At 41.7% G+C, this 117,848-nt stretch overlaps 1 protein-coding gene across 5 annotated transcripts; it reads right to left on the bottom strand.

The window, feature by feature from the left end:
• Positions 1–14,567: 14,567 nt before the first annotated feature.
• On the bottom strand, positions 14,568–115,005 carry serpinh2 (serine (or cysteine) peptidase inhibitor, clade H, member 2). 5 transcript variants are annotated; one of them, XM_046380678.1, is made up of 6 exons: positions 114,731–115,005; positions 36,902–37,024; positions 30,270–30,916; positions 26,283–26,375; positions 25,592–25,824; positions 14,568–16,289 (listed from the first exon to the last, which is right to left on the bottom strand). In XM_046380678.1, the coding sequence occupies exons 3-6, from the start codon at positions 30,907–30,909 to the stop codon at positions 15,990–15,992; spliced, it is 1,266 nt and encodes a 421-aa protein (XP_046236634.1). In that variant the 5' UTR covers positions 30,910–30,916; positions 36,902–37,024; positions 114,731–115,005; the 3' UTR covers positions 14,568–15,989. The 5 variants fall into 5 exon arrangements, with proteins under 5 accessions (XP_046236634.1, XP_046236631.1, XP_046236633.1 ...); XM_046380675.1 differs by lacking the exon at positions 36,902–37,024 and adding an exon at positions 34,607–34,654; XM_046380677.1 differs by lacking the exon at positions 36,902–37,024.
• Between the last annotated feature and the right edge of the window lie 2,843 nt (positions 115,006–117,848).

Below are 117,848 nucleotides of genomic sequence, written 5' to 3'. Positions count from 1 at the left end.
AAGTCCTTGCCCTGCAGCCTTCAGTGATTGGAAAATGATATTAAACCAGACATTGTGTTCCCCTGTGCAAAAAGAGAGGAGGTCGAGAAAAAAAGAGAAGAACACACAAAGCTGCAACAAATGAAGAAAATGGTTGAGGCCCTGCAGGAGAGAGAGGGGGCAGTGGCAAGTCACACACACACACACGACACAATGCAGACTCACAGTCACTGAGATGCGCGTATACGCATACACACACAACACACAAAGGGACACACTTAGAACACACATTACACATCAAACACACAATGATAAAATGACACAGACAACAACACACACTATCATGACACAAATGGACTCTGATTATAAAGTATTAGCCAAAAAACACATCAGACACAAATGGAAACCACATCAGTGATCTGGTTGTACTCTCCAGAAAAGAAGGAGCGGGCCTTGATGGAATCCTTTTCTCTGCAGAAAATAAACAAGACATTTTCCATCTCTATTATTTCATACAACTGGGGGGGGGCTGCCAACCATGAGAAGAGATGAAAAACATAAAGCGAGCGGTGCGGCAGGAGAGGCCTTGGCCATCTGAGCTGCATAAAACACATTGAGCCACAGCTTTCCAACAAAGTTTGTGTAAAAAAAATACACACATACACATTAAGACACATACATATATACACTATAAGATCCATGCTGTTTTGTTTACACACAAGCACACACACCAATATGCAAACATCCAGCACAGGACGAAGTCAGTGGTCAGAAGTCAAACCTGCAGACTGTCTACACCTTTAGAGTGTAGACAGTAGAGAGTCTGTAGAGAGTCTCAGCAATGCATTTAAATGGCTGTAAAATGCCTAACTTAACCTCAGGTATGAGAAATAATAAATAAATGATTAAAAAGACTCAGAGGGCACAAAAAGCCTTTCATGACACCACTAAAAAGCATTGGAAAAGGTGAAACTTTAAGCATAGGAGATGGAGATGTAGCCAGATGTGTGATGCTCAAGGCTGACGTGCTGATAAAGATTACAAAGTCACTGCAACACTCATGTATGACATGTATATTTTCTGTCTTCTGTATAGCACGAGTAATGAAATTCTGCGGCACAAGCCAACTAATTCCTTTGGTTAAGTCCACGGTGACAGAAAAGGAAGTAAGAGTTCTCATTACTGTAGTTGGTGTGGGTTAAAGGTATACAGTTAGTGTTACTAAAAGGTCTAAGGGAAACTCAGTGAAAGACGCATTGCCCTAACAGTGCTGCGGTAGCCAGATGACTGCAGCCACATCCACACTTGTAATTACACCAAATGTCTCGTTTGAGTCAGTACATCTTCATGCATTATCAAAGGAATAAGTGGAAAATAGAGAGAGCAGAGAGGAAGAAGATAAGGAAGATCCTGAAAATAGTGAGAAGCATAAAAGACTAAAAGGAAAAAAAAGTCATGGGCAGCAAATGGTTGTACCAGTGAGGGTTCAGATTATAATTATTTAAAGTTAAACAGTGTTCCCTTGGTCTCCAGAGCTGTCAATAGAAATAAAAAGAGCAGTGGTAATGAACACAGCGATGGGGCCTTTTATTCAGTGCATTTACTATCATGGTATTGAAGATGTGATGTTCAATACTGATGAGTACCGATGATACCAGAGCAAGAGATGATCCCCAACTGAAAGGGTATTCTGACAGCGAAAGGTTATGTGTTAATGTTGCTTCACTGGCTGATCTGTGGAATACATTTTTGCCTGTGTACTTGAAATAGCACATCTATTAAATGTCCACAACAAAGATGAAACATTAAGGCTGTGTATGTGTAGCCTCTTAGTATGAACATCTGTGTGAGTAATGGGTGTTAAAGGCAGACAGAGCAAGTGAAGATGAAACAAAGAAACCATGGTGATATGCAGGTACCTTGTTGAAGAGACCAGTTATCCTCTCAGTGGCGGTTTAGTGGATCAGTTCTTCACAGGGCTCCTTCAGTATGGATAGGTAGGGTATGTCTGGGCAATCACGGGCATAACAGACACTGTTCTACACAGAGAAGTGTTAACCAGCTACCTCCACCTAGTTGCAGCTAAAGGTAAACAGTAATGTGTACATCTCAAACATCTCTCCCTACATTCTTTCTTATGGTTACTTGCGGGCTAATCTACAGATATTTCACACCACACCTCTTGTGATAAATAGCAAATGTTGAGCTTCGAAAGAGGAAAATTGATATAGACTAGTGCGCTTCTGCTTTGGCCTGTATGCCCTTATACTGAGACTTCACCCCACATCCTTTTCACTTTCCTATGTAAATACATTCAATAAACTGAAAACACTGCCTTCATTTTCATTTTTACAGCAAGGTAACTGTGTGTGATTTGAACCTTCCCCAGTGTCATCAGTCATGAAGTGCCTAAAGTCCACATCCAAGCAGGAGCTGCTGGGCAGAGTTGACAGTTGCCACTTTTAACATGAACAGAGTTTCACTAAGTCAATCTAGCAATAACCTCCAAACCTCTTAATGATTGGGGCATATTTATTACACAATATAGGATGAAGGGAGGTAAGAAATGGCTGAAATTATTGTAAATTATTGGTAAGTCCACAATGACAGGAAAAGGATGAATTAGGGAGAGTAAGGGGATAAGGGGATAGATGATGGAGGTACAAAAAGCCTGACATGAAAAACTATGAAGAATGTGGATAGGTGAAGGTGAGCAGTGGAGAGCCAAATGCCTAATTAAATAAAAACTCGAAAGAGTCAGAGTCAGGAAGCAGATGCTGGAGCTTCAATGGTTTTTCAACAGAGAATCACAGATCAAAAGATAAAGTCTGTGTGACCTTTTAGACAGCATCCCCAGGGGAGCAAATGGACAGACAAAGCCACCAACACAAACACACACACACACACACACACATATACAGAGAGCCCCTTAGGCTTACTGTCCATCCTCTGTACTGGATTCTTGTCATTGCTGGCCTCCTCAGGGCTGAGCTGCAGGCCTGCCTCTGGGATGTATAGAACTGTGTTGCACACCTTCGTACACACACACACACACACACACACAAAAAAAACATAATATAAACCATTACACATCACACAACCACATCAAGGCCTTTACTGGTTTATGCTCTGGTGTGAAATAAAGCAAATCGTGCTGAAAAAAGGTTTGTGTTCCTTTCAAAACGCAGCGGATGCAGTAAAGTCATATACATCATCTCAAGAGAGCACTGCTCTCTGAGCTTTTTATGCCTACAAAGTGCAAGAATAGAAATGCATAAAAGAGTGGAGAGTACCGAGAGAGTGGCACTCTTTAAGGTTTTCTGTGTCTACAAAGCACAGGGAAAAGAGCTGTTAAGTTGCATGGAATGAAATATGCAACTCACTCTTTGCACTGAGATCAAATGGATTTCAATCTGCATTCCTCAGCGGGAGACACTGAAAACACTTCACCAGCAACGGGCGAAGAGAAAGCCCAGAGAAAACTTCCCTCTACTGCACCTCATATGCAGTGTGTGCACAAGGTGAAAAAATAACAACATATACTACCATTAACGGAACTAATAGTCACATTTTAAGGACATGTACATGAATAAAAGCAGAGTGTGCAAGGTCAAATGATAATGAGGAATGATGAGCAGTGTGTTGGTGAGACTGAGGGAACAGTTAGGAGAAACAGAAAGAAGACAGCTGAGCATCACACTTTTATACCCAGTGGCAGCAACATGCAACCTTCAATTAGCCTTTAAACAGAAGAGCTAAATAAAAAAGATCAAGGGAGGAAAAGAGAAAAATAATGACCCAACTCAGAGCATAGGAGGTGAGCGAAATAGCTACAAAGCACATAACATAAAACTGAGCATGTTCTTTTGCCAGCAAGTAGCTATTGTTTGATTCCCACACCTGTTTGTGAACATATTTTAATGTGTATGCCACTTAACCTTTGCGAGCTTGAAGTAAACGGAGGAAGACAAAGTGATTGAGGTGCAGCCTTGCTCAGAGTCAAATAAGAGCTTTGCATGATTGCCACCACTCAGTCTGACATGGGAATGAAATCTGTATACCCGGGAGCTATAGCATTACCTGTGTTCTCCTTTTACATACATATTTATGCTCGGCAGACACAGGGGGCCAATGATTGTGACTTCACTGTTATTGAATCTGGAAAGTTAAGAATAAAGTTTCTAGAAAGCAAAACAAATGTTTACCCCACAGGCCTGATTTGAGAGTCCAGGAATTATAAATCCATGAAAGATTTTTGATTGTTGGTGTACTGACTGAAAAAGATACAGCAAAATGAAAATTTGCAGGGGGCTGAGGGAATGAAAAGGATTTCTGTCAGGATTATCCAATCTTTGTCTGATTATCCGGGAAACATGGAGCTGTGTCAGGTAGTGAAGGCTGTAATTGTGGGTGTGCTTTTTTCTGTTTACTATCATTGCATGTGCCCATGTGTTTGTGTGCCTGTATATGCAGTGTGTGTTGCTTCTTTGAAAAGCAGTGGCGGTTTGTGCACTGATTGAGATAATTAGCATGAGAATTGAACCATCACAACTTTCAGGTGCGCTGTGTGATTACCACTGTGTATCTCTCAATTCAACTTATCCGTCAGCATTTACCTTTCGGGCTTTGCGAACAACAGAGAGCATCTCTTTGGCTGCAACATGAGAGAACAAGTCCAAATTGTAGAAGCGTCTGTTGTTCCGCGTGGAGCAAATCAATGGTTGGCTGTCAAAATGACATTTTGTAAAGAGGATAGCACAGTAACCGTTATTGTGATGAACTCTTCTTTCAAGTGGAAATGTGTTATGCATACAACAAGGTAATTTCTAGGTAGCTTAAGTGAAACTGGTAGAAAGTGTGGCTGTTGAGGAAGGTTTTGACTGTGACAAGGGATCTTCTAAATGACTGAAAAAAAAAAAGAAAGAATAAGAAATCATGTCAAAGGTTCAAACACAGTCTGATGAGCCTGACCGGCACAGGGAGTGGTTAAACAGGGGTCTATATTAAATTTTTAAAAGTCAGAGGAGACCCATAAAGATCTACTTTATACAAATGAAGATGTTTTATAGAACCACGTCCCTCATAGATTAGTGTTTGATGGTGAACTGTTGTTTTGTTCAACTGAGGTACCAACCTGGGAGAATGACGAGGTAACGGTACATGACAGAGTAGCTGTCCTTGATGCTCTTCTCCCAGTAGGCGCTGACGGCAACCAAGGGGGCACGCAAACAGGTCATACTGCTCAGCTATGGGTGGGGTCGCCCAGCACTGTGCCAAACTGTAACGTGGCATCAAATGTCTCCTCTGTGATTACCGTCTCTGACACATGGATGTAGTAGGCCAGCTGCTCTGCCACCTGTCCATGTAAAACAGTAAAGCAGAGGAGAACTGAATCTGAGCGGTGGTGCAGGGAGGCAGAGGTATAAAAGGGGACAAAAGGAAGGATTAAAAACAAAACAGTGGGAAAACAGGGAAATGAGAGATTGGAAATGAGAAAAAAAGAAGAAATGGAAATGAGTGCTGAAAGAGAGAGTAGCACAGGAGGAATGAAATAGTGAAGCAGAAAAGGGAGGTGGCTGAAAGACAAAAAGAAAGATCATAATGGCGATGCAAAATTTCCAAAAGGCTCAATACATGCAGAGACACCCTGAAATACATAATTAAATAATGGCATTCAGTGATTCCCTTTTGTAATCTCTCGGAAGCAGGAAACCACTGCAGCCATGAAATGGGAGACATTTTTATTAATTCCTGTGGGTCTCTTTAATGCAGCTCACTTGGTATTCAGGGACATCATTACCAAAATCTACAAAAGCTCTTATCAGTCATAATACTGCATAGGACTGCGCCTGTGTGCGTCAGGTTGTGTGTGCGTCTTTGACAAGGCTTGGCAGCAATCTCTGCTTCACATCTCTTGGCTTGTGAGGAGAATGGGCAGTCCAGCTTTTCTACAGTGTTTTTGACATTTCCATTAGTCAGGATGAAAGCTGAACAGGTATCAGACAAGCTGGACAAGGCTGCATAAAGAGGCGGAACAAAGGCATCCGAACACCTTTCTCTGATAGGGATGTGCATGTACACACGTACAGACTACACACAGCCAATTAAAAACACAGCTAAACATCTTTTTCATCCATCTCTACTTTCAAGCACTATTTTCTCTATCAAAATGTGTTAGCTACTTCAACCTACTCACTGGAATTAAGCCCCCCCCTCGGGATTTTCAATGTCAGAACATTCATTATAGGGCTCAATGGGGCACAACTCCTTCATTAAGGGCTCCATAACACATGTCTCACTGGGGTTCAGTCGTTATCTGTCGGTGCTGCACTCCACTGTGGCTACATTTGGTTAGGGGAATGTCGGCTATACCTGTGAGGGCACAGAACTCCAGCTGTCATGGCTGTGATGGTGGGGTCCTTGGTGGAATCATGTAGCTTCCCTTTTCCGCCACAAACTTTTGGGTAACATCATGAACTAATGACTACTGCTGGATGGTGGGTTCAAGGACAAGAGAGAAAAAGATGTTTATTCAGGGTGATAATGTCAACATGAAAATGTGCACAGTCCAGAAAAATGACAGAAAAAGTTTGTGAGATTACATTCAATGACATGAATGCCCCAATTATAACAATGTATATTATAATTGGAGAAGGCTGGGTTCTAATCACCCGAGCCCACCTGGTTCCATCCCTCACCAGAAATTTAAATACCCAAGCAGGTGGTCCCTGAGCTACTGCCAATATTACCCAAATGATATCACTATGCAGATTATACATGGAGCGTCTTGTCGCTTGATGCTAACAGGCAGGTACGGCAAAATGTGCATGTGCCACAGTGTGATTACAGGTGTCTGTGTGAGATCGTTGCCCATGCTCAGGAGCAGCTACTTTCAAGGGGAATGTGCACACACACACACACACACACACACACACACACACACACACACACACAAAAAAAAGCATACATAAACATGTAAATGCCAGCAATGTGTTCCCAGACTGAGACTGGTAATTAATTCTATTAATTCAACTGATGAGAGAAGAGTGACAGTGCAGGTTCACTGAGAGGACACCAAAAATCCTGCTCTCCAAATCTGATATTTTTCTGACTCTTATTGCATTAAAATTAGCTTGCAGAGTTAAATGAAAAAGAAAAAATAAATGCTTACAAAATATAATAAAAATACCAGTTAGGTTTGGTAAATGAAGTGAGATTAAGGAAAACAACAGAGAAACAGTTAAAAGAAAAACAATATTAACTGGGTTACACTGTTGAATGACATTGATTGTCTGATATGTCATGGCTTTCAGCTCTCGGTGAATTTCTAAAACACCATGTGAAAAGAAAATTTAATTTTATTCACCAGGTTAAGAGATTGAGGGCAACCCAATTAGTACAGCTGGAACAGAAAACTAATTATTTGAGCAGGTATACACTTAACCAAGTTTTCTGAAGGTGTTTTAACTGATCACATTTACAAGACAAAGACAGTGTCAGTGTTGCTGTTGTAACTGTGTTAGGAAGGAAAAATGACTAGCAGCTGTGGTTATCTTTTTACTTATAACATCTCCGTACATTTTTTTAAATTCACAATTGGACTGTGATATACTATTTAACTAACTGCCATAAAAACACTATGATGAGGCCTTTATTTGGATACAGTCTATTCATATTCGGTCCCTAAACCACTTATATTCTAAAAATGTACCAATATTGCCAAATTATTGATATACGACATATGACAGTATATTGGTCAATCTTGCTTGCCTTGTTTTATGCATAACTCGATCTAAAATCCACTTCAAACTGAATGTAAAATGTCCTTTAATATCTGAAGCAAAGGATGATTTTCAAGGAATAAGGACATATGTGCTGGTTCAGCACAAGTATAATCACTAAAAAAAACACTTGTTTGGTTTTAAAAGCTTAAATGAAAATAAATCTTACTTTCATTCACTGCTTATGAAGCACTTTTGAGACAGTCTGAATGAGACAGCAGTTGACTCCTAAAGGTCTTTTTTTTTTGGATTAAATGAAAGTTGTTCATGTTCGCAATGCAAAAATAGCAGATGTCATGAGTTAAGTGATATTCCAGTTTAGTTGTCTGCAATGGAGATAATGTAGTTCTATCCATGCAGTGTCGCTGTTGGTGGTTCGGGAGACCTTGACCATCATTTCTCGGTTGCTGACAAGGTTTTCATTAACAAGTTAATGGCTTTACCAGGTTATTGGAGCAGGTCTAACATTTTTTCCTCCACCAAAGCTTTTTCATTTGTCCATGCTTGACAGATACACATATTGTACTGTATATGCAGCGATATGCACACAAAACCTTTTAACAGAGCTTTGAAATGCAGTGACTTTTTGAAGGACGCCAATTTTCATAATTATATCTAGTTCAGATTGTCAGATTGTTCTCATTATTCTCTTTCTTTCTTTGCTGTGTCTTGAGCACCATCATTACTTTTGACAGTAGTCTGGGCTTCAGGGTTGATGTAATTGTGCTGAGACTTACCATTGCATAAATGAAAATACAAAAATCAAACCTCCACGGAAGGAAAAAAAAAACAAAATCACACAAATTCTTCCTCCTAGAGGTAATTACATAATTACATAATTAGGCATTTTGAAAGAGCATGATACAGAACAATTACATGATGCTCTTTCATTGTAAAGACATCTTGGACACATCAAAAGCAAATATTTATGGTATCAAGCTTTGGAAAAACAGGACAGAAAGTGAGGAAACAGGAAAGACACGAATTTTGAACCCAAGCATTGAATATCAATGAATATATTTTCAAATTTATACTTGTAGGTATACATTTTCAGTATGTGCATGTCAAATAATGTAATATTCTCTCAAGAATTAACCATAAATGAAATATTGAAAATAAATATGCATCTTCTTGCGTGTAGCCATCATTATTTACCCTCAAGTTGGACCTCTACATCGTCAACATGAGAGACCTGGAGCCATCAGAAAGGCTTCGTTGTCTTCTCCAATCCCCCTTGAGTCAACTACAAAATAGAGGGAAGATGAAAGGTCAAACCTTAAGAAAGTAAGCTAGTCTTAAACTTAAAGAGTGTTCACTGCATCAACTCTGTCTTTTTCTAAGTAAAACTGAAAAGATTATTTGATGCCATTATAGCCTTTATAGTTTTATCAAGTATCCATGCACCTGAGCTCATGACAAACTTATAACTCCCATCTTCTATACCAGCTCCTAACGCTGGGATTGACAGCTGTGTTCTGGGGGGAGCGTGATGAATAATTTGTGGGCAGAAAGCGCTGCAGGCAGGCGGACAATTCTGAGACAAAAGTAATAAAATGGTGAAGTCAACAGCTTCATGAACTATTTATCTTTCTGGAACCGAGATATCCTCCTTCAGTCTCATCCTGTGCTGTTCTACCCTAGCCATCTCACTTGTCAAAGCCCACAGCAGTCCAGGCTTTATTGAAACTTTGATTCAGTTTCTCAAGTTGTCACTTTCTAAGGACTGTGTGCAATAACAGAGACAGGTTATTGGGGAGAAGAACAGAGAAAGGGAATAATGAAAAAAGGAACCTTTACTGGAAAGAAAAAAAGCTAAGAAACCCCAAAGTAGAGTGTGATCTGAGATTGGAGGAAGCACAGAAGTTGACAATGATCAATAACATTAATATGGCTGCTGCACACAGTCTGCTTCAGGCCGATTAACTATCTGCTGCTGAGAAGGACAATAGACAATAGTGACAGGTTAAAGCTACTGTGTGGTATTTAGTCTTCAAAAGTATTTGAAGGCTTGAGGTTTGCCAAGAGTAATGCAACTTGTCAATTATGGCTTAAGAGTTAGCATAACACAGTGATATGTCAGGAAGTATGCATTTATACCAAACAGTTCACATTGAACTGCCAACTCCCCCTGGAAAATGTGTTGACTGTTTTCTGAAGTTTTTATTTGTTTGTTTGTTTTTTCGTCTACTACTTTGAGTGATGCAAAAACTGAATGTGGAGCAACGTCTTCAAGTATCTGCGCTCTGCAATAATAACACCACAGAAATGTTTCTACTACTGGATACGAAACCTTACACAGTAATTTAAGAGCACAAAATTCAGCACACATCTTGAGCCCCTACTATATAATCTTCTGCATGTGGACGTTCTTGCTATTAACTAAACTAATGCACTTTACCCTAACTCTATAATTAGGGACGCAAAAAATATAACAGGCCAAAAATTGGAAATTTTAAACACCTGCTTATAACGCAAAACCAAATTGCCTTCATTGACTTAACAGGCATAGCATGTATACAATCCGGTACAGTAGGTGGCAGTATGCACTTCTGATGGTTTGCAATCTGCCAATAAACACAGAGAAGAGGAATGAGAGGAACAAGCCAGCAAGCTAACCAAAACCAAACACGGTCCCCTTAAAGTGGACCAAAAAGTGCACCAACAGAAAAGGCACACAGTGCTTTTTGCTGTCACATTGCAATTTCATTTGAAAGAGGGTCCAGTTCTCTTTCCTGTCCTCTTCAGCTCTGAGGAGGCCTCAGTCATCTTTCTTACCACACTATAGGAACTCTCAGACATTTACTGCTTTGGATTATGGGTAACTGTCATTTGGAACAAGATGGCAGCTACTAATTAGTATTTATAGCATTTTTGTGTGTTGTAAATAGCTGCTGCTTGATACATTCCTCGTTCCATATTCGTAACAGAGCTGTTGTTTACTCCTCAGTCCCTACAACACCTCATCCTCCTCCCCCACTTGCCATCTTTTCATCTGCCACATTTTTGTTTTTTGAATGCAATGTCATGTGAGCTACCTATTTTAACCCTTAACAGGCCCTTAAAGGGCTAATATACTGTGGAAAGATGGTAAAGTAAACATGGAGCCCTTTTTGTTCATAACACACAGGTTAAGTGAACTGCTCCACAGTCTTGAAGAGTTTGTTTGAATGGCTGAAAGGGTGAAAGTGTGAAAACACCCCAGCCCTCCAAACATGTCCTTGTTGGGGTGGACCTTTTTTAGAGTTTCATAAAACAAGTTCAAATAGACTATATGGACATATGTATCCAGACAGAACTCTTAATGGTGCTTTTTTCTCAGCGTTTGGACTAGGCCCCTCATTTCCAGTGAAGGGAAATTTTCATGCTTCAGCATACCAAGATATTTTGGACAATGTTATGTTTCCAACTTTGTGGCAACAGTTTGGGGAAGGCCCTTTTCTATTCCAGCCTGATTGTGCCCCAGTGCACAAAGAAAAGCTCCATAAAGAGATGGATGGATGAGTCTGGTAAGGAATAATTTGACTGGCCCACACAGACTCCTCAACCCCATCCAGCACCTTTGGGATGAACTGAAACAGAGAGTGCAAGCCAGGCCTTTTTGTCCAACACCACTGCCTGACCTCACAAATGCTCGACTGCATAAACGGGTAAAAATCCCTACAGAAACACAAAATCTTGTGGAAAGCCTTCCCAGAAGAGTGGAAGCTGTAATAGCTGCAAAACTGTGTATATATTTAGAATGCATTAATGTCATTAAACCCTCTGTTGACCCTCAAGTGTCCCAGTACTTTTTTCAATATTGTGTACATGTTTAGCAGGGCTTTTGAAAGGAGGAAGAAAGTCTACTAGTTTTAACATAACAAAATTCATTAGAGCTATATTAAATTATTCATTCATTATTCATCTTCACTTTTCTTACCTTCCAGTGAAATTATAAGTAAATGTAAATGACTGCATTTCATTTAGGTGTATCAGTGTCAAGGAACAGGTGAAACTATTTTTTAATGATTATGTTTACCCCAGTCTTCCCAGTAAAGCGTAGCATGCCAAATACCAAAGCCTTTCAACTAGCTCATCTAAATGGAATGCTCCACTCATTATGATATTAATTACACATTTTCCTGTATTGACATGCCAAAATGTCTGCTGTGATAAAGAAAAAGATAAGTATTTTTGCAATTTACAGAGACAGACAAGTGCAGCGCAGCAATAATTAACATGATTAGTTAGACCTGTCCTTTTCCTGCCATAACGAGTCAAAATGTCTGCTGTGACGTCGACCTGTTGTTTAAGCTAGCGTTTGTTTTAGTGTTTCTTGACATATTTTAATTATGAATAAGTCAGCCTTTCATTTTAATTTTTTCGAAAAGAATGAATGTCACTGTCGTGACTGCATTTACAACTCTATACTGACTGACAGCACATAACGTTAACAAAGCTTGAAGTTCTGCATCCACTTATACACCACACACATTTTTTTCTGCTTGTCACGTTAGCGTTATTAGGCATAGTTAGTTAAACACTTAGCTAGGTATCATAAAAGTTACCTCAAAAAACTAATAATATTGGCTGTACCTTAAAACTTATATCAAAGTCCGTGGGACGTAGCTCTCAGGAGGTAGGTTGGGTCGTCGGTTTATAGCGAGGTTGTGGTTTGAACCCTGGTCAATGTCCACGTCGAGGTGTCCGTGAGCAAAACATGCAACACAAAGTTGCTTCTGGTGACCAAACCGATTCCTCGTCCATTTAACTCTTGCAAACTCTCCCACCCTGCCAAAAAAATGCAACTAAATTATTTCCCATTAATATAATGTAATACATCAAGTAGGACAATATACAGTGTGTGACCCTAAATAAGATGTTCCACAAACTTCCTCAGCCTTAAAATTTTACCTGTTAGAAACCGAAATACATTGTCTGTTATTGAGGATCCTTTTCACTATCCTTACATTGCAGGTCAGTCACTGGTCTGCTTTAAGGAAAAAGGATTTTGCATTCTGTTTCACTCAACATTTTCGTTTTCTGGAAAATAAATATATTTGCATCTCTGTAGGCTCTTAATTTCATTTATACGTTTGTTAAAATTACACAAATTCACACAAAATATATTAGATTTGCTATAATTAACAAGGCTTTCCCTGAGGCAAGAAGGCATATCTCAGCTTTTGAGGGAGCCTGTAAAATGAATTCTTGCCACAGCTGTGTAAACACTTGTTAGGTTCATTTAGGTCTGATGACCATTTTGTTATTTATATATCCAGGAAAGTGCATGTTAATTACAATCTGATCTCCCACTACCAGTGTAAATTTAAATCCACATTTGAATGAACATAGACTGATATACTTGGCTTCTCGGAATATCAGTAAACTGTCCCCACGATCAAGGACGAGTATGAAACATCCCTGTTTTTCATGTATCACTTGGCCTTTAGTTTTGACCCGTCTCAAGCTTTTAACAAGACCAAAGCGAAAATGGAGAGCCCCCTGTAGTAGCGCTATCAGCAAGTTGACCCCCAGTTGAGCAGAGCCACTTCCATGACTTCTTCTTAAGAGTGAGTAATGTACTGTAACTGGGATGACTCTCCTCTGAATGCCCTTTCGCAGTTTCACCCTCTTCTGGGTCCTGCTTGGACTGGTCTGAGTTGAACCCTTCATACAAGGCATCAGGAAACACAGGAAGTTTATTAAACATTAAATTCAGTCCAAAGCTTTTTTTCATGTGAGAGAGCGGATGGGAGCTCTACTGCTGGTGATAATTTCATGTACATGTAACTTTCCTTTAAATGCTGTAATCCAGAAAAAAAAGTATTATTTCCTTTTGTACAAAGTACTGCTCAGCAACATAATTTAAATGGCAGAAAAATATTAAAAATGTATGCTAACTTTCCAATTAAGAAATAATCATGAAATATGTGCATTTCCCACTCCTGTACCTGAAAAACACCAGCTGCCATTTCTTTTCTTTTGGGAAAACTGCAAAGCAAAACTAAAACAAAATTGTTTCCAACAGTAAGTAAAAGTTAGCATATTTTTGGTGTAATGACCCTTAACAACATAGTTCATCATTTCATTTGCATGTAATACAACAGAATTGGATACACTATTCATACAACTGCTCTTTGCATCACTGAGAAGTGGTTTTCTTCTACCTTTTCTTTGCATGTCAGATTATGTCTGGCTACCTGCGAGCAGATGTGGACACGCATGTGTTTGTAAGTGTTCTGAACTGAATGAAATGTGAAGGTGAGTCAGCGGGGAGCTGCTGTTCGAATGAGCAGGATTGATGTGCTCACAGCAGACGGGCTCAGATCCATCATCGGCTTGTCTAAATTGTGCTCCCGGGTTTATTCAGTGTGGAGTATACCTGCAGTATAGTGCCCTTTACAAGTCTCTGCGGCACAGGAGGCCACTGCAGAGAGGTCATTGTAGTAGCTTTATTCACACATGAATGCACACACTAGCAGTACACGAACACACACACGCACAACACATACTGTTGCTGAGCAGACCTGTGCAGAGGGCTAAATTAGGAACAAAGCTGTAATACCGGGGTGTTACTGGAACAGATTCGTTGAATACTGAGCCTCAGACAGACCAGCTGTATGTCTAGACGCTGTTGCTTAGCACAACAGGACAGATGTAGCACTCTTACATTTTTACTTTCAAGAAATACTGTGTACACCAAATGTTTTTGTGTGTGTAGGCACCCTATTGTAGCTGCACAGAAATGTTGCATTATTAACAAACATCAAAGTTACCAAAAAGCTAACATTGTTTTAAGAAGAATGGCAAGGAGGGGCTATTTTCTTTTTTGTTGACTCATATTTTATTTCTCAGTTATGCGTTGGTAGAAGTGGAAGAAACATATTTAACCTTGTCTGTTTGTTGGGAAATGAGTGTGTTGACATAGTTGTTGCTGCACTTTCAAGACTATCATGTGTTGTCCCTCAAAATGCAATGACTGATGCTAGTTCAGGGCTTTAAATCGGCTTCCACGCACCCTTGAGGCTCAATGTCAGCCAACACATTTCTGTGCAGAGGAGAAAAAAAAAAAAAAAGGCCTCCGGTCTTAGCCTGAATCAGTGCTGTCACTAAAGATGAAGCTGTGGCAGTCCACATGTATTATATATTAATAGTACATGTTTCAGTGACTGGTTTGTATCAAGATCGGGTAAAGAGACTGATAACTACACTGTGGCTCGAGCAGACATTTTTTAAAATTCTCATATCAAACATGCAGTAGCTACTGAAGTTCATTCATATCTCAACCATCCACTCTGAGGCTTTAAAAACACATATACAAATGGAAATCAATAGCTACTTGAATAGCTGTAATCATCCTAAACATTAAGTCGTTACATTTAAGTCAAGCGATGTCAGTCAGATGTTTGCTTCCAGCGGCATCACGGGGTCATTGATCCCTGATGGTATTAAGAGATTAAAAGGTTCCCCTGTCCTCCCCGTGTTGTTGACAAGCGTTTTGACTCATTACGGCCATTAGCATTAAGCTGGCTCATCAATAAGCACTTGGCCGATCCATCAGTCTTCCACAGATGTAGCCCAGGGGACGCCGCCACAGGTCCCTGCCAGCTCCAAGAGCTGCCTCATGGGCACCCTTGATCTGTTAGTCACCATGTGCAAGCACACACGCACGCGCACACACACACACACACACACACACACACACAAACACCTGCCCTGGTGTTTGCCTGACAGGGAGGATTCAAGTGTCACTGCGTGCCTCACTTCGTTAAAGTTCTTTGTTGATGCTGCCGCAAGTGTTGTGCCAGTGTAACCACTTCTGCTTGTCAGCATGTTAGTGTTTGTCAGCACACTCTTGTTTGTCATTTTGTTTCGCGTTGATCACTGGGGCCTTGCATGTGTGTGTGTGTGTGTGTGGGTGCACATGCGTGGGAGAGAGAAAGCGCAGAGAGTCTGAAGTTTTCTGTATCCGTCAACTTTAGTAATGTCTCTTACAGTATCTTCATTTATGTATGCCATGTCGGTGTCGGTATGTGTGTGTGTGACTGTGTAAGTGTCGGGTAAGGCAGTGTCAGTGTCAGTCAACTCGAGACTGTGCAGTGTCAATGTGTGACAGCCAGCTGTAGTCTGACGTGATAGTGTGCCACAGTGAATGACAATGTCTCAACTTAGAAAAGTGTGGAGTGTGGAAGAGACAGAGCAAAAAAAAAAAAAAAAAGAGGAAAAAAGGATATATGTTAGAGGGTGTTACAGTTCATCATGGAGGGCTTCTCCTTCTGCATGGTCCAGAGCTCCCATCAGCAGCAGGGCTCCAGTAGCATTGTCTCGAACAAAGATGATGAAGGGGTGATCGGCGTAGAACATCTTGGGCTTTTCTACGTTCTCCTCCTCCAGCTCTCCTTTTCCAGCTTGAGCAGTCAACTCCATCGAGGCCCACTGGAGGACTGCGCTCAGGTGGAGTTTCCCCTTGCTCTTGTCTGACACCCCAGAGAAATCGGCCACTTTCTGGTCCCAGGCATCAGTCAAGCCCAGAGCAGACAACTGTTTCTGGAATCAAAAAATACAGAGTGACAGAATTCACGAATTGCCTTGAATTCAGCTCTCGCAAAGTTTGCGTATGAGACGTCCCGTATGTCTACGTCAACAAGCAGCTGCCAGGACACTGATCAATTATGCACGCAAGAGGACCGAACAACGAGTGGGAGGGAAAGCATATTTTAAAATTTCATGATGCTGTGACCTTCAGAGGTTGGGAGACATGCACTGCGCTCCACAAACCTCACTAGATGATTAACACAAACATAAACATACCCTCCAAAACAGTTAATAAGCAGCTTTTCTGAAGAAGTTTTTCCCACCATGTTTATCTACTTTCTATACCAAAATTTTGAGATGGGATGGAGGCTGACAGTTGCCCTTGTTGTGAGCTGGCAGAACAAAGTGGGCGACAGGCAGAGAGGAGACGGAAGGAGGAAGCAGAGGATGAATAATTTAAGAGTGATGCCCCATGACCTCAGCACCTCCTTTGTTTTGCCTCTGATATGAATTCCACAGAAAGTCGTCGTCATGACAGGTAGTTTATCCTCCCATGGCAGAGGGCCACTCACAGTGACAGGCTTCTCCAGGGGCCAGATGAGAGCATGTGTGGGTGTGAGTGTGCCACAGTGTGGACTTTGTGTGTGGATGTGCGGAAGGCCGCGTCTGGAAGAGAAGTTGCAGAGCAGCGCGAGTGGGTGAAAATCTTGTTTTCATTCAATCATTGTTCAGACTTTAGCTGATTAAACTGAAGAACACAAAATTATTTGGATGTATTGTCTTGATGTTGCATTGTTATAACCCTACTTGACTGTTAAAACATCATGCCAAAGGGCCACTCTAATAATCCATGTAGAATGTCTGCTTTTCCTACTTTGAATCTGAGTTATTTATGTGAGAGGAAGTTAAACTGGATCATGTCGGCATATGCCTAAACATGAAACAGGCAGATGTATACGCAGTTGTAGGTATCTGCCATTCTGTGTTTTCATGCAAAGGTCTCCTCCACACAGACACACACACACGCGCACACCACTTCCTGCACTAATGCATTTCTATTGTCCTCATCCATTATTCCTCCTCTCTTCCTCCACCCGCTACCACTACATCACTGTCTTCCTGTGCTGCTCTGCCACTTGCCTGGCATCCCCATTCCTCATCAGCCCCATGTGCCTCTATTTTATCCCACTCTGTCTCGCTCTTTCTCTCTCTCTGCTCCTAACTCTAAGTCTTTTTCCTCCCCGCCTCATCTTTCTCTTTCCTTTGACAAGCCAACTTGGCCCGGTATACATCGCTCGCTCAACTTCTCGATCTCCATCGGCAAAAGATTTCAAGGTTTTCCGCTCCTTATCTAACGGGGAAACAGAAACAGGCTGAAGTCGGTGGATTCCACCAGACAAGAAGACAAATGTGAGCATGAGAAAATGCGTCTGGCTCGTCCGTCTCTCTCTCTTTTTCTCTCTGTCCCTCTCTATACACATTCCCACATCCGCAAACACATATACTGCCATTCTCCACCTGTCCACCAGAGGCTGCTGGACTTTGCCCATGCAACCCCTCCGCCCCCCCAGATTTTTAAACGTGCATTCCCACTCATCCTCGTTACGCTGTTCTTGCTTTTGCATTCACATCTGTAATCTGAACCTGTCTACCTACCTGCTTATCTGCGTGAGTGCCTATTTGCCTTCTTGGACCTCTTTGCATCTGATTACTGTGTATAAATCACTGATCTGCACCAGCTCTGCCTCCATCTACATTTGGGTCAACCATCCTCCATTCTCTTCCAGTATCCCTTGAGTAGCCAGCTCACTTGGCCTACAGTAGTGCAGGCGCCACTATGAAGCATATAAATAGTAACAACCAACCCCACATGACCTAGCCCTTCTCTGACTCTCTCACTCTGCTTGTCAAGGCAGAAGTGCCTGGTTAATTTTTTTAAAGTGTTTAAAAATTAAGGGACCCCGTGGCAGCGCGCCGGGAAGCAGGCCAGGGGTGTCAGAGGACGCTATGGAGGCCTCATGCACTGCAGAGGTGTGGCACTGCATTATGTGGGGAGAAAAACCTCTGGGAGGTGCTCTTTGGCTGCCCTTTCTCTCTGAAGCACTACATGAATCTTAGATGGAACAGCATTGGGCGGACTGCTGATGCCTCGGCACACAGCATCAACGAGCTATTTGTCTGTGAGCGAGAGCCACAGGCATTATCAGCTAGTGGTTTCCTGTGTGTGTGTGTGTGTGTGTGTGTGTGTAGTTCTTACTTGGCCTACAGCGGTGCAGCCTAACCAGGTCTAAGGTAGCATGGCATCAAGGCTCAGGCGTGCAGCACTCCGCATCACATTATTTCAGCTCAGTGGGTGAGCCCACTAAGTAGCTTGTTGGCTGTACGTGTGTGGGTTATAAGTAGATAGGTTGTGGCAGCCAGGACATGTTACAGCTCCATCTGTGAGGGGGTCACTGCAACTGATGTTAAGAGACAGAGCAGCCTTGATCGTGACAATAAAGAATGATAAGAAGAAAAGCAGTATGAAAAGAGCACTGCAGAATAGTCTGTGTTCTTTTTGTATTTGCTGCTTGTAAACTACGAGACTTGAACTGGAAGTGATTATGAAAACACAAGAAAGACTACACACCATATATAACAATTCATCCCTACCAATCGGCTAAACACCGATGGAGTGATCTTAAAAGACATAACATGTAAGATTTCTGCATTAAAATTCTAAAAATGACTAGACTTTTAAGTTCCAGAAGGAAGTCAGAGAGTGAGGACGAAAGTCGGTGAACACAATTGAACATAGTGCGAATAAAACTTTAAAACATCTCTGTCAGAGATCTTCATTTGTGATGGTGGTTGCTTGGCAATGAAGATAACTTCTACGATGCCTTGCTACTTCACTATGGCACCAACCCACTGCTTTTTCTTTTTTTTTTTTTTTTGAGCCAAACATGCAGCCTGAGCGTGTAGTCACTATAGCAAAGTGGGGCAGAAAAACACAACTGTGGCTGATATTAAAACTCCTATCATATTATTCATTAGGTTCATGCAAATTTCACTACATGCTTGGACGCATTTGTGCCCCAAACTGCAATACCACTACACAACCAGCAGAAAAATCACTCCATTATATAAACAAGTCTGTTGGACTGAAACATGATAAGATGAATTCTAAATTCTCAAGATACACTGCAATATTTTATCAAATCAGCTGCAATCTTATCCCCCCAAATCCTCACGAGAACACTGAGGATTAGGTGGATCAGAAGGCAAACGATTTGAAATACACTACACACTGTATGGTTCCCTCAGTCGACACCAACTGAAACAAACTCGGTCCAAACTGGTCTATTCAATGATGATGCCTACGTTGTGACTATCAGCCATAATTGTCATAAGAAACTAGGGGTTAGACTAAAAAAAAACTAGGGTTTATTTTTTTATCCCAGAGGAAAGAAAAATACTGACTTAGATAAAGTAAAGGGGACCACAAATCGGGAACTTAAAAACACAGCACTGAATTCTAGGACAGTCAGCTGCTTTGTAAAAACACCTGGCAAGTTGGAACATCACTTAAGGGCATTTTCTGCTGTGGCATAGTTAGCATGCTTAGAGGAAGAATGTCTCTCGATGCTGTATTCCTTGAATGTTGACTCTCTTAGTCTTTCAAACATAATGCCTTTGAACCAACACTTTGCATATTTAGATGTCCACTACTGGTTAAAACAAGCGATATTAAGAGCCAACGTTTCTCGTTTGTGAAGCAATCATCTAAAGTATTGTCTCTGACTTCACGATCACTAACGAACCTGTCACTTGAAGTGACTGCACAGAATTGAGGCATTTAGTCCAGTCTAAATGTGAACAGCGCCCTCTGTTCAGACTTGCAGTCATTTCACTTCAAAATTAATTACCTTAATCCTGACATTTATTGATGTTGTTGGGGATCGTATTATTTTAATTTGAGTTTACGAGGTTCCAGATTGTGATGGCCCAGGAGTTGGTTTCAACCCTGGGGCCTTCTTTCACCCATGTGTACATTACAATATCCGTACCTCCCCTGCTCCTGCATAATTTACACCTCCTATTCCCTCTGGCTTACCAATCAAATCTGCCAAATGTTTTTTTTAATCCATCATCACCTTTAACAACCACAAACATGTTCTGCTTAATTCAATACTGCCCTTAACATCCTGCGTGGGTGGTTTCAAGTGTGCAGTATGTGGCACTGGCATCATCACAGCTCCATTTCATGGACACATTAGATGGAGGCTTTTTTTTCCTTTCTGAAAAAAAAAAAACAAAAAAAAAAAACTCTCTTTCTATCACCTCTCTCGAGGCTTCAAAGCCTCTCCATCTCTTTATTGAGTCTCATCAGCAAAACCGCTATTGGTGTCTTATTTACATGAGCTTTTACCTCTTCTGCACAGTCAATATGCTCACGGTCTCATTCATTCGCTCACATATACACACATGAACCGCTTTTTATTCCACAGGGCAATTTCACCACAAAATGAAAAGGTAAAAAGAAGCCTTAGCTCTTAGTGAGATATTCGACTAATGGCTATGAAACACATCTGATTAATTCATATGATGCAGGGCTGTAGTGGCTATGTTAAAACAGCTGTCCCTTGACACTGTATACCGTGGAGTGTGCTCTTGTAAATATTTGATGGCCTTTTGACCTCATTAGCCGTGATTGAGTGAGCTCTCCCGTGCACATTCATATGTCTTAGTCACTGACTGGAGATACAGCTAGCTTAGTGGTTGTGTGGTTGTGTGTGTGTGTGTGTGTGTGTGTGTGTGTGTGTGGCCTGGTCAGCACTGGATCAGAGACACAGGGGGAGAGCAATAAGGGTGGTTTATTCAGTGACCTCTGGGCCAAGCTTGTTAAGAGGCTTCTCCGTCTCTGGCTACAGACTATGACACAGCCTGCCCTTCACCAGAGAACACCACAAACAGGGAGACACTAAGAAGAAAAAGGCAGAATTCTGCAGCTATTTATAGTTCTCTGTGACACTTTCCACCTTGTCCCCAAGCAATCATTGACCCCCCCTCCCCTCCACCTCTGCTGTTCACTTGCCTGCAGAATGTCACTACTATTTAGGTCAGCAGAACCTGTGTAATGTTGAGTAATGGCATATTACAGTCACATGTGAGACCTACAAAAAGGAATTAGATCCATGGGACTGATATGACGGAGGGGAAGGAGGGAAAGAACGCATTTGGTATGGCAAATCCAGAGGCGCGGGGTTTTGTTTGTTCTGCCTCACACAAGAGGACACAAGTGTTAGGTCTGACATCCACACACACACACACACACACAACTACGACCGACTGTTTCCAGACTCTAATCTCAGGAGTCCGTGACCATCCAAACCACTGACAGACAAAGTGGTAAACAGTATTAACGTACGGTGATGAGCAATTATTTGCCTGACCCAATTGGAAAAATGATCGTAAGGGGAAACGTGGCAGCCTGTCACAGCCATAGAAGCTAGACAGATAGATGAAATGAGATTGGAGTGGGCTGAGGGTTTTTTCAGAGCTTTGGCCATTTCATAATGATTCCCCAAATTCACTTCTTTTTCTTGAGAGAGCAAACGGAGGGAGACAACTTGTGGTGAGTCAGAGAAACAGAGGTCAAAGCATTCAAGTACTTGTCCATGTTTAAGTTACATAATGAGAGCAAAGTACAGCTACTTATAGTTGTTCACAGCCAAAAAAAGAAATAGTAATAAACATTTTTTTTCTTCAAACTTTCCTGTAGAGACAAAAGACTGTTTTGTGCAACAGTACGCTTTTTTCCATAGCAAAGTCATTGCCGTGTCAAACGGAGTTGTTTCAAGCTGTAGTTCTAAATTACCGCCCCCTTCCCCAGTGTGACCTGACAATGTTAATGTCAAAAGCTTGTTCTTCAGGGCATGGCTCTCAGAATAACATGGCAGCACAACTCTTCAGAGATGTTTGTTAAACTAGCAAGAGGGCAAAGTGGATTTCATCAGTCCATGATGAGGTTACAATGTACATGTAAAGAGGATATGGTATTAGGTTCCAGTCAGTGTTGCAGGCCCAGGGGAAATAGGTTTTACTGACGTGCCCTCTGTGTCTGTCAGGTTCAACTAACCTCTGAGTGACTGCATACAAAGCAGAGATATTCACAAGTCATTTGTTGCAAGTGAGGCCTTGAGTCTCTTATGGTTGTAATGAGTGTTCAATCACCTTCTGCATGACAACAGAAGTACTTTTCATAGCAGAGTACAAACATGTATAACACTATATAACTACTCTGGTTCTCCAACAAATGACATCTTGTAATCTACTGTAAATGAAATATCCCTCTAGCCTATCAAACTCAGTGTAACTGTAAACTAATAAGCCTGTCATGTTAAGAGCCCACACTAGACCAGCAAACTGTCTGTGGCCAACATTAATAATTAAAGTGGTCTTTCTCTCACTAAGTTACCATTTTTCTAGTCTTAGCAAAGCCAACAGCTCCTGTGGACAAGCTGACGACAAGTCATCTTTTCAAAATATTTAGCGGCCACTAATGTTAGTTAGCGGAACTTACCTCAGTCCATAGGCGCTAACATCAACTTTCACATAAACAAGTGACTCATCTATCAGGTACGTTTTCATTGTGATAAAAAAAACACTGTAATTATTTCGTTAAGACCCTTGTGTGAAGTTATTAAAGCTGAAGGTAATGAAAAATAGCACAGCTCCTGCAGGGGTACTTGCCATGGCGCTGTTGGAACTTTCAGCATCGTCAGACATTTCCTTAATGCTTAAATGCGAAAACAAGTCAAGAGGTCACAAGTTCCAAAACTCAAGTCAAAGTCAAGCCTTTTGGATGAGTATCAAGTTAGGTTTCAAGCCACTGTGTGTGTGCAACTTGAGTTTGATACAAGTCTCCATCTCTGATGGAAAGTCAGTGCAAAGATGCAAGAGGAGGCAAAGAGGATGTGACTTGTGGGAATTGCAATTTGAAAATGTTTCAACTTCAGAAAATTAAATAAAATTATTTGTACTGATACGAGGGTGGTATGACTCCACTTTACAATTGCAACGGTTGAAAAAACTGGCGAAAAGCAGCAGAACAAGTTGCAGTTTCTGGTGAGTTCTAAATTGCTCTGTGTTTAATCTGAGTGCATCTTAAGATGAGTTCCAAAGATAGACCAGGCTGTTCCATTGCAGATCCAAGAATGTTTTAAGGCATTGATATGGTCTTTCGAGCCACCTGTGACTTAATGGAATTATCCCTTGAGAGTACATTATCTGACATCATCAAATGTAGAACTAGGACTGCAACCATTATCAGTACAATATGTATGAAAAGGAAACTTTCTTTTCTGTTTGTCATGACCCAAACCAGCAGGACACTCTCAAAGGTGTGGAGGCCTGTGTGATCCCAACAACTTGTCTGTGCCCTTGCCCCTGATGTGGACCCTGTGGTCCAGTCAAATACGTGCTCTTCCACTCACTCGGCAACTCTCAACATTCCAGACAGCAGCCAAAGAAAGCCTCTGGTTTGGCCTGTATGAACCCTAACAACCCCCATGCACTCGCATTAGCATCAGAAGCCACTAAGCTGCAGCCTGTCTGCCTGGTGCTCTTCCTGACTTCCTCTCCTCTGACTCTGACCAGCTACCTGCTGGCGCTGGGGTTACGAGGAGCAGTGATACAGGCAGACGACCAGCTGGGCTGTGGTATGACCTTTGTGCTCCTGCAAAAGGAGGTCTGTGGGAAGTTTCTGAAACTCACAGAAGAGCTACAGGCCACGGTCACCCTCAGGTCCCTCTTAGCCTCCCAGCAGGTTTGATTCCTTGCTGAAGTCTGTTAAAGCCCAGTGCTGGGTGTACAGCTGAATGCCCATAACCTCAAGGGAGAGAGGAGAAATGTGGAAAAGAGGTGACACTCAAACTTTGAATTTGCATTGAACTGGAAGGGCCAAGAAGGGCCACTGTTTGAGTTACTAAGAGCACTAAAGAGGAAAAAGAAGGCAGAAAAGCAGGAAAAGAACAGAGGTAAAGACAGAAAGAAAGAAATGCACAACTTGGAGGCAAAGCAGCAAGACACAAGCACGAAAGGAGGGAGGGAGAGATAGAGAGAAACAGAGAGAGAGAAAGAGAAAGGAGGCGACAGAGCCAAGTGCGAAGAAAGATGAATGACATATGAATAGAAAAAAAATTACTTTTGAAGGGAAAGAGAAAAAGAACCAAGATAAGCAGAGTACATGTCAGGAAGAGGAGGTGGCCAACACCGAAGCAGAGAACAAAGGAGAAGGGGCATGGACAAACCAAAGAGCAGAATGAAGAAGGGGGAAGAAACAATGAGCATGATTGCTGGATTTCTTGGAGATATGAAAAGCCATATCAGGTGAAGTGAAAAATGATGCTGTGTGCTGACGCAGGAAATGAACAAGAGATAGAAACTAAAAGAGGAATCTTAAATCGAGGTCGCACGCATGATCCACTCCGTCAAATTCCGCCATTCAAAAGATGAGCAGCCACTTCTCCATTACGCTTTCAATATTCTACATAAGCACATCCCTACGTCTGCTGTGTCAACTACAAAAAGACATTCTCACAGAAACACCTGTAGATCCAGCTGAAAAGACTGAAAACCGTATGGCCAGAGCAGGTGAGGCGACTCTAGAAATGATTCTAATTCAAGATGGGCTGCATCAGATGAAGATGGAGCACCTGGTTGTTCACATTCATTCAAAGGATTTGCCAGAGCTAACCAAGGCCTGGGGGGAATAATCAGAAGCTACAGTTGCATGCGCACAACAGGCGAGTGGGGAAGAAAGGATGCAACCACAAACCTAGTGGATCTCAAGTGTGTCACACATGAGTTACACTGTAAAGCCAGTGACATAAAAAAGCAACTGAAGGCCCTCTGAGAGCATTCTGAGAGTTTTACAGCTTATCAGGTGAGGGATAAAACATCATCTTTTATCTAAACATCTCAGTGCATTCAGTCTCAGAGATGCTGCTCTGCCTGCCATAGAAAACAGCCATGATGCATTACTCTAAATGGAAACAAAAACATCACAATGTGATTTATGCAGACCTAGGGAGTCCACTGAGCAAGGTTTTAAAATATCAGTCTATAAATGATGTGGGTATTAGTCAAGTTTATCTTAGCTTTGTGTTTTAAGGACTTTTTCATTAAAATCACAGTAACACACCCTAAGTCCGTTCAGTCATTATTATTTTTTAAATAATCACCTTTTAGCATGTATGTACAGGTCTACTTCAAATATTTCACCAAATATGTATAAAATATGTATGAAACAAGACATCTGATGTACTAACCTGCAGACTAAGTGCGCTGGTGATGTTCGCCTTGGGCATCGAGATGCTCACACTGGTGATATTGGCCTTCTCCAGCCATTTGGACAGCAGCTCGAGGGTCAGAAGTTTATCCAGCCTCACCAGACTCTCAACGTGGAAAGGAAGCAGGAGCACCACGCTGGCTTTACTTCCCCACAGAGGTGCCTCCAGAACCTGCACCATGTTTTCCATGTCTTCGTGGTAACGGTACAAACCTGGAGGAAAGAACAGGAAAAGACACAAGCAGAGTTGAGGAAAAGATAAGAGAGAGGCAAGCAGGTGCCTCCTGAGTTCTCACCTGGATTAAGTCCATGCAAACATAAAGTGATAGCAACCTTAGACAGGATAACAATTCATCACTGAAATAATATTATCATGAGATGGAAAATCACTTTAGAAACATTAAACACTGAACAGAATACAATATGCAGAACACAATGCGTCCCACCAAACCTTTAATGCTGCCAGAGCAGAAATTCACTCTGCCTTGTTGTTGTTTTAAGACGATACATAAAATATGAAAAGCATGCTAAATAAATCATAAGGCACACAGTGATAAATAGGAAGGAAGCAGATTGGACCTTACAGATGTTCAAGCCATTTTAGAACCTAAATTGTTCTTCACTGCACTTATTTGCTGGCACGAGTGCGGCCCGCAACAGACTGTTTTTACCTGCTCTGTGCATCATTATCACTTTGGTGTACTTCTTCCCCAGGAAGGTACGAAGATCTGTGTTCTCCTCACTGAACTCTCTCTCCCATAACCCTGAACAAACAGCCAAACAAACACAGAGGACATTTTGAATACTGAATGGTTGACATGGATAGGCTGTAAGAAAATACTGAATGATTGAAAGAGGTGAAAAGGTGGACACTGGGTTAAACAATGCCATGTTCATAAATACATATGGGCTTGATACACGGTGACACTGCTCATGAATCATCAATATCTACTGCCCATTAAAAAAATGTCTACTCTTCTCACAGAGTGCCATACTGAGTTATGAGGTGCTTAAGGCCACACCATCCCATTCACTGCACACCACATCCCACTTGGCCCTGCTAACCCCATGACAGCTGTCAATTTAAGAGGGGCTGAGAGTGGTGGAATTACTCTTGTAATAACCTCACAACACTTTCCCAAAGCCGCTGGCCAATTCAATCGTGCCGGTGACACAGGATGGAGAAAAGAGGTCGACAGATTATGGTTTGTACTTATGTCAGTCTTTGTGAATGTCACCTGGGGCCAGCTAGGGCCACAACTAACAATGATTTTCAATATCAATTAATTGTCTGAAAAGATCAACACACTCATGACACAATAAGGTGCAAGATAGAGAAGAAAAAAAAAAATCAAATGGCTCATTTGTCCTGATCAAAGTCTAGAGACCAATTGTTAAGCTTCGTCATTAAATACTTGTCTTGAGCAAAGCCTTCTATTATCTGTATCATCGATTATCAATTAGACTTCAAAATGTCAAAAAATAATGAACAATACACATTGGAAGCTCCATTGAAAGCCTGAAATTGTAGACCCGACCCAAATTCTTTGAAACTTTGGCCACTGCCATGGTAACCAATGTCCAAATTTTAAAAAAGAAAATCTCTGGTAGAACTTCTTTATTTTTTTATTTTCTTCAGTTCCAGCGTCACAGAAGATATTATACATCTGTTTTCACAGGTCGACTGGAACTCAAACTGAACAGGATGTGTGAAACTGATGCTGTCTCAAATTGTTGAATTAATTATCAAAATTTGCGTCAATTCATGTTCCGTTGATGAATTCATCAGCTAATTGTTTCGGCACCAGGGGTGACTTTCCCAAAAACTACCAATCCTCCGCTGGACCCCAGCCAATCACAAGTCACAGCAAAACATGTGATTCTCCCTCCCAGGCATGTTAACGCAAGTCAAAGACTTTCGCTCTGCTTCTTACAACATCAGAGAGTGAAACATGATCCGACTGGAATTCAAAAACAAGGTTCCCTGAAGTGGCGGCCGTGCTATTGAAATGATTTCTTGATGATGAATAATTTCTCCACAGTATGTGTACCATAGGACAGCAAGGCAGCCAAGAGCTCACTTGAAACCTGAATCCATTAATATCCATCAACAATAAACAACAAGACAATTGCACAGTTAAGAAATCCAATCGCTCACAGACTTACCAATTCATACAGTAAACTTCAGGCACAAACCAGAGGAAAAATCAATGAGACCGACCGGCTCCTTCTCGTCCCTCATCAACTTCTGATTACAAGTAGTTGTGGTATTTCAAAAGCTATTATTAGAGGTTAAATATGTGGGGACTTGTTGTTTTCTCTCGCCTTTTCTTTCCTATGCCAGTTCCCCATGTTGTTACGTTATCTACTGTCGAAGTTTCTCTATGCTGTTTTTTTTCCCCCTACAATCTTATTTTTCTTCTTCGGTCTCCAGTGTTTGTTTGTTTAAAACAGGAACAAAGCCTGAATTAATTAACTAGTGTGGACTAGAACTCCCAAGGTAGGCCTTTTTGCATCCCTCCACTATGTCTGTCAATCTCTTTCGCTCTCTCAGCAGGCCACATTCTCTTTACTTTTCTTAGTTTTTGCTCTTTACTTTTCTCCCATTTCCATTACACTACATCTCTTTGTTCCATTCCCACCCAGAAATTTGTCCTTACCGCTGCTCATTCTCTGCAGCCCTCTTGTCATTCTCTTTGCTTTTAACATCTCTCTACTATAAACATGTTCCACTAATTGTCCCTGACCTTCCCTTTCTTTGAATACTGTACACGGCCCAGGGAAGGAGGGACCTCGAAGAGCTGTTTTTTTTAATTCTCCCTTTCAATAATTAACTAAAGAGAACCAAAGCCCAACAAACAATAATGGGTAAGGAAGCAGATTTCTGTTCAGTGCCAAAAGAAATTCAAGCACTGTCTCTGAAGCCATTACAATATCACACAGTGTGAACTGCCTTAGGACCCTGAAATTCAGGAGAAATAAAAAATAAATAAAAAGAAGTGTTACAACAGCCGACAAGCAGCTCAAAATAGCAAGAAGCACACTATTGACCACTTTTAAATTCTGATTCAAAACTAAAGGAATCCAATTTTCCACAATCTAATTTGTGTGCTTCAATCTGCTGTATTATCTAATTTGTTTATTTTCTCCATAAAATTAATTAACTGACCAACGAGGGGTCAGTTCACAGTAAAACTAAATTTGTAATGAAGTTCAAACATCAAACAAAGAAAATTAATTAAATTGCTTATCAATGTACAGTCTGTCAAAGAAAGTTATTTCCAAAAGGCTGTCTCTCTGTTGGCAACCTGTTTTCACTTCTGCAGCCTTTCCTTCTTTGCACCTAATAAAAAGAATATCTACAGGAGGAAACAGAGGGAATAGACTCACACAGAAGAAGATAAGGATGTGAACAGGAGACACGTGGGAAGGAGAGGAAGAGGAGACAGGGGTAGATTAGACATGCGATAAACAATGACAAAAGCACAAAAACAGAGACAAACGCTGCAAAAAGAACAAGTGAAACGGGGATATATTTAACACATCATCATCTTTTGTGGAGACTGCAAACAAAAATCAGATTCGAACGTCAGCGGGCACACAAAACGTTCTCTGTGCTCTGAGAAAAAGAGATGGTAGATTACATTCCTGAAAAGTTTATCATGAAAATGGGAAAATAAGCTATTTCTTTGACTTGTGATGAACTAAAATCTAGTCATACAAATACAGACACCCTTTAACAGCTAAATAAAAGTTAAAGTAATCTACTTTTTTAAACTGGCACAATGAACGATGAATTTCAGATAAGGACTACATGGGCATGTTTTCGGGATGCAACTGTTCGATCACAGATGGGGCTCCCAACCGACTTCGTTTGTACTGAAACGTTGACTAGTTTCCACCACTGCAGCCCGTCACAAAAAAACAGATCTGAGCCAAGCTGTGCTGCCGCAGACTTGGAGCGCTCCAAGCACAGATGTTAGGCATGACACCGAGGGAGAGAGTCTGGACACTTGTTACTCAATTATTTAAGATGACACATCACCCCCAATGGAAGATAAATAAGCTCTCAGTGTTAGACCCCAGAATCATCCTTTATCTGCTGTGTCCACCAGCTGGAGTCCACCGCATGCACGAAAACAGCAACACACACACACACACACAGAGTTGTACACACTGCACACGAGTCTACATGCTGGCACACACAACGTGGGCAAACTGGCGCGTAGACCCTCGGTTCTGTCTGAACACTGGAAGCGGTAGATGTGCATGCCACATTAATATTCTAAGACTTGTCATCCAATGCGGCAAACAGCTTCAGTTCAGAGACATTGTATGATTGCAAATGACTCCACAATTACAAATCACAACAGTTTATTTCAGTATAAGTCAGTCCAGCCTAGCTGCTATGTTACGTGTCTACAGACAACCAGTCACACCATTGCATACTCACCATCGTGAAATATTCAGCTGGCTACAGAGCTGATTCATTTAGGGTCACAGTCAGGACTGTTTGGAACAAATGAATGAAATGTTTGCATATCATTTTACAAATATCCTTTCCCATTACCTGACCAAAGTCACATTGTCCAAGGTTTGTGACCACATACCAAAGTTAGCATGGTAATCTGAATCAAGACAAGCCCTCAGCTTTTTACCTGTGAAGCGCAGAGCATTGGTCAGTATCAGGGCTCCAGCTTTAGCCTGGATTTCAGCTGCTAAAGGAGCTCCCTCCTGCCCACCGAGCCCAGCTTTAGCCCAGCCATGGAGCTGCTTGAGGTCAGCCTTAGAGTCTCCTTTCCCCAGTGGCAGATGCTGCAACTTGAACCTGGCCTGGCTATCCTTCACAAACACCTTGCTGACTGGAGGAGCTTCCTTGGAAAACAGAGCAGAGGATGTGTGTAGATGAAAGCTGGTCCCATTGGCTTCAATGAAGCTCTTCAATGACCCAGAGAGAAACTCCCCAGCATGGTCTCTAGCCTTGGTGGGGGGTGAGGACTTGAGGAGGTCATGGAGCTGGCTGGCAGTGGTGCCTGCTGATCCTTCACCTAGTGCTCCAAGCGAGGAGGCCACAAGCAAAGGGGAGAGAAGTGTATTCACTGAGCTTGAGTCAGAGCGGAAGGCCTGGTAGAGACGGAGACCCAGAGCCCAGCTGGGGTCACCCAGGGGAGGAGGCGGGCGCGGTGGAGGGCTGGCTATGGCAGCTGGGCTCTTCTTAGACGAATCAGTAGTGTTGCCCTGCACCAGGAGAGCAGCTCGCAAAGAGAAAAGGATATAGAAAGGAAGCTTGGGCAACATGGCAGATCTAGAGAAGATCACAGGAAGTGATGTCAGTAAATAAAAATAATTTGTGTTTGTATGGCAATGAGAGGAATGAAGTGATTGCATTTCTTTCATTTATAATACTAAAAATAGAACAGTTCAATACACATATTTTGACTGATTCTTAACAGTATAAATCTGCTCATGCTGATACTGCACTGTTCATATTTGAGATAAAGTAATATAAACACTGCCTGAGGGCTCCCTGCTCCTACAGCACCACAGCAGTAAACTTGATTGTGTAAATTCCTCCCCACTTGACAACATGGTTATTATCTCACCCGCTGCGCAGAAACAGTGTGACAATTAACTTTGAACAAGTTTCAAAAGAACTCTTTTTAGGCTAGGACTGAACAAGTGGATGAAAAGGATAAAAAGAAAACGCGTGTTACTATCTTGGCTTTACAAAAACTCCGACTCATTGATTTCTGCCGAACCGGTGACGGAGAAACGTCTACCGGAAAAGGCAAAAGGGAAAGGCGTATGTGTTCAAATTTACCGTTAATTCATTCACGTTTATCCCTGTCCTCCGCTGCCGTCCTTTTAGCTATGCGCTCCAGAGGAAGTGAGGTAGGGACTGGGCTCAGACGTGGCAGCTCTCGGAGGAAGTTTACCGTCTCCCCTCAGCTTCACCCCCGGTTGGCTTTCTACTGAAACTTCCAGGCGTCCCAGAGAAACAATTTTGGATAACGAAAAGTTGGGGCTGCTGGGGGGGCTGCTTCTGGCGAATCTCCCTAACAAACATCACTGAAAATACCTCTGTTAACAGCAGCGAGGTGTGGCTCTTACGAATATAAGAGCTAGAAAACGATTTAAAAATACCATGTCGTGAAAAAGTTCGGGTGATTAAAGCATTATGTAACCCCGTTTTATTGCACTTAAAGCAGCTAAATACATTCGTGTATTAAAACTTTACCTCGGCTGTCGCTTTAAAGTTAATTGTGGTAGTCCTATCTGTGTCCAACTTAAGCCGGCATTATATATTTATGCTTTACAAAACCATAATTAAATATCACGTAGTCCCTGTAGGGATAAATTATAGCTGTTTCCAGCGAGTTTGGACTATGGCAGGGATTATGTGCATATAATGTTGGCCACGGTATAGGTCTTAAAATGAACAAAAACCCAGCAGTTTCAGCAAATGAGGCGTTTCTCCATACATTCAAAAGAGCGCTTTGTGGGTTCCTGGATAATCAACCCTCTTGTTCTCGGCTCACTGGGGGTTGTAGTTCCCACAGCCATTCAAGCGGGGTCGCTAATGGTCTTCTCATCGCCTCAGCTCAGTGACCCTGCTGGAGGCTGCAGAATATGGGCCAGAACCTCACAAACTTGACATCCAGCCCCCTCAGTGGATGGGATACAGACCACAGAGTCAGCAGGAAGATAAGGTTTAGTTCAGGCAAATGCATTTTTTGGCTTTTTAGTTATGATTAAGTATTAAATTTGTCCGTGTATTGGGGTGTTAATTAGGGAATGGGCAGTAACACTTAGGCTAAAAATATTTTGATTCTTTAGTGCTTGATAATGGAATGAAATAAATTTGCAGGGGGACAACACATTCACCCACACACTCCACCTCACTTTGCAGTACTAATGGAGTCTACTGTCAAGGAAAAGTAGGCCAGACCACGCAAGCCCACATTACATCTGACCCTTGCAAATGTCCTCATTCCATATTCTCATCATTTCCCTGTTTTTCACCTTCCCACACTGTACCTGCCCTCTGTCCCTACAGCAGAATAAGGAGTGAAGAGCAGATAACTTGTAACATAGGGCTTCGGAACGGGGATTACTGCCCAAATTGAAGGATGGAGAATGATCATATAGGGTTTTAATCAATAAATGTAGAGATGGACTAAGGAGGCTAGAGCAGGATCAGAGTAGGATATGGAGGAAGATAACTGCTCGAGACCACCAATGCTCAGCAATCAGGCCGAACATGACAGCTTGTAGACCCAACCAATTATTTACCACAGCCAAATCAATAGAGCTCTCCCCGAAAGATAACCATCAGCAGCACTATCTGGAACTCATTCACAGCAGAAAGCACAAACACACACTGAGCACTCTGCTCGCTGCCACTCTCGCTCTCTGTCTCTTTTTGGAAAACACACATTTCCCTTGCAGACACTTAGTTATCACACTTCCGTGGAAATAAGACACAAATCAAATTGTTGTGCATCTACACTGAAAAGAGAAACATTTAAACAGCATGTCAAGCCACGTTGCCAGCAGTTGTGAAGTAGCATCAGAGGGACACTTAAAAGATATACAATCTTGCACACACACACACACACACTAGTTAATGAAGTTGAGGCTGCACCGGCACACCGTTTGGTGGTGATGTGGTGATACATGCAACTTCAGAGGTCTTAACCCCTCACCAGAGGAGTCACCACTCCTTCACAGGAGTCCCCTCCCCCACATCACAGCCAGTCTTGTCAGTAATGAGCAGTGACACACATTACAGTGCAGGACATTCCGAAAAACATGATTTGTACCGAAGTTAAACGAGTCCCTGGGGAAACTAGTCGGGAACCTGAGAAGTCAGTGGATTGTGCATCTGGGAATTTATAAAGGGATGCACTTTAACCACAATGCACCTCGACATCTTACCGCACCTGCACCCTGCTCTGTTTGCCCTCAGCTCTCAGCACCTTGTCCAAGCCTTGAGCCCTGATTCAGTTTTCCAGCTCCAGATGTCATTGTCTCAAGCGGTAAATGTTGTATTTTAGCCCACATGTTCTCAGTTTATGTGGCTGTTAGTCATTGTTCTTGGCTGTTGTTGAGGTTAAATGCCCGTGGCTCAAGGGCTCAGCAAAAGAATCAACACCTCACAATGAAAGCCGTTATGGTCACTGCCAACTGGCCTAGAGCTATATCCACTGCCCCCATGCCGTATTCCTGCTCTCTGTTTCTCCTGAACACACACTCACCGTTCCACACATATTGTAGCATTTATGTAATTCTCCCTTCCCTTCCCCTTTGCTCTTTTCTAAACGAGATAGTTCGCTTCGCACTACTTTAGCTCAGCTTCCTTAGACTCCTTTTCACTTCATAACTTTCTCTTTGCCTTGCTTTCCTTTTTCATCTCTCCCTCCACGTCACTGTGGTTTAAACAGTTCCCTCTGGGGGGGGGGGGGGCTCCAAACAGAGACACATACTGTATTTCCGCCTCTTTCCTTTCCTGGAAAAGATTTGACATTTCTAAGACAGGACATGAAGCAGACCCAACCCCTTTACAATAAGACCTACCTAAAACAAAGACTGAAGTTTTTTTTATGAATATGTTAAAGTGCCCTCCCACATTGCTCTTCCCTCTCTGAGCCTTTCCTTCTCCTCTCAATCTCACACTCCCTACTCTTTTCCCATTTCTCCTCTGCTCCTTCTCCCTTTCCAGCACTGTCCAAATCTCTCCCCATCCCTCTGTGTCTCAAAGATCTTGGAGTCTGTTCAGAACAAACAGCATGTAACATGTGAGCCCCTCTTCTCCTCAGTTCTGGTCTGCCTGTCTGTCATCAGCTCTGGCCCCTTTCAGGCAGGGTCTGTACAGGCACACGGGGTCCTGTTGGTTTACATCAAGTTATGGTTATGTGTTTTTTCAAATTAGGGCCCTTACTTAATGTCTGGACAAGCTGCTAAACTGTAACCAGGATTTGGACTGAAGCATTACCTTAACCACAGTTTCATCATGGCTAGAGATCTGGTGCCAAAACTTGACCTAAATAAAAGGGAAACAGTACAATTATTATTGTGGACAGGATCTTGATCTGTGCAGCTTAAATTTTGTTCCAATCTTGGGGGTTTCTGATTTATATTTTTATACACTGTAACATGTAAAAATCAGCCAACGAAAAGAAATGTTGACAGAGGCAAGCAAATGGAGATGAAAGTAAAAGAACAGTAGATGGGAAAAAATGTGATTGGTGTGAACAGAGGACATCAGTTAAAAAGGATGTTTAGGTCTGCTTTAATGAGAATCTAAAAATACACATTTTGGATGGATGCAATTTGGGGTGTGGGAGACGAGTGTGTCCCCTGACTGGGATGTTTTCATTCCCCCCACTTTGAATCTAGGGCAGAAGTTTATATGGCAACAGGAGGTATGGCTGGACAGATGGACAGATGGAAAGAAGGAAATATGTGTATTTAATCGATGCAGGGAAGAGAAATGGGGCAGTGATGGAAAGGTGAGGAGGCTCAGTGGCCGCTGGGGTCGAGGTGAACATGTTGAACAGTGCCAAAGTCACAGACACATCTGGTGTTCATCTCCAATGTTCCCAATAAGCTTTGAATGTTTCCTGCAGCCCTGTGAAATTGCACTGAGCTGCCAAGACAGAAGGGGGTTGCTGGTTGATTATATGCCTTTTTTGTGAGTGTTGAAAAAATAGGTGGTCTCTCTCACCTTTTTCTTTTTAAATATGCATTTCTAAAAATTACCCAAACTTGTGAGCAGTGCACTGAAGTACAAAAGCAAGGCTCCACATCTCTACAGGCACACATCCACACAGCAAGAAAGGCAAATAAGTGGCTTTTAATGCGTTCAGTGAGTCAGGCAGAAAAGCAAATGCCAAGCACTCACAAGAGTACACAGCTGCTTCTAGCAAGTGTTGACAACTATCTTTATAGGAATTAAATATTGCCTTTAACACCACCCCAAGTAACTGCCACACACCTGTGACTCAGATCACTCAGGCTCAGACTCCATGACATTAAATCAACATGTTTGCTTCACACTGAACACACACACACACACACAAACTCATAATGTGGCTCACACGCAACCAGACAACACAGACCCAAGACTGTCAGAAATACGGACACACACCTTCAACGGAAAGATATGCCAGCGTCCCCACCACACACACACACTCACACACATAACTTATATCCTCTGGCTGTGAGTTTGCCAGCAGCCAGCTGGTACTGTCATGTCTGATAGCCTGGAACAGAGACAGAGATGGAGATGAGAAAAGAAGGAAGGAGGGGGGCAAGCTGGGAAAATGTCTACAGCAGAAAGCATTATTGAGGTTGGGGAAACTGTATCAAACCCTGGCAACTCATTAAACTGTCTCATTTGGGTCCATGGGGAATTTCCCCTGTCCCTCATCCCAGTCTTCTAAACTGCTGCCTTCTTTTTTTCTTGAATGACCTCCTGTTTGTGTTTTTTAATCTAAATTCTAAAGAATGTTGCAATTTTTAAGTAAATATGATCGCGACAGTAATGAACAATGAATTGCGTGAGAGCTCATGTTTTCCTACCAGTCCGTCTAATTGTGGGGAAGCTGTGTTGTTTTTTTTTGTTTGTTTTTTTTTTTATAAAAGGGAAATGAAAAATTTTCCTGCCCTGCATAACAAAACAGCCATAATTAAAATGTTGATCAAGACAAATCACTCAGCAATCACTTTGTGATGTGATTTCTGGTTTTCAAACATAAGCTTACACTTCAAATGGCCAAACAAGCACAAGACAAAGCAGTATTATTATTCCAGTATTTTGCAATGTTTTCATTTGTCTCAAGACTAGACAATTCTTACTTGCTAATGTGAAAATGTGAATTTGTTGGAGGGGAAAATAATGGCCAAATACAAAAACAGAGGCTGAAAAAGGTCATAGATTTCTTACTGCAAAACCAGCTGCCCATTGAAGACAAAAAAACCAAAAAAAAAACAAGTGTCAATTTAATTCTCCAGTTTCAAACTGATGTAAATCTACATCATCAAATCTATCTGGTCTTTAGAGATGTGCTCAAGTCAATAGGCCTACTGTTATATGAAAATGCCACGCAAGTTACCTGTTAGCTTGGCTCCCTTCAGAAAAAGAGCGCCTTGCACATCATTAAGTCATGGCGACAGATGTCAGGGGTGATGTTGTGTCTGATAAAGAAAAACTCCTACACACTGCTAGGAAAAAAAAAATCATATGCAGTACTGCGCAGTATTTTTGTAATGAAGAAAATCAATGTACCTTGGTCTCTTCAAATTGGGTCCAGTTTCTTCAATTTTGTTTTCATTTTTTCCAGAAATAAAAGGTTGGGGATTTTTTTTGAAGAGTCTTAATTATTACGGCCGTGAGTCGTGACAGGACATTCTGAGGAGGAAGAAAAAGCAGGAGGACAAAGACGATGAAGACAAATGAGAAATACATGAGGGTCCCTCAGCAGAACAGCTCAGACAGTTATTATTTAAAACTTATTAAATTTAAAAAATTTTTTGTAATCATGTGCCTGCATGTCTCTTCATCACCCAGAGACCTTAACCTCAAAGAGCACGTCATGATCCTGTTGAGCTACCTGCTGAGTGAGGAACACATATGGCTTCACACTACAAAATTATGACTTAAGAAATCGGTCCAAAATCAGATTTATCATGACTAGTATCAACAATTTTTAAATTTTCAGTTTTTTAATTTTTTCCACAAAGAATGCTAATTAACCACCTGTGGAAGACAGTCTGAAGATGCAGTGTGTAGCACGTTTGGTAATGTGATGGACTTCTGGACTCTATTACTGCTAACTCAAAGCATATGAAAAGCTCTGCTTCGGTAGGCTTTCCATTTGATAATCATTGCAAAGTCATAGTAAGTAAGGCTAATTCAACTTCAGACAGTTTGTGTAGCACCAGGCGTCATCATCAGGCGTATTAGCCCACAGTTCCAGCTGAGGAAGTTTGGCATAAGAATGGACCTTTACAAATGGAGGAGGAAAGAAGAACAAGAAGAAGAGGGCCAATTCAAAGAGTGTCTGACAGCAGAGTTGAATGAGTGTCTGAACTAAATGTCATGGCAATCCATTCAAAGGCTTAGTATTTTAGTACTGACCAAAGTGGTGAACCAACAGAACAACTGCTGACTGACTCACAGTCAGACATGGTCATCCCTAGAGCAAAGAAAACGCAAAGATCCTGTATTTTTACTGGAGCAGTCTCACTCGACCATAATCTGCTTTACTGGAATAATAATAATAAAAAAACCCTTACATCTACAAACAAGTGTAAAGGAAAGAAGGAAGAAAGAAATGTTCACATCAAGATAGGACTGATGTATCCCAGATAAGTTAATCAGATTTTTCATAACTGGGAGAAAAGCTTATGTGGGTCATTATAAACAGGTTATGTTGTTGTTTACACGCATCATCCAAAAACCGCAAGTCTATCCAAATGAGTGACGTATCCAGAATTAAAAGTAGTTGTGCTGCATATGAATATCCTAAGCAAAGTTTCATAATTAAAGTAAAACTTGTGACTGCGCGTTAACTAGAGTAAAACTTACTCTAGTTAAATTATATTGTGCAACTTTTACCTCTATCTCTCTATACAGGCAAAAGCCATTGTTATCATAATGTAATTCCTAACATTAAGAGAAGTAATACAGCTCACAGTCACTTTAGCATAAGAATGGAATGCTGCGACATTTGAACAGGATATTGTCAAGTCCTCAAAATCACAGCCAGGTAACCGCCTCAGAGATTAACATCCATAAAGCATATAGTAGAGCTACCATCACCTGTTCCCATGTTTTATTCACAACCTCTCCATGTGCATTACCATACATATTTATAGAGATAACTACATTTACATGTACATGGAGACCCTTGAGCATGTACACACACACACATACGCACACAGAAGTTCAGCCTATCCTCGAGGGCTAAAGCTGTCATTTTAGACCTTCACAGCAGTTACTGTACATGTGTTTCTAAAGGAGCACACACAAAGATCCACTATATGTGTGTGTGTGTGATTCAGACTGGCTGATAAATGATGGCTGCAGGGCCGGTGGGCACTGAGTCATCTGCGGGTGTTGGGAGGTAGATGGATGGAAGGGAAATGGGTAGAAAATTTGGGGGCAGGGATGGGTGGAAGAGATGAAGTTAGGTTGCCTGTCGGTCAGGCTGCCACTCAGTCTCATGGGAAACTGGTTACACCGCTGCTTAAGGGCATTCTGACGGAGGGAAGAAACCAAAATAATGTGGGAAAGGGAAACATGGCAGAGAGGGATAGGGCAAAAGGTCAAAATATGGGGCAGAGGAAGGGAAGGGAGGACTGAGAGATGCAAATGAGTCGTGTCACTGCTTTTTTAATCATACTGCATTGGAAAGGTGGAGAATGCGATAGACTGCTGGGGAATGACGGGAACACGCATAATACATCCAAAAATAGGGGAATTCTTGTAAGCAACAGACAAAAGTAAGTGAGAGGGAGCAGATGAGTAATGGCACAGGGACGGAAGACGAGGTGAATGGCATGCACAGGCAGAATATAAGAAAAAGATAAAAGGAGTGGGGGGGGGGGGGGGAATGAGACATCTAGTATATCACTCTGACTCTGCTAAAAAATCAACAGGTGATGTCATCTGGATCTGCATCAGTGCAACGCCTTCACACTGAGTTTGGGGCGACTTCACCGCGAGGGGTGAGGTGGTGCAACCTCGTAAAAGATGGAAAAGAAATGTGTTCTCTCCATTCTCATTATCCCCTAATCTCTCTCTCTCGCTTTCTCTCTCTCTCCAGTCTGTAACTAAGTTTCTCTCTTCCCCCCCCCCCAATCTCCCCTAAGCCGCTCTGCTATTCACTCCAGCAAGGCTTAAGATGGAGGGATTTTGCCCTCTTCTCCCTTCACGTTGGTTCGTTTCCAGGATAGTGTGCTGTATGCAGAGCCCGCGTCTATCAGCAAGGAAATATAAGCTGCTATGAATGTCAAGGGTCAACTTGTGATATTATTCTGCTGTTAATGGCCCAACGTGTTACAGGGCCCCTAATATCCCTAGAAATGACTGCTCAGCCAGCTGCTGTGTGTGTGTCTATGTGTGTGTGTGTGTGTCACATTGAGACCACCTTGCAATGAGTCATGTGACAGCAACCAATAATGCCCTTTCAAATCAGAAATGAGCTTAAAACTCAAAATATTTTTTTTTGGACTGAACACCATCAAGCGACACACACACACACACACACACACACACTCAGCCACATATTCCCAAACACTTTTGGCCATCCATTTGCACTTCAACCAGCCTCTGTACAGTTTTGACCTTTACTTTATAGCACCACTTTGGCCCTTTGCTCTCTCTAAAGAACTACAAAGAAAACAGCAACAAAAAAAGAACGAAAAAAAGAAAAAAGAAGTCATTTAATGGAATTTAGTTTAACTGTGCATGTGTTCTGGGGAAGGGTAAGTGTGGCGGTGGGGGTTTCGGGGGTGCAAGTGTGGTGACCATGCGTTAATTCAGTTTGCATTAATCAAAGTTACATTAATTTGAGCCTTGCTCAGTGTGAAGTCAAAGGATGTACACTGAGAGGCTTGTAACTATTACTACACTGTAATTCCAAAGAGCAGCCCTCATGCGTTTATTAAAAGCACATTTTAATATTTAAACAGTTGAATTGCAATGTGTTTTGATGCCAATCTGTAGATTCAACTTATGTCTTTCCCTCCTGCTGCACAGAGCAAAGAAATACTTTGCATACAGAATTTTAAAGGGACGCACCATCCACTATATCCAAATTTTTTAAGCTTCCCACCGAGGTGAGTTTAAGATACTTGTAGTGTGCTGTGTGTCTAACCCATAACTTCCTTTCTTCTTCGGACTGATGAGACTAATAGCACAAGATTACTGGTGCCAATGCTTTAACATCAATAATTTAGTGTCGCATTAATTGTAAGACATAAAAAGAGTTACTAGAAATGAAAAAGACAATCTATAATGGGAAAACAATTACAGCATTTATACCAAGGTACTGTATCCATTTATTTGACGTAAACGTATTTTTATGATTTCTAGACAAAGAAATTTTTAGATCTGCATGCGGATGTAATTATTTAGCAGAGAGTTTTTGGACAGTTCTGGGTCACAACAACTATCCCGACTAGGTCTGATTCATTTCTTTTACCTGAAGCGGCCCTACAGTGGCCTTATGTTCCATCCAGTTCTCATTTCAGAACTTCTGTTTTGCATTTTCATTAATAAATGCAGTGGAAAAACCAGAGGAGGGAAAAGAAATATTCTTTTGAGTAAAAGGAACAGTACCATAATGCAAAAACATGTACTTATGAGGAAAGAATTAGGACTACAGATACTGTGCCCCATGTCTTCCATAGAAAGTACTTTGACAGGGGATTGTCTGATGGCCAGTATAGATGGAGAAGGAACCTATCCTTTCACAAGATGATAAAAAGTGGCATGTAGAGGGCAGTTAGGACAACCTGTACCTATGGGGTTCTACCCCTATGATAACAGCCATCCACAGTACACCGGTCATTGACCTTGACTCCCACTCTCAATTTTGAACAATTTTTGATTGGTGTTCAACTGATGTTATCTCCTCCTGGTGTTTTTGTCCAGTCCTTGCTGTTTCTCTATGTGTTTCCCATAGCTGTTGCAGCAAAAACAGCATATCATATAACTTCCTGTGATTTGAAGACTCCAGGTAGGTGTTCCAAAAGTCGAGACCACTGACCATACAGAACGATGGACAGCATGAAATAGATCCCAGCCAAAGCCAAAACATCTTGATCGGCCCTTGGTTGCAAGCCCCAGTATAGGTCAGAAATCCTTCCCTATCCATGTTTGCAGATAGGACAGAGATCAAACTAAAAACCCAAAGTAAATGGAAATAAATTTCTCCCAAAAAGGTGGTTTCTGTCCTTTTTAGTTTGGTTTTATTTAGTTGTTTGTTGACATAAAAAGGGGGGTGAAAGGTCATGTTTGACAGCTGTCCACTGATTGTCATTGGGTCAGGGGGGTGAACAGGGAGGAACCTGATACAGCAGCTCTACCACCTGATCAATACTGCACAGACTCTGCACAGACTCCAAACTGCAACATGGCAGCGCTCGTATCCTCGTTATTCTTTGCTTCACTTTAAGTGGAGATGCATCGGCCATCTTTGTATATGTCAATAGTCCAGACACACAAAGATTTCATGAAAAGTTCATCTGCTCTCCATTTGGAATGATTACAGGTGGCTCCTTTCAGCTATTCAAATAGCTTGGACTATAGTAGACTTTATTTTTAAAAATTAAACAGATTTTTAAATTATGATTCCTGTTAAAGTAAAGTGAATTGTAATCTAAAGTGTTTCTACTGGCTGTGCTTTTCTTTCTGAACAGTCTATACTGAGTCCACCTTACAGGACATCGCATGGCACCCGTCTGATAATAAAGCAACCTTTTCATAAAGTGACACCAATTTTAGTTTTTCTTTGCCCTCAGTAACCCTCATCCTGTTGCACTACCTGGCTCAATTTACGGTCGTCAAGGTAACCACCCCATTATAGGCCTAATAGCTTGCACAGAACAATGCGTGTCATCATTTTGACGAATTTTTCTACGGCTCGCTGGAAAATCTTTGTCATCATAATTGCAATTACATGTGCACACCACAGCATGAGCGCGTACTTGGGCACCTGGTATATATTTTTTAACTGTTCTGGTTCTGACAGCACAGACAAAGGGGGCAGAATAAACTCCACAGTGAAGTCTGTTCTATGATGCTTTCCTCAGACTCCTGCTGTTTGATGTTTTTTTCTTTTTGAAGGCGATTTAATTTTTTTCCCCTTCACAATTTCTTATTCAGACACCAGGAGGGTGACACAGAGGTGCAAGAAAAACGTTCTGCGCAGTCAGGACTCCATGAGCAACAATGATACACACCAGTGAAGTTCAATAGGAGAAGCTCCTTTGCAGTGGGATCATATTCCTGCTTTGTAGAAGTGATGAGAGCAGCACAGAGACATGGTTATAAACCAGGAGGCTGTAGTCTTACCTATGCTGAGGCCTTCTGCATAATGAGCAGTATAATTATTTTCTGTTCCTGTACTGTATTGCATTGGGTGTTAATCCTAACAGATGAGAGTTCAGGTGGACAGAAGGCAGTAAAGAGCAGAAAGGCTGTTGCAGGGTTTAGTGTGCCGGGTTCTCAGTTGTAATGAAGCAGGTGGATGCAGCGGAGTTAGAGGAGGAAGGAGCTGTAATCTGGGAGGCTGTCTGCTTTATTACCCCGCTGTTTTGTCAGGAGGGCATCTCACACACACACACACACACACACACAAATATGAGAAAAAGTGCAGAATGGTAGAAAGGGAAAGAAAGAGAGAGAACAAATCTGAACGTGTGAAGTAGAGAACTAGAGGGGGAGGGAGGGAGGGAGGAAGGGGAAGCAATCAGCCGCCTGGTCCTAATCATGTTCCTCTCTCTTTCCCTTTCACTGAAGCCCTGCTCCCAGCTCCGCATTTGGACGCATTAAGTTGCCAAAATTATTTCATAAGCATCTCGGCCTTCACCACCAGCGAAGGAGGAATGCAAAGGAATGATGTACAAGGCACTGATTAGACCTAATTATGAATCCTGATTAAGGCTTTTAATTAGTCGAGCCAGCACTTCAGCTGGAGAGGGCGGCAGAGATGGAGAAGACAGTGGGAGAGAAAGGGGGAGGAGGGTGGGGAATTTGAAGGAAAGTGGAAGAGGAAGAGTCTGTGGAAAGGAGTGAGGTAAGGCATAAATGAGTAAATGCAAAAGGACAAAAGGAGAGAGATGGAATATTGGAAAATCAATATAACACAGATAATTCTGAATATTATTTTGAATATATAATATTCAAAAGCAGAGAAGAAGTGACACGTGGGGCAGAAAAATCTGAGATAAGAGTTTGACTCAGCCTGATCTGACCTGAGGACAGCATATTCCAGTTAAACGTGATTAAGCAGGTCCTGGCATTTTTGTGAGCTCCGACTTTATTTTGGAAATAGTTGGCACTGATTTATGAAAAATACTGATAGAAATCTTTCTCAGTAATTCTCACAAAGCAATTACTGGATGGGGAAGTGCAAGAGGTGTCTCAGTTCAATGTCAACTCAAATTAATCCAAAACATGATATCATGGTACAACTATTATTATCAAACAGCTATGGAAACTATTTGGAGTCGTGTCAGAACTGTGGAAGCTACACATCAGAGAAAACAGCTTAAGTGAAGCAAAGGTGAATTCTGGCATTTTTAAAACTGGGCCCATTACAGAAAAGACCCCTACAGAGAGAGAGATCTTTTTGTTAAAGAGTAAAAGTTATCTATTACAAAGTCAGCAAACAGCCTTGCTGACCATTTGGGCAGCAGGTCAAGAAATGCATTTTGAGAGCGCCTCCCAATGCATTAAAAGCCATTGTGAGTTGCCCTTCTACAAGACTTTTGAATTTGAACAGATCATTACAGATTTAATATTTAATTATAGTTCCTACATTTGAACAGTAGTCCTACATTTGAACAGCAGTTCAAATGTAGGACTAAATGTTTGAACTCCTGTTCAAATGTAGTTCAAATTTGGACAGTGGTTCAGGTGTAAAATAAGAAAATCACAGCCCTATTAGCTTGAAACAGGTAGCTTCCTAAAAGTGCTCAGAATAATGGAAGGTTTTAACATCTGTAACAACCAAGCAAATTAGATCTGCAGGACAGAGACAACATGTTTTATCAATATCACATGTTGTGTTAACTCACACAGAAACTGCAAATTTTATTCTCACAAAATCTATTCAGACAGGATGACCTTGTCCTCAGTGTTGACAAAAGAGAGACAGCATTACTTTGTGCAGCTCTGCTATGAATAGAAAGTGAGGAGATAAAAGAAAAATAAAGATGCAAACGCGTTGGATGATGCAGACAATATGGCATCTCTCCTAAGTGAAGTGATCAATATGGGTCTAATATTTGGCCGTATTCTTACAGTATGTGCCAGCGGACCTTATGTTGAGAATGTTTTAATAACTGTGCTGAAGCTAAATGACCACAAGAACTGGACTGGAAAAAAGACAACCCTGTCTTCAAGAAATTATATTTATATACAACTAATTCGCAAAAGTATATATGTTTATTGGGGAAATGAAATCAGGCAGTGATTAAGAGTTGTAAGGAGGCTGTTGGGGTGGGTGACAGGTGTACACCATGAAGGACTCAGAAATCACATCTCATCTGACAGTCTGTATATAAATGTGGACGATATGAGAGCACCCTGAAAGTGAAGCAAAATCAATCACTCCATGGTGGCTGGAAAGGTTGTAAACCTATCCCTTTCCATGTTAGCAGATCAAACACAGATATACAGTACATAAACTAAAGTTTCCAAAAGGTGCTTTCTGTCATTTTAGGTAGTTCTTATTATAATGATGTATGTTCAAATGTTTTAAGCAATTTCCTATTATCCCTATTAACTGATAAGCTTTCTAATGTTAATCTTTGTTTCATTAGATTATAAATGCATGTTACTTCGTTAATTAATATGAATGCCAATTTCTGCTACTGGGGCTGTTTAAATTAATAAGCAGCTTCAATAGTTAAACCACCACATGCTACTGGAAATAGCAGCTAAACTACAAGCAACTTTGCTAATCCCCTGAGCAGGGAATAGAAAGATATATTCATAAAAGACAATCTTATCTCAGTCTTCATTTTGGAATATATTTGCTCAGGTTCTTAATCAGTACCAGTTCTTTTTAACCTGACCCTCCCTCCTCCATCAGATCCAGCAGTCTCATAGGATTTTTTTTTACTGTGGAGTACAAGGACATATGTTAAGCAGTGAAACACATCTGTGCCTCTCACCAGTGAAATTTCCCTTTGACTTTTTCACCAGTGTTTGCATCCATCCTTCTGATCTTGCTCTGTAGGAGCCCTGATTTGCCTCCACGCTGTTGATCTTCACGTTTTGACAGATCCTCCTTACAAACATAACCTCTCAGTTGTTACGTTCTTCGCCTCTCATCTTCCTCCTCTCCTCATTTTCTTGTGCTTTTCCTTTGTTCAGCTTCCCATCTGGCTTTTCTCTCAAAGTACTTCATACTCTCTCTCTCTCTCTCTCTCTCTCTCTACTGTAGACCATTTGGCACAAGCCTCATCTCTCCTCCTCTCATCCCTCGCTCTCACCTCAATTTTCGGCTGTTGCATAATTAATTAGCAGCACTGTTCACTATCAATGCAATTACTCCAGAGAATGGAGAAAGAGAGAAAGGGAGAGAGGAGAGGAGGAGTGGGGGGTAAAATGGGAGAACAGGGCCAAAATGGAGATGCCCTGAAAAACATGGAATAAAAAGGAGGGGAGAGAGAAATGAAGAGTGATTTTTGTCCTTAAAGGGATGGAGTCAATATGGGCTAAAATCAAAGTGGTAATTTTGACAATGTAAAATCCATTTGGGCTCAGCACAGGTTTGGTTCATGTCGAATATAGTACACATTGTCATATTAGAAATATACTCACACAGGCACGATTTTAGATTTGTGTAATGACACACCCCGCTGCTGTTTTTCTTGGAGCCAGATGCTTAAAACACTGCGTAAATCCATGACTAAACATCTGCATATGCACTAAAGTTGAAATATCTAATCATCATGGCAGATTTATGCATCAGAGTCATTGTGAAAGGAAAACACCCAAAATTCCCAAAATTATTTATGTCAACACCTCCGTGTTTAATCTTGTTTGGACATAACCCAGACTCATTCCATTCTTGATCTGGCACTGGCTATGTAGATGGTGTTACAGAGCCATATGTACCAGTGTACAGCATTGCAATTCAGAACAGCCTACTAATAAGAATAATGATACATAAGTGGGTAAAATTTTGGTTTTATTCCCACAGTACTGTATAATTTGGGAGAGTGACTATATAAAGCAGATCTTGCACATGCTGTAATAAAATCAGTTGTCTAGAAGTAGATATTTGTTAATACAAATGTTCCAGAGTTCAAGTTGTTGCTGAAAGCTATGATGTCATTAAAAAGTCTGTGGTTTCAAATGATGTGTCACATATGGTGTAAAGCATGCGTGAAGGTATGCACATTTTTATCAACAAATACCAGATTCTGTGTGGAAAATTCTTTTTTTGCCCATTCATATATACATACACATATATATACCTTGGGAGGCGTCTTCCACTCTGACTTATGGACTTCCAACCCAAACTACAGGAACATCTGCATCCTGTATACTATGCCAGTCACTTGGTTATGGCGTTCCATGTAGGCTGTTCCTGCTATCATCTTACACCCTGCTGTTATGTGCTGGATTGTCTCAGGGGCATCTTTGCACAGCCTGCACCTGGGGTCCTGTCTGGTGTGGTAGACCCCCAGCCTCTATCGATCTTGTACTGAGTGCCTGTTGTTGTCTGACATAATTAGTGCTTCTGTGCTGTCCTTCAGCCCAGCTTTCTCCAGCCATTGGTAGGATTTCTTGATATGAGCCACTTGTTTTATCTGTCGGTGGTACATGCCGTGCGAGGGCTTGTCCCTCCATGATGGTTCATCCTCTTCCTCCTTATCAATGCCAGGTTTCTGCTGCCTGAGGTATTCATTTAGCAGTTCATCTCTGTTGGCCATCTTCCCAATGTATTCCTGGATCTTGTTTTATCCTGGACAGTGGCACTGACACTCACTGGTCCTCGTCCTCCCTCGTTCCACTTAGTGTACAGAGTCACGGTTACGGTGCTGGACTTGGGGTGGAACTCTCAGTGCATTGTGAGGAGCTTCCCTGTTTTGATGTCATTGGCCTCAATCTCCTCCTTTGGCCAACTTAGTATATTGTGCCAGGTATCGGATAACTGGCAAGGGCTTATGTGTTGATGGCCTGGACCTTGTTCTTATCATCCAGCTGACTTCTCAGGACCTGTCTCACCGTAGGTATATGACTGCAGCTGACTGCGTCCTCATGGTTTCCATCATTTGCTGCGGGATCCCAAGGTATTTGTAACTGTTTTGAATATCAGTAATGTTGCCCTCTGGTAGTGTATATATATATATATCTATATATATATGTATATATATATACACACACACACCATATATATACACACACATATATATATATTTACACAGGCCAAAACAAGGTGACATATTTGTTAGTAATTGACCCAGATAAGTGGAGCAGCATTTGCTGGAAATGACATTTCTGCTGTTGTCTGGTTTCTAACAGGTCTATCAGCTGCCATATTGCTCCACCAGAAGAGACATTTCAATTTACTTGCAGTAAAACCTACAGTATCGCCGCCCAAAGATGACAAATTATTTATTGTGTCAACAGCTCCAGTTTCACTCCATGCCATTTACTATAGCCCCTTGTAAAAAGGAAGACTGAAAGTGAAAAATACCACAGTAGCCCCTTGTTTCATTCCGTGCGGGACCTTCGATCATTTACGTTCTAATGGCCTTTAGGAGAGATTTAGCCAAGACCCATTACTTACTCTGTGGCAATTAACACAAAGCCAGTGCATTCAAGGATCAATGCCATTTGTCTGTCGTTAATTTGTGAGCCAGACATCAAATTACGCTGTTGGGATGCTGGAGTCCAGTATTTCATCCGTGACTGAGGGATCTGGGGAAAGTGATGCATATGGAGAGGCTCACCATACCAAATCACCAACAGAGAGAAGATGTTCTCTGGGGTCTGACAACCCATAAATGACAGATGGACTAATACGACTTAATTCCGTCCGCCTGTAATTCTTTGTCCTGTTCTTAACAATATAATTGCAATTCAAGGCTGCATGATTTTTCACATACAATGCAACTTGTGTCATTGTATGCTATTCTTGGCAGTGTGCCACATTTTATTTCCACTCTCTGTCAAGAAATGTCTATTTGATTCAATACAGATACTCATCTTCTTTACGTTGGACATAATAAACAGGATGTGTTTATTAAACATGTAGAGTAAAGAGAGACATACGCAGAAAACTATTTCAGTGTATCCTGTTTCCTTATTCATCTCCAGCCCTTTCAGCTTCATTTGATTGTGGTTTCTATGGCTTTACTTTCATACATCCATTACCGGAGTAGCTATTCTATGAGCATTAATGAGCAAGTCACAGAAAAGGCCAGCACAGTGGAAAGGAAAACAGTTGTAAAGGAATTGATGAAGACAACACACATATACAATCATTTGCATGCATATGCTCATAAACACATACACAGAGAAATAACCTAGAAGGTATCCCTAATTACAGGGAAATGTATTCATTGATGTTGTTGCAGGACTTTATCAGCAGAGAATGTGATTTGCATTGAAATGCAAATGCAATTTTTTAATTTTTTTTTTTTTTTTTTTGCTGTTGTGTTAATTGTTTGCTGTGGGCTAATTAAAACCCGCCTGTCATTAACGATGATCACTGCTCCCTGCAGATGGAGGCAACAGTGACAGATGACAGACCTCGGCAGAGGGAGGACAGAGAGGGAGGAAAAAGTGGACATTGTAAAGGGGTCCACTTGAGGGTTTTTTTTTGTTTGTTTGCTTTTAGCCATGCAAGCAGCTGTGGGGATAGAAATGTCTGTCAACTGGCCTGCCCATCTGTCCACCTTTGGTCTACGCTGACATATCTCAACAACTACTGGATGCACTAAACTAAAACTTTTTGCAGTCATGGTTTTGAATCTTATTGAATTTGGTGAACCCCTGGATTTTCATGTACTGCCACCATCAGAATAAAGTTCTAATTTCCAGTGATATCCAATGACATCTTTCATCATAATTTTGGATTAATACAAAATTGCATGCATTAATTTATCATTCCCTTATGATGACTTTGGTGAGATTTTCTCCAGCACCACAGGGAATTTGACATTTGTGACTTTAACTGAAGTGTTTTAACAATTTTTGGATAGACTGCCACAAAATTTGTTCAAGCATTCAACTTCTTCAGCATTTTTTATTCGTCCAATACAGCTTCACTTGTGTTTATTGATAATTACAGTATGTTGTTTTCTCTTTAACACCAGCACTTTTGCATTCTAACTGCAAACATGTTGCCATGTTACCATATTACCATAAGCGTCATTGTGGCTAAGCACAGATTCAAAATGCTGTTAACATGGCACTTAATCTATTAGCATGCTGGATTCTGTAAAAGTTTATAATTTGTAAAAAATATAGCTTTTATTGCAATAGAAATAAAATAAAATAAAGAATATCAGGGAATGGTTCGCCATTTTAGGGCAAATATTGCTGGGTCCTCAAGGTTAAGCACAACTGCACTTTTCCCCCATTCAGGCCGAGACACACATCCGTAAAACTATTTATTAATAAGTTTTAATTAATTTTATTAGCATATTCCCCCTTCATTCACCACGTGGGATCACAGTGTACCTTTGATAACAAACTTGTTTGCTTACTAAGCGTTTTGCAGTTTTTGACATCTGTGTCAAAATGGCGATATATTATCTACAGCTAAAAGTCCACATATATTAGAAAAACAGGGACTGTGAATGGGATGCGGTTTGTATGGTGTATCATGACTTTGGAACCACAAAAGTTGTGACTTGGCAAAATGGAATTCAGTGAAAACTATGCATCTTTTTCACTTTTTGAGTGCAGAAAGCATGAGTGCATCTGATAGGATAAGATGTGTGGATTGCGTGCATGCACTGATCGTGCATGTTCTCGTGCTTGTATGTTTCTGCATGTTGGTCTGTTTGTGTGTTTGACTGTGTGTACAAGACAAAGACAGAGGGAGCATTGTGCAGGCTCATGTCAGTCACAGTTAGCCAGTGTGGATGTGTTAGTTAGTGCATGTCTTTCTCCATCACTGCAAGTCCATCCACATTAGATCCTATGGCAGGATTAAGTGGCACTGCTGGAGGTACACGGCAGCCGCGGAGTGGTTATATCTTCATTTACCGCTGGCAGCCGGTGATTTGTTCCTGTGCACATCTCACAGGTCTGACTGTGTGTGTGTCTGTATGCATGGATACACAGTCGGGAGTAAATGGGGACCGAAAGGATTTCAACTCGAGCTGATCGAGTGTGCGTATATCGCATGTCACGATAGGTGTGTGTTGTTGCATGTGAAGTGTGAGAGGCAGACAGAGAAGAGACGGAGTGACAGATGGTAAATGTGAGGAGAAGGCTAATCTCTATTGATAAGAGAGGAGAGACCACAGGTAAAGGTTGCTGACGATCAGTAGAATGCAAACCAGGTCGGTTCTTTTAAAACAATCAAGGCAGGAGGCACTTGGGAATGCCAACATACAAATGAAAGCAGATAAAATGAACTGCTCAGTGGGACACAGTGTTGTACATTGGACTTTTGTCTTTTAAAATGTTTAGACTCAACAGTAGCCCAGTATATCCTGAATTTTATGACCTGGCACAGGTTAAGCTCCAAAAAAGCTGGATCCTTCCACTTCCCATGATGAAAATTGATTGCATATTTTCAAAACCAAATGTCCTCATCTTTAAAACCTATTCCCTATTTTCCTTTTTCACACTCTTATTTTATGCTAGTTATACTGATCTGCTTCTGGCTGTAATTCATATTTAATGATACAGTCATGAAAGTAGTATTGACCTTCTCATTTGACTCCTAGAAAGTAAGCAAACAGGCATATTTCCCAAAATGAAAAATTATTAGCTCAAGGTGTAGATTGGTGTTTTGTTTCAAATATTATAAAAATGTCCATCTTGTTAATGATAATCACAGTGCAGTACAGGTCTTCTCTTTCCAGGATTGATCATGTTTATGAAAGTTTTAAGATGAAATATCCAGCAAGACAAAACAGGCATAGAAATAGCTACACGTTCTGCTGTTCTGTTGTCTATCTGTGCACGCTTATGCAAAAGTGCTTAAGTGAGAAACATGGAGAGAAACAGGCACGGACCACATTCTGCCTCGTGCCAATTTTACCCGCCAAAAACAAAACAAAATGACAATATATAACAATAAGTACAAAGGAGTAACTGATGTGGGATATAAATTACACAGTTTCCAGCAGGTGAGCCAACCCATGTTAATTTGGACCCAGTCATGCCCACCCATGTATGTCCTTCACCGTCCAAGCTTACAATGCCAATCTCTATCAGCACCTGCTATCCCAGCTCGGGCCTGAACAAACAAAACCACGTTCATATCAGCGCTGGCCTGTGCTTGACTTTTTTTTTCAAAAGAAACAATAGCAGTATGTAGTAAACACAAGGCTGATAGCAGTTGCAAAGACATCATTTTGGAAACAATTTGCCGTGCAAAAAATGTGTGTAAACTTAATATCACAACTTAAAAGCTGGATAAACTGTAAGTGTTCATCCTCCAATAGTGCCAAACAACTCTTTTATGTCTGGCTTCCCCTTGGGGTCCTGGCCCATATGCCTGCCTGGTCTGCAAGCCTGGTCACACAGGTCAGGACCCATAGCCAGCCTTACTGGGACACAACACTCTCTCCTCTGTGTGTGTGTGTATCCATCTGTTACAACTGAGGTGGTTTGTGTGACAGATCACCCCTGAACCCACTCTTCTGAGAGATAATGTATGTGCATGTGGATTGCTCTAGTTACACACTACAGATGTAGAGTGTGTTCACATGTGACCACCTATCAACATGTACATATTTGTGTGCTTGCATCAGGCCCCACATGTCTGAATCCATCTTTATAAGAAATAGTCTTGTCTGACACCCCCAACCACTGACATTACCACTATTACTTCATTCAGCACTCCCCCACTCTCCCCTGTCTATGTGTTCTGAACCAGATGGGGTGCCAGGGTCACCTCTGACCCCCCACTGCACTGTGACTGATGGGACAGCCCAGCCCTGCCCCCCTCTATTGTACCCTGATGGGCATCTGACACAGCTTGGGCCCATTTATTAAGAACACTACCGCCATGCACCTGAGCTTCTTAATAAGTCTGCCAATCAGTGTTATTCTGTGGGCGAAACGTTTCAATAACTCTTTGTTGTTACAAATTTATCAGAGGGGTATAATCAGTCATCTGTCATGTGGCACCTGAGCTTTATAATAATGCTGACAATCAATGCATTTGACATCAGAAAGCAGCTGACCTGTAGTTAAAGGGTCAATTCACCCAAATCCTTTACCTCTAGTGGTAGTGAGCCATAAAGATAGTTTGGTTTTACTTGTCCAGGTTTTGTCAAATGTGTCTTTGAGACTTCTACTTCCAGCCCAACAGCATGGGGGTGTATAAAGTATCCTTTGTGGTCGTGGCAACATTTAAAAGAATACATTTAAAACAACTGACAACAATCTGTCTTTCTTTTTAAAAAAAATGTGGCTTAGTCATCCAAGGACAATCCAGAGAGCGAAGTGACAACAGTTTTATAGCGAGTATTTCTTCAGCAAAGTTGTTCCTTTGAAAGTCGTGAATCTGCAGACATAATAAATTTGCAAAAATGTGTTGCTTTTGAGGGTTATCACTGTAATTTTTCATTTTTGCGAGCAACACACATGAAACTTCGTTCACCTCAATTGTACCGGGGTGTTGTCAGAAATCTTAGAGGTGTATATCTCAAAACATCAGCACATAAAACTAAGCGATCTGCACGTCAGTAGAAGGGAGCTGAAATAAGTTATTCCATCATTTCTGCAAAATGAGCCTTTTAACATAGTACCTTCTATCACCTTCCTCTACAGACACACATCATTTTCAGCTTTGCGTACAGGCACCTTCATGACAGTTTCTACCAAACATATTTTAATCAAATGAATACACCAGTTTGTGTTTGCATTCATCTCTGATTTCTTTATCCCTGTGTCATCACGTGTCCTCCATGTGTCTGTCCAATGAACTCTTTTCTGGGAGGTGAAGCGTTGCTATTTTTGTGGTTTAAAGTGTACATCAAGGCCATCAGGAGTAGGTGGATGTTTGTCTCACGAAATCTGAGTGAATGCCTCATGCTAATGCTCTGAGACAAATTAGCATACAGATTCAGCTGTGGCTGTTGTAAATCCATTTTTCTCCCTGCAGAGCTGTAATAAACACTTTATTTGGTTACGAGAACTAGTTTTTTTCCCCTGTGATGATGGCTTTTTTCTCACAGTGTGGGGAAATGCATCTTACAATATTATGCGATTGCTGCAGCATACTGCAGTGCGATGTGTTTATTTTTTTTATGATCTCTATCTGTGTATCGGGTTAGATTGAAATCATATGGATGAATGGGCTCAGTAGCGCACCAATCTCTTTAGGACAGAGGTGATAAACCAAAAAAATTATTTCCACCAAAGTCTCATGAAGAGTTTGGTGGAAGAGTTTGCTTCCCCAACAGAAAAAATATTATTCCTGACTTTTGATAATGACACTGTGGTTGCCACCCATTAAAGTACTGCAATTTTACTGTCAGTTGAAAAAATAAATGGCTAGTAAGTTTTTTTGGAAGATTTCTGATTTCGATTTTGTCTTATTTTGAAAACAGTAGGCTACAAATCGATCATTTGAACTGGGCTGAGAGCACTGGGGGAAAATCTAAATGAAAACAATCCAAAAAGCTATTTGCTGTCTGCAGTCCGTATCCTTTGGGAAAATGTGCATATGCAACAATGAAATAACTGAGGAAAACCATTTGGGGCTTTAAAGGTCAAATGTTGACTGTGAAGCGCTGTCCATACTCAAATGAGGCCCCCGGGGCCATGTTTTGAAGTGAGCGTTTAAAATGAGTACAGTGAATAGCACAACCAGTCACCTCTCACATTCTGAAGGTTACATTTTTTAAAAAGGGCAACCTAGCCCAGAATGAAACGATATCAAGAATGAATGCCACATAGTTATGCATTTAGCCAAAGTGCAAGACCACAACCAGCTACTCTCACTCAGCCTGGATGTGTCATTTCAGGTTGCTTCTTCAATTTGACTTTCCTCAGGTACATTTGGTGTTGACCTTTACATTTTAATATGTATTTCAGGAAAAGTGTTGTACTCATTAGAATTCAACAGAAACAGAATTCAGAATATGAAATGCAAATGTAAGCTGTACAATAATGTAAGGGGAAAGAAAAACTGATGTAATGGGAGCTGCAAGAATCCATCACAGATTACTGATTTCATGCCAAAAATGCCAAGCAGCAGCATCCAGTGGACAATTTCACTGATCTCAGTAACATCTGTACTTCTTTGCTGTACTAACTCAAAATAAAATTTACATCTGCGGTATAATCTGATTTCTTCCCACGTTTGATTTTGCCTCATTTGCACTGGTGGACCTAGAGACCTCAAATAATTTAGGAATCTAATCCACACCTGTGTTTCATATGTTGCCTTTCCACCAGATAAACAAAGTCAGTGTCTCACTCTAATTTAATCCCAAGGATTATACCTGGAGATAACAGAAAAATAATAGGTCTTCATCCTGAGTAGCTAGTTAAGTCTCCTAAATTTGCACCCAAATTTACTATCATGTTTTCATCAGCAATTTCTACAGAAGCCTCCATGCTTTGCTAAACCGAAAGAAAAAGAAAAGAAGTGCAAGAAAAAAAAAAACAGAACTCCTGGAAAATAAATTGGCCCCAATTTTGATGAGATGCAGGTCTACATTAAATACATCATCAAATGATCACTGGGTTTGGTAAAATATGGCAATTTATCAAAGAATTTTGCAGATTACAGACATGGCAGATTCACATGAGATTAAGAACACAGACAGCTGGTGCAATTATTACAAATCCCAGGGTGCCTTGGGGTGATACAACTTGCGCGCAAAGCAACTTGTTACGATGCTAAAAAGACAATTTATTCCGAACAGATTAGTTTGAATGCCATGATAATTTTTATCTACTGCCACAATTAACCTTTATTCAGTTTGTGTTAAATGACTGCAACTCTGATCTCACAATCAAATGCCTTTGGTGCCGCAAGAAAACTGTTGCCTCAGTGGCAATCAACATCATTGTTTCATGTGGCCTGATTTGGATCTAAAGACTCAACACTGTGAAAACTTATGAATGATGCATAGGTTAGAGGCTAGCTGTTGGGTAAAAAGTTTGACTGAAAGGTGGTAGTGAGGCCATAATTTGACAGTGATACGAGAAAATGTGACACAAGTTTTCTTTACAGTTGACCTTACACAGCTGTTTTATTACTTCTTGCCAGAGTTGTTTCTTTGGGTAAGATAACACTTTACCTTTCTAAATGTTAGCTCAGTGTGAGAGGGACACACAATTAAGACAGGCACTGGATGCTCCCCACTGTACAACTCTGGATGACCTTAACAAGATGTGTCTCATTCAATATTCCAATGGCTGTAAGCATTGTTAGATAGTACTGCATTGATTTGTAAGTGTTGTTTGGAGGGGCAGAAAGCATTTACAATTGGATCTGGATAGCAAGGGCTGACTGCCTCTGGCCAATTAATTAGTTGGTGTCACATATGTCATCAATCCTGACACAAAAACTGTCTCACTAACTCTGTACTACAAGGTCTGAGACCTCATGTAGTGTAGTGTGTATTAACATAATGAAATATTGAATGTGACATAGTGAGGCTGTCAATTTGTTGTACACAGAAGGGCATTAGCCAGTTTTACCCTTTGCTACTTTTGTCCTTTGTGGTGAATAAGCTGGTACGCATGATGTGTTGTTGCAACAATGCCAATCAAACTGATGGCATTAAATTACTACAAAGATGCCATATGAGTCACCATCGAAGCAAAGTTTGTTGTGTTGTGCTCCTCACAGTGCACATAAAATGTCTTTTTTGTTTTTTGCCATGTTAATAGCAGGGCTCTAAGGATGAATGAAAAGACAATGGTTTGGGTTAAAAGTTCCATATGTGACATAAATTACACAAGTTCACCTACAGATGTAAATAAAATTAGGTCGACACTGACTTTTAGTGTCACCCTGGACTCAAACACTGGTCCCTTAAGTGAAGTCCTATGTTTGTTTGACCCACCCATCACTCCAATCTTCTCCATGTGTGGATGGTGTTAAATGTGCATTGTGATGACAAGCAAAATGGCTTGATGTTCACATGTTATTCACATGCCATTTGGTGAAACAAGGCTGGCTTAGCTGGTCTGCCATTTTGGTCCTGAAATACTGAACATTCACTGTGTCCAGATGGTGATCTCCTGACTTTTGCTCTAGTGACACCAACAGGTCGAGGTTTTCACATATTCAGTGAATTATGTAAATCTAAAAGATTTGGCACACGATTTTGACCAGGCAGCCATGGGCCCAGAACATTGTATTGTTTGGAAACCCCTTGCTTTTTTGTGAAGATAAAACTGGAAACTACAGTTTGGACTGATAGATGTATCAAGCTGTTTCATAACCAGGGTCACAGCCAAATAAGAACATTTTGGCAACAAGCACAGACAGGTCCATCAACCCAAGCCAAATCCATGATTTATTGGGATGACGAATTACTACAACTTGTTTTCAGCAGGAGACAAGGAGTCTCACTATTCCTTAGCAAGTGACAACAGTCTATGGTTTTACTCTAGCAAAAAAGAATTGTTTAAAAAGGGAGTAGTGTGCAATGTCTGCTTTCAAGCCACAGCTTATAGGTAATGCTGTACTTTCAACTTTAACAAAACAAATCTAACAATGCAAACTTTTCCACTGTGGTATGGACTGCAGAAAACAAACTGTAAGGTGTGATTTTAGCATTACTGTTCATTCCAAAGAGCACTAAAATCCAACATGCAATGCAGCAAACATTTCTGTTCTTGGTGGTATTTATTTGTATGGCCAATGCAATTTCCAAGTAAGAGACAGCTTCTGGCTCAAGAGCAATATCTGCTCATACTGATGATACTGCCTGTAGTCAATGAGAGAAAAGCAGCAGACTGGGGCAATGACTTGACTCATTGTTTGAGTTCCTAAGATTTGCTATGGGAAATGTCCACTCTCTGCTTATTCCTATTCAGTAGCCATAAAATCATTGTTTGTCTGTGTTAGTCATCGTCTCACCCTCCTTCGCTTAAACTCATACCTTTCTTTGGTGTCCTCTTTCACTATCTTGCCATGCCTGCTTTCTCCCAGGCGACCCCCTGAAGTCCTCTTGATCCCAAACAAAGGTAGAGCTCTTGAATTGGCTTTAACGGGAAAAGACTAAGAGAATGTAATGTATCTGTTTCTATCCAGGCAGCCAGTGGGAACAAATATTGACAACTAATTCGTTTTTTCTCTCCCTTCTCTGTTTGTGGCCAAACCTTCACTTCCATTACAGCTGTGAGGGAAAGTCAGTGTCACCGGGGAGACCAACATGAATGATATATTTTCCGTTCTTTTCTCCTGTTTCTGCCAGCACCTTCTCTCCTCCCTGTCTTTTTCCGAGGCTGCTCGCCTTTTGCTCACGTCCTGTTGTCGATCTCTCCGGTGAGAAAGCGAAGCCCTTTCCAACAAGGTAAATAACCATTAGCGGGTGAGTGAGTGGGAAAGAGGGAGATGGCAAGGCAGAGGCAGAGAATGAAACACACAGGGCGAGAAAGACAGGGGGAAGAGATGAAACTTGGAGAAGGTCATTTGTTGCTTTTTCAATATCCTCAAGGCCCCCCATCCCACCTTTTATTTTATCCAAGCGCCTATTTGTCTTTGCCTGAATTGTGTCTCGACAAGAGCGAGACGGCGAGGGCCTTTTACTATTCACGACTTGTAATATAAGAACACAATAGCTGCCTCTCACAAGGTTGTAAGATTCCTCATTACATCTCTTTATTTATCTTGCAGGCACAGACACACAGAGATGTGAAGAGAAGGGAAAATAAGTGATTTATTTTATTATTTAATCACTATATCCTGTTTGAAGAGGCACAGTATTTTGCTGTGGGTGGCAGTGATGTAACATATCGGAGGCCTGAGCCCGGCTGGTGCTCTGCTCTGCATATCACACTTTGGACGCATATTATTGATCACAGATGCTGCTGCCTGCCTTGGTTGCTTTAACTCAGCTTGCCCTCTGTCTTGCCGTCTGCCTTTCTTCCTCTTTGTGTCTGCATCTCCCTTCCTCTCTGTTTCTTCTCCCCTCCTTCCTTCTGCCTTTCCCAAGCGCCCCACTTCTCATCTTCCTCCATCTGCCACCCCTCTCCGCATCCCATTCTGCTTATGCTACCATTGCTCTAACTCTGTCTCTTTGAATATGGCAGCCCTCTCTCCTGTCAGACATGCCTTCTCTCCTCCCTTATCCTCCTCCTCCTTCTCCTCCATCTCTCTGAGTGTCCTTAGGAGACACTTATGGGCAAGGCAGAGGCTCATATACTTGGAGGTTATGAGGGAGAAACAGTGAATCAAGTTCAGGGCTGTCCAAGTGTTTGCTCACCATCCGAGCACCCTTGCTCGTTTGTGGATTTCATGAATAATTGATTAAATAATGGAAAATGTAATGAGGGAGATGTTTTAAAATTCAAATTCAAATCAAACAACTAGCTGTGGCATTCGCCTCTTCTCCAATAAGCAGATCCTTCTGGTGATTGGCTGAAGGACAAGGCTGTGTGACTACAGTGCTCATTGAGGCATGGAGGGAGGAGATTAATTTGAGGATATTCTGGGTAAGTTGTAAACACACAGGTGAGTTTGGGTGGACACAAAACTTACTCAAGATCAAGCAAGTCAGCGTTAACATTTGTGCCTGCACTTTCGTCTGAAAGAATAATTTTCAGTGACATAAGTGCCTCTTTCTATAGGCTGCCATGATGCAGGCTGCCATGACGCATGCATTTATACTCAATGCATCATGTGCATGAAGCTTTGAGAGAGAGTATGTCTATGCTCATGTCACAAAAAATTGCATTTGAATGTCTGTTCATCCAGTGCCTCAGTGGTTCTGACTGGATGTGTGAATGAATATATGGCCTGTGAATCTGCTCTCATGTGCCTGTTTGTACCATGAATGTCCATTAATGTCATGCTCCAGTGGCGGTGAGTGACATGACGGATCAGATGGTGGTGGTTGGCACGGTACCAAGGACAAGGAGCCACATGAGGAAGCCGTACCCCATGGAAAATGCGTGTCACATCTGTGTTCACTCAGTCTCCTGCAACACCACTCTTCACTCTACTGCACCGCTTCATTCATTTCTTTTTGTCCCCTCACTCTTTTCCCACTTACTTTTCCACTACTTCCTCATTTCCTCCTTCTCCTTCCCCTTCCTCTGTCTCTTCCCATGTTTGTCCCTCTCCATCACTCACTCCATAATTTCACCTCTGCTCTGCATCACTCCCCGGCTCTCTCTCGCTCAGACATTTCGGTCCCTCTCTCCGACACTGCCATGGCTCAATGCAGGGATCATTAGTGACTTAATGGAGGTAGCCATTTTCTGCAGGGGGGAATAACAATGGCAATGAGCAGTATCCACTACTCCCCTCCCCTCCCCTTCCTCTTTGTTTCCATCATACCCTTTTTTCCCTCTTTTTCTATCTTGACTCTGCTTGCTCACCCTCTCTTTCCCTGCAGTGACAGTGACATTGAGTGCTGTGTGCACCCGATGTACGAGTGGTCTTCCTGTCTCATTTACACTGATATTGGAGTGGGTATCAGGTATATATATACACACACACACACACACACACATTTGTATGTATATGTATATGTATGTGTGTGTGTGCGTGTGTTTTTAACATGGGAGCGGCCATCAATGCCAAATATAAGTGTACAGTGGTATGACATATCGGCAAGAACAAACACAGGTGGGATGCTTACACACTCTTGCGCACACACATACACACTCTTGCACTATATTTTCAGTTCATATCCCTTCATCTGAGCAACTCTCTGACAGTTTATTTTGGGTGATATTTTTGCATGGAGAGGGGCAGAAAGATGATTCAGTGGCACATCGCTGAGGCCTCATGGGAAAGAAAAGGAGAATGTGATTAAATCCCACATATTTTCAACACACACACACACACAGGAGCACAACCTTCTTGACATCAGCATTTTTTAAACACGATCATCTCTGCTATAACTGTTACCTCTTGGCTGAGCGGCAGATAAGGAGGTCATTGAAGGATCTTCTAATAAAACCCAGAAAATTGTGAATATTTAAACCTAATAAAAGAAAATGTATGTAGAGCTACCAGGTGGCTTTAAAACAAAGTACATGCATATAATGATACATTTTCTCACTTCTGGAGGTCTATGTATGGTTGTGAAAACAAGTCTGTGATTTCCAGATTTGACATTAAACAAATCTGATCACATATTACCATAAAACAACTGCAGCACATTAAAGGACTGTCTGATACTTTTCATATCTTCTAAAAGGACTCTGCAGAGTTTTTGATAGATCGTCAGCTTCAAGTACAGATGGTTGACAAATTAAAGGAATTTATGACTGAAGCACTGAAGCTATTCTGGAGGCTCACGCTGGAACACCTTACTGAGACACTTTTAATTTGTCACCCATCTGTGTATGCACACTCGTACATACCAATTCCCCCACTAATTGAGCGCATTGATATACACTGGGCACCCAGTCACAAATTGTTGGCATTAAATTTTCATTGTATAGATTTGGCTCATTAATATGAATAAGGTGTGCTGTGTGTTTGCATCAGTCCATCTGTGAGGAGATTCACAGTGGAGCATGTGTGTTGTCATGCACACACACTGCCCTCACATGCATCATGTAGATTTACTGACTTAGTGCAGGTCTGTGTGCGCACACACACACACACACTGGCACAGTGCATGCAGCCTGACAAACTGCTACTACCAACTCAAATCCCTTTATTTACCCAGCGATGTGCCCTGTATCCCTCCACACCTCTCTCCATTCCTTCTTTTTCCTTCCCCTCCGTTAATACAAGTCTACCCTACAGTTACCGGCTGCTGCCACAAATCACAGCACCAGAGAGGCTGAAAGGACAGAGGGAGACTTATAAAAAAAAAAGAGAAACAGAAAATAGTAAAAGGGAGAGGGAGCATTAGTGGGGGTCCCTCTTTCTCTCCAACAAAAGACCAGTGGGCATCCATCTCAGGCCTATCTGTTGACACAGGGCCACAGAATGAGCATCCATCTGGCTGGATCAACACAGATGAAAAACAGCACAGCAATAACAACAACCACAGGAGTGACAACTATGACGACAATTGCTCCAACAAAAACAACAAATATAATCAAACAAGATGTCCATGAAAAGACGACGACCAACAACGACTGCATGCAACGTCACAGCGAAAAAAAAAACAAAAAACAAAACACATGCAGCGAGAAGAATCTCACCTCCTCGTATAACAACAACTACTAACTTCTTCTAAGGTATTCTCAATAACAACAGCACTACCTGCACTAAAAAATACCAACAAATATAGCATGACCTGCTACAACTACAACCATAGCAACAGCAACAGTGAGAAAAACATCCCCAACCTCCACCACCACTTCTAACAATTGCAGTGTCTGCAACAACTATTATTATTTTTGCTACCTCTCTGGATTGTATGTTGGTTTGTTATTTTTTCTCACTTGTCCATTCTACTACTCCGTTCCTCTCCCACATCTCTCTCTCTCTCTCTCTCTCTCTCTCATCCATTTCGCAGCTGCGGTGGTGTGAACATCTGAAAACCCTAAATCCGAAATTTGTGCGAGGGGGCAAACAGCACCCCGTCATTTCTCTGCCATACCCGCTCATCTTCCCTCTCCATCTTGCCTCTTTCCTTCTCTCCTCACAGCCATCACCCACAGCAATCAACCAAGATCTTCTCCGAGGGCTGAAAGGGAGGGCGCCGAGAGCATGAAGAGGAGGAGGAGGAGGAGGAGGAAAGAGGGAGGAAGATTAAGGAAATTGATGGGTAGAGTGCAGCTGCTCGACATTTAAGACTAGAACTGACTGGACTTCGTGGGCACCAATGGCACTGGCACTGAATTCGATTAAAGTTTGTTTTACATGTAAGGGTCACACTTGAGTAACAATATTGTAACATTTTTAAAATATCAGCATTTGTTCTCCAATGGTTGTCGAAACACCAAGTTGAAAAAAAGTAATTTCTACTGGTGAAACATGAAACAAATTCAACCTTCGATCAATTTAATTAAATTCAATCTCAGCAGTTAGAATTCATAAAGTTGGGCTTGTGTTGTCAGATAATATTCGTGCTCCTGAAGTTTAAAAGCATGCTGAGTTGAGGGCAATTATGCTCTTTAAAAATATGCTCTTTAATCCTATCAGTTATGATCACGTTTAATAATAATATTTACCACTTTAATCACAAGGAGATGAAGTCAGGTGGACTTTATCTAAATTGCTTCTTTTGAGGGTGAAAAGAAAAGGTACAGGAAAAGCATCTCATTATTGGAAAATGTGAATACTACCTTTCAAAACCAGCTTTCAAAAATCAAAACACTTCAGGAAATAAATTTTAATGACCTTTTAATTTAAGCTTCTAAATAAGCAAGTTACAGAATGGGCCAATTTTAAAACTTAGTAAAACATTATTACATTTGAACGGATTGTTGTTTAAGGCTGCATTTTTTTCTGCAGTTGCAGAAGCAATTGACATCATGATCACTTGTTTTTTGGACGTGTTAGCAAACAATTTGTACATTCAGCACACATGGTAAAACATTAGCTTTTGTTTGGAGTCATGTTTATGTCCACTTGATGAATGTTAATTTCAGTATTCACTGATCTTTTAGCTCTGTTTAAATCTCTTTAGCCTGCAAAATGCTCCACTGTGATCACCAGCTAACATTTAGCTAAAATAAGCTTTTTAGGTGAAAACATAACAGGTGTAAACAGGATTGATGAGTGGAGTTGGAGGCTATAAAACCAAAAGAACGAGCTGAAAGAGATTAAAACCAAGCTCCAACAAGCTGAGGAAACTGCAGAGTAGGGCTTTTATTTTCACTACCAATGGCCTCTTTCAAGATACACTGAAACATTCGATCCATTGTTAACGTGAAAACACTGATTTATGCAATTTAAAAAAATACACTACAAGGTTCTTTTAAAATGCTTAATAGCTTCCAAAAAATATTTTTTTCTCCAAATACCAAAATTCTTGCTGTTTTATATGTCTGCTATGAACAACTTTGACCTCCAAACATCACCAATGATTTCATGGATTACCACTTGAGAAATACTGCCAATTCAAAACACTGTTAAAAATGACCTTAATTCAATTTTATGTTTTTCCATTTCATTCAATTTTAGGCAAGCATGGGGACCACAAGAGGCAATACCCTTCAGACAGGAACTTGGTGGACCAAACAGTTCTACGTCAATGGCGCTGGTGGAGACGGAAGAGGAGAGTGAGCGATGATGGAGCAAACTCAAATCAGTTGAGAGGGTGAGAAGGCGCAGAGGGGAATGGAGAGGGAGAACTGAGATAAGACTGGTGAGGGGAAGCAGAGAGGGCCAGGGCGGCGAGAAGTGACGAGAGCTGATCTCTATTGATCACCACAGACAGCTTCATTATCAGCACTTACTGGACACATGGTGAATTCAAAACCACTTCCTCCTGTGTGTGGGTGGCTGTGTGTATGCGTACCTGTGTATGTCTATGCAGCACTGAGTACATTACTTTCTAAATGCAGTCTGACAGAGATTTTCAAGATGACAGCATCCATCTGGTCATTTTGGGACTGCTCCTCTTTAAAATCGACTCTATACGATAGAAGCCACTGTTTATTGTACTAGATTACACTGAAATCTTTTTGTCCTAACCCTCAACATTTGTTATTTGTTTCATATAATTCATAGGATTATATGTGTTCCCTGCGTATCCCTGCGGTCCTCCGCAACCATGAGCACTTTGAGCACATTCATGAATTAATGAGTACGGCTGTTGAGACATCTCTCTGAGCGAACCCGAGAAAGTACTGAATGATCAAGGAGAACTATGAGAGAACAAGGAAGGAAAGAACGAGAAAACAAAATGGCCTTTTGTGAGCAAAAACAGCGAGGCCTCGATCTGCACTCAACACTTTGATAGAATTTTAGTCCGAATACAGTTTTTAAAGGCCAAAATCAGTATCACAACAAATATATTGTTCCAAGTGAAACATGAACAAGATTTACTGCTGTACTTACTCACTGCTGTGCAATGCTGAAATACTTGTACTTTATTTCTCTCTAATTTCCCAAATAATTATGTCAAAAACATAGCCAACTTTGTGATTAAGAATGAAAATAATAGCTCATTTTGACTTGTCTTAATGGGTAAGTCACAGGTCTTTCTAATAACATTACTGATGGCTCTGCTCTATTCTAGCATCCAAGTAAGCCATGACAGTGTAACAGTACGTAATGCTCTACACCAGGACCCTGACCCTGCAGTAGCTAAATGGAATTCAGCCTTCATTCATTTCATTGTTTATACCTGTGCTTTTCCCTCTTTAAGATGTATTTTTAGCTACAGGTCAATATCAGCCCACTAATAGTTAAGTAAAATATGTGAATGAAGGTCTTGTATTGTACTTGAAATATAGCATTTTTACAGTGCGGTTTGAATACTTTTATTAATGAATACCAAAATCTCTTCTACTACACAGCCACTGGACACCAAATATATACAATAAACACATATATGATACAATATCTGATGACACGTGGTTTGCAACAAAAAGACAATATAGGTGAACAAACCACAGTGCCCAATATAAGTGACACAGTATCAGAACAAGGTTAACTCGGAGGACTGAAAGGCTTGTTCGTGAGGGCAGAGGGCACTATGTAAGCTCCGTCTGTGCGTTCACGGGTTCCTCTCATTGGTTTCCAGCAATAAAACCACGGAACATTGTCCACTCCACATCCAACCATTACATCAATGAGTACACCATCTGAATGCACTGAATAGTCAATAGGATACAGCAGCAGATAATACAACAGAGGGAAGGGAAACGGGGTATAATACATGTTCACTTCAAATCTTCTTTCTTTCCCTTTCAAAGTCCCACCACCCCTCATTCCGCTTCCCCTCCTCCTTCCCCACACCCCCTCCGCTTCATATCTTCCTTTCATTACCTGGAGAGGAGGCGGCGGAGGGGAGGAGGAAGGGAGGGGTTGAGATTGAAGGTAGTTAGTGGTTACTGGAGTTAGAGGTGTGTGTGTGTGTGTGTGTGTGTGTATTGGGGAAATGAGGAGAGAAGGGAAGAAAGAATGAGCGAAGGTTGGCGAGGAGTTGCCGTGGCAACGGGGAGCGGGGCCCTCGTTAGCCCAGCAGGTGCTAATAGGGATAACGAGGGGGTGTTGGGGGGGGGGGCAAGGGAGGGAGGGGAGATGCAGACAAGACCTTTACTTCTCCCAGCATCCTTTGCTGCTATACTCCCCCATCTGCTCCTCTTCCTCCTTTGCTTTCGACCTCGCCTCCTTCCCCTTTTTTCCTTCTCTTGCCCTCCCTGTCTGTCTCATGCTCTCCCTATTTCTTATTCTTCTCTCCCTTTTTTCACAGCTATTCCACTTTAAGGATCTCTTTCTATTTCAGCTGCACCGGTTGCACTCATTTCAACAACTACCGGCCCCATTTTCCCCCCTCTCTCTCTCTTTTTCGCCATCTCTCCATTTCCACTTCCATTTTTGCCTCCCTCTTAAAGACTCGTCCTCTTTTCCACCCCTCCATCCTGTCCTCTATCCATCCTTACAGTACTTCAAGATGGATAGAAAATAAAGTCCTCCAGCAGCTCTTGAGATGAAAAAAGGCAGAGAGACAAGGAAATAAAAGCTGAGGAGATGGCGAGGGCAGAAGAGAAAAAAAGGAGGAATAGTGAAAGAGAGAGAGACATGGGAGGACATTCAAATCAATACTTGTGTTTGTCAGGTTGTATTTTTCTGCTGCCTTGTGTTTAGTCTTCCCCCCTGTACTATTCTGTGTCTGTATCTCTCTTGCTAAACACACACACTCGTGCTCCGGCCATGAACCCAGCAGCCGCTGCCATTTCAGGTTGTTTTCTCTTGCTCAAAGCTCGCTCTCCTTCAGCTGCCCTGGCCATTTTGCTGTCTCTGACAAAGCCTCTTCATAAGGCATTCGGCAAAAGGACAGATCTTATGCCGCCCTTTTATGCATTTTCGAGTTCATACAACCTGATGCTAATTAAAATACAAGCGCCCAAGGCCTGGCCACTTATCAGCACAAAGAAAACACTGGGACTCTACTCAGCCACTCCACATCCATGCAGTCAGAAATGCTCAAATGCAGGCTGCTCCAAAACAACTATGTTGTAGATCCCCAGGTGCTGAATAACCTGATAGAACATAACATTTATCCACATTTTTTCCAAGGTCAGGTTTTCTGTTGAAAATTATTCTTGGGATAGAGTGGACTGGCAGAATGTAAGCAGACTGACCTTTTAGTAATTTAGTATATCTGATGCAGACTGCACACACAGAATGGACAGAACAGCCCAAGGTGCATGTGCACCCTTGCCCAAATGCAAATTTGTCTCTGGATTTTTTTTTCTTTTTCCCCTCATGCAATAGCAGCCGCTGCCTGGATATACATACCAACTTGGTCTGTGAAGTGGCATAACCAATATCCATAAAAACATTCCCACAGATAGCTCCATCTGTTGTCTGTCAAGTCTCAGCTTGTACCTGTGAAACTCACATTTTGTGTCTTAGCTGGAATCTCAGGGCCACGAAAGGAAAATCTCACGGACCGTCACACTACCAAGCAAAATAAAAAATGTATGTTGTAATCTGTGGAGCAAGCCTCTCAGCTTCGGTGTTCTTCGGAGAGGTGGCAGTCACACTGGGAAGCAGTGTAGCAGGGTAACTTTCATTGTCTGATGTGTTTCTGGCTGACATTGAAAGTGTTCTGCTGCAGAGCTAAGAGCTGCTTGTTAGCACCATGGTGCTTGAAGAACTGAAAAAGTCTGATCACAGGTTACACCGATTCCTTGAGGTTTTACATCACCCTACTCCCTGTTTTCCATTGCAGTTATGTTGACAGGTGTGTGTTAAGAGGCAGCTAAAATGTTTTTCAAGCCATTAATTGCCTTCTCAAATTGTAAGCTGACTCATTTGGTTTGATATTCTAAAACTGACCTTGTCTTTGTCCACTCACCTAGGTCTCTTCCATAATGCAACTTACATAAAATCCGAATTTGTTTAGTAGTTGGGCTGTTTAACCACCAACAGAAAAGAGACAAAGGGAAGCGGGTCATGGACACAGGAAAAAGTTTGAAGCTTCTGGATTCATGATTAATATAATCTAATGCAGGGATCATGAAATGCCCAAACAAAAAACATGACATTAGCCTTAAGTGGAGATGCAGTAATGTTGCTGGGCTTTGACGATTCATAATCCAGAAAAAGTCTTTTTTCAAAACACAGCGCTGGAAGCAACACATTTCACACTATGAAAGTATGCGTGGAAAACTCTAAATCATAAGACTGTTAATATTATACTTGGCAAACACATTTTCAAATATTTGCAATAGCTGATTTTCTCCCCCAAATGCTCCACCATCTTGTTTGTACTTTTCACAGACAGTAATTTGAATTACATCTCACTGGAGTGACTGACAAAAATGCTACATATTTCACCTCTTTGACTTTGGTATCTTTCCTGTATTTTTAATAGGGGGAGAAGTGAACATGTAGCTCAGTTTACCTGGCCACACGGCTATATTTAAAGATGACAGTACAGTTTAGATGATCCTTCAGTTTATTTCAGATAGGCTTTATAAACTCAAACACCTATATGACTCAGAAACATGGTAAATCTTCAGATCCAATTAACGTTTTATCATCCTCGCCTCCACTTCAACACTCACCTGTTGGCTCTAACTGTAGTTTCCCCTGAAGGGGGAATTTATTGTCACACCCGGTTTGTACTCAGGCAAGCTTAAGCGTGTGCTTCAGCGAGTGATGAGGCCAGTGCTGTGTTCCCAAATTAAAACAATTTGTTCATATTGTTGGCTGCATGGTTAGGTAGGAAGCATCCAGCACAACCATTACACACATATTTATTGTATTTCTTTACAGCTCTGATATCTACAGGACCTTATGCTTAAATTATTGTGAGTTTAAACTCAAACTACTGCAAAGCACTTTGGATTAAAGTGTCCCACCAAATGGCATATGATGTGTATATTGTGTATGCATGCAAGATAGAGGACACATAAGTGCGGTGATGCACAAACCAACAAGGACATGCAAACGCACACACACTTATGCAGCAGATCCTGAATGAATAAACTAGTGATGCAGAGGACTAACTCAAGGACTACCTCTCTCTGTTTTGTATCTCTCTGTTTCTCTCCCCCTCTCTTCACAAAAATAAACCAGGTGTGCATCTGGCGTTCCCTCCTCCCTCTACCTGTCACCTCAGGGATGAAGGAATGACGGGAGAGGAGAGAGAGCGAGAGAGGGGGAGGAAGAGAAGAGGGTGAGGGAAGAGGAAATTCCCAGAAGAGGAGTACAGACATTCCTGGGTTGTGAATTATCACAACCCCTCCTTTTTATCCCGCCCTATTAGAATCAGGTCCAGAATGCCTGAGGGCAGATATGACCCTGAAACTTACACACACACATAAATAGTACAAAGTCTTCTGAAACAGCTGGATAAAGACATCACCTGTCATGGTTGTCAGCTTACACCCCTTGCTTCTCAACAACAACACCAAAATTCACATGTACGCCAATGCGCACAGGGGCACCCCACAAAGACACGCATGCTGGCTAATGTATATGTGTGTGTGTGTGTGTGCGTGTGAGTGTGATAGTTGAAAGCCACCCTCCCACCTCCAGTAAATCACATGAACAAACACACATTCGTTCTTCGCTCTCATCTCTCTATAATAGTAGGATAGAGACATCATCTGTCACACTCGACTGTCAACTGTCCAAACACAGTCACCCAGCTGTCCACACACACACACACACACACATACATACCCAAAACGTACACACACACATACACAAACCCTACACAGATGCAGCTGCATCCTCTCACGTATCACAACATTACTATCTGTAAACACTGAGAATATCATGGGGCCTGGGGGGGGCACATTGCTGCTTCATTATCATAGCAGTTATTATCTTAACCCACGTGTCAGAGTCATGACCACACACACATACGTAATGACGGGGGTTACGCTATAGGGCTGACAACACTTCCATAGGTGAATGGAGGAGATCATTTTAACAAAATACACAAATTTAATGTGAGAGGAGAACTCATGTGCTCAAAACAAAAAGTGTTTCTGTTAGAATATGAGTGAGAGTGTGTGTGTGTGTGTGTTTCTTAATACCATTACCACAAAAAAGCACAGAAAGATTTCCCTTCATATGGAAACATACTTAAGAACAGACATAGTGAGCAACCTTCTTCCATTTTGAACAAAGCTAATTACAGTCACTGCTGTTTGTACACCAGCAGCCCCTCTCCGTAATGTATTGTCCAATATTCTGTAACTATGTTAAAGACCAGCTCTACAGCGCCTAAGCTATTACTGCTAAGTGGCTAAGTGCTTCCTAATACACTTCATCCTGCGCGCTGGTCGTTTAGAAAGACAAATCAAAGTAAGCAAAGGAAAGCGGCTTCAGTAAGAAAATGGTAATTCAAGTGTCGCTGTAGCCAACAGCTCGTGGACTGTTTTCTGTTTGTGTTGAATGTTGGGAGTTTTTAGTCTTGTTCAAACACTGACAAATGCAGAAGCTTTTCTATTCTGTTTTGTGACTTTAAAATAGTGTACTGTCTATGTCCATACTTTCTTGCCAACACATTCACAGCCTCTTCATTAAATCCTGGACACCTGTGCCAGGTCAATGCAGGTTCAGCAGAGGACAGTTTCCCAGAGACTGTGCTCATAAAGCAAGCAGTTTTGGACACCTCCCTGGACTGCGATTGGCTGCAAGAAATATACTCCTTTATTCCCACCCGACAACAACTTCTCATTTGTGCTGGCACAGCGTTCTAAAATGAAGTAAAATTGAGTGTAGAGAGAGCTACGGCTCAGCAAGATCTACTTCTGAGGGGTGTTTAGCCCTGTCTGACGGTGTTGGCACTGACATCCAGTCAACTGATTTAGCAGGCCAGACACACATTCAATAACATCCTGATCACCGTCCAACCCTAATACGGGCTCTATAAAATGCTCCACTGCCAGCCCGGCTCATAACGTTCAGCATCGCCATCGGGAGGACCGAGGAACACAGGGATCACATATTTTCATAGTCCCCTGACCTTGATGATTGAAAGTTATTTGTTTTAGGATAATTCTCAAGTGTATTAACAGGCCCAGTGTTTCACGAGGCTCGTGGTATAAACACAAGCTGTGTTTAGGTTTGAATGGGCCCGAGCATTCCTTAATGACACGGAAAGGCAAATAGCTTGGTCAAAGCTGCTGGCAAGCGAGACAGTAGAATAGAATATTGAATCTGCCCAAATATGGAAACAGCCATAAAACAATCACATCAACAGCAGGACTCTTTCAGGACAAGCGTTTTTGTGGGCATCCAAGTGAGGGGATTGAAATGGCACACATGCTTGTACTCGTGCACGTGCACACATGCACACAGTGTTGGACAGTATCTCCATTTAAACAGAGAAGTGGAGGGAGAAAGCACATAATGGCAAAGCAAAAAGCACCAGAGAGACAATTAGCTCTTGCATATGAAGTCACAGCGGAGTATGTGTGTGTTTGTGTGTATGTGCGCTCATGCATGTTTATGTGGCTGTTTGTACAAGTGTGCATACTTGTGCCAAACTGTGTGTGTCTGAGTCTGTGTGTGTCTGACTGTGCATGCATTGCAGCCGACTGAATGTATGCATGCCAGTCTGCTTATTTGCTCACCAATCAAACAGACGCCACTTGTGTGTGCATTGCAGCCGTCACTCTTCTCCAGCCCAAAACACACGAATACACACGGACACACACGCTCACTGGTTGGCATCTGGGTTGGCATTTGCATTGGCAGCATGGACACCCGCGTCTGCTATCCTCACAAAGAGGCAGAGAGCTGTAATCCAGACCCAGCCCTTGGTGAGTTTGTGGGTTTGTTTGTGTGTCTATGTGTGGGTGTGGGTGTGTGTCATCAAGAGACTTAGTCGCTGTCCTTAGTGGGTTGCGTAACAACACGCTTCAGCCTTGCTTTCCTCTTTCTTTGGCACAGCATGCCACAGTGACAGCCAGACAACTCATGCTCAGGCCTGGAGAGGTGCGCCTGGCTGGGACTCTGTGTGTGTGTGTGTGTGTGTGTGTGTCTGCATAGTTGTGGTGTGTGTATGTCTACTTTTTATGTGACTGTGTGTGTAGCAATGTGGCATTACTGTATGAGTCTGAAATCCTCCCAGGTGTGTATAATGTGTTCCAGCTCAGACTGTGTGATATCACACACAGGTACACACAGCAGCCACTGTAGCACAGGTGTTGCAGTGCTGATATGCTTTTGTGTTCTCACACAAGGACAGATTTACACAAGTTACATATCTTTCACACCTTAAATGACTCACTATGTGATCAGCATGTGTGTGACTGTGTGATTGTTTGTGTGTGTGTGTATGTGTGTGTGTATGGAAGACTCAGGTGTGGATTAGCAGGCTGAGGCTCAGGGATCGAGCTCAGCACACTGCCACTCCTACGGGGGTTGGATAGGGTCAAGGGGGTTAATTAACAATGGATACATACCTGCACACACACACACACACACACACACACACAAACAAACACATTTACGCACAACTATAGCAGGAGACCCATGTGTTGGTTCATCCCTAGCGGAGGACAGGTGTAGGTTCAAGGAAGGCATGTGTGTGAATGTGAAGGCGTGTGATTGGATGGTTCAAATACAGAAAGTAAATTGGAGTCAGACAGACAGGAGGAGAGGTAAGAGGACAACATGGAAGACAGATGAGCAGACAGACAGAAAGCAAAGGTCAATAAACAGAGAGTAAGAACAGCAGAATGTAAACAGATGGAGACAAACAGGCAGAGGAGCAAATACGCCAAACTAGATTGGAACTAGAGGAAAAAACATAAAGTTGGAAACTTTAGGGTTTGAGATGTCATGAGATACTGCAAGGACAGCCGATAGCAAATAAACATGGTAATCAGTAATAAGAATAAGTAAACATGAAAAACCATCACTCTCTACTAAAGTCAGGCTGATTACTGGTTTAATGATAACTGAGCAAGTCCTTTCAGTGACATCTTTATCTTGAGCCGGTGCACTCTGACTAATTAGACAGCGTTTCCCGTAGGTTGACGGCTTTGTTCTGACAGCGGGTAGGCCGGAGGCATTGGGGTCGAGATCTGTCCATCTTTGGGAAGCTTTTAATGCACTTGCGGTAATGTAATGAGTTGTCATCCAGTAACATTATCTTAATTTCAAGTCTCTTATCTCCTTCACTTCATATATCTGTACAGCAATACAGGACTAAGTAGAACAGCCACAGAGAGAGCAGAGTTACTGTGCTGTGTCGACCATATTAAAATTTACATCAGTAGTGATTTCAGCACCAACTGCAGAAACAAAGTAAAGTTTCAACATAAAGGAATCAAAGGATGTTTAGCGTTAATTTTGGCTGAAAAATAAACAAAACAAAACAAAAAAAACAATTACTTGGCCTGAGTTCCTTTTGGCCTGGTGGTCGGTCTATCAGGTCTGTATAACATTTGCATAGATGCATAGATCAGTGAAGCAAGGTTAATTTCAGAGCCCAGTATCTAATATTTATATCAGTTTAATATAAAGTGATACTGAAGTTTATAGACAATGTTAATGATTGAATATCCCTTTATGAGTGAGGGAAAAAAAATCTGCTTTTGCGAAGAAATAGACCATACAAAATCCAATGAATTGTCTGGAAACTGCACTGGCGCAAAGCTGAAAACAAGCCTGTGTTTAGAAGACGCATGGTTTTCAGAGAACAGAAACAGTAAGTATAATAACATAGGCCTAAAAAGGTAAAATTTCCAAAATGCATTAAAAAGAAATCCCAAAAATACAGGTGCTCTGACTGCAAACGCAGGTCACAGAGGTTGAGATGTCATAAAAGTGCGGCAAAGTAACTTAGAATTTTTGAAAAAGGATGAAAAAATATCTGAAATTAGTTTTATGTACAGATTTTTTTTTCCAGTAAGAGTGTTATTATGATTTTAGTTAATATTAAAAGCCTCAGAGTAGACAATGTCTTTTGGTCAGAAACTACGTGACATATGCTGAACTGAAGTTCAATAGGCAACAGCTAATTACAAAAACTTACATAACACAAGTACGCAATACTACAAAAAGTGCAAATCTCTCTGTCTGTCTGAAGAGGCTGTTTATTAAACTGTTTATTAAACGATTAAACAGCAGTATTAAAGGGGGGACTCCAAAGATTTAAAACTGCACTCTAATAGCATTGTCTACAGGCTGCAGAGGTTTAGCAAACTATCTTTAATGCCCCCAACCCCATCCCCACCCACTCATTTTCAGTCTTCAGACCCAACTGATGCTGCCTCAAGTGACATCACGTGATTTTACAGCAATTTATCAGACTTTCTGCAGCTGCCTTCAGAGCTGCAAAAGGTTTCATGCAACTTTTTCTTCACATATGCTTTAAAACTCCCTGAGACCTGTAAACAAACTTTGATGTGTAAAATCAGTTCTTCTTTAACATAAATTTAATCCCGAAGAAAGATGTCTATTCACAAAAACTGGAAATTCTGGAAGGGGCAGGGTCATGAACTCAAATCAGTTGGCATGATTGTAATCATCACATGTCTGAACTGGAAAATTGAAAAACCTTTGAGGAAAATAATTTGGATAAACCTCCAGAGGGGAAATTTAAAGAGAGGCCTTCATTCATTCCCCTGAGCTGTAACGTAATATTTTAATCAGAACCTCTTCAAATGTACATGAATTAATTATTATTATAATTATCATTCTCTGTATCAGTAGATTTGGTGCCGAAGGTTTCAGTGGACCATATCTAATGCTCCTTCAGATGCATTTCCAGTCTGGTAAAGTTGTGAAAGGAACTCTGAATATTGATTGGATTTTAAGTAGTGAATATACAAAACATCACCTATTGACTGCTTCGGTATTGGCAATGAAAGAAAGTTCAACCCTGCTCTCGACTTTTCTTTTTCCATATTCAATCACTGATGAAGAACTATTGATTGTCTTTCCATCCAGTGACGCCAGACTAACAGTCTGTGTCTGCAAAGGTCAGTCCAAGAAATGAATTGATCAGTGCTCATTATCGGTGGAGACACAGGGAAAGACAGGACAGAGTGAAAGACAGACTTTACTGTATAAACAGGAAGACCAGGATACATACACACTGCAGAAATATGGCCGATGGACAAACTATATTGAGGTCATGGCGACAAAATGGAGGTGATTCAGGCATACCATCTCATATAGGAGAGCAGAGATAGAGGGAGAGAGCAGGGCAAGGCACAGACAGGCAGATAGCAGACAGTCAGCGGGGAAATTACTGAGGGGTGCCGAGCGAAAGATGCCGGCCTGCACTGAGAGAGCAGTAAAATGTCAACTCAACACACACATTATGAAACACCCAGATAGAGATGGGTGTGAGGGGGTCTGTATGTGTGTATGCACTCACACATACATCACATTCATCCTTGCTAAGGGGAAGTTACTTGCAAAAGCCATATGTAGAAGTTAGGAGAGGAGGGCCTAATGTGAACGCATTTTGCTTGCATATACACACACACACACGCGCGCGCGCACACACATACCGTCTGAAACACATACGGTGTAATGGCAGCTTCAGGCCCTCCGAATGACAACGTCAAGAGCGCCCAATTACCACGGCGAGTGATCCGAATACCATTTTGCCTGCCTCTGTCAAACGCGCTCTGTCACACAGCCACCTCCCCCAACTTCAAACACACACATACTTATACAAATGCACAAACATCCTGAGATACGTAATGAAAAAGACATGCAAAGATACATCCATATGCAGCAGTTCTCTCCTTCTTTCCCATCTCCTGGCACACACACACACACACACACACACACACATGCAGAAAGCCCTTCTCCGTTTTTCCGCCCACCACAGCAGTCTTGGCATGCAGTGGAGAGAGAGGCAGGAGGCCACATTTAGAAAACAGAAGGGGGCTGTTGCTCTGCTTCGATGGAGAGCTCACACCCAATTTTTTGCCAAAATTCCACTTCTTTTTAATTCTTCTCTTTCCCATATCATAGTGTGCTGCTTGGGGCTTTCTGTTGTAAACAGAGCTGAGGAGTGCTGTGTTACACAGAAAGGCACAACATTTTGGCAAGCAGCTCCTCTCCTGATTAGATTGGTAATACATGATATCTTTGTTTTGGTTTTTGAAAAATTTCTTCATCTTTGGCAGTAAAATAAACAATGCTGTGTTGTTTTGGTGTTGCATTTCCTACTCGTCAGTCAAAGAGTGTTGGCTGTAATCATGCACCATGCATTTTCTCCTTGGAATTTCTGCTCAAAGGAGACGTTCTTTCATTGTCTCCTGTTCATCACCTCTCATGTTTGCTACCCACTTTTTCATGTTTATTTCAAACTAACCAGGTGGGACAGAAAATATTGTAGCTAATTCCTTAAAGGTCAGTTATGCATGATTAAGGGCTCCAAACATAATTGTGACGATGAATGGGATTTCATTTGTGACACTAAAAGCAATTGAAACTAACATTTAAAATATGCGTGCCCAAAACTCAGCTGTTTCAGGAAATATTTCTTCTACTTCATTGTACTAGAGTGGAGACAGACAGCTCAAAACGAAGCAATCCGTGTGGCTAGGCACATTGTGAGGCTAAGTGAGAAAATATGTGCATAATCTGACTCTTTAACTGCGCTCTTTTTTGTATGTATGGGCAAACTATACAGAATTCTCACAGGATACCACACTTATCACGTAAAAATAAACAGATCAGGTGAAACACGAGCCAGTCCAGCATCCAAAACTAATATATTGTGGGTTTTCATGATCAAAATAAAGTCTTTTTCAGGATATTTGAGTGTGAATTTGATGCTTATGTGAGCCAACATCCAAACTTAAAACTACTTAGATTTCTTGAATATTAATAAGATGTTGGCATGTGTGCAAACTTAGTGAGCATTGTTATGGAAGTGTGGTTCAGGAGAAAAATGTGAACATATGGAGAGCAGAAAATCTGCCAGAGACCGGGGAATAAAGTGGACTTAATAATGGCCAGAGGTGTCATTTGAGACACGCACAACCCTCCAACCCCACCTCTACTCCCACACACACACAGACACATGCCTACACACACACACAAACACACACAGACACAAACAAATGTGGATGCTCATTCACACACAAAGATTTAGGCTGGCCTCATTTCAGTTGCTCGCCTCTTTCGTTCCTTTTCATCTCTCTCTCTCTCTCTCTCTCTCTCTCTCTCTCTCGCTTGCTCACACATACACACACACACACATCTCTGTTCACTGGCCAGACAGTCGAAGCAGGGTCAGAGTTCAACTCGGTAATGGAGTCTCTCCCACCTGGCGGTGTCAGGTAATACACAGAGGGGGATGTGTGTGATTGCATGTGTGTGTGTGTGTGTGTGTGTGGGTCTGTGTGTGTGTGTCCGTGCGGGGTGGCTGAAATGGGGCCGAGCTGAATGACCCAAATTGTGGCTGCAACCTTGAAGAGCTCAGGTGGTACACGATGAAAAATAAAAAGCAGGAGTTTGGGGGGGGAGGGGGGGGAGTTGGGGGGTGGAGAGAGGAAAGGGGGAGAAGGGGCAAGGCAGAGGGAGGCCCACAAGGAGCTCTGCGGTAATACGTGTCCTTAAACTGATTTCAGTTGTTTTCAGAGCGAGGTGTGGTCCTCTCATCGCTGCATGGCACTACTGCTGATTGGAGGCTGTTAGAGGTCTGCGTGAGTGTGTGTGTCTGTTTTGTGTGTGCACGTCAGTGTGTGTGTGTGGCAACACACATAGAAAAAGAGTATGTGCGTAAATGTCTTTTGTGAGTGCACAAACGCATACATCATGGGCATTATACTTGCTTCCTTACCTAGATGCAATCACACTTTTTTGGATCTCGGTGTGTATTCTGCTCTACTCTTGTGTGTCTGTGTGTGCGCCTGCTGAAAGCCACGATAGGCTGAGCAGCTGGCTGTTTCTTAGTGTCTCTGATTAGTAATCAGTCAGCATTGTGTCTGAATGCAGATTGTTAACAGGGCTGGATGGCGTGGAGGCCTTAACACTATGAACCTCATCAGAGCCTCAGTCTCGCCTTTGTTGGCCTTCTGCATTTCTGCTTGAGTATATTCAAATAGATTCTAATAGGAGGTCATGGTTGGTCAACAGATACCAAAATCACCTATGTCTCTGGTACAGATCAAGTCATCTATGCAGACAGTTAAGCTTGCACTTTAATGAGCTATTGCACAGTAGGTAAATGAAATCACTAATAATCTTGATATCAAACTGTACTGCGAAAGTGAATAAGATGTAGTATACAAGCATCTACTTACAAAATGTACACATGAAAGTCTAAAAAGTGCTTGTTAAAGGGAAAGGGAGGGGGTTTTCCTAATCTGATCAACTGTCAAAGGATAGGTGGTGTTGCAAGGATTATAAAGCTCTTCATGAAAGCAAAATCTACGATTATGGGTTAACATGTAAAACTGGACATGACTTGCACAGTATGATAAAGTATATTGCAGCTGAGCAACAGGTTGATTTTGTAGTTCACCCAGCTATACTTGCAGTATTGATTCTTTAGATACAATCAACTGCTCGATATCCCGTTACATACTGTTTGGCTAATTTTTATGTCTGCTCTGAATCCTTGCATATAATTCTGGCTTATTATGACTTAGATCTTGCTGTCATAGTTTGTTTTTTATTTTTTCCATAAAAGTGGGTGATCATTTTACCTTCCAAATAGCTCTGTCCAACCTGGAAGCTTCAAAATGTCTCACTGGTCATATTTGCTGTCCCATCAGGCTCCTTTAGAGCAGTTTTGCCAGATTCAAAGATCTCAGTAATTGTGACAGAAAATGACAGGAAGGATATTTAAAACCTACAACCATCTTAATAAACCATCTTATAAACTATTCTTAAGCATATCCTCCACAAACCTTCTCGACGAAAAGCACAGATTTAGATGATTCCTCCTTAACATACTATGGATTTGTTCTATCTGGGAGTACATAACACAGAACAGAGCAAAAGGAAATACTGCTGTATACTGCTTCCTGCTGTCAGTAGTCAGTCAGTAATTTGGGCTGTGATGAAGTTTTTCAAACATTTGTCATGCGTGTTTGTTTTGAATACGTCTCGGTCCATTATTTCAGCATTTTTCACTGTTGAAAAACACATGGCCATATTGATGAATAGGACCTATTGTTGGAGGTATTATTTGTCATTCGGAATCGCTCACAGTGATGGAGTGCGTGTGTGAATGTGATTTATGGCACTGGGAGGGGGAGGGGGTAGTATACGGTTTCTGTGAGTGAGTATGTGTGAGAAAACAAAAGTCTATTAAGATGACCTTGAGAGGAACTCCCAGAACTCCTTGTACATAAAACAACAATGAAAACTGAAAGTGACGAGCTGACAGAAAGTGTTTATGGGTCTATTTATGTGCGTTTGTGTGTGTGTAATGTCTGGAGAGGTGTTATGCTGAGTGGTATTGTGCTCTGAATGTTGTCATAATGCAGTCACATGGAGACCTGCAATGGCCAAAGCCTAATTTAGACATTTTCTATGGACACGGCCCGTATTCACACTCTGCTTGTCTGCCAGTGAGTGTGTTTGTATATGGGCTCAGCTAAGAAACCTTTGTCTACCTTTGTCTTTCATCTTCTCTCTCATTATATCTTTCCTCTCTGTTACTCCCACATCCTTACTTTTGTCTCCCACCTCCTTGTCTGTCTGTCTGTCTGTCTGATATGTGCTCTTGCCCAGGGAGGTCTGTCCGTTAACCACCGATCACCCAGTAATAAACACATTTCATTAAACCACAGACTTTCATTCATCAGTACCCTACTTATCTCCCATATAGAAGCCTGGCTCAGACACACACCGATCATTTACCACTAGATGTGTGTGGCTTCCTCCTGGTGGGATGTCTGGGCCCAACTTGATGATTTATTTACAATTCTGACCATGTGCTTCCCTGGTAAAATGCTTGACTTTGAAAGGAAGGATTACTTTCTGAAGCAAGGGCACAGGGCAACAAGCCTGGGTGTGACTGGGAAAATGTTATAAGTCATTTTGAAGGGCATAATAGATGATGGAGCTTGTACTATTTATACTTGTTCTTATTTATTGATTGTTATTTTGACAAATAGCCAATCTATATGGGCTCAAAATGTTAGTTAGGAAATATGAATCATGTACCTGCAGAAGTTGGATAGAATTTGCTTTTCTTAAAGTTGCCATTTGCCATGTTTTATTTTATTTGTTTGGTTAAGATTTGGTTCAATACAACTCTAAACTCTAAACTACAATAAAAACATTCAAAAACATTTGTCTGTTCCTACAGAAATGCTTTTCACAGAGGCTACTAAAACAACCTCAAGCAGAAACTCAAAGTGAATGATGAAAATAAATTACATTAAAGAAAGAGGGAAACTTTGCCATGAATAATATAGGAGCCACTCAGAGCACACAGATGGATTAAGAGCATGAGATTGACAAGGAGCGGGGCAATAATAACCCTTCTCAGTGGGGTTATTAGATTTAGAAAAAAAACATGCTGGCAGTTTTGTACATTTTAGTCCATTAACTACAAATCACATATAGGCTACTTCACATCAGTGCTTACCATTTTCCAATGCACATTGTAAGTCTGAGGATTGATCCCCCTCCCCAACTAATGCAGCCGCGAGCAGGTCTGCTTTTATATTTCTTCTCTGTTGGTGCATTCAAATTCAAATTTTCACAGCAAAACACTTCATATCTTAATTCAAATTTTGTAGTCAAATTTTTTGATCCCAATGTGCACATGTCATGTCAGTCAGCAAAATCGAGCAATCAGTGATTATTTTCTGATAGATTAATCGGTAGATTGAAATTTGCCAATGGGGACTAGAGCTGCAGCAATTAGTCGATCAATGATTTAGTCAAAAAACAACAAAAAAATAAGTTGGCAACTATTTTGATAACTGATTAACAGTTACAGTAATTTTTCAGGGAAAAATGTCAAATATTTGAACATTTGAAAAGTCGAAAAAAATTGAAATAAACATTTTTCACTTTTTTTTGACATTTTATAGACTAAAAAAATAGACTAAATCTCATCAATTATTCATGAATAATCAGCAGATTAATCAATAAAGGAAATGATAGTGTTGGCTATAAATTCCTTTTTTTTGGTCAAGAAATAGTCTAAAACAGTTCAATCACTTAACTAACATGTATGACTACGAAACTGTAAAGAAAACGATGTTTGGCATTTTTGCTTAAGAAAAGAAAATCAATTATTTGATATTCAAAATAACTGTTGCGAATTCTTTTGTTGATTGACCAAACAATTAATCAACTAATCACTGCAGCTGTACATTTGAGCTTACCAGAGTTTATAATATAATACAAAGCATACAAAAGCCACGATGGTAATGTTTTCAGGTTGGACTTGTAACATTTCTTTAACAATCTTAACATTGCACAAGTCTGAAGTGAATGTCCTCAGATTGATGTAAAGGCACCAGAAACACAAGGCTGTAGAAAATTAGAAAAAGAAAGGCAGTCATCACTCTAGCAGACAGATGAAGTCAGCAGCGTTGTGTATTACATGTCTGAAAAGGGTTTTGAAAGGGCTTCATTACAGAAGATGATGCAATAAGTATGAACCGCTGCTGTATGGGCATGTAGGTGCTGGAAATTGTGTTTGGAAATATTTTGTGCCTGTTAGTGCACAGTTTATGATTGCTGCATCCAAGTGTATTTCATTATTGTGTCAGGGTTGCTTCAGATTTATGTTTTGCATTAGTGGTAGGTGTATTACACAGTATGTGTTGTTTAGATGGTCTCTAATCTCCCTTACAATCTGTCTGCACAGAAATGTGAACTTGACTACGCAAACAAGGCATTCTGCACCATTCACAACCAGACGTGACGTGTAGGCCTGCTTTGATTGGGTAAAATCATTGAGTGAATGGGAAGATGGATGGTGGTCAGACAGCCATTAAACGTGACCCCCCCCCCCCTCCCCTTCTTACTGGCCCATGTCAGAGTCAGCGCCTGTGGTAAATCAGAGACTCTGCTGAAGGCAGCATAGATCACCTCTAACAACACAGCATCAACAAAAAGACGAGCACAGAATAAATACCAAAAAAGACAACAGAGCAACTTCAATAAACATGTTTTTCTTTTTCTGATTTATCACTACAAAAAATGCCAGTTTCTGAAAGGTCATCTAATGTTTGGATGAAGACTCTTTCACTTTTCTTTTCAGCTTTTCTGCTCCACCCCATTAACATATCTAGAAATCAGTGTCTTACATAGAGACATTCAACAAAATCCTGGTTTGTTACTGATGTATTTTTCTTTCCGGTATCTCATACTATAACCAGTTCTGTAAGCACTGGGATTGTGAGATCTGTCTGCTTACTGACTGACAAATCCCATTCTGAATCTTCTCCTGTGTGCTCCTCCAAGCTTAAGACATCTGCGTAAAACATTTCTGTCCATCAAAACGAAATATTATGCAAAGAAAACATCCCTGGGGTTGTCAACGATGACGAAATGCAGTCAAAATCAATACTGGCTATGCTACATCATGTTTTGTCTATCAAAAGTCCAAAAATTATAATCAAATCAAAGTGTAAAGAGGTGGCTTTCGAAACCTGATTGAATTACATCCCTTTTAGTTTGTTCTCAGCAACATGGGAGCCAGACTGCAAGAGCCTCTTCCTAATACAAGCCAAAGCTACTCATATGAGACAATGGCATCAAATGCTGCCACTCACCCTTGATGCTTGTGAGAAAGCCTTAGAGAGACGGAAAAGGAATATTTAGTGAAGTGTTTCTCTTTGTTTAAGCAGAGTAGGTTTCCATTCCGTTCTCTTGGAAGGCAATAAAAACAAACTGTGGATGTTAGTGGGCGGGGGAGCCTCATCAATTTATCTTGTTTATGGAAGCGACAGGAGACTGCTCAGCTATTGTGTCTGCCTCTCTGCCACAATTGGTACAATACCCGGGACAAGGATTTAACCAGCTCCATCTGCCTCCTCCTGCACTCCACTCCGTCTCACTCTCCAACTCCCAACCAAATCATTTCTCCCATCTTGCATGGGCATGAGTGTGTGCTGTTAGTTTACGCCTTTCTGCACTCATTCGTTCTCTTTATCTCTGATCCACCTTTTTCTGTACATCCACCCCTTTTTAACTGTCTTACAGCACCAACTCTCTCCTTTCCTTCCCCTGCCCTGAGTTCCTCCTTCCTTCATTAACTCCAGTGGCTCCATCATTGACTTCTCTGACCCTCTGACAGCCTTAACTTGACATTCAGACATCGTGTTCATCTCCTGTTTGTCTCCGTCAACACAGCCCGGAGTACTTGATCCATGCACAGACTATCAATAGGCAACACAGCGTGGCCTGTCCACCTTTGCACACTCTCTGGAAGACATCTATACTTCAAACCAGCAAGAACATAAACCCTTTTTTAATACGACTGTGAGCTGCTGCGGCTTGTTGTCTGTGTCAGAGGCTCAGCTTTGTACAGCTACAAGCTGAAAAAATGGTTTGCTTGTACTTTGTCTTCTTACCGGTGTATCAACTACAAGAAATGCTTAAGTGCAAAATTGAATTAGTGTTGTGCTTTGTGCCAGTTTCTGTGACCTGACATGTAGTGGAGGCTAAACCCATCAAAGCTAAGTTTACTGACTTTTGCTATTCAGAATATAATTTACTCAGCTTTTAAGCATGATATAGAAGTAGGTGGTAATTCAAGATTAATATATATATATCAGAATATAATTTAATAGAATTATATATATAAACTGACAAAGACTAGACCTAACTTATAATTACTTTTCTTGTGATTTGCTTCTTGAAAACAACTAACTAATTAACTAAATGATAGCATATTTAGGCCAATCATTCCTTTAACTATAGTCACCCTATGATAGACCTTTGCACGTCATCTCTCTCAATATCTTGATAAAGTCTTAGAGTTAAACTATGTCTGCACTTGATTTCTAACACAGCGGTGCAGACATGATCTTTGTGCATTACATTCTTCCTCCGTCTTGCTGGATTCTTTCCTGCTCTTGACTTTGCCTTTCTGTTGCGCACCAGGAGGAAGAATGAGAGACGCCAATGACTCAGACTCTCCACCTACAACAGACTCCACATTACACTATTGACTGACATGACTGAGTGACTAAAGTACAACAGCCGCAGCACTGAACAGCAAAGGTAGCAGGCTGCAACACATAAAGTGCTTTTGGCTTACACCTTCAGCCAACATATCCGTGGTGAAACACGGCATGTGAGTGGGAAAGACAGACAGTTAGCCATGACAGAAGGACAAACAGCCTAGATAATGCTTCAATCTTGTTCAATTAATTGAACAACAATTGGAATTATCGACTATCACCAAGCATTTGTCTGCTGTCTCTCATTTCTTTTGTCTCAGTAAAAATGTGCTGATATACAAGGATATACCTAATATTCACAGAGAGGAATGAAATATTCTAAGACTCATTGGAAATAAGAAACTTCAAGCTTTAATAAATGTTGTAACTTGATGCCTTTGTTACTTTGGCCATGATTAAAACAATGCACACAGCAACCGCAATCTCGATTTCTATCTCCCCATTCAACATTAGTTCAGCCAGTCATATTTAAATTTATTCTACCTCCAACTATTTGCTGTGTCAACAACCTAATTTGATTATTATTATGATTCAAATTAAAAATATTGCTTCAAAAGTAGTAAAACCAAAGCTCAGGTGTTTTTATTTTTAATCTCCTGAATGCAAATGTGAGCTGTACTTCCAAGCAAGGAGCTCATACTCTATCTGTCGTCTTTCCAATACGATAAAATGCAGCATGATAAACACATCGAATCGCTGACTGACACGGCAGATCAGTGGCGAGACCAAGATGCATTTCTGCCAAACAGCCATGAGAGCTACAGGTAAATACACCCAAGATAACAACCTCCATCTCTCTCCTTCTTTTTTTCCTTTATTGCCACCTACTCTACCTCCTCCTTTCTCCCATCTCTGCTTCAGTGTCGCCATAACCCCCCCCCCCCCCCCCCCCCCACAAAACCCACCCCCACCCCACTTCACCTCCCTGTGTGTTGTCGTGGCAACACAGTGGCCGCCAGATTATAATGCCCGCATGTTTGTAAGTGGAGTTGCTGATTTGCCGCCGTTGGTTTCTCCCTTTTTCTCTCTTTGTCCCTTTGAAATAGAGAGTAAAAAACACGGGTCGACAGAAGAAGGAGAAGGAGGAGGAGGAGGAGAAGAGGACAAGGAGGAGGTAAGGGAGGTAGGATTGTAGGAGAGAGAGTAGAGGGGGGTTGATGGAGGAGCTCTAGCAATCATTTAGTACTTCCCTCTCTTGCTTTTATCTGTCCTTAGAGCTGCTTTCTACATTTCCTTTTGTCTCCGAGGTTGGAGGCTGCTCACCACTCCTGTACAACAAGCTGTGTGAGAGAGCAGACATGAAGTTTATTAGGTTGATCACGCATGCACTCACATGCACACAGACGAGTTTCTCTCTTGTACATATTTCCTTTTCACTCCCTCTCTTTCAAACACATACTTGGAAACACATAAACACGCTCACCATTACAGAGAGACAGAGTGTATGGAGCTATTAGATGCATTGATGAGGATGCCCGTATCAAAGGGAATCCACAATGAGAACAAACATTCAGAGCAGATGAAACACCTCCTTTGTGTTTGGCTCCAGGAGCACAACACCTTCTAATGAGGAGGTGCGTACATGGTGCATGTGTGCATGTGTATGATTAGGAGATTTCTTGTCTTATATTTGTTGTCTGTACACGGCGAGCTCCTGTCTGTTCAGAGTTGCATCTGGCAACGTCTAAACGACCAGATTGACAGGTGTGTGTGTGTGTGTGTGTGTGTGTGTGTGTGTGTGTGTGTGTGTGTGTGTGTGTGTGTGTGTGAGTGAGTGTGTGTGTAATCTCCCAGATAAGGTAGGTAGATAGAGTGAGCAGATAGACAGAGTTTTGGGGATGAGATTGCAGGAGGGGCTTAAAGCTGAAGCTGTAAATCACTTAACCTGGGGCTAATGGGCTTATAGGCTGTACTACAGTGTACACACACACACACACACACACACACACACACACAGATACAAACACAAACTCAATCTCAGTTGTCTTTCCAAACACAGGTGCACACACACAAAATAACCACATTTCTGAAATGTTGGGCCCCAAGGCCTCAATAAATCTTATCTGAAATGTTAACTATTAAATCATGTCCATGCAGAATGTCAAATTAAAAATGGACTAATTTAGAGAATGTGTGCACCAGTGATGTATTGCTTCACTATGTTTTAACTCAATTTGGTTTGTGTGATGCACATTTTAGCGGGTGTGTAGGTACACTGTCGTTGTTCTTGTTACACTGCATGTTTATTCATCATGGTTTGCATTGGCGTTGCATCAAGACAAGTGCATGTGTGTGTATGTGCGCATGTGTGTGGGCGTTTCACATGAATATGCAATATAAGCTTTCATCCGAAGTACATATGAATCACCACAAAAGTCAAGTTGGAGAAAAATGAAGTCGGGTCTCATGTATTAGTCAGTGACTTTTAGGACCGACGTGACTCATCAAGTTACTCACATTCTTCATTTCTGGGGTTTTCATCTGTGGTCACTTAAAACAAGTGAGTTAAGCACACACACACACACACACACACATACGTATACATGCACACACAAACACACAGATATTATGATAAAGAAAAATGCTGTGAAAAGTAAGGTGTGTACATAGGCAAGATAAGAAACAAGCGAGGTCTCACTTGCCTTTCATTTAGGACCCCTCCAACACACACACACACAAATAAGATACACAAACACATCCTTCCTTCATGCAGGGTCACATATGGTGGGTCATTCTCCTGCTCAGTAGCTCATTACATTTCTCATTATGTCTTTACACACATTTGGCCAATCCTGCACCTGTTGAGGTGTGATATACCGGCTCTCTGTTCACACCTGCTCCTTCTCCTCCTCCTCCTGGTCCTCCATCTATTGCTCCATCTCACCCTCCTGCCCTCCATCTCACACTCCTCTCCCTATCACTCCATCTGTCTACCTGTCTCACTGCCTGCCCGCCTCATCATCCTCCCCGTTTATCCAACAGAGACCACGCTGTTGCCAAGGCTACCGCAGCTATTGTGTACCCGGTTGCCAGGTGACTGGTCGCCGTGGCGATGATCAAGAATTCTGAAGCGCCGCCGCGGCTGCTACTCCTCCTCCCCTCGATAAATAAATCTTCACCATTTTTCCCCCCTCCTTCCCCCGCTCTGTCGTTGTCCTTCCCTCCCTCCTGTCGACACTGGTAGAAGAAAAGCACAGCGACCTTTAAGGGGAACTGAGCAACAATGGAGGGAAGGGATGGCTGATGGCTTGTTTGTTTTCATTACTTATGTCCCCCCACTTCTCTCTCTCTCTCTCTCTCCCTGTGTCCCCCTCTCTCAACTCTATTTTTCTTCTCCCTTCATCCATCTCGTCTCTGGCTGTCCAGCCTGCCCAGTTTAATAATGAATTGTCTCTGCTTTCCTTCTCATTTCCCTCTCTGTCTGCTTGTTTGATCACCCCTCCTAATTCTTCATCTCACTCTTTCGCCATCCTCGTGTTTTATTTTCATGAATGGCCCTCGTTTGGACTCTGTCCTCCTCGTCTTTGTTCATCCTGGCACCCAGGGTAATTCAATGCTGACTCCCTCCCCTTCTTCATTTTTGCAGCGTTCACCTTTTTCTCCACCATCTCTGCTTTCTCTTTCCTTTTTTTCTCCCCATCACTGGACAATTTTCTTGGCCTTGTAGTGATGCTCTTATCCTTTTAATATGCTTACTCTAATGTGATAGTTAATTCCTGTTCCCCATCACAAAGAAAGATGATGGCAGATAAAATTGGTGTGCAGTGGGGTTTGAACATTATGTTTTGTTTTTTTTTTTCTTTTTAAAGCTGGTGAGTATTTTTTGGCAGTTCCATTTCCATTAAACTGTATCTGGTCTGAAATTCATTTTATGTTTGACAGTCGTCAGGCCAAAAAAGATGAGAAATATCTAGCGTTTGCTCCCTAAGTTTTATTTGTGGGTTGAAGATGATGTGACACCTTCATTGCAAGCAAATTCTATGGTGAAGAAAAAGAAAAAGAAGAAACATGTGGAAACTAATTAAACTGTGAACTATATCTCATTTTTCATCAAAGGCCTGAATTGGTTCTCGTCAAGCTGATGCTCTTGTTCAATCCAAGTGGGTATCAGACAGAGAGATGACGGAGGATACAGCACTACTTGAAATATAAAATATGTTTATTGCATATAGAGACGTGCTTCCATGGCAAGGCCAGTAGTGTGTTTACTGCACATCACATACTGTAATTTTATAGAATCAAATGTAAACTTTATGGCTGAATGTATGTGGACACCTCAACACCCCAAATGTGATGGTTGAACATGTTAACCATTTGTTCCCATTCAGCCACAAGAACATTAGTGAGGTTGGGCACTAATGTTGAGTCATTTGGGTCTCAGCCCGTCTTCCAACATGACACTGCATAAGTGTCATGTGTAAGTGACTCTGCATAAGAGAAATGCTACGATGAAACAACAGGCCCCTTCCAAACTGTTATCACAATGTTGGATGCACATATTTCATGATGTAGAATTAAGATCTCTCATAAAGGAAATTTTGTTACTTTGGGAAACACCTTCGCTCTGAGAGTTAGAAGTTAAACACTGATACACTATACAGACAATAGTATCCAGAGACAGCTCTTTATGGGGCTGATTTTTAGGGCTTAGGATAGGTCCCTTACTTCCAATGAAGAGAAATTTTAATGCTTCAGCATACCAAGATATTTTGGACAATGTTGTGCTTTCATCTGTGCGGCAACAGTTTGGGGAAGGCCCTTTTCTACTTCAGCATGACTGTGTCCCAGTGCACAAAGCAAAGTCCATAAAGACATGGTTTGATGAATTTGGTGTGGAAGAACTTGACTGGCCCACACAGAGTTCTGAGCTCAACGCCATCAAACACCTTTGGGATGAACTGGAACAGAGAATACGAGCCAGGCTTTTTAGTCCAACATCAGTCCCTGACCTCACTATTGCTCTACAGCATGAATGGGCAAAAATCCCCACAGAAACACTCCGAAATGTTGTGGAAAGCCTTCCCAGAAGAGTGGAAGCTGTTTTAGTTGCAAACCTGTCTGTGTATATTGTCTCTATATTATAGTACTGTCATGTCTATACAGTCAATGTGAAGCTACAGCCAGTTAGCAACAGTTACAGTTACTAGAAATAGGGGGGAATGAGAGTTTACATTTATGTACAGATAAACAAATGAAATACTACATATTCATAAGTGAATTTTGTTACCTTTTGGCCGGAGCCAGGGTGGCCGTTTCCCTCCTTTACGGACTTTAGCTAAGCTAAGCACCTGTTGGCTGTAAGTTCAAGCTGAAAGGACAGATATGGAGAGTGCTCATGGTTTCCTAATCTAGAGCTCTTGGCAAAAAAGCAAATAAGTGAACTGACAAACCATTCATTGAATTCGGCCTTAACCAAACTAGGGAGGCACCTTCTTTTTCTGACTAAGTACTTACATTTGGGTACTTGCTGATACAGAGTACTGACATAAATACTCTTACTATAACACAATGAAGTAAATTCATCATGTAAAAGTTAAATACTAGTGCACTGGTAAGAGGTGAGATTATTGAGTACATGAACACAATACCAGACCGATTCTTTATACTGGTATTGCAAGTGGTGAATCACTTAACAAAACCTCTATGAGTATGTAGACAGAGGTTTCCATATGTGGTGAATGGTAAAGACACTTGAATTAATACCACACTTTACTGACCACTCAAATGGTTCAATAACACAAGCCGCATTCAGACACTGATAAACTCATGGTAGAGGCTGCCACGATATTTCTATTCTCAGCTGGTCACACACAGACAAGTGCGCATACACACACACAGTCTGGGGGTCAGTATCTTGTCCAAGGACACTTTGAAATGCAGCCGTAGCAGGGGAATGAACCACGCATAGCCACAGCTGCCCTATGGCATATAGTGTACATGTCTTAAACTAGCAAATCTAAACAGTTCGGTACAATTAAACAGAATCTTTTACCAATCCGAGTTTTCAGTGAGCGGAATTTATCATTAAAGTAACCTTGCCTGCTCAGCCATCCTCCAGATGTCTGTGTGTGTGTGCGTCGTAGTGTAAAGGGCGGGTGATTGTAGTTTCTTGTGCCTGCATGCAGTGATGTGACGGGTGTGTGTGCATGTGCAGCTTCATTGCATGTGTGACCAGGCTTGTCCCCTGATGGGTCCCTGAGCTTAGCCTGACGCTCCATTGATTTGTATGGAAATAGTGCCTGTTCACACAGCAGGTCGAACGCCCTTTCTCTCTCTGTCATCAGTGCCCAGCTGTGGGAGGCTTGCTGTGTTCTTTCATTTGATTGTGTGTGTGATTGTGTGTGTGCGAGAGAGAGTGTGTGTGTGTGTGTATGAGCATAAAAAAAAAGATCCATGTGATTGAGTGAGGGTTACAGTATGTGGCTAAAAGGATGAGTGCATGGGTGATAACTTTTTTTTCTGTTTGAAAAGATGAGAGCATGTGTGCTCATATACAGTATGTTTGTATATATGTGGGTGTCATAAAGATTCAACGGGTTGATGTTTCAATACAAGTGTGCGAACACATCTGTCTCTTGACGATACTGTTGCCGTCTTGTAGACACTACATCTCTCATACAAACACACTCAAATGGACACTCAGAAGCCCCGGCAGCCATGGGAGGAGATACAGTGACTAGATGGACAATTCAGCATCCTCCTATCAGCACCATCCTTTTGTTCACCACCCATTCTTCCTCTAGTCCTCCTCTTTCTCCCTCATAAGATGACAGTCCTGCCATTTTCCTTCCTCTCCATCCTTCCTCCCTACTTTTCTCCATCTCTCCTTCCACCCTCCTCCTTACAGTGTGTCCACTATCTCCACCCTTCTTTCCATCTTCCCTTCCATGCTTCTTTCTCCTCCTCATTTTCACTGTCTCTCTCAGTATTCTGTTAAAGTCATGGCCCTATTCTGTTCACGTGCTCATCACTAAATGACAAACCAGAGACAGCTTCCGCCTCTTAAAGGCCAAAGCGATGTGCACAAATCTCTCTCTTCCCCTCGCGCAGCCCTTTCACGACTCATACAATATGTGTTTTTTGAGCCACCCTGGGCTTCGCTGTCTAAAACTATGAGTAATGGGACTATTCATGTCAAGAGAAGAGACCACGCTGAAAGAAAAGGTCGGGCTGTTCCCTGCTTGTTTGCTTTCTTTTACTTCATTTTTCATGTTAAAACATGATATTTTCCTCCTTTGTGGCAGTGGTGAGGTGGCAGCCATTTCAGCTTTTGATAACATGTTTTGCGCATCAAAATGAAACCCACCTAATCTCAGTATGCCCCTTCTTATTTGTTGAATGTGGCTCACTCGCCTGGCTGACAGATAATTATGGGATAAATTTGCAACCAACCCCTTAGTCAGTATCATCAAACAGATATAGAGGTTTTATGAAGTTTAAAGGGGAAAGCAGAAGAAACTGAATTTTATTTACCTTGGTCGTTGTTAGTCTCATGATGCAAAGACTACACCTAAGCATAAATCATGTTATAAAAATTCACCTTTAATGCTGGTTTGTTTTTCAGTGAACATTATGATGCACTTTGCATAAGTAACCTATATTTTTTTTCTTTCCAGGCAAAACCAATCCGAGTGTTGATTCCAAAAAATATTTACATGAGCGTTCCGTTAAATGATCAGATGCGATGTCCTGTCTACCTGCTCCACAGTAGGTAATCAGAAAAATGTTTTTCATTTCCATTTGTTGTTCCCAGCTATTCACTGCAGGTAAGCCTTTGAAGAGGATGGACCTGCATCAAGTGTTTGTAACCATTATTGGTTTACTGCTGTGCTTTGTGCTGAAGCAACATTTTGATCTGGATATACGACTACTCATGCAGATATTAAATGGGTGGTGAGCTCACAGCAGCTCTCACTGAGATTCAAAATCCCGTAGAACCCCATAAGCCTCGTGTGGGTGAGACGGACACAAAGCTTTGAACGATTAGGACATTAAAGACAATTACCTCCTGCTTGGTCGCGTCACCTCCTGAAATCATCATGACATCACCATAAAGTGATGTCCGTCAGGTTTCCTCTGCAGGCTGAACCCCAATCAACATAACTTGTGTTTTTATGCTGAATTCAGCCTGTGCAGGTGCTACCATGCAACCATATTTATGACAATGCATGATGACATCAGCGAGACACTGACTTTATGGCTCAATTTTATGCTACTCCTCCTCCTGAAAATGTGGAGAGCAAGCAATGAGATGAAGTATAAGACAAATATGACCCTACGTGGAGTTGTGTGTGGCTGTGCAAGGAACTACAGAATAAAATGAAGCATCATAAATTTTGTTTATTGTGCTGTGTCTGTGCATGTTTGTGTAAGTGAGAGTGGACTACATTTTTACTACACTGAGACGCCAAAAATGCCGCCGTGGGAACAGATAACCCTAAAAAAGTGGTCTCCGGTGAGTCGTTTATCCTGCAGTTTATTAGGAAAATGTCTGTTTTTAGGGTTGAGAGTACAAGCTGAGGGTGAGGATAGTTCTTACTAGTAAATTAAAATGTGCTTGTTTATTTTAGTTAAACAGAAACACACGGAATTCAACCATTTGATCCAAATTAATGTGAGAAAAACGACTTTACTTTGGTGCGTGTGTGTGAGTGCGGGTGCACCCGAGTGTATCTAGTATTAGTTGGTACTAGCTGGCAGCCATGTAGCTCAATAGTAGAATTAGGGTGATATTGGATATTGGATGGACTGTAACACATTAGACCACTCCACCGTCATGGATGGCGGAGTGCTTCCAGCAAACATCACTTACTGCACACACTCAAACTTGCCCTCTCTCAAGCTCACACACACACACACACATTGCCTGACACACGATAACATCCATTTAACACACACAGGCAGGCATACACACACACACACACGCCTTTTATGAAATTTGGAGCTTGAAAGTAGATGACAAAAGGACAGTCAAGGAAATTTTCTTTATTTTTTCGGGGGAGATTTAGAAAAGTGCGCAGCGCACATTAAGCATGTTCTTTCCTTTATGTGAGCATGCATAAAGCTCTTTTATATAATTTTTTTAGATAATTTCTCGCTCGCACAGGCTCCAGCTAAAGCATATTTCTCCCTTTTATCAGCTTTTTTTATCGCTCCATTCTCTTAACAAGCATTTTCCTGTCTCCTTTGGCAAAGCATGGTCTATTTTCACAGCCTCTCTCCCTTTCGTCAATCTTCCCATTTTGCCAACTCTCATTCACAGTCATCACCACTACACTCTTTTTGTCTTTTCTTTCATCGTCAGTCCAAGCCTCTCTCAGCATTTATGCATTTATGTACTTTACACTGCAGACATGATATAGTACAGGTGTAGCACACTATCTTGCATCAATCCTGACCTTTGGAGTGCATAATATAATCTTTGTGATGTTTTTATGTGTTTTTAATGCATTCCTGCAGTTATTGCTGCCTTGGGAGGAATAGCGTTGATTGAATTGTGATGTTTGAAATTGAATCTCTTCTCTGTTTGTCTTCTCATCCTCTTTCTCAGCCCTTCATCTGTCTCTTGAGGCTCCTATCTTCTGTTTGCCTGCTTTCTCTTTTTCCTTTCACAGTTTCAGTCTTATTTTTTTTTCCTCCGCACTGCCATCTTAATTTACCTTTCTGTGGGGTCGAGTCCACATAAGTGGTTCCATCTTGGATCTCATTCAATGTTGGCAAAACATGTAGATTTGCAAAGCTCTAAGGATAACAATTCATTTAATGTTTTCTTTCTGCTATTTATTTTTGACTAGCAAAGGAAAAGCACAAAATATTCATGTACCAGGCTTTCCTTTTTGACTGGCACTGACCAGTGCTATAACAGGTTAAAAAGACAAATGCAGCAGATGGCAGATTATTTCAGCTGCAGATAATTAAAGCTGGAGTGGGCAGTATATTCTGGCATCATTGGGCAAAAACCTTTAAGCATATTGTAATCAAGTAAGTGGTCTGACAGAAAACAAGACTTGTGAACCTCCTCTTGGCACCATTTTGAGACCTTAGAATATCTTGCCCGTGACGGGAGATGGCAACCGATGCCGTATAGTTGGAAACACGTGTGTGAACATGCATCCCTGCCCCACACAGTGCTTAGGGTTCCTTATGCCATGGCCTTATACCATGGCACTCATATCAACAACTGGCTAAGAGACATTTAGGGGGGATGTGTGGTTTTCACTGGTACCAATCAAACATCCAATTTCCTTTTTCATGTTATTAGAGATTGGTGTGTCAGTCCAATAGTCCCCTCCCAAAGAAATCAGAGTCCTCTTCTGGCATCAAGGCCATGATTTGAAAATTGTGATTATGATTCCAAAAAGCATAAATACCTTTACACAAAAGCCAAGTGTAAAACAGTGCAAGCTGAGTTCTCCATTTACTAAATAGATGAGCACATTCAGTGAAAGCGACACATCGTTTTTACCAGAGGTGATGATAGAACTAGCTCCTGAGTCAGTTCATCTACTTACAGTCTCTGCAGGGATGAGCATACATGGTGTACACATCATAAAGTTTAAAATAAGAGCTCTTTTATGCTTGCATTTTTATTTGTCATACCACATGTGTTAATAATGTTACTATTGACCAGTCATTGCTAGGTGGACTTCATAGGAGAAGGCAGGGCGACAGGTTTCATAAGGTCAGCGAGGATACACAAAATCACAAAAGGAGTCTCAAAAAAAACTACATCCTCATAGAGACTAACAATTAAAACAAATCCAAAAACAAAATTTTTGATTACATAATCCAATAATGTCAAAGGCTAGAAGCTGTTAAACTACATGTATCACAAAATATTCTTTATGAGAAACTTAAACTGTGTAAGTGACATTGGTGGCCACTGCAGTTATGGTTGATAGACAGGCTAATGTTAACTGCAGCACTATGATGGGACACAAACTTTGGTTTCAGGAAAGCCACACATTCTTTAAGTCCATCCACCACCTGGACTTGCAGAATGTGTGGATGGACTTGCAGAATGTGTGGCTTTCCTGAAAGTCCATCCACCACCTGGACTTCTACACACTTACTTTCTACTTGGCTACATAAGAGGCACACGACTCCCAGCGTTAGCACCGTAGATGGCATTTGACTTGAAATACTGTGAGGCGCATAGTTATCTAATGTGGATGCAATTCGTACCAGCACTCTGTAAGCCAGCGCATTTGACAAAAAGATTGTTTGTGTGAGAATGAAACACCAGTGTACAACTGTACAAAAAGCAATTATTCTTGTAGTTCACTGAGACCAACAGAATAATGGATCTTCACTTAAACTTTCACGCATATGAATCATTTAAAGAGGATCAGCTTACTTGTTCTGAATTTGAACAGACAGAGTGTTTGGGGCAGGTTGCTTGCGAAAAACATGGTGTCCACAACAAAGCAGGCTCCATTCATTTATTTATTTAATGCATCAAATTCATAAGCAGTCGGTATTTCTCATATTTTGCCATTTGTATCATTTTCCACAGTTGTTTTCTGTGTTCGCAACCAGCAGAGGCTGCAGGGTTTCAGTTGTATTTTATTCAGGTTAAATACAAGCATTGAAAGTTACACATAAGTGGATTCGGTAAGGGATCTGAACAGAGTTGGATTAGCAGGTCTGACATTGGATTCAGACTCACTAAAATGACACAGTCTTCACACAGATTATGTTATAACTTTGGGTCCTGTACATACATTTTACATGAATTTGGCCTGCACTTTCTTAATGTCTCCCATCCCCCACCCCTCAAACACCTTTGATCATATCTGAAGCTAAGAGAATATATGGGGCAGATGCTGCATACATTTAGCGTACTGGCACACACATAAATATAGGACAGCTAAGGGATGCAGCATGGTCAAGAGGGATGGAAGAGAGAGTTGTGGGGGGGGGGTATAGTGTTCTGTTTGTATGTTTATATTGGTAAACACCACCTCATCTGGCTTTAACACTGCTTTCACGGTGACACTGAGTGTAATTATGACACATTGTCCTGCTTCTTGCCATTTTTCTTCGGCAGGTACCACATGCTCATCACGCACAAAAACATACACACATGGTCTGATGGTGTGGCAAATCTGTACGCAGACAGACTTTGATAGAAATGCGAGTGCAAACACACACACACACACAAACACAGACGCTCACCTAAACAAACAGACGCGCACACACAATGACTCACACAGACACACACAAGCGTGTCACACTTGTCTTGTATTGTGTTTGCTTACTGGCTTTGTTCCATCCATCACACCATGACAGCCAGTCACTGTTGATTAGAGCCATGTCAGCCTCAACAGAGAAATCAATGGTGAAATATATAAATAAGAACACAATTAAAGCAATTGAGTGGAATGGAGGCAACAAGTGGCCTGCTGAAGTGACACATCCTGCCAGCAGAGGGCGCAGATGAGCTTCACAGCCTCAGTGGAAGAAGATAGGAGGGCGGTCTGAGGTTTCCTTTGTTGGATCTCCATTTCCCCAGTCTCTCAGTACAATATGTGCATGACTGTAGAGAAATATGCTTAAACATGTATAGGCTGTGCATCAGCTTGATAACAACCAAACCTCTGCAAATTATTTTCATCTGATTGAAAATAGTTCAAGAACATGCATGACAAAAAAACCCAGGACACAACACTCTTACCATCCATCACTGCACAGAACTCAGAATGCACAGTTGGCCCCTAGAGCCCCCAGCAGTGTCATTCAGAGACCTGTCTGATCATGAATAAAAATGATTCATGCGTTTTGGTGTTGATGAAAAGTGAAGTGCCTGGCCTTGAAACTATGGGAAAGCTGGTGATTTGTTTTTTGTTTTGTTTTGTTGTTTTGAACCAGGCAAAAAAGACAGAAAAAGAGAGAAAGTCAGGGACAGAGCAGGGCACATGCTGACAGTGAGGACATAAAGTAAGAAATGCACAAATGAATGCAGGAAACTAAAAATAGGGGGAAAGACTCCTGAAGAGGCAACTAGAGTGGCCTGAAAAAGCAGAGAAAAGAAAAGGAAAAAAGAGAGAAAATGCCGCCAGCTGCTCCTGATTCCTCAGCGCAGGAGCTGAGTGGCATTTTTATAAAGAAAAGACACGCAAGCCGGGACGTCGAACTGCACCCACTTCATGACAGCCTGGTGCACACACACACTCTCCGGGGTAAAACGACCTACACCGCTGAACACACCATAACTGCTCTTGTGCACGTGTGGAAGTGTGTTTGTGCAACTTGCAGGAATGCACTCAAAAATGCTAATGCAAACCACATCTCCATAATCTGCATTCGTGTGTGTGTGTGTCTGGGAGTGTGTGTATTTTTGTTTCTGGCATTTCAAAGCTTCTTGTTCATGGCTCTTAACAAGTCACTTTCATGTCAAATCTCTAACGGACACACACACACACACGCTCACTAAGTAACACCCCAGCGTGATGTTGCTAATAGCACTAATTAATAGGCTAAATTCTGCTAATTGAACTCGCTTATGCTGAACCCCTCTCTTCTTCCTACTCCTCCACTTCTCTTTCATTCTCTCTGGACTTCAAGACCACGCTGTTTGCTTTAATTTAAATTTGCATGGCGATTACATTACTCTGCCATGGACTAATGCAATCTCTGTTCTTTCATCATTACTGTAAATAATTCCTCAACACTAATCCCACATTCACCTATTTTCTACCTTCTCTCATTTTCGGCATTTGCTCCCCCTATCTTTATGCCTCAGTATCACCCCCTCCAACACAAACACACACACACTACACACACACACACACACACACACACCTGCCTCTGTTTGAAGCCTTAAGGAGGAAAGAAGAGCAGAAGAAGAGGCAGTGTTCAGTCGAATGAGCAGAGAGTGGAAGAGGGAACGGGATCTGGGAGGGACGTGGGGAGGGACAGCCATTAGCCACGCCAGCTGTTTCCCTTGCATATTAATACACAAACAGACAGGCAAACACACACATGTGAAAACACACACACACACACACACACACACACACATATGCCAGCAAACATGCAAACTCATACTGCAAAAACAAAGCCAAGCGACACAATCAGGAAAATCTGACGTACAGTAGCCTACATTAAACATCAAAGTCATGCAAGAGATTTACAACCCAGAGACATGCCGACTGCGGATTCCTGACATACATGTGGTCATGCACACACATACGCATGTCATAAAGGTGAGTGTAAATCAGAAATGCATAACACAGAGATAAAAGGACAAGCATTAGATTTATCACATTTATGTCCATATTCATAAGAAATTCACTCATATCCACGAGGCCAGACAGACAGACACACGCACATACACAAAGCTATAAAGACTAAAAACAGATGCATGAGATTTACATTGTCAAGATGATCTGTTCAGATTCATTGCTGATACAGTGGAACGCGCACGTGCATGCACATACTCACAAAAACACCCAAGCTATCAAGGGAAAGTGTAGAAATCAGACATCTAAAATATATAAATGCATAAAACCCGAGGAACAGACTCACACAGGAGACACATGCTGTGCAGATACACAACAGATGCAGCAGCCACATTCACACTCACACTCACACACACACACACACACACACACACACACACACACACATTGAGACATGCAGTAAGAGTTGGAGGAAAGCAAGCAGTGCAGTATCATGGGTACGGAGAAGAAGAGAAACAAAGACGTGTGTGTGTGTGTGTGTGTGTGTGTGTGTGTGTGTGTGTGTTGGGGAGGGGGCGCTAGGGCTCAAAGAATTCCCAGAGTGAGCATTATATATTGAAAGGGGTATAAAGTGCAGAATTGGCTCTTCCCTTTTTCTCTCTGTTGTGTTTCCGCCACAACAAACCCTGACACATCACAGAAAGCTTTCTGCAATCTGTGCTATACACCACCATGCAATATTATGTACTACACATAATATTAAATAGTAGTTATAGAAGACTTTCAATAACATTTAAACATTCTATATTAATTTTTATGAAAAGCATACACTGAGTTGATTTTGCAGGGCTTTTACATGGTATTACTTTGTACTGAAAGGTGTCGCTAATATTTTGTCTCTGTATATGATTGGGATTTGGTATAATTCTTTATTCAACACAACAAAAGAATCATCAAATTTGTCTACATTAAATTATATACACTGCATAAAGAAGCTTCTGCAAGAACCAAGAACACAATGCTGCACAATGTTTGAGAGAGCTAAAAAACCAGCAGCAAATCAGCAATATTTTCATGATGGGGATTTTTTTTCTGCTTCCTGACATTTTATAGAGCTTGGACAACCATGTTTCTCTGTGAATGTTGAACTCTCTTAACTTCTTTACCACAGAAGTCTAAAATGGATCATTTTAAATTTAGCTGAAGAATTCTGTAAAGAAAGATCAGACATGTAATTTGTCAGAGGTCATTCAGAGAAATTGCTGCCATTACAAAGCTAAGTTTAATGGTTTCCATTTGAATTGTGAAATACCCTATCCACTGCCTATTACATAGACAATTAAAAAAGGAAACCTACTAATTTTGAGGATCCCTAACAAAGCAGTTATGTTTCATGTTTGTCATTACCTGTTAGATACAAAAGTATTGGGACAGCTAGTCCAAATAGTTTAGTACACATAGTGTATTTCAACTTTCAAACACAGATATCAGTAGCAGCCTTTAAAGTCCAGTGTCACTCAGGTTCTAATCGATTTTAGATCCAAATCAAGGAGGTCCACAACCTATTTTTGGGGTGAGTCACAGAGTTTTGTATTTACTGTCCTCTTCCTTCTGCTTACACACTTCACATAACCTCAGTGACAAGCAGACCCATGCGATGTGAACAAACCAAAAAAGTGATGTTGCCAACAAGACAGCTTTTCCTTGAGTGGCATATTGAATGACCAATGCAATGTCAGTCATAGCTAGCATCAGATGAGGGTCATGTGCCAAATAAGAATTACCACCTCATGGTTTTATGTCTGTTTTATAAAATACTGTATGCAGTAAAGACTGAAGGAGTTTAATAAAAGGCTGTAAATATGGTCACAATCTACCCTTCTGTTATTGAATTATTGTTGAAAATAATGAAAGAATGGGACAGACAGACAAACGTACATACACAGATGGGTATGAATGGATGGACAATCCTAAAACATAATGCCTCTGGCCATGGTTATCACCTACCTGGCTGGTTGACAAGGCATTTTAAAACTGAGAAAAAGAATTGCTGTTTGGATCATGGATTGCGATTATGAGACGAAATAGATCACAATGTTACCTTTTGGCCAGATTGCTCACTCCCTGCATGTGACTCTTGTGGACATTGCAAATAAAAAGAAAAAAAAGTCACATACACAGTGACTATAGAAAGCCAACCTCATGCATTCTCCTACATCTATAATGCATTAGTACTGCAGACAGTTCGATGTTGTATAGTAGAGGTAGAGGCACATAAGTATATTGAAATATAAAACTGAAGCTTCCCTCAGCCTCCTATAAGGCTATTTCTTGTGACTTCTGACAGCTGAAAAGGGAGGAGAGCCTGTTTTTACCAAGCAAGTGCTCCTGGGGATGGTACAAAAGTGCAGCATTAGTTCAGATATCACGCCGCAGATAGCATCAAGGCCTTGGAGACTGTACGCCTTAATGGCAGGAATACCTTGGCAAAACAACTGGATAAAAGACAAAAATAGGGAAGGACAGACAGATAAATATAGAAAAATAATGTGTCATCTTACCCCAGACAACAAGCAGACAGGCTTATGAAATAAAGGACAAACAGAGTGGCAGGGAGAGGAATTCAAAGGAACACATATTCAAGAGACCCAGAGTATGTTCTGAGACAGATGCACGCAAACACACACAGACAAACACGTAGACACACACCGCAGAAAGTAATAAGTGTTGTGACACAGACACTGAAACACTGAGAGAGATGATCTTAGTGTTAGCAGACACACACACACACACACACACACACACACGTCTCTAGTGTTAGCTTGACTTATGAAATCCTAACTGTGGCTCAACACCACAATATTGTCTGAAAATGTCAAGGATTCGATGGAAGCCCCACTGGGACAAAATGTACCGTCAACACACACATGGCTCAATCTGTCCTCACAAAGACATATGGCTTTCATTTATCACATTCCAAATTGTTTTCCAGAAACCTTAATGTGCAACACAACAAGAATGGTAAAGATGAGGTGAGGTGAAGATGAAACGTCACAATGAGGGAAAGGTAAATGGAGAAAGACTGCGACTCTACAAGACAAATACATCAAGGCAGGTTCTTTGGCTATTTTGGTCCAAACAGGTTAAGAGACAATTAAAGACAACACAGACAATATCCGATCTAACAGATATGTGGTGACTTCCTACTAAGCTGTATATTTGGTCCCTGGGGGACAGAAAAGCAAATCTGATTCTAGTCCCTAAAACTTCAGCTTAGCATAATAGGTTTGTGCGCTTATAATTAACCTTCTCCACAGTAAAAAAACAGTTAAAAATACATACAAAATTAGAATCCGAGCATCAGCCCAGACTGCATCTGCCCTCGGTTATTTTTTTATGTTATGCTTTCCAAGCATCAGTGACTTGGCTTTAAGACGTTATAATCTGTCTCAATATGCCCATAAACTCTTGCTTTCCAGAGCAATTTCCTGTTCAGATTATGTTCTCGCTCCTACCACAACAAGCTGTAGCTGTCTGGGAAGAGGGGAGAGAGTGAGAGTGAGAGAGAGAGAAATAAATATTAAGCTCCATTTTAAGGTATCTCTTTAACATCTAACTCTCCGTTTTCACCTAAAAAGATGAATCAAAGTTGAAAGTGTATATCTGTCTATACACCAATGTCACTTCCAACAATGGTCAAAAGTCATTTTGTATGCATTCCAATTGCATCTTACAGTTTTTAATTTCCTGGCCAGACCTCACAGACTACTGCGCAAAAACACAACATCATAACTTTACTCACTGAAACTGGATCAGACACCATTTATGACTTTTACATCTGATGTCCACCAGCTGCTCTGCCTCAAGTCTGGAGAAATAGCTTTACCTGATGCTAAAGTAACCACTAACTGCTACTAGCTTCCCTCTAAATGAGGCCAGGACCAAACACAGCTTCCCAGACCGACAGGAGGGCAGTTACAGTACTGGGATTAGAGTTTCCTGATGGACAGATAGTGGTAGCTTTGTTGTTAAAGTAACCACTAACTGCTGCTAAATGTAGCTGCTGTAATACACATTCAGTGCTATTGGCTACTGCAAATGCCAATCAATATAATCGCCTGTTTTTACAGGAAACACACAAGTGTGCTTTATACTTTAACAGTTCACGAGTTTAAATACACTGCCACAAACATGCTTTAAGTGAACGCACCTTAAATCCTCCCAGTGATTCATCCAGTCTGAAAATGAGGGTTTAGGCTTACTCAACAAGAGGAAATCTTTAATCTTTCAGTTTATTGCATACAGAAGACATGCAGGGTGTGGGCGGAAAAAAAAAAGCAAAACTGCAGAACATATGTAGCATATTACCTCTGACAACAGTGATGGCTTTACCTGAAAAACCACAGGGATTCAGACATACAGTACATACTGCAAGCAAAACACATTCATATGCACCATATGTGCAACACACACATCTTGAGCCCTAACTTTAATTACAGTTGCCTATATTTTTCTACTGTTTCACACTAATTAGACAGAAGTGGTCTGTCGCGAGATAAACGATCCCATGTGGCACCCCTTATTTTGATTTTTCTCACAGCATCACACCCACACATACGCACACACAAACACACACGTGCACAGTCAAAATACAGCTGTCAGAGTGTGCATCTGCGCAAGTGTGAACACATGCACACTGGACAGACAGACAGATGCAAAATGAGCATGTACATACGCATGCACACACGCTCATATATGCATGCGCACAGTGGATGCTAATTAGGACGTGTTGGTTTTGATGTTTATAAAAAGGAAAAAAAAAATTCCATCAGTAAAACCTCAGTTTCCTGTTGAGAAGGGCTGCTGGATTTTACAGGCTCTCATGGCAGGGAGGTGTGACACGCTGCGTGCATGACGCCAGACTCGTAAGGCTCACCGCGGCGCTGCCACTGTCGCCACCAGCCTGTAACCTGTACCTTCTACCCCTCCATACACCACCCCAACTCTGGCCACAGGACCGCACCCTACCCCGAGTCTCCGTTTATAGATGGGAGGTGAGCTCTTTTTGCATGTGTGTGTGTGTGTGTGTGTGTGTGTGTGTGTGTGTGTGTGTGTGTGTGTGTGTGTGTGTGTGTGAGAAAAGTTTTCACTTTCTTTCCCTGAGGCACAGTCTCACATTGTGACTCCCACCTTGTGAAAGCCTGCGGTGTGACAAGCAGGCCAGAAATGGCATTGGCGCTCAGATTTTATTTGCCCTCAAATTGATCCAAGATGGCGGTGAAGATTCCTGACTAACAATGCAGATGTGGGCCACTGTTGTTCATTAGTAGAGGCCATATTAGTTTAGCCCCAGGTTAAGGCACAGAGGACGACTGGGGATATTAACTTTGGGCTCCTTTTCAATGGGGTCTTAACCTTCCTCCACCTCCATCTTTTTTCCCTGTTTTCCATTCTTCCCTTTCGCCTGACCTCTCCCTTTACCGGTTTCACTTCACTTGACCCCTGACCCTGCAGCTCCACCCACCCAACGGTAGGGTCCTCCGTGTCAAACACCGTCTGTGAAAACACTGTTCAGATAAGCTGAATAGAGAGCCGGGCCAAACAGGAGACAGCCTTCAGATGTAGCAAACTGCAACAGGGTTCAGAGACCCAGCATCCCTCCTCTAATGTGGACAACACAATGAGATAAGCCTAGTGAAGTATCAACACTGTGGCAAAACTGATTCAATTTTGAGAAAACATTGTGGCGAGATAAGATGAACAAACTACCACACATTATGACTGCGTTTATTTCCAAGTCGCAGATAACAAGATGCTGCTGGCGGGAAGATAAGCCAGTGCAAGTAGTCAGACAAACATATGGCTCAGAGTCTGTATGCATAAACGCAGAGTACAGTGGGGCGCTGCAGGAGGAGCTCCGGGCCTGTCACATCACAAAATATATTTCATTACGGTCAAACTCAGCTTAAAGCTGAATATAGCCAAACTGGGATGTGGAAATGTTTCCATTATTGTCTTTAGGTTTCATGTTGCAGAGCATAACCTTGAAAGTACATCCTCCCTGACGGTGCTGCGTAGCACTGCGCGGTGTTGAAATGAATATATTATTATGCTGACAAATCAATCTAAACACAAGGTCCATTCGTAGCTGATGTGGAACTTTCACACGATCTTCCTCAGCAGATGAACAAATGCAGACGTCCACATTTCCATTCTTCTGAGCACAGCGACTTCCCATCCCCTTTCCAAAGATTACTTTTATTATTGAGTAATAGTTGGATTGTTTTTCCTAAGAAAGAGATTAATAGCTTAGCTAATAAAATGTCAGAAATTGTGAAAAATGCTTATCATAAGACCCCAAGTTGATGTCTTTTATTAGTGTAGTAGTATATTGCAGCAGTTTTCCATTTCGGACTGAAGCTGATTTATCACTCTTCATTTTCTTCAGAATTACCAGTCAGACTCCACCACTTTGTTCACTAAAAGTTGAAATAAAATATTACTACAAGGTTGTATTGGGAAAGGGAATATTATCACTTTTGAAATGAGCAAACAGAATGTGTCATGTGTCACTTCTTTAGATTTACAAGCTCAACACTGCTCCCTGCGATCCCTTCCCCAAAAAAAAAAAAAAAAAAAAAAAGGCAAAACTCTTTCATTCTGAATAAGGAGCCTCCAACAGGTTTCTGTCACTGGGATGAAAAACCAAAGCCCAGACACTCACCGCTCTCACATAGAGAGCCTTTTAAATCCTCTGACAATGAGCAAGACAGATAAGGAAAGAGAGGGAGAAGAGCGAGAGAAAGTGAGACACACACACACAAACAGAGGGAGAGAGAGATAGAAAGGTGTAAAATGGAGAGGATAACGAATGAGTGCGCCGCTGAGAGGGAGCCTTAATGATGTCAATGTGATAAGTCTAAAACGAGGTGAAAATTGAAATGAGTGCTGCCACGGCGGTGGTCGTCGGGGAGAGTGAAAAGGAGTTGTGCTGCCGCCGCCGCCGCCACAGACGCCGCTGCTGCATTCATTCGCCTAGATTAGCTGGAGGAGAAAATAGAGAATTGGTGAGAAAGAAGTGAGAAGGAGGAGAGCAGGGGAGGTGGGGAGATGTGTGAACCTGTAAACGGAAAATGTGAAATGCAAAAGCAGGTGATGAGGACGGGACAGAGGGAGAAGCAGGTAGAGAGGGACATAGGGTAAGCACACAGAAGGCCGACAGATGAAAGAAAGAAAGAAAGAGAGCGAACATGGGTGAAGACAAAGGGAGAGTGGGAGTTCAAGCCAAAGTCAATTGAACAACTAATGTGAATCGATTTGTTGCCTCTGCTTTTGCTCTTTTGGGAGTGAGTGACATTTTAAAGGCATATTTTATTATTTGGAGGAGGCGGAGCAGTTTGCCTGGCAACTGAACACACTGACAGGCTGCTGACAGCTGGACGAAGTACGCTGAATAGGAGGAAAACTGCAAATGGCCTGTATGTGCTCGGGGCGCCATTGTGCGCCTGGTGAAGTGTGTGCATGTGTGTGTCAGATAACATACAGGAGGGGGGGAGACGGGACGAGGAAGTGTGTGGGAGCGCGTGCTTGTTTCTGTGTATTTGTGTACGATCTTGCACAAGTACTGTTTCTCTGCGTGTTTACCTACATTATAAATACTGCAAATAGCTTGTGTTTGACAGGAGGCGGTGCTTAATTAGAGTAGTCGTAGTTGTAGTTGGGTTGCGTGTGTGTGCGTGTACCAGCCTCCTAGGTTTCATGCTTCTTCCATGCATGCGTTCTCGCAAGTGTGCTTGTGCACAGGCGTGTATTTGTGTGTGCGAACGTGAGCATGTTCTGCGCGAATAATTCATGGCTGTGAGTGAGTGAAATGTGGTGGCCGTCCACAGGCAGCCTGGAGCTCTGCCAGTGCGGACGGCCAGCATTAATAATTAAAAACACTTTTACAGGGAGGATCTCTGCAGCGTCTGTTGTCGGCTGCTCTATTCAAGGGCACATTCAGGACAATCACACAGAGAAAAAGTTTGGAAACATTGCAGAGAGAAAAAAAAAACATCCCAAAGATAACACTGAGTTATACAGGGAGGTTATTGCAGGGCATGGCTGTCTAACATCTGCACAAAAAAATATTTTTAGAGTTTTTCCTTTGCAGCTATTTGGCTAACTGGATAATCCAGCCTCTTTATTTTGTCATTGTAACTGACTTAAGGTAATTTTAGGTACAGAACAATGAAATATCAAAAAGGCGTCTGATTCAGTCACAAGGACCTACAGTCAAAACGAGGGTGCCAAAATAAATAATTGAATCGGAGCAGTGTTCAGCCTCAGCAGACCTAATCTCCCAGCAGTCTTTGGTCAGAATCCAGTGAATGTAGTAAACTACTTTTCATGGTATATGTAATCCTGGGGAAAGTCTTCCAAACAGCATGCTGTGCTGAGGAGAGGATCAAAACAAACAAACCAACATAGCTTTTCACCAGCGTGGCCACGTGCCAACCCAAAGGAGTCATCTTTAAGCCCAAATGGCTGGCCAAGTAACTGCACTGGGCCAATCCACAGTTTATTGGAAACACTAATGACTAGCAAGGGAAATCAGCTTTTGCATATTGCAGAGTGTGAACCACACATGTTATTGCACATTGTGGACGCTTGCACATTATTTTTTGATATGGAGCTAATCAAAAATTAGGACATATTCTCCCTGTAGTCACAAGAAAGCTTTTCAGCGGCGTTTAATACGTACTTCCGTCTGAAACGAGATACTGGGGCAAGACGTAATGTGGAGGTTGGCTCCTAGAAGTGGCTATTTAGTGGTAAGTACTAAACCTGACTTTAAGCATGTAGTCTATCCTGGTTCAAACCAAATGTAAAATGAGTTAGGCAGATCAGGGAAACTAGGTCAACATTACATAAACCTAAATGTCAACCTTTGTTTATCCTGTACAGCCCACTAAGGCACATACATTTCTGACGTACTTCATGAACTATAGCATGTTGTCAAAAAATAACATCAGATGTACTGATAGTTTGGACTAAAAAAAAAAGAACACTTTTCCCCATATGTGTCCTGTGCTTGTTCTTTTCTAATACAATCTGATGTAGATGGAGACTGGGATATGCCTGGGGAAAATCCAGTGTTTCCACTACTGGACATTAGACAGATGAACACCATGCACCACCTTTCATCTCCACCCTTCTTTAACCAGCTGTTCTGCTTGACATTCTCCAGATGTCTGAAGGTTGAGACAGAGGAGAGGCTCCATGAGTTTAAGTTCATATTGACTTACTGTTATCGACACATCAGTAAACGGTAAGTCAAAATTGCATCAGCGCCTCGGCACATCATGGCTCCTCATAATAATAACAGACAAAGAAACCTGCTCTGTCAAACCTCTTAGCTGTGTGTGTGTGTTCAGTAATAGGCACAGATGTTTGTCGAATGTGGATCTCGGGAAAAGACAAAACAAAAAAAATACTCCAACATGTCAGTGCTCAAAGGGGTGTGATAGAAAAGCTGAAAATGAATCCCTTTTGTGCACATACACACACACACAGACACACGCGCGCGCACACACCCATTACCCACCACGCCAGCCTCCCTCCCCCCATTCTCGTGGGTGTCGGAGTGAGAAATTAAATTTTTCTGATGAGAAAGTTTTTCCTGCCCCCATTCCTCTCCTCCCTCTCTCTCCTCCCATCCATTCTTTAATTTATTCGCTTATTTATGAACTATTAATTTATGCACTGAGAGAGAAATTAACAGTTGTGCAGTCAAGTGTTCGGGATGCTGCCACGCTCACAATAGATGATCATCACCGAGGGACTGGCGTGAGTCACACACACACACAGAAACACATGACACCGTACACTCACTCAAAGGCAAAGTAAGACAGGTGCTGCATATCAATTGGTACTACAATAACTGTCCACCGGTTCTGCACAGGAAACAACGAACTTCCATTTGCCGCTAATTGTTACATCTAAGCCTGAGCACACCCAAATATTATTGTGACAGTGTGAAAACAGGAGGTGTGTAACATGTCTAATGTGGGGAAAATTAATTGAAATAACTGCTTTGCCTACACTGATCTATTACATTCTGCAGACAATGTGCTCACTATCACACCATCACAAGGGGTGCAAAAAAATTCCTTGGTGAATAAACACCAAGGAAATAGAGTAAAACACAGCTTTGGGTTTTGTAAACCATTAAATTTGCTTAATCTTCTTTAATGCAACGAAAACAGTATTTTATGAGTATTTTGCTCAGATTAGGAAAAAATATTAAGAATTAGGGATCCTGCTGTGCACATTTAGATGTTTTTTTTTAACTTAATTTTAATTTTTTCTTTTACTAGAAACATCTGATGGGCCAAATTCAACTTCATGGCAGGGCAAACTTTGGCCCTCAGTCCACATTTTGGGCAACCCTGCTCTTATGAGTCAAGCATTTAAAACTTTCAGGTCGTACATAAAAACTCTTTACTCTTACATTAATGTTGAGGAACCACTCAATGGAAATTGAAAATATCATAAGGTCTGCAACTGGTATGTAGGGAGCAAAAGGCCACTGCGCAGCAATATTACAAAGTACTGTAAATCCATATAGGAATAACAAAGGGCTAAGTCTATCCCATCCCTTCGCACTCCAGTCTACACCCACACGCTTCCATTCAAATTCCCACGCCCACGCAATCCCGGCATGCTACATGTTTATCCAGTCAGTCATCCAGACGGTCAGTCAGTAATTCAGTCAGTCAATTAGTCCAGGCAGTCCATCAGATAGTCAGCGTGGGCGGGAATATAACTGACACAAAGACAGGCCGGGCCACCCCTGTGGGGGCACCGAACACGACACGACCCATGCCGCCTCATTAGAAGGTTAACTGGCACGTGTGGGCGGCCAATGACTGTGTTTATACGTGTTGTATGTGTGTGGGAAGGCAGAGCAGACGGGCGGAGCTACAAGTGAGTGACAGCGGCGTGGGCGGTGGGCTGTGTTTCGGCGGCCGGAGAGTATGCCAGGGAAGGTGACAGTGTGTGTTTAAGTGACTGTGTCTGTGTGTGTGGAATTGAGTGTGTGGCAATGCGGTCAGCTGTGGTGGCGTCAACAAGGTTCTCGGTGAAAAACGTCTGTGGGTGGACAGGTTGTTTGTCGAACACTCTGTTTCCATTTAGCCTGGACAAGCGGACCACACAGGGCACCAAACTGAACATGAGGACTGAGTGCTGACCCCCTTGTGACATGCCTGAGCCCGAGGTTGGCTTCAGTTGGGATGAATTTGTATGGTTCAGTCTGACATTGAAGCTTGCGTATATTCTCAAATGCTTTGGTTGCCTTTGTTAAACTTATTGTTAAGAAAAGAAAAAAAAAGCCTTCAGAAATTTCCCAAACCAATTTCTGTCTTTCATCGCATTGGCTTTGCACAAAGCTTTTCCCTTTGGGGATTTTTCATGTCAGACTAAATTTCTTTACCACTGGGTCAGCTGTGTTTAAATTTTAGACGTCAGAGTGATAAATATTAGATATATGTGTAATCTAAATGAGACATTGATTTCAGCCTGCCAGACTCTATAGCACTGAAATCAGAGCTACTTTCACAATGACACTTCCATTCACCAAACAGGATGTTGCTATTCATCAGCCTCACTGTCGCTCAACCTTGAGTTTGTTTGAAGACCAAAGAGAAAGATAAGACGGGATAACATCCCTGCAGCCTTTGATGGTGAATATACATTCAGACAGCTTAAGTCACTATGGAGCTGTAGATATGCAGGTAGAAACAGAGAATGCAGGCTCAAGTTTTTTATTATTTAAAATTATGGTTAAAGAGCTCCTGATGTGTGTCTGAAAGCTGTCTTGCGAATTTGACCTGATGGCACACAACTTGTGTCACAGTGATTTACGTGATGTTAAAATATTTCATACTTTGGAAGTGCCTCAAAAGTGGACATATCACCTGTGGGATAATTAAACGCAAGTCTTTGTTGTATTTATTTAAGTATTAAACATGCACAAAGATGCTGTTTTGATTATTTTATGTCTTTTATCCACTTTATAAAGCTGCAGGTGGTGGGCTAATGGTCCTTTTGTTCCAATCGTTCCAATTACTGAACCACATGGGAAAATTTGGATGATAAAATGCTCTAACCTCCCTCCATGATTAATGTCAAAGTAATGTAACATTCAATACGGTATTGTGGCTATACCGGGTAGTTGGTAGTTGCATTGTCCAACCTATGCACATATGTAAGTGTATATTGTTTTAACAGTAGCTGACCTGTAGTCAGTGTTGTATGTTTCTTAAGTTATCATACCCGTTTGAATGAGGATCAGAGGGGGAACAGTCTGTCTGACTTCAGGATTATTGACACTGACCAACCTGCTCATACTGATGTGCTGCTATTGGATGGGATAACAAGGTATATGAACTAATTGGCAGGCATACACACGCATAAGACAGATGGATCAAGCAAACACATTATATCTTGTTCACATAAACCACACACACACACACACACACACACACACGATCATAAACCCCCTCCAGCGTCCTAAACAGGCAGCGGCAGACTGGACCTGTCCACACTTTGATGATTGACGGCTTGGCCTAAATGAACTACTGCAGAACTCTAGCATGAATGTGTGTGTACGTGTGTGTGCTAAGCTGTAGGGGTCTACCTAAGTCAGTTATTGATCCACAAGGCCCCTTAAGGCCACTAATCAAATGAGGCCGATGCTGAGGGGACACGAGAGGCACTTGAAAGTTTTTTTTTTTTCCAAGTTTCTTAGACTTCTACAACACCCACACATACACACACAGGCAGTCTGTCAATCTGTTGTTCAGTTTGTGTGCATGTGTATATGTGTGTGTGTGTCATGTACCCCAACAACCTCCCTGTCTGTCTCAGTCATCCATCAGCTCCAATGACTGATGGTTTAACTCCAGCAAGTCCAGTTCCGCAGATGGACTTTTCCTGGCCGCTGAAGCCCGCAGCGAGAGGCTTTCACTGGGCCAGGCCTCTCTGAGAGGCTGGGAGTCTAGACAGAAGCCCTGGAGCTCTGGGGACTGACACAGAAAAAGATCAATTTTAAGAATCTTATGCTTAATAATAATAGATATGATGTCTGTTTTTTCTATATATGGGGCGTGGTTGATGATAGATGGGATTATGGTATGATGGAGGGGTAGGATGAATAGAGAGATAACTACGATGTTGAACAATATCAGCTAACAGAAGACTACAGCACATCCCAAATACAAATACGTCAGAGGATCAAATTTAGCTCATAACTTAGCTGCGTGTCATTCCATTTCTCCAATGCCTGGGCTACAGAATAAAGAAGAAAAGATTTACAATAATCTTCAGAAAGAATAGCAAATTGCAGCCATTTGGAAAAGACTAGCCCTGTGTGTTGCAGTATGCCACGGTGCAGACCAACAATACAGCACAATCACTGTTCCCACATCTGTTGCCAGGGTTAATCAATGACTATACAGTGACAGCGAATAGACTGCTGATTCCATATGCCCGGCAAAGAATAGACAATCATTGACTAATCAGAACTTGATAGAAGCCACACAGGGTGGAGAACAGCTGCTGTGCCCAGTAAGCCTGACTGTAATCACATTATATATTATTGATCTGCTAAACTGAGGATTATGGGTTCTGATATTTCTACAGGGGATGAGAACAATCGCAATTCTCAAGGTCACTGTCACAGCGATGGGACTGAGACAGAGGCCTTTACGATTATTACCAACAATATAAACAGACAATAACTTTGGAAGTTTTCTGTCACACATTCAGTCATGTGCAAAACCCTCGCGACAAACGCACACACACAAAGATAGACGCTGCCATTCAAATATCAGACATGGTGCTTCAGGCATTCAAAGTGTAGCCGCAAACTGTCCACACTGCACTGCAGAGATATTGATGTCTTAATACAATAAAAAGCAAAATAAACATTATTATCCTGATCGTTATAATTATCTTCAGCCCAGAGGCTCAAACTGAATTATTCATGGAGTGCTTAATTAAATGGGTAGACTAGACTGTGAGTGTGAGGGTGTGAATTTGTGTATATGTGTGTCTCTGTTGCCCGATGTGTTTTGGACAGTAACATTAAATGAGAGTAAATATTCAATCGTTCTTGGGGGGGGGGGACTGAAAAAGAAAGAAAATGTGTGTGTGTGTCCATGTGAATGATCGTGGGTGTGTGGTGGCGGAGAGAGATTACACACACATCCTCGTTCGCCCTTCATTGTGGTCCCTGTCGAGGAAAAGGAAGAGAGACAGCCGTGTAACATTTCAATAGCAACTAGGCTTTTCTATACTCTTCTTACATTTAACCGCTAGCACAATAAGCAACCAGTCACTGCACTCAACAGCACCGCTCATAAGGCCACAACATGCAAACGCCGACACACAAGAAGCGACGCCTCTAATGCAGTCAACAGTGAAGTCAAGGCCACAGCAGTTAAATAGCAGCATAGCAGACAGTTATTACTTCTCCCTCACTGTGATTACTGTATCAACCACAGAATGAAAGTGATTCCTTTGGTCCTGTCACTGATATTACTCCTGAAGCACGTAGATGGAATCACAGAGCCAATACGCAAACACACACATACAGTCCGTAAACACCCACACACACACATACAGAGGCAAGCAAGCTTAGCTTTTAAAAATGCATTCATGAACAAAGTCGTGCAAATATACTGTATGTGATTTGCACACACACTATATAGACAAAAGTAATGGGACAGGGCTCTTTATGATTTAATGTGGGTGTGTTATGGGGCTGTTTTTCAGGGGTTGGGCTTGGCCCCTTACTTCCAGTAAAGGGAAATTTTTAATGCTTCAGCATACCAAGACATTTTGGACAATGCTATGCTTCCAACTTTGTGGCAACAGTTTTCTATTCCAGCGTGGCTGTGCTCCAGTGCACAAAGCAAAGCTCCATAAAGACATGGTTGGATGAGTTTGGTGTGGAAGAACTTGACTGGCTCACACAGAGCCCTGACCTCAACCCCATCCAACACCTTTGGGATGAACTGGAACAGAGACTGCAAGCCAAGCCTTTTGGTCCAACATCAGTGTGTGACCTCACAAATGCTCTATTGCATGAATGGGCACAAATTCCCACAGAAACACTCCAACATGTTGTGGAAAGCCTTCCCAGAAGAGTGGAAGCTGTTATAGATTCAAAGCTGTCTGTGTATTTAGAATGCAACGTCACTGGAGTTCATGTGGGTTTAATGGTCACGTATCCCAATCAGTTTACATAGTATATATATTGTATGCTCATACAAACACTGACTGTCATGCTAAATCCATTTTTTGCACAAAGGACGTGCACATAATTGGACATACACACTCACACACACAAGGTCTCTAACACAATTAAAAGGTCCCACTCATTCTTTCCTTTTTCTTTCTCTCTCTCTCTCTCACACACACACACACATACTCATGTTGGCGTTCTGTCAGCGCTAACTCTGTTTTCATCATCTTTTCCTCAGACATTTGATGTAGGGCTGCAAGACACAGACACACACACATACACACACACACACACGCATACAAACCAATGAAGTGCTGATGTGCCAACAGGCATAGTCTGGACACTGTGGTAATGTAACAGCCCATTCACTTTATTATGCATTAGTACCAGCGTTGCTTTTTCATTATACCCTAATGACATTTGGTAGGGTCCACTAATCAGCCTCACGGGACCCCTGCTGAATCCCCCAAATCTATTACACACGCACACTATTCACACACACAGGCATATGCGTACATATTACACATATATATTCCATACAGCCCAGACACACACACTGTATACACACACATTTCACACAGACAAATATACACTTCAACAATTGCTGCCTATTGTTGCAAATCATTGAGGGTATAAAAGGACGCACGCATATACACACAAAGACATGCATTTACAGTGTATGCACAGCACATTGTAAAATATATAGCTACTTCGAACAAAATGCAATTTTGAACTGTTCTCACACGGCTTAAGTGCACATACTGTACACAATGAACAGACTCACATGGGGGCGTGGTGGGTGGGGGGGATGCTGGGGCCCTTGGGCTTGAATCAAGTACTACATACACCATGAAATGGTAAAACTACTCCTTAAGAGAAGTGCCATGCAGACAGAAATCACAGAAAAGCTGTGTTACTGGATGTTAAGGCTTCTGAACAGGCTATACTTGAATAGTAATATCACCATACAAGAACAGCAAGTACACACTGAAACAAAGAGAGAGTAACTAAAACATGGACTCTCAGGGATCTGAAATTTTGACTAGAGAAAGAGCGAAATTTATCACGCCTAACAGCACAACTCAAGAATGCTCACGATTAGGAAATCCCTCAGCAAATAATCTAATCCTTAAAAAAAAAAAAAAAAAGAGGAAGCTCGTTGAGTATTGAGGGCGTGAATACCCACGCGCACAAAGCAGCAGTGATGTCACATCGAACAAAACAGGGATGCCACCGAGGCAAGTGATAAAATACATCTAAAGAACAAAAGTACACAGCATTCAGCAGACCCAAAGTCTAAGCCCAAAGTTTCTCATTTATTCGTCGAACAACACAAAGCTCGTGATAAAATAAATAATAAACACTTACCTTTTAGACGTGCTGTATTCACCATAGGCCACATCGAGCTCATCAGTCACGTAACCGCATTTTCTACCACGGTGACAAGCAGTAAAAAAAAAGAAAAAAACAACAACAAAAAAGTTCCAGTCAGTTTTGGTGAGAACTTTCCTCTCGCGTCACTCTTTTGGTTTTCTTTATTGCGCTCTAACTCGGCATAATATTTTCTATTATCCGCTACGAAGGCAGAAGCTCACTTCCTGACACACCTGCGTGACCTTTCCCCTCTGATTAGCAAACCCCGACCAATCAACAAAGCGTGATTATGATGGATGGAAAAATGCACGAAACAAACACTTTATTTAAACACAATTTATTTACTGTGCATAACTAAAATGGACTCCAAACTAAATTTAAAGCATATTTAAAAAAAAAAAAATCTATCTGAATATGGTGCCAATTATTACTAATTATTTTATGCGCACACAAATTAGTAAATCTTGTTTCTCATATAGCAGGCGTTTTATATTTGTTTTAATTTGACGATTTGATAATGTTTGTGACATGACTGATGATTAATGAGGAGCATTGGACACATTGTTGTATCACAGGTTAGTAGCTCTAGCTTAGTTTGACCCATAGGAGCGCACACACACAGTATTTAAGCAGCCGTGCCAGCAGTGTGCTTCACTACAGCACAGCTCTAATATCTTCACACAAGAGTGGGAGAGCTCCTCTATTGCATATGCCAAGGTACAGGGCATCTGCTTATATACAAACAAGTACGCAAAGACCCGCCCCACACACACACACACCAAAGAAAAAAAGTGTTTGTAGGGATTATATTGGTACAGTAGAGTGCAGGAGGGTTACCTCCACTGAATGGTGAGTGATTAGGTTTAGAGTTTCAACCTTGGGGCAATAGTGAGCAGGGAACATATGAGTGTATGTTTGTGTGTGTGTTGCCTGAGGCCAGAAGTGTTATTGTACTGGAGCTAGGTGTATTGTTTCAACCCTGAAGTGTTTATGTACACAGGGATCTGTTGACCACTACCTGAAAGCTCTTAAAATTGTTTTCAGCACCAACGCTTTGGCATGCTTTCCCATAATCATCTAGAGAAAATGCATCATTTTGAGGGCAATTTCACCAACAAAGAGGACCGAGGACATTCTTTTATTGCACTTTTATTTTTCTTCTGCCCTTTTTGTTGTTGCTGTCATTAATTTTGTCTCTGTAAGTAATGCTCGTGCCCACTGACAGCAATATTACCTCCTTATAATGTATTGTTACTGTTGTTATCTTAAATGGACTTCACTAGCAATTACATCTAACAGCTATTAACTTCATTACCCGTTCCGAATGATGTGGTTAATAAAGAGGCACATGAGCCACAAAATCTATCTACCTATCTATCTATCTATTTATCTATAGATTAATAGATAGATGGGCAGAGAGAGAGAGAGAGAGAGAGAGAGAGAGAGACCCACCAATGACCCACCAATCTCTTGCTTTCCAATCTATCCAGACTGCCCTCTCTTATTTTACTCACATGGTGTTATAGAGTTAATCTAATATTAGCTGTGCTCAATGGAGGTAGATGACCTTTGAGTCAGGGTACTTTTAAGTCTGCCATGGCCTGATCAACTAATGGTGTATGTATAGTCTAAGCAAGCGGGCACAGACAGCTTCATTGGCTACTTAATGGTGGCTGCTTAATCGAATTCTTATTCCCCCCTCCTAATTCCTTGTGTCTTTTTTTTATTGCTAATGTTTTTCAAAGGGAAGAATCCACTCAGTGTGCGGAGTAGGAGGAGGGGGTGGGAACCAGATGCACACTCTGTGAGTGTGTATGTGTTTGTATACGGGCCCCCGTGGCTCAAAGGATAAGACATGGATAAGACAATGGTGTTTGCTGCTGGCACTAAAGGCTCATCATGGGCGGCCCCTCCTCAGCTGACACACACATAAACACAAAAACACGTGCACAAAGGGAAATACACACTCCAGCTGGGATGGTACCCAGTGACAGGCACTAGGACTCACAGATGCCCAGGTGGTGCAGGAAGCCCTGGAGCTATGCCCAGACTGGCATAAGAGAGACTGCCTACACACTTAAAAGAAATGAACACACATATACACACTCGCACACATAGAAATGCTCACAAGTACAGTTGCAAAGGTTTACACACACCTATAAAGCTCACGAACCCGTGGACTGACACACACAGACACACACACACACACAGACACACAGAAAAGCACACCCTTGCTCACTCCCCACCTTCTTGCAATTAACACTGCTCCTATAGCTCGAGGCACAGAGGAAATGAGGTTTTGGTTTTGTAACTCTGTGTGTGTGTGTGTATGTGTGTGAGTGTGTGTGTGTGTGTATGTGTGTGTGTGTGTGTGCATCAGACAGAGAGAGAGAAGGAGAGAAGGTTGTAAGAGGTAGAAGGATTAAGGAGGATGTGGGTGGAGGGTTATGGTTGGCGAAGGAAATATAATGTGTGGCATGGAACTATGTACTCGGGGTACGGTAATGACTGTGCATGAGAGGCTGTCTCATGTCACTGTATATGTGCTCCTGGATGTGTGCACACCCGTGTGTGTGCATACGTGCGCCCACATTAAGTTGTTCCCACCCATTCCCTCTCTAAGTATCATGTTCAGAGGCTGCAGTTCATTCCTGTCTGTCTGATTGTGTTGTTGTGCAGTCATGGCTAATTACCTTGATAGTCTGTTGACAGCGTTGAGACAATTAAACAGCCAAATGGAAAACAGGAGGGGAACTTGTCTGAAATGTCCTCTCTCAGAGTTGAACTAAAGAGTGATTCATCTCCAACATGTGTTTATAATAGGAAATCGTTTACAGGCAAAAGGGATGCAGTTTGTTTAGCAAATTGTAGGATGCCTGCTCCGATGTTAGCTTCAGAGTCAAGGCGATTACGGTTTTGTTTGTCTTGACATCTAAATGTATACATCTCAGGCTTGCAGGAGAAGAATTTATTCAACACCATCATGAACTCCTGTATAATCTTGTCTAATGTTATCCATTACATTAAACTCTGTTTACTTGCCCACTAGATGAGCAGATACAGGCTAGTGTAAGACAAGCTGTTTAGGTTGGTTTACAGCATGCAGCTGACT

The sequence above is a fragment of the Scatophagus argus genome, chromosome 23 (assembly GCF_020382885.2).
Source record: "Scatophagus argus isolate fScaArg1 chromosome 23, fScaArg1.pri, whole genome shotgun sequence".
Classification (NCBI taxonomy): domain Eukaryota; kingdom Metazoa; phylum Chordata; class Actinopteri; family Scatophagidae; genus Scatophagus; species Scatophagus argus.
The sequence above is the reverse complement of the archived record's forward strand: the minus strand, read 5'-3'. Positions and strand labels throughout refer to the sequence as shown.

Bases quoted from the DNA above. Each gene is read 5' to 3' on its own strand.
- serpinh2 (XM_046380675.1), bottom strand. From the start codon at position 34,626: ATGATGAAACTGTGGTTAAG. The intron at 26,376-30,269 runs GTAAAAAGCTGA...CTGTTTGTTCAG, and splicing joins CAATGCTCTGCGCTTCACAG to GGTTATGGGAGAGAGAGTTC. The intron at 16,290-25,591 runs GTTAGTACATCA...TTTTGATTCCAG, and splicing joins CCAGCGCACTTAGTCTGCAG to AAACAGTTGTCTGCTCTGGG.